The sequence below is a fragment of the Trifolium pratense genome, linkage group LG4 (assembly GCF_020283565.1).
Source record: "Trifolium pratense cultivar HEN17-A07 linkage group LG4, ARS_RC_1.1, whole genome shotgun sequence".
Taxonomy (NCBI): Eukaryota; Viridiplantae; Streptophyta; class Magnoliopsida; order Fabales; family Fabaceae; genus Trifolium; species Trifolium pratense.
In genome coordinates, this window is record NC_060062.1 from 41025113 (window position 1) to 41169291 (window position 144179).

Consider the following 144179-nt stretch of genomic DNA (forward strand, 5'->3'; position numbering starts at 1 on the left):
ATGAAATCACCTATGTGAGTGTCAAGTGGGGCCGCTTGTATGAGATCTTGGCGAAATCTCTAGAGCACTCATGAAAGAATCCAGGCACGCGCACGGCCTATTCGCGCAACACAGCGGCAACAACAAGAACTGTGGGGTGTAATGCGATTGGTAGACCGCTAACATACGCTAAGTTTCATTGGTTCATATAGCTTGCTACACCAATGTTACTGTGTGTTAAGTACTATTAGTCTAGCACTGGTTCATATAGCTTGCTACACCAGTTTGATGCATTACATCAATGATGTTAATCCAGGAAATGATTTCTTGAGTACTCTTTTAAACTTTAAAATAAATTGTGGGGGATTGTTGTCTATTTTGTCAAAATAATTTATTTTAAAGTTATTTTAATATTATTGTATTTATAGTTTTAAAAGAATTAATTAATCCTATTACTATTATGATTAATGATATGTTAAATGTGCTTATTACTTGGTCAAGTACGGTTATATTTTGGCATCTATACCCCTTTATTCCTAATTAATAGCTTGAACCGTTTTAATTGGAAGGAGATGAAAATATATGACAATATATATAGACGTGAGATGAAGAAAGGAAAAGGATACTGCATATATTTTGAGCACATAGAGTTTTAAAATATAAATCAATATTACCTTCCCTCACAAATTGAGTTATCTTCCTGGATTAAATCACCGGTGTCTAATAATTCTTGTTAGTTCTGATACCTCGGATATAATTTATATCTGAGAAGGACCTGTTGAATCCTGGGGGATTTGCGCTTATGAGGCGGATAAATCCTTAAGGACAGTGCGATCAGCACGCCTCAGGTATTGTATATTTTGCAGGTCTAATTCGTTGTTTACTATCCGGGTGTTTACATCAAATTACTACACGGTAGTGCCGACATCAATTACAACGATCATAAGATAAGTTCTTGTGAACTCTATTTTATTTTATTCTGATTCATGTATATTCGATTGGTTAAATTTATATGTTGTTTATTATTATGAGTAGGTCCAATTTTTACAACATCTTATGTGTAATTCTTTCACTTTTCTTGATTCTTTGTAATTCTTCATGAGTAACTAAATTCTCTATTGTTAGGGATGAGCTGAATTTGGATGAAAACTCTATGTTATGATTTGATACTATCTATTTGAATGAATTTAAGTATGTTGTTTATGTAATCTCCGTTCTTAATGCTTTTTATTACTTGATCACTTTTAAATTGATTTACGATTCACGATTTGAAACGAGAGTGGAATTTGTGAATGCTTGAGATTACATATTCTTGCCTTTGTAGTCTAGAGATGGATGCAAACCCTTGAAATCATTATAATTTCTGATATTCATATGGTTATTCTTAATTTTAAATTCACTAAGAGATTAGGGGTTATTTTAAGAATAAAGGTTTAATCACTAAGAGATTAGGATTAAACAATCTAGGAAATTGGTAACAACATCTTGAATGAATTCAATATTAGGATCAAATTAATAATATAGAGTTAGAACCCAAAGGATACTCATCCCTGACATTTTTATTATTATCAAATTTCAAACTAATTTTCGTTGTTGTTATTATTGCTATTGCAACCAAACAAACTGAAACCTTTTGTTCAATAGAGTAAAAATCACAATTCAACAGTATAACGCAATCCTTGAGTTCGACACTCGGGCTTACCGTTTAAAATATATTACTTGCACGATTTCGTACACTTGCGAAAATCGCCATTAGGTATGCTTTTTTATTTTTTCTAAATTATAATATAACTAAGGTATGTTAGAGTCCTTTTAGAGGAAAGATCTTTAGAGAAAGAACATGATATATAGCGGAATAATTTGCCTGTATATATTTGACATTTTTAAAAAATCAAAGAAAAAACATAATATTAAGAGCAACATTGACATAGACACAACTCCAAATTAAAATAATTTGGGTACTACAAAAATGAAAATTATTAAAAAATAAATAAATTTGTTGCATCATTTAATTCTTTCATATATAATTTTTTTTATTCATTAATGTGTACTGATGGTGGCTCTGCAAGTGCACAGAATCGCAACCAAGTAATAAAGTGATAAGTTATCGTTCTCCACAGGGATTGTTGCAAAATTACTAGTTTCGCTTAGGAATTTAGATAGTTTTGCATTCGCTTTGTTGTTTAGAGATAATTGTGCGGGTAAAAGTAAATTACAGGAAAATAAATGACTATAAAAGTAAAATGGTGCGTGTGTTAAGTGTTTCAAATCCCTCTCTTACTCTTGCTTGGTGGTTAATTTCTCTTGTTCCCCTCTATCAGGATTAGTCTTATAAAATAGGTTCGGAAGCACTCGTTCCCTATTTCTATTACAAACTGGTTAGAGCCTAGTTTAGGTTGCCTTACTCTGCTTATTTATCATCGCCCCAGTTGGTTCCACTTTTTCGTTTAGACTTAGGTATCCTTACCCTTAAGCCTTAATGGTGTCGCAAGCTGTCACGTGTGCCTAAACTAGTTCTCACTCTAACTTCAGGTAGAATTTATCGTTCTTGACTTAGCTTTCTAATCCTACACTAAGACATCAGATACTGAATTTAATGGTCTCATGTTGGACCTTAGCGCACTGTCCTTCGTTCGGGATAATTAGCTTCGTTTCCTATCCGATATCCACTAATTTCCTTAGAGTTTATTCTAATGTGATCAATATTAAAATAAAGAATAAAAATCAAACAGTAAAAGAGTTTCAATAGGAACAATTGAATTTAAACCCAAATTATACAAAATCAAGCATTCATAAGGGAGTTCCTCGACTCCACCTAACATAGGAAAAATAAATTACAAAGACAAAAAGAAAAGAACCTTATTGGCCTTGGAGTTTCTTGGCCCTCCTTGCCACCTCCTTAGAGTTCTCGTAACTCTAGAGTGAATATTGAATAGCTCTCAATATTTTGGAATGAATAATAGTGAAGGAGGAAAACTCTATTTATAGTTTTTCGCTGAGTTTGAGCTTTTTTTGCGCGTCTATCGCACCCATCGTGGCCACGATGGCGTGTAATTTTGTCTCATCGTGGCCATGATGGATCTTATCGTGGTACAATGGAAGATCTTCTTCAGATTTTCTGCTTTCTTCAACCGCCTTTCATCGTGCCACAGTGACAAGTCATCGTGGTACGATGAGAAAGATTTGTTGCAAATTTTCTTCAATTTAATTCGCCTTCTCATCACGCCACGCAAGATCTCATCGTAGGTACGATGGATTGCGCTGTTTATTACATTTTTGCCCTTTTCTTGTTGCCTTTTCCACTTTTCTTGCTTCTAGGCCAAGTAAACTTTACTTTTCCAGGTATTTGCTTGCTTTTGAGCTTCAGTTGCTATTAAAACTACTTTAAATTACTACTAAAAACATCATATAATTGATTGTCATCATGTACCTAAATACATTTTATTTGAATTTGTGTCCAATTAGAGTTTAATTGTTGTGCATTGTCAGTGTAAAGATTCTTAATTTACACATGCATCAAATGATGTGTTGCCACATAATTTAATGAACATGACACATTATGTATTTTTAAATATCATACATGATGTGTAGGTATATTATAAACGCATGTGTAAAATAAATTTATACATAGTGCATATAAATTAAATTCTTTAAGATAACAATTATATATTGTATGAACTTAACTCTCGGAATTTTTTTCTCTGTTCAAAATCCTTCAAGTGTCTCTAACTCAGTGAATAATGGAGAAACACGTGATGTATAGTCCAATTATGTATCTACAATTCATTCAATTTCAATGTACTGAAGGAACGATTCAGCGTGGCCATTAAGCATTGATTGATCGGATCCTTTCTACAAGTTGATACACACTCTGCACAAGAACAGTTGGCAGATAAAAATGATTTGTAGAGGAGGGAATTTAGACATAAAATATTGGTATGAATAAAATAAGGGTCATGCTAAACGGTGTCCTTGGGGCACTAGTTAAACATACTAAAAAAGGAAACAAATGATAAAGTTAATGATGAGAGAGAATAACTTTTCACATCATTAAAACATTGAATGCACAATTTACGAGATAAAACTTCTATATTTGTATCCTTAACTAGTGCCCCGGGGGCATTGTTTAGCATTTTCCATAAAATAAAAGAGATTATGAACTCCTCCCCCTTCCAAAAATATAAGAATTTATTGACTATTGCACGTATGTCAATACACAATCTTGAAGTCCAAGAGTTTTTTTAAGCTTGCATTTGTTAAATAAAGGTTTAACTACACATTTGGTCCTTTACGTTTATTTTAGGTTTCAATCTGGTCTCTTACATTTAAAAAGTATTAATTTGGTGTCTTATGTTTATTTTAGGTTTCAAGTTAGTCATTTCCGTCAATTTTGTCACATGTGACAGCCAATTTGCATATGTGGACTGACACGTGACACTTGGACACACTGACACGTGTACTGTTCAAACGGTGTTAGTGGCAAAACTAACGGAAAGGACTAACTTGAAACCTAAAATAAACGTAAGGGACCAAATTGATACTTTTTAAACGTAAGAGATCAAATTGAAATCTAAAATAAACGTAAGAGACCAAATGTGTAGTTAAGTCTTAAATAAATCTATATATATAATTCCTAAATAGTTCTCCTAACCCTAATCCACTTAGACCAATCAAATTATTTCATTTAGCCACATCATCCATTTAAATCCAATTAAACCACTCTACAATGCCACATCATTTCTACTTATATTATTATTATTATTATTATTATTATTATTATTATTATTATTATTATTTCATCTCTATACTTTTCATATTCTACGTTTATAAACTTATGACTTTTTAATATACATTCACTCAAGCCTTTACTTAGCCTTTACTTTTTTTGGCAAATATAATAACTTTTGCTTACTATATTACAATAAGGAGAATACAAAAATACACACTAATTAACTTTGTAACTCCCGGTAATATATTTTTCATCTCTTAAGTCACCATTCAATTTTCATCCCTTGGACTCTTCTACCAGTATTTTAATATATAGGTTTACAATTGTTTTAATTTGTATCATATTCATATTTTCCTAACTAACCATTATGAATGTTAGAAACAAATATTTTCATTCCCGGATGCTTAATCATGTGCTTAACAAGATTACCATTTGTTTTTTCGGTTGAATGTGAGAATAGTTTTTTTTTTCTTTCATATCTTATCTATATATATAAATCCTAGATAGTTTTCCTACCACTAATCCTAACTCTAATTGTATCAATCAATCATAACCTTTAAATCATTTCTTTTTGTGGATAATAAGTGAAACAATCACCTCTTTTAATGTTTTTTTAGTGTCAAGCCTTTTGATTGACATTCCCACTATAATAAAAACGGTTTTGTGAATTAATTATTTTATAATATATATATATATATATCTTATATCCCTCCTCATACATATATGGGCATGTGAAATTTCTATTTGGAAGGGTTATTAGTGTTGTGGAAGAATGATATGTTTCTGAAATTTTATGATTTTATTGTATCTTTCTTTTTCTTTGTATTTAACGAGTGAGACTATATTGTTGATTTTGCAAGTATATATAGATTTTGATGCTCTTTATTCTATTTTAACACTTTATCATAATCATTGTATAATCTTTCTACCCAACCCTCTTTCTCATCCTTATTTCTTCATTTATTTCCCTTTTAATATTCAATATTTATTTCTTTTCTTAGCATTCTTATTGTCTAATTTATGATATTTATGTAGTGGGACTTTGCATGATATTTACGAAACACTACAAATAAATTGTTTGAAATGCAATTACAAATATAATTCATATTGTTAATATTTTTAATTAAGTTTTATTGCTAATATTATTTTGATAACATCTATTGTTTCAATTATTAATTTACTATTTATACAAATAATTTTTTGACGCTTCATTATAAAACAACGCATAATATCCGTGCATCGCACACTACTACATTTACCAAGATCGATGCTCCACACATTCCATTGAACCATTTTGATTTTATGACATTCCAAGATATTTTGAATTCAACTGAAGAAGAAAAAATAGTTGGTAATGATTATTAGCTTTCATTTTAATTTAAATCTCATATATTGATTGATATTTTAATCTAAATAATATGTCTTTATTTTAATTGTTTTAGATGTTATATTGCGCATGTGATTGAAAGAAGTGAATTCAACATTATTATAATATAAATACCGCATAACACCGTGCATCGCACGGGTGTGGGACTAGTTAGGGAAAATTAGACTAACCTCCCTTGAGTTCTCTTTAAACAACATAAGCATCCCTCCAATTTTATAATAGAAACTAACCTCTCTCTTAAGATCTTTTGAAATAGATAGACACTAACCTCTCACAATTGTTGAGTATCATGATAGAGGTGTTGAAGCAATGCCTATTGCTGAGTTTACTGATTACAGATTTTCAAAACAGAGTCCACCTTTTGGACCAAAACAACATAGTTTGGCTAGTGATCAACCTCAAGGTCCTGGCTTCCAGATCAATGGCCACAGTGTTAGGTAATATTCTTTTCAATATCGGTCTTTAATATAAAACAAAATTTATTTTTAGATACATTGATTAACTAATTTATATGTGTTTGTTCAGCTGAGCCAACTAGAGGTTACATGTAGGTTTTGATGTAAGAGTCGGTATTGTGATATCACTTGCATCTATTTATGATTTAGAAAAACACACATCTCGTCGTCGTCGTGTATTGTACAAAGGATATATTTATGAACTTTTCGTAGAATTTTACTTTAAGACTTTCTTTGATTCTGGAGAGTTTGGATTTGATCTGTCTATTGTGTCTTTGATACCCAACCGCGTGATTGCCCATCACATGCTCAATTCATTGATACATTCATTCACTCAGCTGATGGTACCCCAAGTCAAGGTTTTAAATCGCAGTCCGCATCCGTAATTGCGGCCGCAGTATTGCTGATGCGGTAGCCTCCGCAATCACATCACACCACAATTGTTGTGTGATCTTAATTCACGTGTACGACCGCATCATAACCTCATCACAACCGCATCAGAAGCCGCATCATACGTTTTCAATGATGTTCGTTCAAATTTTTTCACCAAAAAATTAAATTTATGAACTTCAAATCATAATTTGTGTCAAATCTAATGAAAAATCTTAATTTTAATGATCTCTCAACCGTGTATTTTAAGAACATTCAAATTAGTGTTTATGAAATAAACTAAGACTATACAATGGTGGATAAATAATGTAATTACATAGTAGTTTCATTGTATACCTTGTGAAATTTCAAAACAATTTCACGTCGCAACAGCCACATTGTGCGCTGCAGCATCTGCAATGAACGCATTCGCAACATCCGCGACCGCAATTTAAAACATTGCCCCAATCTCTTGAAGAACGAAATTTGTGTTTTTGAACAGTATGGTAAGAATCATTGATGGAAGTTCAAAGAGAAAAAGTTATTGGACCACTTAAACTCAAATTGCTAACATCGAATCAGAAGCAAAAATCACACTTGGGCTTGCTCCAGGTGAACTTTCAATAGTGAATCCAAACAAAAAAACAACAGTTGGAAATGAAGTTGGATCCGTTTGATTCCAACGATTCCAGCTCATCCCCTTTTAGTTGAAGATGATTATCCACAAATAATGTTTGGGTGACACCTTATGATTCTTGGTATTTCAAGTGTGAGTTGAGTCGTGCATCAGATGAAACAGTTAATGTTAAATGGTTAAATGGTTTATAAGTGAGAGAACCCATAAACCTAACGCCTTAAGATTTTGGGTTAAAGTGTGCTGTCCAACTCACTTGTGTAGTTATTCAAGGTCCGATGTGATGATCCCCGGATCCCCTAAAGACCCAACAATAATAGAACTGAAAAATGGGCTGGTGGACTTTATGTTGACCATAGTCGTGGAGATGATACTTTAGCAGTTTAGTTGTTAAAGTAACTTGCAAGGAATATAAAAGAGATGAAAGGGAAAGGGGAAAGAACACAAAGAATTATCCTGGTTCGGCAAAAATCAAAGGGCCTACTCCAGTCCCCAAGGAAAGCATATTGAGATTTCACTAAACCAATCTTATAACAGGATAAGCTAATAACTTTTACAACCGAGAACTCTCGACACAAACAAAGAGATATCACCTCCCTTGTGCAAAAGCCTATAAACCAAGAGATATCACATCTCTTGAAAACCTTGGGATCACACCCAATATAATAGAGATTACAATGATTGAAAGATTACACCAAATGTGTAGATGTAACAAATTGAAGCACAAGTACTACAAAGTAAACTATGTATTATAAAAGAGCTCTCAAAAATATATATTAGTAAGTATAAAAATAGTGAGAGTGATGAGTATTATTTTCTGTGATTTTGATGTAAAATTCAGTTTTTAAGAACTATCACAAAACACCTCTTTATAGAACAAAAAAATATGAATGTGGTGCGATGTGAATATTGTAGCCGTTGTATCATATTTATGATAAATAGCCGTTGGACAATTGCTATGCATATATAAGATTATTTGTTTCCAAATGAAAATATGCCTTATATAAAAATATGAGTTTAATTTCCAAATGAATGTGTTCATAGGCATTACCATAATTGTGCCAACAATAACAAATATAAAATCTGATATCATCATAATCGATTATTACCCTGAAACTATAAACGTTGACTCTTGATTTTGGTATGCATGCTAAAACATATTTTTAAGGTAAAATTTATGCAACTTATAAAATAATTATGCCAAAATAATTTTATGAAAAATTATATTTAAATAAAAATTATTGTGAGTGTGTGATATATTTTTAAGAGAGTTTTTTCTACTACTTACATAAGAGTTCTAAAAATAAATAGATTACAATTTAATAAGTCTATAACCCAAGTCTTGAAAGCTTAATCCTCTTTTCCGTTTTTTGCATTCTTGTCATTCTTGAACTTCTTTTATCAATCATCAAAACAACAATTTTTTGGCAAGGGATATATTCACAGTTGCATGGCCCGCTTGCCACAAGTAAATCAACTAGCTAGTGTGTGCAATTGATTTGAATATGTGGTGATAGAACCATATGAATATAACACATTATAAATTACATCATTAGTCACTAATTTGTACTACATCATCGGTCACTTATTTGTACTATTAATAATTTTAGGAAAATTTTAAATAAGTTTTTTTTTTTTAAAATATCAATCTAGCATATAAAAATTAATCTCTAATTTTTTTTGTTAATTAATCGCTAAAATTTAACATTTTTAAGGTGAATAAGATGAGTGTTAAAGATGTTTAGAGTTTAAATCCCAACTCTTACGTATATAATACGATATACGATGTTTCTACCAACTAAACTTGCCAATCTAATCTCTATTTTATCTTCTAATTCAAAATAAAGTGAGCGAGTGATTTGTCTTTTCGCTTAAGAAAACTAAAATTGACTATTTACACTACAATGTCCGGTTAATATTTTATTTTTTTGATTAAAAATCAATTGGTGACAAATAACAATGGAGTGGGTCGGTTAGTTTTTGTCTTAGTGGAAGTAAAAAATGAAATCATTGTTATTTTATAGTAGTTACTAGTTTGTAAGTGTGATTGTTAATATACTACAGGGGTACGTATTTTCGTCTGTATATGGACAAGGGCTAACATAAGATATATAAGGGGTATACAATAGTATCATGTATGTTCAAGGGTGGCGACCTCCCCATTTGGAACATACCTAGTTCCGTCCCTGATTGCGAGTCAATCCTTGCTTAACCTAGTGATTAAAATTTCACAATGTCTCTTTTAATCAAAACGTTCCTTACAGACAATGTCTATATTCCTTGTTCACTATTGAACATTTATCGTCACCTCAACGATTATTTGTTTTAATCATGGTTATCTGATCGTACCTGATCAGAACGTGCGACCGCGCCAGCGTTTAGCTCTTGAAAGCTCCTGTTGAAGCGGAGGGGGGTTGTGTACCTGTAGGTGCTCCGACGTTCAAGTTAGTAGGAGTGGAGTGAAGGTTTTCGTGTGCTAATGATACGTACCTTTAGAATGATGATAGGTTAAGTATATATAGCCCCCCAACGCAGGCCAAGGCCCTTGATGACATTTAATGGCCATCAAGTGGCCGTCGAAAAACGGCTGGAGAGTCATGATGAGCAGTTAATACTCGTCATTCCGGTAACGGCCGTTACAATACGCGTTGGTATTGTGACCGTTGGTGGGTCGAGCGCGTTTGTCGAGCATCCTTGCATTAGGGCTTGCTCGAAAGTCGTTGCTCGTGGTTCTTTGGTATCCGAGCTTCTAATCCCAGTTCTGAACATTACCAGTATCTCGTTTCGATAAATCAGAGCGGTATCTCGATAAACATGGCTAATAAAGGTACTCCATCTATTCTGGTTTCTATCCTTCCACAGCAGCCAAGTAGCAACACCAAAGAAAGAGGATGGTCGAGGCGTGCTGACCCAGTCTGAATTTATCATTTTTTCTTTAAATCTGAATATTCTTTCTCCACCATATTTTATTCATATTATTTATCCTTAAATTACAAAAACGTCCACATTCGTTGTACTTACCTTGATTATGTGTTATAAACATGTGACAAGAAACACCAAAGAACTAAGAAAATTGCTTGTTAAAAAAAAAAAGAACTAAGAAAAATTTGTGTTCTTCACATATCTACAAAATTTCATCAATTGGAAGTGTTTTCTGAGAAAAAGAGAAGCCAAAATAATAAAAAATGGGAGACATAGATCCATCTTTCATACAATCAACAGAACACCGTCCCAAATTATCTACCTTAATACAAGTTGATGAAATTCCAATCATTGACCTTTCAGAAAAAAGTCAACAAAACCTCATGATAAATAGCCGTTGGACAATTGCTATGCATATACAAGATTATTTATTTCCAAATAAAAATATGCCTTATATAAAAATATGAGTTTAATTTCCAAATGAATGTGTTCATAGGCATTACCATAATTGTGCCAACAGTAACAAATATAAAATCTGATATCATCATAATCGATTATTACCCTGAAGCTATAAACGTTGACTCTTGATTTTAGTATGCATGCTAAAACATATTTTTAAGGTAAATAATATTTATGCAACTTATAAAATAATTATGCCAAAATAATTTTATGAAAAATTATATTTAAATAAAAATTATTGTGAGTGTGAACACTTTGAGATGTGTCACGGGGTCGAAAACAATAATTATTGATGAATAATTTTGTAACGAAATAGTTTCTATGTAGATATATGTTGTGTTGGAACAAAGTTCACATTGGTGTGTGAATTGAAAATAAAATTGAGTCTCATATCGGGTACTAGAACATACTAGTATGTTGTAGCATACTAGTGTGTATTTTGAGGAAATAAATAAATTAATTTTCACATCGGTTACATACTTTATTTATTTATTTTATGGTGATTTTATTTTTCATCATTTTGTAACCGTTAATTTATGGGAGAATAAATCTTATTGATGGCTACACTGAAAAAGTTTGATTAAAAAGAGATAAGCCTAGTTGAGAACAACCTAAAAAAAACCATGAGCTGGGAACACTTGTTCAGATTAATCTATCACATAAACAGGAAAGACCACAAGTGTGGGTAGTAGTGTGGCTTGAATATTATCTATCAGGAATTGAATTATGAGCAAATTCATCTAATGATTATATCCTATTATATTCTGCAATGATGCTCGTGCATACTAACAGGTATGTTACCTTCTTATTTTTATTTGAAACAAATAATGGGCAAGTAAATAGTGCCAAGATGGAGGCTAACGGCCTCACACTAATTTCATCATTTCTATGGTCTAATTAGTAAGTACAAATGATAATTGATTTTGAATAAAGCAACTCATGTATGATTGGTATTAGACCAAACTCTAGTATTGTTGTTGAGACTATTTTTCAGTGATTCGCCGTATATTTACCTTTTAGAAGCTAATGTTGAATATGATGTAGAATTTATTTTTGGTGTCTCTACATGGCGTTTGATCTACTGTTTTGTTAGACTTATATAATTTTAACAAAACTTTTATCGTGAAAAGAGAAAGTAAGAAAAGCTTGTGTATATTAGAATTTTTTATAAGTTGAAACTTTGAATAAAAGAGAAACCTTATTATTGTTAATTTGGTTTAAGAGTGATAAAAATATCACTAGTTCCTTTAAATAAATAATGGTCTTAGCACCATTATTCCCTGGATTGAAGATTGGTCTTAGTACCATATTGGAGTGACCTCAGTGTCATTATATTGATAGATATTGTAGTATCATCAATACATGTGGTATTGTAGTACCACATGTGGTATCGTAGTTCCGTTGATTCATAGATTGAGGTTGTAGCATCAATCTGAGTGGTATTGTAGTACCACTGAATCACCGATGAGTAATAGATTGATGTTGTAGCATCAATTCGAGTGGTATTGTAGTACCATTCAAGAAGGTGTATTCTTTGACCGATTTCTACCGTGCAGTAGCATATCGGTATACAGTTGTAACTGGGCTGTTTTATCCTGGGGACGGCGTGGTTGATAGTCTGCTTGCACAATTTTGGGCAGTGCCACGAAACGTCTTAAAGAGAGCGACCTAGTCCGCGACTCAACCCAGTAATCTTTTCGGTGGCTGTAAAAAATTATTTTTTAACTGTTTTTTAAATCCGAATACAACAATTTTAAGACGTTTCTTTCTGCCATGACTACCGAAGAAATTACTGGTTCATATTATTATGTCGCTGACTATGGCAAACCATTTTGGTTTAAAGGGAATCACTTCAAACATTAGCAACAAAATAAATCATATTTTTAGAACAATAAAAGAGTTGCTAACGTGTTGAAGGATTATATTTCAATTGTATTTGAAATAATTGAACAAGTTTAAAAATGATAAAAAGTCTAAAGAAGATGCACTTGAAAGTCTGATAACTTGTCTTCTTTTGAAAGAAAAAGTTGTAAAGCAAGATCAGAAAAATAACGAAGTGCTTGTTGTCTCGAACAACAACACTAGAAATAGAAAAAGATACTCATCACTTTTGTTGATGAATGTTGAGATTATTTTTCATAAATTTTATGGAAAATAAAAGTGATAAATGATGTTCTTGACATGTTTCAATTCTTTGGAATTGAAATTGAAAATTAGTTCAATAAGAAAGTCAAGTAACTTCATTTTGTTATAAGGCACAAAATATGATTCCCACATTTTTTAATGAGAATGAAATTATACATGAAACAACTACAACTTACTCTTTTGAGTTGAACGGTAAAGAAAAATAAAATAAAAATAAAGAACCTTTTGCCGAGCTAGTTGTTACAGTCATGTTTAATTTCGGCATTGCGTCTCATTAGTGGGGGAATTCAATTAATTGATTGTTTTGTGCTAAATAGAGTGCCTAAGTGCAAGAACAAAATTCACTTGTGAAATTTTGTAGAAAAGACAATTTAACTTGTCTTATTTTTTGAACTTGGAGTAATTTGACGTAGGTTCAAATTCTCAACTCCAAGAGAGTTTAACTCACTAGTAGAGCCTATGAATGTGTATTTGTTGATACACAATTAACATCAAAGCTTATAGGTTGTTGCCTAAATGCTAAAATGGTCATAGAATCAAAAAATGATTTCTATGAAAATGAATTTCTCTTTAAAATTGAGAAATAGTGGGGGCTCTAGTGGGGGCATTGTACCTGGTCACATTCCAGTGATCAGAAGTTGTAATGAGAACATCGAACAAGATGTAATAGAACCTCGAAGAGGTAAGATAGCAAAAGTTGCTAAAAAGTATGAACCTGATTACATGGTTTATAGATTAGAAGAGGATCCAACGAACCTACAAGAAACTGTCTTTCTTGGATGCTGATTTATGGTTGTAGCCGTAAATGATGAGATAGATTCTCTATGTTGATTTATGGTGGTAGCCGTAAATGATGAGATGAATTCTCTATTGTCTAATAAGACTTGACATTTAGTAAAATTGCCTCATGAGTACAAATTGAATGATTATAAATAAATTTTAGAAAGGAAAACAAATATATATCTTTTCAACATATTTTCTCCAATTACAAGAATAATATCCATAAGGCCAAATGGATGTTATAATTACTTTTCTAAATAGTGAATTGGAAGAAGAATTTTTTATGGAACAACCTAAATATTTTTTTTAACTCATGGGCATGAAAACTAAAGTCGATAAGTTGGATAAGACTTTGTAGAGTCTTAAACAAGCCATATGAAATGACATGAAAAGTTTGACAATTTGATGATTGTCAAATGAATTTCGAAGTAAATGTAATCTTGGATATTGAGATTATTGATCCATGAATGCAAATTTCCTTAAATCAATCTCACTATGATGAGAAAGTTTTAAAGAAAATATATTTACGGAAGCAAATTTGTTTGTGCATACTATACGATCATAGTGTAAAAACTATGGAAGAACACTGGTGAAAGTGTAAGACAATCAGAATATGAAAGCATATATATGTTGCCGCATTTGATATGTCACTGATTGTACTTGACCCGACGTTGCATATGTCGTAGCATTGCATATGTTGTGGTACTGTTGTGCCGGTTTGTTAGTAAACCGAAGAACTAGCATTGGTATGCTATTGAGAGATTCATGAGATAAAAATGACCATGAATCTCATATCATATTATTATTAGAGATTTTCTGATATTCTTGAAGGATACAATGATGTAGATTGGAATACATTATTATATGATTCCAAAACAATTAGTGACTATATATTTGGAATATATAGTAGAGAAATTGTATCCTGGAAATCAGAGAAACATACTATATTGGCTTAATACAATATGAAGTCTGAAATGATACCATTAGCCACAGCTAGTGAAGAAGCAAGTTGGTTGCTTGCAATTTGAGATTCCTTTATGGAATAATCTATGCCAGATGTGTTGATCCGTTGCGATAGTACCGCGGCTATTGCATAAATTGAGAACCGTTATTATAACGGTATAAGACGTCGAATAAAAAGAAAGCACAACACAGTGAGATAGCTAGTCTCTAAAGGTGTTGTAAGAATGGATCATGAACACACTGATGAAAAAATTTAGCAGATCCTTTGACGAAAGGAATAGCTAAAGTGGAAGTCCATAATACATCTGTAAAGATGGAACTAATGCCTAAATGAATTTCTCATGATGGAAACCCAACCTAAATGACTGGAGATCCCAAGAAATAGGTTCAATGGGTAATAACAAGTTGTGAGGAGTTAAAGATGATCATGCAAGTAAAAATAAGAAAAGCATGATTCCTGAAAGTGAAAGGATGAGATAATAAAACTCTTAATGAGATCTATACTCTGTATGAGTGGAGTACTGAGCTTCAGGAGTACTCTTGATAGACTCACCTATATGAATGTGGAACTGAGGCCGGTTCCTATGGAATTTAGAGGCGAATTCCTAGAGCGTTCATGAAACTGGGATACACGTGCAGGGCTATTAAAGCACGGGCTATAAAGATACACCTTAAGAAAAGGTTGTGTGCGGGTTTGAGAAAAATCCGAGATAGAGTTCAAGACAAGTGTCACTCTTACTAAATCGGGCTCTTACTTGCTATGTAAAGGTTCAAGTCATAGACACCTTTGCTTATGCACAATCTTTTAGAAGTGTCCTACGATATATTGGAATTTTCTTTTAAATTCAAGTGGGGGATTGTTGGAACAAAGTTCACATTGGTGTGTGAATTGAAAATAAAATTGAGTCTCATATCGGGTACTAGAACATACTAGTATGTTGTAGCATACTAGTGTGTATTTTGAGGAAATAAATAAATTAATTTTCACATCGGTTACATACTTTATTTATTTATTTTATGGTGATTTTATTTTTCATCATTTTGTAACCGTTAATTTATGGGAGAATAAATCTTATTGATGGCTACACTGAAAAAGTTTGATTAAAAAGAGATAAGCCTAGTTGAGAACAACCTAAAAAAAACCATGAGCTGGGAACACTTGTTCAGATTAATCTATCACATAAACAGGAAAGACCACAAGTGTGGGTAGTAGTGTGGCTTGAATATTATCTATCAGGAATTGAATTATGAGCAAATTCATCTAATGATTATATCCTATTATATTCTGCAATGATGCTCGTGCATACTAACAGGTATGTTACCTTCTTATTTTTATTTGAAACAAATAATGGGCAAGTAAATAGTGCCAAGATGGAGGCTAACGGCCTCACACTAATTTCATCATTTCTATGGTCTAATTAGTAAGTACAAATGATAATTGATTTTGAATAAAGCAACTCATGTATGATTGGTATTAGACCAAACTCTAGTATTGTTGTTGAGACTATTTTTCAGTGATTCGCCGTATATTTACCTTTTAGAAGCTAATGTTGAATATGATGTAGAATTTATTTTTGGTGTCTCTACATGGCGTTTGATCTACTGTTTTGTTAGACTTATATAATTTTAACAAAACTTTTATCGTGAAAAGAGAAAGTAAGAAAAGCTTGTGTATATTAGAATTTTTTATAAGTTGAAACTTTGAATAAAAGAGAAACCTTATTATTGTTAATTTGGTTTAAGAGTGATAAAAATATCACTAGTTCCTTTAAATAAATAATGGTCTTAGCACCATTATTCCCTGGATTGAAGATTGGTCTTAGTACCATATTGGAGTGACCTCAGTGTCATTATATTGATAGATATTGTAGTATCATCAATACATGTGGTATTGTAGTACCACATGTGGTATCGTAGTTCCGTTGATTCATAGATTGAGGTTGTAGCATCAATCTGAGTGGTATTGTAGTACCACTGAATCACCGATGAGTAATAGATTGATGTCGTAGCATCAATTCGAGTGGTATTGTAGTACCATTCAAGAAGGTGTATTCTTTGACCGATTTCTACCGTGCAGTAGCATATCGGTATACAGTTGTAACTGGGCTGTTTTATCCTGGGGACGGCGTGGTTGATAGTCTGCTTGCACAATTTTGGGCAGTGCCACGAAACGTCTTAAAGAGAGCGACCTAGTCCGCGACTCAACCCAGTAATCTTTTCGGTGGCTGTAAAAAATTATTTTTTAACTGTTTTTTAAATCCGAATACAACATGTTGTAAAGAAATATTCTTTATAGGTAGGTTAATCGAAAAAATAGTCATGAGAAGATGAACTCTTGAATCTGTTGTATATTTTGATAATATATAATTTATTTTAAAGAAGTAATATTATTTATTATTAATTGTGATAAACATGTTTTAATACTTGGTCAATATGCACGTTACTTTACGTAGCTTTCATTCCTAATTACTAGCCTTTATGGTTAGTAATGTGAAGATTAATTTGGGTGACTCAATGCACACATATATGTGTCAAACAGAATAATCATGTGCATATCTTTTACAACAAGAGACATGACTTTGAACAGAAAAATATTTCCCTCATATATATTCGATTGGTTAAATTTATATGTTGTTTATTATTGTGATTAGGTCCAATGTTTACAACAATCTTAAGGTTTTATTCTTGTCTTTGAATTCGATTCACAAGAGTTTCATAATTTTGGGTGCGGGAGATTTTTGTGTGTTATTGTGAGGCAATGTGTTGAGGTAATTACAGAGAGCTGCATGGTGCGTATGAAAGGTACGCTCTTAGTACAATTTTTATCAGTAAAGATATGAGGAACATGATCGTTGCTTTAATTTGTTATAATATTGTTAGAATTGAAGATTTTATAATCTCTTTTGTTTATAAATCACATGCTGTGAGTTCATGACATTATATCCTGATGTATTGATTAAAGTTGAAGGCCAATGTTACAATTCTAAATAATTGTGTTGTAGTACAGCAACAATATAATCAAGTGAATTAATATCTATTTTTGTGTTGTTTGATTTTTCAATTGGAGAATTTGTGTTAATTTTGTGAAAGGACCTTCTTGTATGTGTTATGCAATATGTTTTTGTATATATGCATACCATTATTTATCCAGCTTGTGCATTAAAATAATATAATAAAGTGTTAGGATCAGTTATTTTATTTTGATTATCCTTCCCTAAAATTGACGTGACCAAGTTTTGCTATGAGTAGTACTTTCTATAAATTATGAATTTGTCTGTGGCTTGGTTTGTTAGAATGTTACTTATTATATATGAATTGTAGATGAAACTTGTGTTTAACCTGAGAGTGAGATATAATTTTTATTTGAGACAATAAGTAGAATATATTTAAATTATACAATTTAATGTTGAGAGGTCACTATGATAATATTTTTTTTTTATATGCACTAATGTCGATCAACTTGAGGTCAATTAGATGCTACTTATTATAGTGAAGGCAGAGGCTATTAAAGTGATGCTAAATTAATTTGGTGTTTATGAGAATAATATAAAAGTAGTTTCATTTTGTTAATCGATGAATCGTTGTCGCTTAGAAATATTCTAAGTAGACCTATATATAATTGTGATTCATGAAATATTTTTGAGATACCATAAATTAAAATATGGTATATTGTGGATTATCCATTGTATTGAAATGATACAATGATGATTAATATATTGTGGATTATCCATTGTATTAAATAATACAATGATGTTTAGTGAAATTTGTTTATGAGAAAATATATCACTATGTGCGGAATTATAAATTGTCCTTATTGTGGGGCACTGTCGCTTAAAATCATTCAAGTAGACCTGATCACTTGAAATCATTCAAGTGGACCTGAATAAAAATCCACCTATGTTATCAAATGTGGGGGTGTATTGTCGCTTGATAGTCTTTCAAGTAGACCTGATGAATTATAATGTGAATGCCGATTTGACAATAATGTGATATATTGTTTATAGCGGATGAACCATTGTATTAAAATAATACAATGATGTTAATCGGATAAGAGCCGATGAGAATAAATCTATAAGTGAATTTAATTGTTTTGAGTGAGAATCTTGTCGCTTAATTAACTAAGTAAGACCTGTATAGATTTATTGCGAAGAACAAGTTTATTGTTATAGACTTGAATAAATATATGAGTTTGATTGACTTAGAGACGTCTTAGTCAACATTATATTGATGAAAGAAAAATGTCTTCATCATTTGTGTATATAGTAGCTACAAAAACAAGCCCCTAGGAAGAAATAATTTTGTGACGCATCGAGGGGAATTGGACTTAAGCCATTTGAAATCAACAAGTGATAGGAACCCAACCTTTGTGATTGGAGATCCCATGAATAAGGTTCATATGGGTAAGAACAAGTTACTTGTTAGATCTGCTAGCACACAAAAATTAGTTAACTAATTTTTGTCTTAGTCTTTTTTCTATGATGTGAGTGAGAAAGTGCTAGATACTGCATTATTGAGAGGGTAAGCAATAAAGCTTCTAATGATTTTCATATTCCTTATGGGTGGTGTGTGATTTGCAGCATACACTTGATGAAATCACCTATATGAGTGTCAAGTGGGGCCGCTTGTATGAGATATTGGCGAAATCTCTAGAGCACTCATGAAAGAATCCAGGCACGCGCACGGCCTATTCGCGCAACACAGCGGCAACGGCAAGAAACGTGGGGTGTAATGCGATTGGTAGACCGCTAACATACGCTAAGTTTCATTGGTTCATATAGCTTGTTACACCAATGTTACTGTGTGTTAAGTACTATCAGTCTAGGGCTGGTTCATATAGCTTGCTACACCAGTTTGATGCATTACATCAATGATGTTAATCCAGGAAATGATTTTTTGAGTATGTTTTTAAACTTTAAAATAAATTGTGGGGGATTGTTGTATATTTTGATAATATAATTTATTTTAAAGAAGTAATATTATTTATTATTAATTGTGATAAACATGTTTTAATACTTGGTCAATATGCACGTTACTTTACGTAGCTTTCATTCCTAATTACTAGCCTTTATGGTTAGTAATGTGAAGATTAATTTGGGTGACTCAATGCACACATATATGTGTCAAACAGAATAATCATGTGCATATCTTTTACAACAAGAGACATGACTTTGAACAGAAAAAGATTTCCCTCACATATAAATTGAGTGTTATCTTCCTGGATTATAGAATCAGTATCTATTAATTCTTATCAGTTCTGTTACCTCCTCATGGAGAAGGACCTGTTGAATCCTGGAGGATTTGCGCTTATGAGGCGGATAAATCCTTAAGGACAGTGCGATCAGCACGCCTCAGGTATTGTTCCATGGTTCACTATTTTGCAGGTCTATGATTCGGTGGTTGCTTATTTCGCTATGGTGCCGACAACAATTTACCGCAATCAGAAGATAAGTTCTTGTGAACTCTATTTTATCTTATTATGATTCATATATATTCGATTGGTTAAATTTATATGTTGTTTATTATTGTGATTAGGTCCAATGTTTACAACAGAATCTCACTATAATATATTGTCTAGTGCAATCTAATTATGCTAGACAACATTTAGTGCCAAATATTATTTAAGAAAATAATTTATGTCACATATTTCTAATTAAGTTCCTAAGGGACAATTCACAATGCAGTATAATATTTTGGTAAGTTGTCTATGTGAGTTAAACTCAGTTGACAGAAATATCACATTATATATGTAGGAATTGTTGTTCGAACTCCGAACACCCCACTTATTTTCCTTAAGAGTCATGACCTAAGTTTTTCAACTGATGACATCTAGATTCGAGCCATTGACAAAATATTTGATTTTTCTTTCAATTTAAAGCTTACTGAAATTGATTCCGACGATATAGAATGAGTTGTAATAGGTTTAAAATTTGTTTATGTTTTGTAAATAAAAAATGAATAAGTTGAGATTCTCTCTTGATTTTTCCCCCTAAAACGAGTATGAGAGTCCATTTTTTGTTTCTCTTTTACGGTATTAATAATAAATAATATGTTTAAAGGTTTAAATAAAATCTAACCAACAAAGAATATGTTTCAAGGTCTAAATAAAAGTCACACTCTATTAATACTAAATAATATGTTTCAAAGTATAAATAAAAGTCTCACAAGCACTATAACCAAAAAGATATTGTATTTTTAAGCTATACAACCTCCCTATAATTTTTCTGTCAAATAGAAGAAGAAAAAAAAAAATACCTTCTTGAAAATTTATTGAACGATTTTTTTTTTATAATTTGAATCTGATATTAAATTGAATAAGCTTTTTTTTTTTGTTACACTGGAGTCAGAGATGATCGAACTTAGAACCTCCTACGTACTATCCAAATTCCTCACCACTAGACCAAACCTATAAGAATAATTGAATGAAGATTTTATATATTATACCCTCAAAATTTTGTCTATTATACCCTCATGTAAATTCCAAATATTTAGGAGTAGTTGTTGAAACTGAAAAAGATTTAATATATATTTGAAAAACTAAAGTTTTTTTTTCAATTTTTTTGTACATAACATATTAATTTTTTTTGTACATAACATGTTAAATTTATTGGAAAAAGAAAGTGTGTGAAAACAAATATATTTGTGAATTAAAATAAAAATATAATAAAAAAATAAGATGCAAAAATACACTTTCTTAATCTTATTTTTATTTTTTCTAAACCGTTAAGTAATTATAAACGGAGGAGTACCGGTTTTAAATATTAATGAAACTTTTTTGTATCAGTGATAACCAAAACAAGCCACCAACGCCGTCATGTCATTTTTTCCTTCTTAATATTTCCTTATTTCAATTTGAATCGAGGGGAAATACTATTGTCACCTCACCTCACGTCAATTATACGCACCTCGTGTACCGCGTGTCGTTACATTACATGATTGTGACCAAACGTAAATGTCAGACCATGTACGTACTAATGGATAGCCAGGAACCCAGGATTGGGGTACCTACCTTTTATTTAAAAAAAAAGTTGAATTAATTGATATACCGGTACATCTTATTTAGATGTGTATCGGTACATTTAATGGCGTAGCTAGTCTAAAAAATTGGGGCGGATCGTTACAAATATAAATGGAATATGAAAAAAAAATTAATAAAAAAAAAGACATATCATATCGGGGGTGTGTCTAATATATGGATATCTCAAAAATAGTTAAAATGTGAACCATTACCATTTTTAATAAATAAATTTTAAAAATATAATATGAATTTTTTTTTTTTTTGTCAATTCTTGTGTAAAATTCATAGTTGTTAATTGGTTCATGTATTTATTTATTTTTGATGGTTGGTTCTTGTATTTATGTTTATAGTATTGTATGAATCTCCAAAAATTTAAATTTTTTTAACAAAAATTTGATTAAACATGAATTTTTATACAGAAATTCTATTTTAAATAAAACGTTGAGTAGTTTTTTCTCCAAAAAAATATACTTGAATACTTCAACAAAATAAATTACACATTTTAAAACATCTATAAATTATTAAACAATGAAACATTAGAAGAGATGCTTAAAAAAATAAATTAACAAAGATATTTGAATTATTAATAGAATTTTGTGTCGCCCAAATAGCGGGGGTTTGAAATCCCCACAAACTTAAAACCTGTTAAAGAATTCTGGAACGTCTGGTTTGAAACCCCCGCAAACTGAAATGTAACACATTACACATACTATTTAGCGGGGGTTTATAATTGCTGCTAAAATAGTATACCTATAAAAAAATTTAAAAATTATGGGGCGGGCCATGAGCCTACCCATCCCATGATGGGCTCCACTGCCGGGTACATTATTGAGTGGAAAATTATGATAGGTTCACACATATTATTAATATTTTTTTTATAAGTAGTGTTAGTTGTTAGTATTAACTTAGTTTTTTCTTCTTTGTCAGAACTTGAACCTTGGACCTCCTGCTTCTTATCCCTTAGCTCAACTACCTTAATCAGCTGAGCTACTCATCCCACCCTGTTATGATACTAATATAAACGAGAGTAATGGTAGATATGAATGAGAGAAAGAGAGAAGATGGAAATGATAGATTTTTATTATTGTTTTCAAGGTGTGTATTTACATTGCAATGTATGTCTTATTTATACGCCAATTCAATAAGTCGATGAAATGAGTCAATTTTCAATAAACATCTGTTAAAATACTCATTACACTCTCCTTGGAAATTCGTTGAGGATATAACTCATTAAATATTACTAAAAGACCAATGGAAAAAAAATTACAAAAGTGAAGAAAAAAGAACATAACATCTTTTATCTAGCTCTCTCGTTAAAAATCTTATTAGAAAAATTCAATCAAACAAAATTTTAATAAAGAAAAAAGAGTGCATAATACATTCATTACATAATGAATTTAGATTTGAACATGTGATAAATTCTAATATGGACACTTCATCAAGTGGTCAACGGTGGACCAGTCATGTATAATATTATGACGAATACAAATTTTACAAATTCACCGTTGGATTGAAAGTTTATATCATATAGATCATCCATAGAAAAATTGAAAATTATTTGATATGTTATTGAAACCTATCAAGATTAACGGTTTATTAAATACCGTAAATTTTGACGGGTCTCAATAACATATCAAATGATTTTCAATTTTTCTAATTTTTTTATGGATGATTTATATGATATAAACTTTCAATCTAACTGTAAATTTTATAAAATTCGTATTCGATATATCACTTGTCCACGGTGGACCACTTGTAAAGGTGGTCCACCGTAGCATTAGCCTTGAACATGTTGGTTTAAATTTAAACAAGTTGATTCGAACTGAAACTACGCTTAAATAGATTTGAATAAAATATAAATTGAATTTGATCACCGAATTAAACGGATTATCCACATCTATAAACACCTCTACAAATAACACACTCACGTGTTTGCTAACAGAAAATAGTCATGTATTTACTCACTCCATCCGTCCCATAATATAAGGAAAATAATAATATTTTCACACTTATTAAGAAAAGTAAAATATGATAATTTCAAGATGACTTTTTGTGTTTTTGTTGAAATAAATTTCATAAAAAGATGTAAAAAGAGTTTTTATTGATTATTGATTATGGAAAGAGAAAAAAAAAGTAAGTTAAGTAAAAATCTATCTTAAAAATGTTAAAAGTTGATGACGGAGGTAGTATATGCTTTGACATCCATCTTCGAGAGGAAGAAACTACTTTGTCTATAGCTTTAAAAAAAAACTACTTTATCTTTATGTATTTATAAAACCATTTTTCACTTTTTAAAACAAATTTGTATGAAAAAGTAGACACTTGATTTAATACAAGCAAAAAAGTATACGAAGAAATATCACATGTGATTAAAATAAATTATTTTAATGCAGAAACAAATAAAAAAAGATAATTTTTCAAATTCAACTTCTCCAATAATATTTTTAATAGATATCAAATGAGCTACTCTTACGAGACAATGTCGAATTTTTATTGAAATTAAACTTACATGTCCAACTATATATCCATTTTTTTTTTTTACAATCCAATTATCCAACTATCCATGTTATCTTATCTCCTTTTTTAGACTGTAATATTCCAAGCATCCTATCATAGATATTGTGTGCATTTTTTGTTATTTAAGGGCACTATGGGGGAGCTTATATTTCACACAAACACATCAAGCTCACCATGGCTTCTTCCACCACCTTGAAACTTTCTCTTTACTCAGTTCTTACACTCCTCTGCTTCCAAGTAGTGGTTTCTGTTATTCAACATCCACTTGACCCTTTAACTAAAGAAGAGTTTCTGAGTGTCCAAACAATAGTCCATAACAAGTATCCAACCTCAAAGAACAAAGTAGCTTTCCACTACATTGGCCTAGATGACCCTGACAAAGACCTTGTCCGAAGATATGAATCCCTACCAACTCTTGTAAACATCCCTCGTAAATCCTTTGTCATTGCTATCATCAATGGCCAAAGCCATGAGATATTAATTAATTTAAGATCAAAAGCAATTGTCTCTGACAATGTTCACAAAGGATATGGTTTCCCTATTTTATCCGTTGAGGAACAAGGTGTTGCCATAGAGCTTCCACTAAAATATCCTCCTTTTATTGTCTCAATTAAAAAGAGAGGTTTGAATATCTCTGAGGTGGTGTGTTCTACATTCTCCATGGGATGGTTTGGAGAAGAAGAGAATATTAGGACAGTGAGAGTTGATTGTTTTCTGAAAGAAAGCAGTGTTAATATATATGTGAGGCCTATTAGTGGATTAACCATTGTTGTTGATCTTGGGACTTTGAAGATTGTGGAGTATCATGATAGAGAAATAGAAACTGTTCCTACAGCTGAGAAAACTGAATATCAGGTTTCAAAACAGAGTCCACCATTTGGACCAAAACAGCATAGTTTGACTATCCATCAACCACAAGGTCCTGGCTTCCAAATCAATGGCAACAGTGTTAGGTAATAATGTTCATGTTCTTTTTTACTTACTATATATAGTACATTGGTTTCCTTATTCGTAATTGGTAAATGGTACGTACTCCATTTAATTTGTGCTAATTTACTATAGCGGCGTCTCCGAGTTTTAGAGGAGTCTGTGCAAAATATAAAAGTGATCCCTTAATAAAAAAAATATTTTTTTTTTTAAAAAATTGTCGATTTAAATTGTATATGTTAATTTGTTCAGCTGGGCCAACTGGAAGTTTCATATAGGATTTGATGTTCGAGCTGGTATTGTAATATCACTTGCATCTATTTATGATTTGGAGAAGCATAAGTCTCGTCATGTATTGTACAAAGGGTACATTTCCGAGCTGTTTGTGCCTTATCAAGACCCAACAGAAGAATTTTACTTTAAAACCTTCTTTGATTCTGGAGAGTTTGGATTTGGTCTATCTACTGTGTCTTTGATACCCAACCGTGATTGTCCATCAAATGCTAAGTTCATTGATGTATACATTCACTCCGATGATGGTACTCCAAGCCTCTTGAAGAATGCAATTTGTGTTTTTGAACAATACGGTAATATCATGTGGCGTCATACAGAGACTGGCATTCCTGATGAATACGTAAGAATAATCTTTACTACAACAAACTAATTCAAATTAGATAATTAATTAATATAATTTTTAAGGAAAATTAATAATAATTAACTACTCATCGATCTCTTTATTATATTCTATGTTTCTTATTGATAGATCGAAGAATCTCGAACGGAAGTGAACTTGATTGTAAGAACCGTAGTCACCGTGGGCAACTACGACAATGTTTTAGACTGGGAGTTCAAAACAAGTGGTTCCATCAAGCCCTCGGTAAATACATAACTTTATTTATTTATTTGTAGCTCTAAGTTTATTAATTATTTATTTTTTATAAATTTTGACGTTAAAATTTTGATCAAATACAATAACATTTAAAATTTATCTACTGCTCAGGATAATAGATATGATAAGATCATTTTATTATATCATATTGCAATCTAATATTTTATGAGATAACAAAATATAATAAGTTAACCCTAAAAATTAATTTTTATCAAATTAAAACTGTTATCTTAAATATTTGTTTGGTTAGAAACTATCATATAAGATAAGAAAATAATTTATGATTAACCCTTATAAAATACAGGATAATTCATAAGAAAATGAAATAAATTAAAATATTAATAATTAATTTTTTGTAATATATATAATTTCCTCACAAGGTAATTTGCAAATTAAATAATTGAAAAAGTTAATGAAAGAAAATTGATGTAATTAGTCTAACATTTAGAGAATATGTATAAACAAAAAATGACTATTTTTTTTAGATTACCATAATATTGTTACGAAACTTTCAACGTCGTTAGCGATGACTAATCTCCGTAAAAAAATCTGTGAAATATACAAGGTGGATTTTTCCTTCCAATCAAATTGACCAAATTTTTTACTTATAGTTGAGATGAGATGAGATGAGAGTCGTATTTTGATATCTAAACATTTAGTTTGAATTGAAAATTATCATATATTCTATTCTAAACCGCATATAGTCTACATTTTTAATCTTCATAATTTATTTTATTTTTTTGGTCTTATTTGCTTTGTTGTAAAAGATAATTTCTTTTACCCTTACCAAAAATAATAGAGATAATTTCTTTTACAAGAACTAAAAATCAAAGGACCGTATATAGTTAGAAGACAAATTCATTTAAATAATTCCGTGAGTGTGAAAAAAACACGTGCTGATACTTTATTTATTTATTTATCATTATCATACGATTCAGGGGACAAGACAACTGTGACCTCTTGTCAAAAAAAAAAAAAATGACAACTGTGACCTGAAAACATACCACACCACACTTGTCAATTGTCAATGTCATGTAATCATTCATTTTTCAAATTAATGTATTGTACTATACAGATTGCACTATCCGGTATATTGGAAATTAAGGGAACCAACATTAAGCATAATGATGAGATTAAGGAAGATATACATGGTAAATTGGTATCAGCAAACAGCATTGGTGTTTACCATGACCATTTCTATATGTACTATCTTGACCTTGATATCGATGGTACACACAATTCATTTGAGAAAACAAGTTTGAAGACTGTAAGAATTACCGATGGAAGTTCAAAAAGAAAGAGTTATTGGACCACTGAGACTCAAACTGCTAAAACTGAATCCGATGCAAAAATCACAATTGGGTATGCTCCAGCTGAGCTTGTAGTAGTGAATCCCAACTTAAAAACCGCGGTTGGAAACCACTTTGGATACCGTTTGATTCCAGCAATTCCAGCTCATCCACTTTTATCGTTGGATGATTACCCACAAATACGCGGTGCATTTACCAATTATAATGTTTGGGTTACACCTTATAATAGAACTGAAAAATGGGCTGGTGGACTCTATGTTGATCATAGTCGTGGAGATGATACTTTAGCTGTTTGGACCCAACAGTAAGAGATTCATTGATTATTTCTTTTTTTTTTAATAATTAATTTGTAATTTGATTATTATTATTATTTTGGATTAATGTGAATTAATAATATGTTTGCAGAAATAGAAACATTGAAAACCAGGACATTGTTTTGTGGCACGTAGTTGGAATACATCATGTTCCAGCACAAGAAGATTTTCCAATAATGCCATTATTGACCACTTCATTTGAGCTGAGGCCAACCAATTTCTTTGAGAGGAATCCTGTTCTTAATACACTTTCTCCACCTGATGTTCCATGGCCTGGTTGCCCCAAGTAAAACTAGCTATAGCGAGTGTGTGTGTGCGCGCAATTAATGATTTGCATTGGCATGTGTAGCCATGAATGAATAAATTAAATAATAATGTTGTTTGTTTAGTTTGTATGTTTCATATGCATTAGCATGTGGGATAAAATTTGAATCGGCTCTAACCATTCTTATATGAATGACAAGTTTACATTGCGAGTTGAATCTGCTTAACCGTGCCTTAACATGTTGTTATTCCTTAATTATTAAGTGCACTTTTTTGAGTTGTTTTTATTGTTGGGTAAAATCTACTATGCTATAACAACTTGATTTTAATCAAGGCATGCCAAGGCCCAAGAGTGTAGTGGTACTTCTTGTTTTTTCTCTGCTGTACGTTATATATCAACTCTTTACTCTTTAGGACTTTAGGGTTTAGGCTTTGTTTTTTAGTTGATGTGTGCAAGCAATAACATGATTGGGTTGTGGGACACTATACAACGTGCCTTACTTTTTTTTTTAACTAAAAATATCTATTTACGCTCAGCTGTTTAGCCCTTTTTATCAGTTTGTTTGGCATATTTGTTGTACTTTTTTATGGGTTGGCATTTAACATGATGATTGATATATTTGATACTCCCTCCGTCCCTAATTATAAGCACTCTTTTAAAAAAAAAATCTCCCTAAATATAAGCGTGAAAAGTTACAAATATTAAGGGACGGATGGAGTATATTTTTAGACTAAATACATTAAAATTATTTTATAAATATAAAACAATAAAAAAAATTGTATAAAAAATTAGAGAGAGTATATGAAATTTACACACAATTGTGAACTTTTAAATTCAAACGCAGGTTGCGTAAAAAAAAAAAATCAAACTCAAGTAAAAATGTTTAATCTAATAATATTGAATTCTCAGTTAAATTAAATTTTATAGACAATTGTACTCATCCTTATAATAAAAAATAATAATGATATATCAATTGTTAGTTGAGTGGTGATTGACGTTGGACATGATAGGAAAGATCGCTGCCCCACAACTGCGATCGAGAGGGGTTAGAACTATTTGATGCTAGAAATGACCCCTGAACCAAATTAGGTGGTTTCACTGGGCCGGATATTGTGGTGAAAACAAACAAATTAATAATAATATCATTATTTCCTAATTTATGAGAACACTTAAGATATGTACAAAAAAAAAAACACTTAAGATACGTAAAAAAAAAAAAAAAGAACACTTAGAAAGCAATATTGATGTGGACATCAATTTTTAAGCACTCAAATGAAATAAATGAGAAACAACTTTAAAAATGAAATGAAATAAATAAACAAGAGATTAGTTAAAATTAAAAAGAAAAAAGAAGTTGAAACAACTTAAGTTACAATATAATTCTGTAGTTGTTTTTTGAGAATATTCATGTTTGCTACCAACTAAAACTCATACTCTTGCAATTCTTTGCAAAGTAACTTCTGAAGCCCCAACATGGATAACACTGGTGCATAGCAGTTGTGTTGCGCTTACAATTATTGTGATAATTTCAAGGGTACGCTGGTAAATAATCAAACAAAAAAAATAATGAATATTAACTTTATGCTTCAAAATAACTTGCTAGCCTAGCTTTTTTTGTTTAAATTAATGAATAAAATTGAACTTGTGACACACCATTTTCTTAACTATCATATTAAAGTAGACTAATTAATTAGTTAAAAAAGAAGCTTGTGACACACCATTTTCTTAAATTGGAATCAGTTATTTGCATTCTATAAAAAAACTTACCAGATTTGAGTCAGTCCAGCCAAGTTCAATCTCTTTGCATGCAAATCTACAAGACAACAAGGCACACTCATATATAAGACTCGTTGTAAAAATAAAAAATTATTTGAATCGTAGAAATTTGTTAAAAATACAAATATATGTAGCTTATTTTTAGTATCAGGGTAGATGTATTAGAATCATGGTGACTCAACACCGAAATTCTAGCATATTGACGGTGATACCTAACATTCGCTTAAGCAAATTAAAATAGGGGTAATTAAGATAAGACTGACCCCATGGCTAGTAGAGTGAGTGCCCATGTTGTCAATGAAGACATGGCTGCAGCATCTAAATTAGGAGCATTCCATTGGAATATGTTATTCAATCCAGTTATTGAGGTAGTGAATCCCACAACACCAGCAATAAGAGTGAAAATTATGAAAAAACCGGTTGTCATGTTCCCCATTGGGAAGTATATTGGGAATATTCGAGCCGGAGTCGTCAAAACTGATGCTGTAAATACAGAGCCAATGTCAACAAATAGAGTCTGAATGAACATTTTAATTTTTCAGCTGATAAAGAACCTTAAATATAAATTATACCTGCTTCTCTAGACCTTTGAATCCCATGATTCATTGCCCACGAAGCAATTACAATGACAATGAAATACAAAACTAGATTCAAGGCTAAAAGGATTGAGGCTACTGATTTTGATCCTCCTGAAGCCATTGTCCTTAACCTCAAATACTAGTGAATTATAAAAAACTTGGATTTTGGTTTTTTTTTTTTCTTTTTCCTCCTCAAGCTTAGTAGTTTGACATATATATAAGCCAAACCAGAACATTACTATGTAAGGTTGTCCTTGTACAGCAATACGGTTCTTTTCTTTGCTGTGTAACAGTGGAAAGAAATTTCTTCAACACAAAGAAATGGCTTGTATTCTTTGATCATAATTTGGTTTGCCTCCTGAAGGGGGGAAAGAATATTTTTCATATATTATTATTATATATCCTTTTAAGTTTGATGCATAATTGGGGAAAAAAAAACTTAATTTGTCCATTTACTTGATTAACTAGTAATCGTAACGTTACGCCTATTTTTTTTTTCCAGTTCGACTTTGATAAGTCGACATTTGTAAAGTAACATTAATATATTAACACTAATATTAACTTAACATTGGATGTCAAATAAAACATCAAAGTTTAACTGAATTACAATTTGTTGTCAATGTATACTACAATTGAAAGGCAAACTTGAAACTAAGAATTAAACATTTAGGTAGCATACATATGGATCTCATATATATGTATCCAATTAAGTTGTAACCTTAAAAACCTTACCAACATTGGGATAAACATGTTTGAATTCAATTCGAAGCCTATCACCGAATTGTATTTTGTTGTCAAAGCAAAAAAAAATTCATCCTCCAACAATTTGGACATTTTTAGAAGGATTAGTTGGATACCTTAAATGTACCTTTGAACTGTTTGTTCCTGAGACTTCAAGAATGTGACTTTGCAACTTGAAATCACGAACATATGTTGATAATTCATTTGGCAAAGTCTATAAAAGAAAATTTGAAGAATGAAACCAATTTAAATTACAGATAATAAATATGATAGACATTTTAAAAAAATAACTTCAAATGTGCAAAATGAATAAAAAAGAGAAAAACTAACAATTTGTGTTCGGCTGCAATGGTTTAAATTGTTAAGACTGAATTCAAAGGTATGTGTATCCGGAACTTGATGATCCGCAAATCCCAATGGAATAAAACTATTTCGTAAGTGTTAGGTGCATTTTGAACTTCAGTATTTGTGTTGTTACCTCTGTAATTTTCCAATCTATCATGGTAATCTTCACCATATTTGTCAAGGAATTCAGCATGATCTGGATCAATTTCTCCATCATTTTCACGGTGAAATTGACTAAAAGAAAGAAAACAAAATTAAATTAAATGTACTCTGTCATAGGGGATTATTTATGATTGTACGATAATTAGAAAGTATTTGATAATGTTCCTGCTTTTCTTGCTGCCTTCACTGTGTTGATTTACCTGTTCCTTTTGCTAATGTGTTAATTAGAAAGAAAACACTTTTTTTGCTAAGTATCAATCTAATAAATAACAGATACACCCAATTTTGTTGTGAAAATATTTTATAATAGGCTATATGTTTTTATTTTGTATTCTTGTTTTGTATTCAACACAAACATAGTGGTACAATTTTAAAATAAGTGTTTCTGTTGTATGGTTGGTTTGTATTCAAAATTCTTGATTCAACTGAAATCAAATTAAAGAATATACAACTGACAGTATACTTGATTATCAATTGAAGTTAAACTCAACTTGAAAAACTAAAACTTCAAAGTATAACATATACGAAAGCATATGTTGTGATGACACTCTTCATTCAATGTTTCTTATTAATCAAACCCATCTTCTTCAATGAAAGGAAAATAATCTGGATCAATTTATTCATGATATTCAATCAAAAAAAATGAAAAAATAATGTTGTTCTATCAAGTATCAAGTCAAACAAAAAGAGGAACAAATTAATACTCTCACCGTCCCAAAATATAAGCAAAAGTTGGTCAACAAAAATAAATGTATTTAGTCCAAATTTTTAACCAAATAAATAAAGTTTAGTGTTTAGTGTTTGAGGCAGCATATATAGACCATTGCTGCTGTAGCATACATCTATTTTGTTTTTACTCAATGTCCTATAATCCAAATTTTGGGTGAACTACTTGTACTTTTTACTAATGTTTTGAAATGTAAATGTAAATTAATCTGGAAACTAAAATCCGTGTAGCACCGAAAGATACATAAAAAAAATGACATCTCATTAAAACACACTCGACAAAAATCTTAACATGTCTCATTAAAAAAAACTTCAAATGATACAGGTCTATATTTTTTTTTTTGAAACGCAACGTACCGAAATCTAGGACATTTCGGTTCGTAGATACCAAACAAGTTGACGTTCGTTTTTTGTGTACCGAAAACGCTAATGTTCGGTTTGCAGTTACCGAAATGGTCTAATATTTGACTTCGGTGAATACGAACCGAAGTATTTTGGCAAAAATGTTTCAAACTGCAAGGGGCAAACTTGGATTTTTGGTGGGTAGAAAAGAATTGAGGGGGGTTGGGAGAGAAACCATCAAGAAAAAAAGCTGAAAATTGGTCCAACTCCAGAGTAGCCCATTTAGTTTAGTATGAAAGTGTTGGAGGCAAAGGCAAGGCAACAAAGAAAGAGGATTGTGACGTGGGAATGAAGACGACACAATACACAAAAGTGAAGATGGTGACTTTGTGAGGGGGGGGGGGGGGGGGGGGGGGTGGGGGGAGGGCGTGGATCAATCCATCCCGTGCCGTGCGTCAGCACCAACCTTATTCACTTGGTTTTGGAAGCTTTGCATTGTCTTCTTCAAACGAAGCCAAATATCACAAAGTTTATTTGCCACGTAATTTTTTTATTTATTTTTCTTTTACGATGAAACAGATTATCAAACCAATAATCTCTAACATATTATTTAAAATTTTCACGTCCTAGAGTTGAAATTCAAGTCTACATTCTACTTATTTACTTTAAAAATGTAAAATTCTAACTATTAAATAAAAGAATATATTCTAAAGATCAAAATTTTATTCAATATTTCTGAGATCTCATTTAAAGGACACTAAGACACTTTCAATGATTTCAAACTAAACAATCACACTTCCCTTCCCTTAATGGTTTAATTAATAACCCACCTCCCCTAGTTGATGGCGTGTTAACTAACAAAGAAACAATAAAGGAAAAAATTGAGTTTGAATCTTTACATACTACAACTACAAACTAGTGATAATAGATTATTCACACCGAAAGGAGATTGTCTCCATTTTTCCATTAAGTTCAAACCTTCATTTTATTTTTTTACAAGTGTTTAATGATGAAAAAAAATGTAGGGTGAATGTTAATACGGATTTTCTCCGATGAGATATCTACATGAGACAATCACTCCCCATCCACAACATAATATAATGTCGTTTATTAAGGTTCTTGCTAATATGTGCCCTATATTAAAGATACTTGAAATAGTAATTAAGTCTTTGATGAAACTAAAGAATTTTAAAATGAGCCTTAGATCATAGATACATGATTATAGCAAATTTACTTTAATTAAATAGATCAAAGAAAGAAATTGTGTATCTTGTAGTATAAGATTTTGATTTAGAGAAGTTATTGGGATTGAGAGCTCTTCTACCTCTCAGCGATGAGATAGAGCAATGAGTGTGTATCTTAACCTGATGGGATGATTGACATATATACTCGTCAGTGGAGATAGGGACCTCTCAACAGACTTACTATAAGAAACGGCCCAACCCATCACGGTCCGTTCCGTTCATAAACACAGTCCGTTAATATAATTCATCAATATTAAGTGCTTAATAACAATAGACCATAATTTATATTAATAATAATTCCTAGTAATTGATTATTATCAATCCATAATTGATTAATTAAATAATTAATCTTACATAAACAATCTTTGACTTCTAAAATGATAAAATATACAATTTTCCAATATAAAATATAGGCACATGTTAGCTTTTCTCTTATTTTAATCAATAAGCTGAATAACAGAAACCTGGATTCCATGCCGTCAGGATCTCATGCATTCATACAATCAGTTCAATATCTACTCTTTGATTAAAATCAAATGATATTTTAATTAGATCTAAGAGCTATGATTCACCTACAATCACTTTTTGACTGCACTGAATCCATTTCCGAATAAACTCTGCAAAGTACAAACCATACAATTTAAAGAACGTGTAATGGAAAAGTTATGTTCACGTGTGGTTTTTATGACACGTTATTTTCAGTTGTGCCAAACTGCCAATGCGATGCTAAATCAGATCAGCTAACAACAAAAATAAAAACTCAAATAAATTTATTAAAAAAGTTAATAAAAAAATAAATTGTGTAAACATAAAAGAGCACAAATATATTTCAGAGCAGCTTCTTTTAAAAACACTTAAGTGCAACCACCACCTTTGCCTAGTGGCGAAACTAGACATTTTTTTCCGAGGGGATAAATCTAAAAAATATATTTTGAGTTGTTTTGCCACTTTTTATTGTATCAACCAATTCTCTTTTCCGAATTTATAGTATCAACCAATTTTTTTTTCCGAATTTAAAAGACGGAGGTGTGATGTAGTGATGGGTAGTGGAAACATTGATACATATCCGAATACGTCTCTGAACCCGCCCTGCATATATTTAACTACGTTTTACCTTTCTTAAATTATAAATCCTTAAATAAAAGTCTTAAATTGTATTCATATGTTTATTTTTATTTTTAAGTTGGATATTAAACAAAATTGTTTTTTTTTCTATTTATATTAATTTTAAAAAAAATCATATTGTCGAAACAAAATAACTTTCGACTTTTACCTTTTTTTTTAATAAAAAATCCAAAATTCAACGCAAGTTCATATCAAGGTGAGATAAAATGAGATACCAAAGGTATACCCGACTCCCGTTAGATATAAGTTTGAAATTTTCCTTTTCATATCAGTTAAAAATTGAGATGAGTTTGAGAAAACTCAAAAATTATAGATTTGAAGTTGGAAAAGGCAAAACCCATCTCGTTCCGCCTCGTCCGTTGCATGCCTAAGAGTAACTAACTAACTATAAAAAAAAAAAAAAAGAGTAACTAACTAACTAACTATGCGTAATACGTATGTCTAGCCTTTAATTCAATAATTAACTGAAATGATCGTTGATAAATCTGAAAAGAGAAAATGTAAAAGAAAAAAATAAATACAGTTCAGTATTTGTGACGTGCGAGATAGTGATTTATCATTTTTCTGTTTCTGAACGAAAATAAAGAAGAACAAGTTGGAAACACACAAGTCCCACCCACCTCGCTCTTTTTCTCTCCTTTACTTCTCTGTCTCATAACCGTCATCACCCTCTCTCTCTCTCTCTCTCTCTCTCTCATTTGCCCCTTCAAATATATATACGAATTATTGATTGATCGTGATACGTGTTATTGAACCTTGAAAGCATATTTGCTTCAAGGGTTCAAAGTTATACCATCAGCTTGATCCTTTGAATCTATGGAACAGCTTGTCAACTTCATCATTCGTCCACCAAGGTATCAATTTTTTCGGATACCCTAATTTTTCCACTTATGTCTAATATTATTCATTTGGAATTTCGAATATCATCAAATTCAATTAAAACTTATTTTTAATTTTTACAACGCCCTAAATTAGTTTTCGGTTTTTATGTTAGCTATGCTATTGTATCATGAGCTTGTGGAAATTTGAGATCTATGATTCACCCTGTAAATAATAACTGTTATTTCAAACACTTGTTGTAGATTGTTTTTGTTATTGATTTTATTTTCATGTGATCTTGAAAAAGTTTACATGAGTCCTCCACCCGGTTGTGTAAGGGGGGGAAGAGAGGAGAGTTTCATGCTTGAATGTAACTCATACTATATATGGTGCTGATGTGTTCCTAAATTTAGATCTATAAAGTTAAGTGATAATTAGTAACGATAATTTCTAGTGTTTTGATATAGTTGTGCTTTCCTATAACATGCTTCTGGCTTTTTTGTATTTCTATGTTTATAATTGATTGTTAGAGTAGGATATTAGATGTTTTGTTTTTACACTTAATCAAAATAGTTTAGGCAAATGAGAAATTGTAGTATGCTATGAAGCACGGATACAGACACTGACACGTCGACACACCGATAATAATTTGAGAAAATGACATAATTCAGTGTTATCATAAGTGTCCGCATACCGACACTAGGACACGCCTAACCAGAGGAGTGTCCGCGCTTCATAGGTAGTATGCCTATCACATAATTGCCTAAAGGCGAGTTGGCTTGTATTGTTTATTGCCTCACTAATTTTTTTGACCTATCCATTACTTTGATGCAGAGCTGAATATGACCCCAAAAGTGATTTATTAGAGGAAGAGTTCTTGCTGAGAGGGAAGTGGTACCAACGAAAGGATGTAGAGGTAAGCTTCAACAATTAGAATTCAATATGTCGGTAATTTTTTAGCATCGACTAGTTTTAATCTTATCTCATAGTTCATCATTAATGGATTCACAAATTTTAAATTCTTAATCCTAAATCGCTGTCTTGTCATCTTTTTATTCTTAACTTTTGTATTGGAAAGAGTATTTTTTTTTTTTTTTACATTTTTAGGAGTTCAAGTACAGTAGTTCTAAGATAGTTTTGCTATATTTGGTTCCTTAACAAGTGCCCCGGGGGAACTTGTTAGCATTTTCCTTAGAAAAATTCTATTGTAGAAGAATTATTTTCAACCGTATCTTTAAATACTGCGGTGATTACTTTTTTGTAGAGTACTTCTACAACTTCCTTTGTTATTGATTTTTGTGTTATCCCCATCACCAGCATGTTTCTTTGAATCAAGTCATTATCTTTTTTTTCTTTTCAAACCTTCATGGTCGCCTCTTATGTATATTGATATTTTGCAGTTAAAAAACAGTCGGGGTGATGTTCTTCAATGCAGCCATTACATTCCTATTGGCAGTGCTGAAGGAAAGCCTCTTCCTTGTGTAATATATTGTCATGGAAACAGGTGACCGCAGGAAATGAAGTTTTTTATCACTGTCTGCTAATTTTATTTTTGCAGATGGTTTAACATAGGCATAAATGCATTTTGTTTGATTCATTTTGAGGAAAGGATTTTGGTTTATTGGTACTTGCACTTTGATAAAGTTCAATAGCTAGTTTCTATGCACATTTTCTACTAGGGTACTACTATTCAACTAGAAATTAATTTGCATTCATGATATACTTAAGACCTTTCATTATCCCTTTTTTAGCTGTATAGAGATTTATACATTTTCCAAAGTGAGTGTATGAAAATCACTGTATTTACACATTATGATGATAATTTTGATCATAATTTATTTTTTGGGATAAAATGAACATTCTTTCACATTGATTTGTGTATAAGAATGAACATTATAGATGATCCAGCATAAAATTAAAAGAAAAGGTGATAACTGTGATGTTTTCTAAAATTGGGCTTAGGGTCTAACTCATTCTACAAAACTGGGATGTTAGGCGAGAGATGGCCATCAAGTTATAACCACTATTTTGACTATATCACCATCCAATGTGAAACTTTCAACATACTCTCTCACGCCCAAGATTGGACTTCTGAAGTGTGATTTGTGTGGCCCATTAATTGATGACTCAACTGATCTAGAATAGACTTTAATATCATTTAAAATTTTGGTTTATGACCTAACTCTTCCCTACAAAACCGACTTGTAAGGTCACGACTTATAACCAATATTTAGGTCATACTACTCTCCAATGTGAGAATCTCAACTACATTTAAGTATTAGTCATCTAGTTAGCTAGGTTCTGATATAGTAGAGATCGAAGAATCTTGTTAGTTACATTGTATGTTATATGGACGACTTAATCGCTCTGTTTTTTTTTTTTTCCTTCCAAGTTTGAAACAGTCTTGAACAAAAATTTATTCTTGCACGCTGATTTGTTGCAATGTTTATTGACAGTGGATGTAGGGCTGATGCCAGTGAAGCTGCTATAATTTTACTCCCTTCAAATATTACGGTGTTCACTCTGGATTTCTCGGGATCTGGACTTTCTGGAGGGGAGCATGTCACTCTAGGCTGGAATGAAGTAAATACTTGCTCAGTAATCTTTTAAAAATATTAAGATTTGACTGTTTTACACCCACTATGGGGAAGCAGTAATTTTCTCTGTCCATTATATTATTATGAGTGAGAAGCTCATGAAACAAAGGGCTGAATGCCAATTTTTTTCCCTACTGCAATCTTTAACACATATTGGCAATAACATACATCACTAAACATTATTTAAAGATATGTTCAAGAACTTGCACATTGACAAGTGCATTCCAAAATGAGTCCAAGTTAAATTTAGTAAGAGTTTTATTTGAATGCTATCTATATGAATGAAAATTATAGAACTTGCTATATGATTGGGGAGGACACTTATCCTTGATTCTTTTTAAGTTTCTGTTTTATTAAAGTAGAACAAGAAATGTTCTGGACTCATCATTCTGTAATGGGAGTCTGCATATATTACTACCATTTGCTTTGTTGTCATTATTATTTATTTTGAAATGATTGTTTGTTTGGCATTCTTGACTGTTCTCAGAAGGATGATCTAACGGCTGTGGTGAACTATCTGAGGAATGATGGAAATGTCTCTTTAATTGGCTTGTGGGGCCGCTCAATGGGAGCTGTAACTTGGTAGGTTTTCATCATTCTCTTATACCTTTGAATTTTATTTCGGAATGAGGTTTAGGAATGGTTTGCGCTTGAACATGGGTTCTGTAGCAATGAAGTGTAATTTTTTTTCTTCATAATTTATCAATTCTTGCAATATTATGACTAAGAACTAAGAAGTATTCCCTAATTTGTTAGATACTTCCTCCATTGAGATATTATTATTATTATTATTATTATTATTATTATTATTATTATTATTATTTATTATTATACGAGACTACAATGCATGTATTAACAGTCTGTTAGGTGGTGGCTGAAATGACTTGTGAAAGAAAGTTATCCATCATTGCCATTCTTAAATTAGGTTGTTTATTCAAACCTGTGGATGATTAATCTGATCGTGTATTCATGTATGCGTTTTTGAACTAGGAAATTGAGAGTTATGCATTCGTCTAGACTTGTGGCCATGCATTTTTTGGTATAGAAACTCGTTTATATCTTAAATCCCTTCTGATTCATATTTCTCCATATTTAGTGCACTCAATTTATGAACTCTCTGGTTATGTAGCCATTCAGAATTCCAGACCACCACTTTGGCTAAATTAAATGGCTTTTCCTCATACCTCAATGATGTTATTCCTTGCAGCCTTATGTATGGAGCTGAGGATCCTTCAATTGCAGGGATGGTTTTAGATAGTCCCTTCTCTGATTTGGTTGATTTGATGATGGAACTTGTAGATACATATAAAGTCCGTCTGCCAAAGTTCACTGTGAGTATCTTGTATTGCTTTTTTTGGGTAAAAATAATAATACCGATTGTAGAAACAATCTACCCAAATGTTGAATTTATAGTCTCATTTAATACTTTGGGTCATGCTAACTAGTGTCCCCGGGGCAATAGTTAAGGATACAAAAAGGTAAATTTTACATTGAAAACAACATTTTTTTTTGTATTTTACCAATATTTACTACACAAGTTCCAATGTAGCTTTACTATATTGGGTTTCCTTAACTAGTGCGCTGGGAGCACTAGTTAGCATTTTCCTATACTTTATACCCTTCTACAGTGTGGTTGTAAGACCTATCTTGAGTCTGTGGTGTGTATCTGATACAAAAAAAGTTTATTGGAGATGTTATATCAATACCAATGAAATTCTCTTCTGTCGATTCTGAAACTTATTACCAAGTAACAACTAAAGATGGAAATACCTGCAGTCTGTGAAATCCCCAATAACGAAGGTCTGCATTAGAAGAAATAAAAGGAGAATAGGCATATTGGTCAGGAGCAGTTACTAACTGTAGGACTTCTTTTGGGTGGTTAGGCCAATAGAAACAGGGTGGATTGTAAGAAGAGGAGGGTTGGAGGGTCTGCCAACCTCTCTGCCGAAAGGGCCCTGCTGCCCCAAAACCTTCGCGCATAGGCATTCTGTTATGCTGTAGCAGAATATTCCCCATTATGTACTCCTTGCTCACAATAATAAGTGCTAAAAAACAAAGACTATCCTGCTGCCACATAAAACTTCTCATTAAGGCAAGGGGCATTCAACATTAAACCAGAAAGCTGTTATTGCCTTGCATAAGTTTGTCAAGAAAACTATTAATTTATCAATTGGATTGTTAGGACTTCTGGTAACTTGTAGGAAACCTCATGGGTCAAGAGCAGGTTTTATTGCCTACAATCATTTAGCTATACAAACCTTCTTCAATTTATTATGGTTGTTACTGCTGCCACAGATGATTGTTATTTTTGTTGAGCGGGTAGCAATTATCTGAAATATGTTGTGTTTAGATCTTATTCCAAATAATTAACACACTTCATATCATCCAGCTAATATTTGATTTAACTCATTTACTTGTTTTGTCTTTATCATGTGAATAAATTTTCATTGCCATAAGGACTCCCCATTTATTGATAAATACATTGCTGGTGCCAGTACTTACTGTTATGCTGATTCTGTTTCATTTTTCTTGTTACAGGTGAAGTTTGCAATCCAGTACATGCGAAGAACAATCCAAAAGAAGGCAAAATTTGACATAGCAGACCTCAATACTATTAAGGTTTTTTCCCCTTTATTTTTATTGTTTTTATTTGTTTATTCTTTTTTTGATAAAAGGTTCTTTAATTAAAGAAATTACTATTACTTGCCTGTTTTTATGAAATGATTGATTGGTCCAACATAAAAAAGTGATGAGCTAGTACCCCTTTGTTTTTCCTCATTACTTCTCAACATAACAGTCAAAGGTTCCATCATTGCCCGAGCTTAGTTAAACAAACATGGTTTTTTTCATGAACTTTGTGTCTCATTTTTCCTGCGTAGTTATACACTTATAAATTAGAAAGTCATACGAATCTCCAAGCATACATTGTGTCTCCTTTTTCCTGCATAGTTATACACTTATAAGTTAGTCAATCATATGGATCTCCAAGTTCATATGCAATTTGTTAAGTAATTCATTATATATTTCCCACCAATGTGTGCTGTTTTTCTTGTACATTTACTCGATTAGTTGCACTTATCATTGGTGTGAAACCTTTGCTTTTCAATAAATGAGATGTGCTAGTTTGATTCAACATGCAACATTATGTTTTTGAAAGATCTGCGTCCAGATTTTTTTGGTTCTAATCTGATCTTGTCCAGATGATGCAAAGCAGAAATTCAAATGAAACAAAAATAATGTGTATAAGTATAACTGTTTGTTTTCCTCGTGATCATATATTGCTTTTGGTTTGTCAATTTTTTGTATTGCCCATCATATTCTTTCATTATTTGTTTTCATTGCAGGTAGCAAAATCTTGTTTTGTTCCAGCTCTATTAGGGCATGCCATTGATGATGATTTTATACAGCCCCATCACTCAGATCGTATATTTGAGGCTTACATGGTAATTGTCTCGACTAGAGTTCCTTTTTCTATAAGAAATGATTACTATCTGATTTACAATTGGGAACTTCTTGTTCTGTTGGGCTAGTCCAATTCCTTGTCACATTTTGTAGGCCTTTAGAGCATGGTTGATGCTTTCGAAATTATAAAATATGACCTCTAGATGTTTAAAGTTGCTTAAAGTTCCTCTAGATATATATATGTGCTATTCATTTACTCTATGTTTTATATTAAAAGAAGTTTTTATGCCCTGCAATATGGATCTTTAACATGGGTGTCTGTGCTTTGCAGGGAGACAAAAACATAATTAAATTTGAGGGAGATCACAATTCTCCACGTCCTCAGTTTTACTTTGATTCCATAAACATATTTTTTCACAATGTTCTGCAACCTCCCGCGGATGAGGTTGGCCAATCATTTTTTGACCCTGTGAATGATTACTTTGGTAAGGTAAAATCCGCAATGCATATCATTGGTTCCATTTTGATAAAATTTCACTGTTAAATTGTGAACATTTTAAAACTTGACTTTTTACTCAGAATGCATGGAGATCTGGGCATGAATTAGGCTACAAAAATGAATCATCATCTAAAACCAAAGGCACGATTCAAGTACCTAATTTCTTAACTATTTCTTCTGCATAATTTCTATTAGAATTTTTTTTTTTTGTGAATCTCTTACCTTACCCGTTTATTTGTTAGAAGCAGAACCATCAACTAGCAGTACTGTAGAGGCTATTGAGGAAGTCCGTTCAAGACGACCAATGAGTAGGATGGAGGTTTGTATTTATTAACTCAGACGTAGAAAAGATTACAATATATTTTTTTGTCACACATTGTTTTCAATCGTATGGCCAGTGGAGATGTGGCTGTTTGATATGATATGATGATTTCAATTGTATTTGAATTCTTTTAGTGGCATCATTTTTAGTTTTTAAATTATATTGCATGACTTTTTCAGGTTCCATCTGATATTTCTTCTAAAGATGGACAGTGCGTAAATGAGGTATTTCCTTTTCACTTTTTTTATCCTTTTCTTTATTGAAAATTTATTTATATCTTCTTTACATGCACGCACGCACACTTGTGTATATATATTAGCTATAAAATTACCGGCAATCACACAATAGAACAATTATTGGGCCACTACATTTCTATTGTGTTTTGTGCCACACATTTTTTTGGGCGTGGCGGATGACCACTTCTAGTTTAACTTACTACCTAGGAGGGCCTAGTACCTGGGCTTCAAGAATGTCATTTGAATATCTAACTTACGGTTTGAAAGTGATGAAATAAAATATATAATATATAAGCAAGAAAAATAAATAATTAAAGGGGTTAGGGAAGGAGGTTTTAACCCCAGAAGTGAAATAGATTCTCACAATTTGCATGATTTTCCTGCAAGCAGGAAGAGAAATGTGGTGATACATCCCCATCGTCTTCATCCATGATAAGCTTTGAGTTGTCAAATGGTCATCCTTATGATCCCCAAGCACCCACCATGTTGGATGACAATCAGTTTGTGGAATATCAACTTGAAGACCTTGCAGGTTTTCCATCCAGTGCAGAGGAGGAAGAAAGAGTGAGTCAAATTGATGACTTAACATTATCTAAATACTACTTGATCAAGAGAAAATGAAAAAAATTGGATTCAGGAATTTTATCTAAGTTTTGATTTGTGTATGATATTCAGATGTTAATGGAAGCAGTAATGATGTCACTGAAGGACCTGGAAGTACAAAATCCGAAGGCAGAACAACCACCAGCACCAGCCAGTAGTGTTGCTAATGTAACTGTAGAGTCATCAGATAAAAGATCTTCTTCTCTAGTCATACAGAGTACAGATTCAAAATCTATAACCATTTCCACCTCATCAGAAGAACCTGTACCGTTGAAAGCTGAGCCAAATACCATTGCAGCAAAAAGTTTGGTGTCTGAGCCAAGTCTAACTGGGGGAGCGCAACCGCTGTCACCCCAGGTCCACACATTATCGGTAACTGAGTCTAGCAGTACAAGTGGTTCAGGTCGCAGTGATAGTTCTGCTAGTTTACAAAGTTCATCAGATGCTGACATATCACATAATACGAAAGCCACAGTAACTGTTGTTAAGAATCCTACTGGCCATGTCATGGATGGCTTAATGCGTCGTTGGGATTTCAATTTTTTCAAAAATAGTAACAACCGGTGAGACTGAGAGGTTCTCTTTTATTCATGGTTGGTTATACTTGTTTTTGTAACTAAAGAAAGAAAAAGAAAATCATAGTTTGCATCAAAGAAAAATGAAACATGATGGGTAGCAATTATCTGAAATAGTTTGCTCGTGTGTAAATTTAGTAATGCTCATATTCTCATCTAACAAATTATCCAATATTCTTTGGCTGTAAGTGAGAATTGTCATAGTTTGCTTAGATTTTGTGAATTTAAATAGGGTGTCAATCTTTTTCCTGTATTATAGTTAACAAAGATTCTGGGATTTCTCATCTTCCATTCTCAGCAAAGGCATACCACATATGGTTATATATGGTTGGATAACTACATCTTTCACTGACGCATATTTTTTAGAGTGTTTTTTTTTTGTGCCCCTGAAGTTTTTCGTGTGCCGTAAACAAGTAGCTGATGGTGATTTTTTTCCCTCAAATTTTTTATTTTATAATATCCGCAACTTAAGTAGCGGATGAGGAAAAATGAAAAAGTCAATGAAAACTCACACACAAGTTGGAGAGATCGGGGTTTGAACTCCTGTCATGGTGTCCTTCACTAGCAATTTTGACATTTTTATCAGTTGAGCTACGATTTGTAGACAATTATAATAGTTCTCTCTTTTATATTAAAACAAACAACTAAGAGAGTAAATTTTTTTTAGGAAAACTAAGGGACTCGCTTCGTCCCTAATTCCCTAATTATAAGATTATTTTGAAACATTTCTCTATCACTAAATATAGATTATTTGGTTCGATTCATAGGAAAAACAATTGTTGGCCAGACTTTCCTAATCTCGTGGCCGAAATTTTGGATTATCAGGGTCACTTCCCCTTGGGAACCAGAGGGCTAATGAAATAAAATAAGATCATTTGCAAATTTCTTTATGTACTTCATCCTGTCTCAAATATAAAGCTTTTTTTTTTTTTTTAATATTTATTGAAGAACTAATATATCAAATAGATAGTTGCGCTTATAAGTTTTGCTTATGTTTGATTAATGTTGATTTATTTCAAAACTCTTACTATGATGTTGGTTGACTGACGCAAAGGATTGACCATGGTAGGAAGAGTACTTAACACAACAATGAATTTGTGGAGAGTACCAAAGAAGCTAGGATTAATTAATTAATTAATTAAATCATTGAATTCTCTATTAATACTGCTTTACAATGCATGCATCGCATTGCATCACATCCTATAGAAAACCAAAACGCAAGAGAAACAACAGTTGCAGGCACATGATGGAGGAGACTAAGAAGAACAAGACACAGCAGTATCTACCTCATGAATTGATAATCCAAATTCTGCTAAGGTTACCGGTGAAGTGTCTTTTACATTTCAAATGCGTTTGTAAATTATGGTTAACTCTTATCTGTGATACCCATTTTGCAAATTCACATTTTCAAATTACTGCAACTCACACTCCTACAGTTCTGTTCTTATCAAATTCAGCTCCTCCTGGACCTCAATCTATAGAGATTGAAAGATCAACTCATAGTGATTCTGATACCGATTTTGCAAATTCACATTTTCAACTTGCCACCGCAACACCCACTTATACAATTCGGTTCATATCACATCCATATCTTTTAACTCCATCTATAGATTTCCAAGAATCACTTAACCCTGATATTGCTTCTACTTCACTCAACCTTAATTTTACGCCTTTTGAATCTTATTCTTATATTCAAGTTAAAGGTTCATGTAGAGGCTTTTTACTTTTGCACTGTTACTGTCAACAGATGCTGAATAATAATAATAATATCTACATATTCAATCCATCCACTGGAGTTCACAAAAAAATACCTTTGTCTCCTTTTGCTTCCAATTTAGATGAAGATGAAAAATTTATATGTTATCTAGATGGTTTTGGGTATGATCAGTCAACAGATGATTACTTGCTGGTTTCGTTGTCCCACGATGATCAAAACACAGCTAAGTTTTCACCACACGTGGTGTTTTTCTCATTCAGAGCTAATACGTGGAAAGAAATTGAGGGTACTCATTTTCCTTATATGAATAGTAGTATCTCTTTTGTTAACCATCATGAAGGGTTACTCTATAATGGTGCTATTCATTGGTTGGCTTTTCGTCATGATTTAAAAAGGTATGTTATTCTTGTCTTTGATTTAATGGAAAGGAAACTTGAAGAGATCCATCTTCCAGATGATGTTTTCTCTGTCTATGACCCTTGCACTTATTGTTTGTGGGTCTTTGGAGAATTTCTCAGTGTATGGGATCCATCGTATAATACAGTTGAAATATGGGTGATGAAAGAATACAAAATGCATTCATCTTGGACTAAGATGCTTGTTCTTCCTACTGATGGCCTTCCCTATGAGTACTTTAACCCTTTATGCTCTACAAAAAGTGGTGATATTATTGGAATGGATGGTGGTACTGGATGGGTGAAGTATAATGACAAAGGACACTTGCTAGATCACTACGATTGTAACTATCCACTTGGATCCCAAGCGACTATGTATATAGAGTCTTTGTTTTCACTCCCTGCTGACAATGAACAAGCTTAAGAAGATGACACAAATAAGAAGAAGAATGAGGTTGTGAAATATTCTCCTTCACTAATTTCTTGATGTTTATAATTATATAGTATTTATTGGGTAATATGTGTTTTACTGCATTTGTGACGAGCCGGTGTGTCATGGGTTGATCCAATATGTCATGAAATGTATTATGTATATTGGTTAACTAGTTGTGTGATTCACTTTTATTTATGCATGTGTAACTGGATTGAGTTCTGATGTATGTTGTGGTCACTACTTTAAATTGTTTTATATGGTAAATTAGTCCGACAAGTTATGCATGTTGGTCAAGATCAAAATCACAATTACACTATTTGACTCAAAGCAATTCATAAAATTTGATCATAGCCACATATGTTTTTGAAGGAAAAAGAAGGTTACGTTCTTTCTCTAATTTCGGTGAACTAAATTTTGGCCGGTGCCATTTCTGTTTCAAACCAGAAAAAAAAATACTAATTTCAAATTAATGATCTACACATGAACAATTAATAAAATTTTAGTAGTTTAGATCATAAGAAACATCAAAACTAAATCACCTCATGAACCTAAGTTGTGCTACAATTACAACTTAGAGTTTTCATGCGCTATCGAATGAACAAAGTTCAAAAGTCATCACTATTGGATAAAAGTAATTTTTTTTTTGAAGAAGCATTGGATAAAAGTATAACTATTTACAGCAGCAAAAAATGCATTACAGGATAGCGAGTTGCTGTTTACTAAAAAAAGTGATACAAGGTCATGGCATAACAAAAACTATATAGAATATATTTTTGTTAAAATATAACATATCTCTATATCCTTTTCTCCACTTAAGTTTTTCAGAGTTGTATCAGTAGGAACTGCTGATAGAGAAAGTAGTCTTTAAAATCTATAATAGAAGCATATATTAATTTTGCGGCCTAATTTTGCATACATGTTTCTGATAAGCTCCTGGTATCCCGGCTATCCGGAGTATTAGAGATGGAGTCTAGCATAGCTTTGTTTAGCTTGCGGTTTGTATAGTTTAGGCTTTAGCAAGAGTCATAACAAACTATAGAAGTTAGTCATGCCAATATGCGCAAGAGCATATGCACATCGATTTGCTTCACGGTAAGTATGGCAAACTAAGACCTCCCACTTCAATTGCATTAATCTTCTAATGTGCTTCAACACACTCCAACTTTCAATAATAACACACTCCTCACTACTCAACCTCTTGACCACAGTCAAGGAACCACTCCTCAGCTTCACATGTCGGAACCCCAACCACCAAGCAAGACGCAGTCCTTCCAATACCTCCCATAGCTCAGTAATTATAACACTACAATCTCTTAAGTCTCTCGCATAACCTCCCACCCAATCCTTACCTCTTTTTACTTCTTAAACAATATTTTAAGAACATGCTAACTACTCCCTCTGCTTCTCAATGAATCTAAAAAGCAAACTTCCTTTTATATTAAAGACCAGAGAGAGTAGTATCTTAGATCACATATTAAGGTTTTAAAAAATAGAAATTTTGTGTCCGAAAAAATTAATATTTAACCTCTTAAAAAAGCTAAATAAGAATAATTCATCAACATCTGGTGAGTATGGATTTGGATCTCTCTAATTTTTTCTCTCATTTTCCTCTTTCAATATTTGATTAGGAAAATGAGACAAAACATGAGAGAAAAATGGGAGACATATATATCACCCGGTTGAGGGATAGTACATTGACCATTGTAGGAAGAGTACTCAACGCAGCACAAAGAAGGGCACGTGATGGAGACGAAGAACACACTACCGTATCTGTCTCATGAATTGATCATCCAAATCCTGTTGAGATTACCGGTGAAGTCTCTTATACGTTTCAAATGCGTTTGTAAGTCATGGCTTTCTCTTATCTCAGATCCCCATTTTACAAATTCACATTTTCAAACTACCGCCGAAACCCACTCTCGTAGAATCATGTTCATATCATATTCACCTCCTCTTCAAACTCGATTTATAGATTATGAACCGTCAATTCACCAACATACTGCTTCTGCTTCACTCAACCTTAATTTTACGCCTTTTGAATCTTATCCTCATATTCAAATTATTGGTTCATGTAGAGGCTTTATACTTTTCGACTGTTACTGTAAACAGATACATGATTATATTATCTACATATGGAATCCATCCACTGGATTTCACAAAAAATTACCTTTGTCTCCTTTTAGTTTTAGTTACGATTCATATGCACAAAATTTCTCTGGTTTTGGGTATGACCGGTTAACAGATGATTACTTGCTGGTTTCGTTGTGCCTTGATCAAAACATGCCTAATATTTCACCACACTTGGTGTTTTTCTCATTCAGAGATAATACGTGGAAAGAAATTAAGGGTACTCACTTCCCTTATGAGAATTTCTCTTACGTTGATCCCCAAGTAGGGTCACTCTATAATGAGGCTATTCATTGGTTGGCTTTTCATCATGATTTACAAACGTATGTTATCGTTGCTTTTGATTTAATGGAAAGGAAACTTTTAGATATGCATTTGCCTGTTAATTTTGACCGCGAAATTCACAATTGTGGTTTGTGGGTATTTGGGGAATTTCTCAGTCTATGGGCTATGGATATTGATAATGATACAGTTGAAATATGGGTGATGAAAGAATACAAAATGCATTCATCTTGGACTAAGACTCTTGTTCTTCCTACTAATGGCCTTCCCGTTAAGTACTTTATCCCTTTATGCACTGCAAAAAGTGGTGATATTATTGGAACGGATGGTGGTACTGGATGGGCGAAGTATAATGACAAAGGACACTTGCTAGATCACTCCGATTACAACGATTCACATGGATTCCAAGCGGAGATGTATATAGAGTCTCTGCTTTCACTCCCTGCTGACAATGAACAAGCTTAAGAAGATGACACAAACAAGAAGAAGAACGAGGTTGTCAAATATTCTCCTTAACCATTTTCTTGATGTTTATAGTTATATTTTATGTACTCTTGGGTGACTGCATTTTTAGGGTAATATATGTTTTATTGCATTTGTGACATGAGGTATGCCATGAGTCGATCCAATATCCAATATGTTATGAAATGTATTATGTCTATTGGTTAACTATTTGTAATATGCGTATTGGAAATATTGACAACTTTGTGTGATTCACTTTTATTTATGCATGCGTAACTGGATTGTGTTCTAATGTATGTTTAGGTCACTGCTTGAAGATCAAAATCACATATGTATTTGAAGGAAAACGAATGTTATGTTCTTTCTCTAATTTCGGCGAACTAAATTTTGCTGTAGCTATTTCTGTTTCAAACCAGAAAAAAACTAATTTCAAATGAATGATCTACACATGAACAATCAAATAAATTTTTAATACTTTTAGATCATAAGAAACATCAAAACTAAATCACCTCACGAACCTAAGTAGTGCTACAATTACAAGTTAGATTTTTCATACTCTATACAATTACATTTTGATCATCCCCGACGAACTTACGAACACGCTTTTTAGAGAATCTACTACAGTCTATAGTTCATCCAAGTCAGCTAACTGATTTTGTAATATCTTACACTGATTAATATTTTGCCTGCTTTCCATCAATTCAAGTGCTGTCTCAAACAATGACTGAGTTGTGAGCCTGTGCCGGTTCAGTCCAACAGTACCACAGAAAACATTAAAGTTCTCAAGCTCTGAAGTTGTCTCTAAGGCACCTTTCAACGCTTCTGCCATTCCTAGATCTTGGAAGATATATATGTTTTCTACTTTGTCTTTCATCATCCAAATTGCCAGCTCTACTGTGAATCTTCTTATCCTTGGCACATTAGTCGATGGACACTTGTGTTTCTTGATAATCTCTACCAATTTATTTGCAAGTTCAGCCTCAGTGATTCTAGCTTCTTCAAATGAAATTCTTGATTCCTGAGAAGTCATGTATTTGAAAACATTTGCTGATAGTCCAGCCATCACTTCTTGTATCTTGTTTTCTTCTGACATGATTGCTTGAAGTATCTGCAAGGTTGAACAATGTCAAAACCATAATCAAGATACATATGCTGGTAGTTCAAAAATATAATAATGGTCAGAAAAACACTTACTATAGGTGTTGCAGCTGTTACTCCCCTTAGTTGGTGGAAGCATTCTGAACCACTATAGATGCATAAATTTCTTAGAATTCTGGCTGAATTGACGCAAAGCAATGGATCTTTCAATGCTTCTACAAGCCTTCTCAGTAATTTCAGCTTCAAAATTCTATGACAGTTACTCTTGCTTTCTAATGCCAGCATTGCTAAGGCCTCACCAGCAGCAACTGTTAAATTTACACCTTTCCGATCTTCTGGAATGCTGTATTTGAAAAATATGTTGAACAATTCTTGAAGCACTCCACCTGTATCCCCAATTCTCTCTGTTGCATCGCCTTCTAATGCTAGGCTGGTTAAAATATCAATGCTCAGTTTCTGTAGAAAGGGATGTTTCTCTCCATGCCTTAAAATATCTCTAATATTACTGAAAGTGAAAACTATCTCTGATATCTCTCTTCGAAGGTGTCTTCCAGTGGTGCCTATTGTGCTAGCCAGCATCTTCAACAGTTGCAGAGATCTCTTCACAGTTAGAATTTGTGATGGATTAACATTTTCACTGTTCAACAACTTTTCTTCAGCATGTGTGAAATCTATGATCTTTGGAAGAAGGCCTCTTGTATTTCCAATCTTTCCACAGTTATCATGGTCACGCGCAAGTCTTTTCAGTATTAGAAGTCCTAAATGGTTAAATGTACAGGAAGTGTAACTAAGATGATCAAATTGAAGATTCTTTTTACCGATTTCATCAGCTGCAGGAATTAAACTCCTGTTAGTTTCTATAAGAGTTGATATTGATTCCATAGCTCCCGGTATCCCGGCTATCCGGAGAGAATTCTGCTTCATACCGGCTAGTTTTGATAAAATCTCTGCAGCTGAAAGTCTAATTTCTTCCTCCTTGTGTTCTGTCCAATTCAACATCTCAACTAGTCTCTCAACAACTGATATGTCAATTCCAATCTTTTGAAGTGTATCCTCGGAAAACCGCGCGTTTTTCAAAAACTGCCTAAGAATTCTTGCTCCCATGAGCTGCTCATCAGGTGAATTAGAAGCCAAGAGATCCATAGCAAAGCTTACCATGTCCATTTTCAACCCATCAAATATGCTTCCATTAACACATTTCGAATATGTATCATAGAAGAACCGTCTAATCGATACCATTCCGGACGACCCTAAACCACACTCATCAGTAACCTGTTCCAACAATTTACAATGGTTGACTTGCCATTGCCAATAAGCTTTTTCCATTAGAAACACCAAAGCTTCTGCAAGAGCCAAGGAATAAAAGATAATGAGAGCGGATTGAAGGTTCCTCTTACCGGTGTCTCCGTTCACCGCCACATCAAAATCATGCTTAACCAGTATTATTGATGAGAGAATCACACAAGCTGTTGCAGAAATAAGTTGAAGCCAATAGTGAATTCTACTAACATGCCTTGAAAGAAAAAACCATTTAGCATATGGTAAGAGTGGAACTTCTGAGCTAATCCACATCCTAGTTGGTGTCCTTGGTGTTGTTACCTCAGTTCTGTGCTTTGAAGTGGACATCACTTCCATGAAACTTTTGAATCCAATTCCAAAATCGGTAATGAACCATGTAGCTTGATGCTGCCATTCAAGCTCATGACTCCTACTGAAAATTCTAGTACCTTCAACAACAAGTATGATGGTGATGAACCAGAAATCGGTTCTTTGTAAGGTGGCAGCAAAACCTCCAAGAAGAACAACAGTAGCCCAGATGAAACCAAGAGTTCCTAACCCAGTTGCTGTTTTTTCAAGCACTGCAAGTTGAAGAGCAAAAAGGGTCAGTTTTTTTTCTGGTGCTACATTTGACGAGGTTGGTGGTGGAGAGACAGAATTTGCAATGTCAGTGTCACTTTCTGATTTCTCAATGTTACTTGGTAAAGAAGGCTCAAATATGGTTATGCCTGTGATGTCGGTTTCTCTGACGACTTCACCAATTTGTAGATAAATACTTCCTTCTCTTTCCATTGAATGATTGTGATCTATGGTAATGAGTAATGACCAAATTAGTCTAAACTATATTGATATTGATTGATGTTATTTTGAAGACAAGGTTTGATGAAGATGAATGTTGAATATAGAATGGTAAGGTTTATCCAATGATGATGAGAATGGCAAGCTTAGGGGTACCATTTATATTGTGCAGCATGTTGAGGAAAGAGTAACGTCAAGCTTTTCTTTCAGCCAAAATTTCCAAGTAGTTGCTTATGCTTTTGTTACACTGTTACACAACCAACAAATAGGGGTTTAAGGGATTGATTTTTTCATTGTCAAATGTTTATTTTATTTTTTGGTATGATATTGTCAAAGATTTAAAGTTGTGGGAATTGGAGGAAAAAAAAAAGGAGGATACAAATCCATTGTTGTTGTTGCTGTTGTTATTGTAAAAACATGAGTTGAAGTAGAAAAAATTCAATTATCTATACTAATCTATACTAATATATAAAAATGATAGAAGAGTTTGGGCTGGACTTTTCTTATTGCCAATTTTACCCTTCAAAAACTTCCATTGATCAATAGTCCAAAAAAAAAAACTGCTCTCAAATATCATAATTAAAACTAACTTTGGTGTACAAAGTGTTTAGTGGTTTTATTTCCTTTCTTCTATACTAATATAAAGATAATACATGAGTTTTGCAGCAAAAATATTTTATTATCAAACCCACCATAACATTTTTTTTTAAGGAAAACTCATCGTAATATAAGACATATATATATATATATATATATATATATATATATATATATATATATATATATATATATTTCTTTTGGATATAAGTTAGACACAGGCAGGCGCGGTGTCTGGCCCGCTAGTAATAATAAAATGTTTAACCACATTTCTATTATCACATTTAGAGATTTACTTTTTTTGTCTACCACCTCTATTAATTTTCGTAGAGGATAGTTTTTTTTTTTTTTTGTTACAACCTCTATTAATTTTCGTAGAGGATAGTTGAAATATAATGAAAATTTAAAATATTTTAGAATCATGTTTTTTTTTTTTGAGAAATAGAATCATGTTAATTATATAATATTTTAACTATTTATAATGAGCTAAGGACTATTGTACATGACGCATGTCAAGTTTGTACGGTGTACTTTGAAGCTTGTCCTCTTCCAAGTTCCAACTATATCTCTTCAACTTAGGCATGGCAATAGGGCGGGGCGGGGACGGGATTTGCCCTCCCCAAACCCAAACCCATAAAGTTTGGATTTCCCCAAACCCATCCCAAATTCGAACGGGGATAAAAATGATAACCCCAAACTCATACCCAACGGAGATCGGGTATCCCCATCGGGTTTCGGGTATCCCCATTACGCCTCTTCCCACATGAATTTAGATTATATTTTAGTATTTTTTTTATTAAAAAAAAATTTAAATGTCCAAAATTATTTTCTCTCAACAATATTTTTTTTAAATAAAGAAAAAAAATAGAGAAAATGGTTTGTTTAATACTCAAATTAAAATAAAAAATAAATATATGAACGTAATTTAAGAGATTGTTTAAACGTTTCTAATTTAAAGGAGGTGAAATCTAATTTTTAGTATAAGCGGGGCGGATTCGGGGTGGGTATCAATGTACCCATTACCCGCCCCAAACCCATCTTTTAAAATTGGGGAAAACCCAAACCTGAACCCAAACTCAATCAACTCGGGTATGAGTTTTATTGCCATGCCTACTTCAACTCAATACACAAAGCATAAAAAAATAAACTGCATTTTTTAGATGTCACTTAAAAGCAATCGCACTTGGAATAATGGGTCATGCATATCATATACCAGCTGGCATATGGACTATGGTCCAAATATTTGTGAGAAAAATAATATTAATTTTTAAATTCCTTGAATGAAACGAAGTAGTAAGAACTACAACAATGCTGGAATGTCATGACACAGTCATAGAGAACCCATCTTCAATGTGAAGTTAATTGGGTTTAGAAGTTAACCAAACCACATTAACCTCCATAATCTTCGTGTGTGGATCTAGTCAAGTTGATTGCAATTTTTCAATCAAATGTCAATAAAACCAACGGTTCAATAAAACAAGAGTTTCAAAATAAATATTAAGAGATCTTAAATCTTACATTTCCATTTCCATGGATTGTACATATGTATTTTTTTTGTTTAATAGTCTATTGAGTTTTTTATATTTTAGTCTACTTTTTTTTTTTTATATATATATTTTACTATATATTCTCTTTATAACTCTTATTTTCATATGTAATGTTATTCACATTATTGAATCATAGCATCTTTCTCGTTTTCCTATTTTATATCTCTATTGTTAACCCTATATTAAAGTCGGATTAAGAATTACAATATTGAGGATTGAACTCCATGATCCACGTTAGGCGTGAGAGTGTATATTAAAGTCATTTGGAGTATAAATAAATGTGTCGGGACACCTTTATCCTTTGAGCTAGTCCATTTAACATGGTAGCAGGTTGGGATTAAGGTTGCAATGTGAAAATTAGACCTAGGACTCGCACCAGGCGTGAGGGTAGGTATTAAAGTCGTTTGAACTTTGTTTAGAATCGCAATTGCTCAGACGGTTAGATATATGTAAATGTGTTTGGACACCCGTTAAGCTAACCCATTTAACATGGTATTATCCTTTGAGCTAGTTTTGGGATGATCCAAGCCTATTTATCATTCTTATTATATACATATTATATATTTCAGTTTATGCTGTATGAAAATTTGAGAGTCTGAGGAGTGAAATATGCAATGGTAGTCCATTGAATAACCCTGCTGATAAAATAATCTATCCCTCAGGATGTTATAGAGTTTGATGTTGTCAAAATGTATAAGCTATAGTTACTGCAGCAACTGCATAGAAATTCATTAAAACATCATTTTACATTTTTGTCAAATGTTGACTGCTCACTTATTATACAAGAGTGAAGAGAGCAAGAACTCGGTGAGCATACACGAGTTAGAAACCATTATTTTGATTATAAACTACAAACAAATATCAATGTTTGGTGGTGCCGAAAAATGAGAACAATACCAATGGCTTTGCATTCTGCAACAAAGAGAACAGCACATACATGTAACACAGTAACTGCACTGCCTACATTTCATGCCTTTTTAAGATCTCTCATTCTCTGTTATTAAAAAACTAGAGAGCAAGACAATCATAATCAGCCATTGTGGAACCTTCCGAACTTCAAATCGGTGACACAATTGCAAGACCTAATAAAAACATCAGCTAGAAACTCCATTAGTCTTTTAACCCTGTTGGCTTTCCCACTTTTTGATAGCAATTAGCAACCAAAGTTATGCCACTCATATCTTTAATTCAATACAGATGATTGATCTTCGTTTGTTGTAAAGAATCCAGATACCATTTGCCAGGCACAAGTACAGCTTTCAGACTCAACAACAAAATTCAACATATCGAAATTCTACCAGTTACTGCCAGCTCCACCTGGAGCAGCAGCAACTTTTCGTGCTATGTATTGAGGCTTTGACTGAAGTCCATTAGAACCTTCGATCCCATCTTCTGCTCTCTCGTTTTTACAGCTTGGATTTCTTTTAGGATATGAACAGCTTGAAGCTGCATACTGAGCTGAAACAGATGGATTTTTAATCGTCCTCCGTTGCTCAGCCCCTGCCACCCCACAATTGTTGTGCAATACAGAACCCGCAACTTTTCTGGGCCGTGGGGCAACACCTGAAACCACAACAGAAAAGAAGCAAATTTAAATCTTCTCAATGGAATTATCAATTAATAAATTCACATACAAAGATGGTAGACAAGACATAAGGGTGATAATGGGATAGTAACATATGAATCTCTATGTGTGTCAAAAAAAAAAAAAAAACATATGAATCTTTATGAAAGATGTGTTACACATCACCATACTTGTTTGCATATCAATATTTGAGAATTATAATATGTTGCTTATGCATGGCGCTATGAGAACAAATTGAAACATGTCATTTAAACTATAACAAATCTGACACTTGTGTTCTTTTTGATATAAGTCACTCGTGTTTTTCAAGTATTGATAATTGTAGGTAAAAGTATTCTTCAATAACCAGAAAATTTGGAAGCCGTTGAATAATTTCTTTAATACAAATCCCGCTGCTTTCAGCCATTCACACACAATTCCGATCATGGGGGAGACATTGAATAATTTCTTTATAACTTGGGGAAGGGGAAAATATTATTAATTAAAGTAACACTAATGACAATTTTCCAACCGTTTCCGAGGGGATTTGAACTCTGTCCCTTGAAGTTATAAGGTCAAACTCTAACCACTGAAGTGACACCTCGTAGTTGAGAACGATTGAGACATAATTATCATTGCACATAATCTTATTGTTTCAAAGAATGGTGAATCAAAACGTAACAAGACTCTGAGAACAACATTGTTTGAAGATAATTCCTATTGCACATATGAGAAGCAATAAGGAAGAAAGCAGAGAAGAGAAACAGAGGAGTGGCAGAATACATACTTCGATTAGTCATCACACCTTGAATATTTTGAGGAGCTTGTAAAGGCATCCTATTCATAGCAACACCACCAGTCCTATCAATGACTGGCTTCTCAACTTCTTTGATGCAGCACTTGGAGAGATCATCTGCTGCAACCTCAGCCATATTCTGTCTTGAGTCGTCAGAATACAACACACACTGCCTGCATTCACAGCCTCAAATCAGCACGGCTGGTGGTTCAAGAGTAGATAAATGGGTGTATTGGCGAGATAAATGAACACAGAGAAAGAAGACAGATATACATTTCAGAAACTCTAAACAAGGATTAGGATACCTGGGTAATGATGCATGTTGCCTATCAAGTGGACTAATCGTACCACCTTTTCCATAATGCTCCTCAAGGTATGCAAATTGCTTCTTGAAGTGGTCCACAGCACTACCCAGACAAGTTGGCAAAAAGGAGAGAGGAAATAAAAATAAAAAAATGAACTGAAATACTGTATAAAATTATAAATTAAGTTTACAAATGTAAAAGCACCCATAAATGCATGAAATATCAGGTAAACTTACATTTGCACTTGTTAATAACATCCAACCAGAAAGTATTCAGAAAAAATTTACGATTACGATATTTGAGGCACTAGAGAAAAATAATTAGAGCAAATGTCCAATCTTGGATGGAGAAAAAATGTAACTGTAGTACCAAAAGATGTTGTATGACTTATGAGTAACAATCAAATACTTCCTTAACCAAAATTCGGACCAAATTTATCAAGTGCAATTTAGTACTAATATCAGGAAAAATATCTAACAATGCTGTTCATAAATTTACAGATTGCAATAGATGTTCTAAATCATGAGGAAAAGAAAAACGAAACAGGAATTTGGGTGCAGGTTTGGACATAAATACCTAGGATACATGAATCCTGTTGGCTCTGCCCCTTCTAGATGTTCCTTCAACATCTTTGGATGGTACTCCAGAGTTTCTCTGTATATAAGCTCTCGAACGTCTTCTTTCGTTACCCTGCGTCTCTCGAATTCAAATTCCATTTTGCTAACTGGCTGAGCACAAGGCTCTCTTTCAAACTTGGCCAAGCCGTTAAAATATGGATCCGCTAGAGCCTAACAATAATCAACAATATTTTCTGTTAAAACCAAATATGATGTGTGGAAAGTGAACTGCAGATGGATGAAAACCAACCTCTTCAGCAGTAGGTCGATCCTTAGGATCAAATGCCAACATTCTTTCTAGCACACGAAGAGCAAGGGGGTCTGCATTAGGAAACTTCTGATACAAAGGAACTGGCTTCTTCTTCCGCATGCTGCTCAAGTATCTCCGAGCTTTCTCGTTTCGTATCTGTTAATATACCATTAAGGTTCTATTGAGTAATATACAATAAAATGATGCTAGAAGGATAGGAAATTGAACAAACCCTAGCAATGGCTTCAGGAGATGGTGTTCCAAGGAAATCAGTCATGAGGTCCAATTGATGGACAACATTCTTCCCTGGGAAAAGAGGTTTTCCAGTTAAAAGTTCCGCGAAAATGCAGCCAATGCTCCATATGTCTATAGCCGGTGTATACTGAGAAAAAAGTTTGTAAAATTAGTACATTACCTAAAGGCGTTATAATAAAAGAATCATAGAGTTAGAAGCATTATCCATCTTCTTTTCACACATATGAGCAACTTATATTACACCTGACAATGATGACTATAATAATAAAGATACAAGTGATAGCAGATATTAAACCTTGGAGAAAAAGGATCCGCACAACTCAGGAGCCCTATACCACCTTGTTGCAATATAATCCTGTGAGTAACAAATAGGCAAAAGCATGATTATCTGAGAAGGAGAGCTACATTCATGGTGAGTATTTCAGGTGAAACCGATTCTTACTGTCCAGAATATAGCAGTGGGTGTATCATTGAAAGCTACTCTGGCAAGACCGAAATCACAAATCTTCAGTTTGCAGTCAGCGTTTGCTAAAATGTTTTTTGGCTTTAGATCACGATGAAAAACATTTGCTACAAGCCACAAGAAAGTTTAAAATCAGCCACAATGATCAAATAACTTAGCAATTATTTCTCAACTACTCATAATAAAACCTTAACTACGAATATGCTACATTAGTAAATTCAAAACTAAAAAATAGCTCAATATAAAGATCACGACCTGTGTGTATATACTTCAAACCCCGAAGAAGCTGATAGAGAAAAAATTGGTAATGTTCTTTTGTCAAGTCATCATTTGCTTTGATGACTTGATGTAAATCTGATTCCATAAGTTCAAAAACAACATATATATCTTTGAATTCCCTTCTAGAAGGAGGTAACAAAATATGCTTGATCTCCACAATATCAGGATGACGTAGGAGTCTAAGAAGCTTGATCTCACGAAGAATGCGGGTAGCATCAGAAACATGTTCGAATATGTCATTGATTTTCTTTATTGCAACCTTTTCTCCGGTGTGTGTATCATATGCAGAGCAAACCACACCATAGCTTCCTTTACCAATTACTTCCTCTATCATGTATCTACTCCCTTCACCATATTCTGTAAAGAAGTCTACATCTACAGATGACTGCACAAACACAACAAAGCCAAAAACCAAACATGTGATTGAATGATCTGAAACACGTGGGACATTGTACAAGAAAGTTACAAGCTCAACAGCTAAGGATTTTGGGCCTGTTTGGATTTGGCTTATTTTTGAGCTTATGAAAATAAATAAACTTTTCACTAACAAAAATTGTATCTTTATAAGCTGTTTTCTAATAAACTATCTTGAAAAACTTATACTAATATATAAAAGCTTATTTATTTGTATAAGTTGTTTCACATAAGCTCAAAAATAAGTCAATCCAAATGGACCCTTTTTCCATCCATACTAGCTACAAACTTATACATAAGATTTAATTGGTGTTGATAAATAGCGGTGCTATAATGTAGAAAAATTTGAAAAACAAAAATCACTATTGGTCAGCAATATGCTGTCAAATATAGGGCCCATTTGGATTTAGCTTATGAAAATAAGCTACGTAAATAAATAAACTTTTATGTTAATTTATCAGTTTTGACTAACAAAAATTGTATCTTTATAACTTGTTTTCTCATAAACTACCTTGAAAAATTTATAATAATACATAAAAGCTTATTTATTTGCATAAATTGTTTCCCATAAGCTCAAAAATAAGATAATCCAAACCAACCCTTAATCCATGATTCCATATTGACTGAATATGGAGCATAAGTTACAGAACAAGAAGCATTAGTTAATTGTCTTCAATACACATACACATAAAAAATAAATGTTGTCATGGATACAATGAGTCAATAATGCTATTAAAAACATAATAAACATTTAAAGATAAACTTAATCAGTAACTATTTTTACCTTTTTTCTCTGATCAGGAGGCATATTAGAAAGTAAGCATAAAAGTATTGAATTAAATTAATAATTCAGATCACTGAACTTCCACTGGAATCTTCAGATCACAGAGGTTAGTGAATAAGAAGAGAGAGAGAGAGAGACCCAGAAATGTTGGAAGACAAAATAGACGGAAGTAACAAAAGGGATGAATGTATGTATGTATGTTGGTTGGAGAAGTAATTAAGGTAAGAATGAATCAGCGGATAAAACTAATGTTTAAGGATCTATCTTAGTGTGTTTATGTGGCGATAATCACTAACGCAGCAAAAAGGGAATGGATAAATATAAATAAATAAATAAAAAAAAAAAAAAAAAAGAAACAGCAAAAAACAAGGTTGAGATTGAAGAAGAATAGTTTTGGATGGATGGATCTCGGAGAAGAAAGTATCTGTGTACTTCAAGCTGAAGGAAGAAGTTGCATATAGCTCAGAATTAGAGAGAAACGCATTATTCTTTCTTTTTAGTTCTATGTATGTACTAACTAGATAAATAGAACAGAACTGTTTTGAGTCAAAAAAGAAAGTTAGAAATGTTTTTAAGGTTATTTATTTCGGTCCAAAATAAAAGTTTCATTTATGGAATGGATTAATACTCCTCCGATTTTTTTATAAAAAAAATATTATTGTTTTAGATTCATTGAATAACCGATGTATATGACATATAATATAGACTAGATGTCCCGTGAGCTTAGCTCAGTTGGTAGTAACATCGCACTATATGTGCAGGAGCCTCGGTTCGAACCCGGAACACTCCACTTATTCACCTTTAAGGTGGATTTTCTAGCCACTAGGCTACTTGACCAAACAAAAAAATATATAGATCAGATGATTCGATAAATCAATTATTCGATGAATCTAAAAATTAATTGTCTCTTATAAAAAAAATTGGGGAAATATTTCTTTAAGTGTCATTTTGTCTATTTAAAAAAATAATAATAATTAACATCAATAATATATAAACTGACTTAATGGGTAGATATTTAGATTATTTTAAAAAAATAAGTGTACGTTACAAATTAAAATATGAACTAAAAAAAAGCATGAACTATTCATCAAATAAAATTAAACAAGGACTATAAACATTAGTTTGTGTTTGAATTTACGTGTACAAATGTATTTTTAAGTAAAATCCTTTTTGCAAATATACATTATGTTACAAAATTAATTGACAAAATAGAAGACTCGCTAAACATGAAAATAGTTATATTATTCGGTCAAATCTTCCCACTATACTCCACTTTAATTAAATTGTATGACGTAAAGAAACGGTCTATTCCTATTGGATATTAGTGTAAAATTAATTTATATATACAAAACATATCCATTAAAACTCAAATAAAATTTGATGGATTTTATTTATCAAAAGTACTTTTTAAATGATTAATTACGAAAAAATATATATTTTACAATATAATATATAAGCGTAAATATGATATTAGCCCCTACAATTTTATTATTTTTTGTTTTAGTCTCTGTAATTTTTTTCAGGTTTTTACAACATCCTTCCATTTCAGGGATCACAATGCTGATGGCTTCGAGGGTTTTATGAAAACATAGGCATCTCAAATATCATTCGTAGCTGCGATTTTTTTTTTTTTTGACACAAGCTGCGATTAAGAAATTGTTTCATGAAGTGAAACTCAATTGGGAAGACATGCAAGAGTGATATGCCAATCAAATTCAAAGCATATGTTAGCATATGGATTAGGGGGATCAAGGATTTCATTAGTATGTAAATATTTGGAAGATGAGTAGTAATTATTATCAAAAGATTTGAAAGCAAGAGGAAAATATCTGCTTGTAGGTTATTTTAAAAAATGAGAATGTTAAAACTTAAAAGGACTCCTAAAAAATACTTTAGTTAGTTTTGAAGAACCCAAAGTACAAATAATATAATACAAAAGGCACAATTTAGGTTCCAGCATATTTGAGCTGTGATGAGTTGTGGATAGAAAATTATCGCAATATCAAATGACAAACAGACAAAAGTATCATGTGAGGTTTTGTATCGTAACCCCCTCAATCTACACGTGTAAACTAAATACAGCTTTGTTTTGAACTAAATATCATGTGAGGTTTTGAACTGGTGCTCCGTTATACACCATTGGAGTCAGTATAAAATCCGACAAGAACCGGACACAAAAATAACATGCGATGACAAAATATAGCCAAGGAACATGGATACGAAGTGGGTTTCTGTTATAATAAGAAAAATAATGAAATTTTTCTATCGATTTATCATCCATCTTTTGAAACAATTTCGTAAAATATTTGGATGCTGGATTTATCACCTCCACGAGTATATGCACTTTGTACATGACAATTGGAACTATGTATTTGGAACTATAATAATTTACAAGTGGTATTTAAACATGCGACCAGTTGGTTCACCAAACCCCGACCCAGCGTCACACATTCTCCAGGTCCGAAGGGATCCAGTGCCCAACTACCGACTCCTTCCGGAATTGCTTTATCGGAGCCGAGCCAGGAATGTGTGACGCCCTCTTTAATACATTAAGATGTTCACAGGGGCCAGAAAGACTCGGTCATAGGAACTTAGACCGCCTGATTTTTTTTTTGCTGAGCCATTTAATTCTAATTTCAGAACTCTAGTTAGTCAATACTTATAATCAAACTAACCACACCACACAAATTCAAAGTAGATGATCCAACCTTATAATCAAAGCACTTAACATTCAAAACAAATTCTACCAGTACATTTCAGGACAACGGAAAATTAAACAATTCTACCAGTACATTTCAGTACATTGGAAAATATATAGAAGAAATCGGGTAAATATACCAACTTGGTTTTGAAAAACAAAACAAATCATATCACAAAACAGCTCCTACTATTCTTGATATTACTAGGTGTAGCACATACTCCACTACATCAGGTAAACCAAAAACAGAAATCACAAAAATTCCTCAGCAAAAAAAATGGCCTAGTAGAAGAAGCCTAGGACCTTACCACCAACATTCTTTCTCCTAGCCTCTTCATGATCCATAATGCCAGCAGAAGTGGTCAAAACAATGTAACCAAACTGCATTTTAATTATTAAAAAGGTCAGCGATAATGGCAGAAACCAAAATTACACAGAATAAAAGACTTCCATTCATGAGTTAAATGTTAGATCTTGATGCCAACAATTTAACGACAGCAACACTAGAAACAAATGACCAGCATTGGTTATCTCCAAAGGACAAGGATCATCTACCTCCATTTTCCCTACTTTTCTTACTACACACTTTTTTTTATGCTTAAGTTACCCAAAGATAGAGAACTCGGAGTTAGAGGATCCAAATCATTATCCAAGCAACAAAGTGATGATAGGGGCCAAACTACTAAAACCCACACATAAAAGCCTCAGTGGAGGCTTAAATAGGTTATAAAAAACTGACATTTTTTAGAACCAAAATGGTGTTTCTGTTTCCAAAGAGACAAATAGGTAAGTAACAATTTAAGCCTTTCACTCTAAAAATCTAACAGCATAAGAGCAAGTAACTATACAAAAGAAACATGACAATCTTTTATATAGGGCAATGGTTTTAAACAAATTTAAAAGTCTTATCTAGACACACAACTGTAACATATTAAACTCTACATTCATACAAATATGCATTGAAAATGGAACACACAGCATAGCCAGACATAAGAATGCGACCTTGTTTAAATAAACAGCTTAATTCATAGCTTATAGCATAAGCGCTTATAGAATATGACCTTGTTTAAATAAAATGCTTAATTTATAGCTTATAGCATATGTGTTTATCTTAATAAACATGTATAAGCTATTTCTATAACAAAATTGGTTTCATATAAGCTGTAAGCAATGTTTATGAAAATATGCTGAAACAAAAACAGTTCTCTAAAAGTCTTACAAGTGCATGCTATTAGAAAGCTCAAATAAGTTAATCCAAACAAACCAAATGCAAAAGATGTAAAAAAGAAAATTAGGGTTGCAACAGACCTGTCTGGAAGGAAGAAGTCTAGCAGTCCAACCTTCAATCTCCTTAACACCAACATCAAAACGAGGACTAATAACTCCACATTTGTTCAACCTACCATTCAATTCAACAACAATCTTTCCAGCTCTGTGATCATCAACATACTCAAACTCACCAATATAACCTATACATAAAAAAAACCCAAAATACACATCAAATCAAAACCCTAAAAAATTGAATCATGCAAAATCAAATCAAGCAATGATTACCGTGTTTCTGCATGACAATAAGGAACTTGATGATAACTTTGGAGGATGGCCTAATCATGACTTGACGCTTTCCTCTTTTCTCGGCATTGTACATACTCTTAAGAGCATCGTTCAATACACTCACTCTCACCATGGTTGCTGAGAAAACAAAAAACAAGTTTCAATTAGAACTGATTCAGTGCTGAGATCACAAACGGAATAGTATTGAGGATATGGATCTTACCAACAGAGAAGAGAAAGGTGGTGGTTACGTCGTCGCCGCCGTCGATTCGCGCTGGGAAGAGGAAGAGAATAAAATGAAATCACGGCTGCAAAATTGTGAAGAAGAAGACACTTATATATGTTTAGGGTTTATAGAACCATTTTGAAGTAAGAAGCATTACCATGGGCCATTTTTGGGCTTTACCTTATCGTGGACTTTCGAGAATTTTCTGACCCTAAAGCCCATTTCGTTCTCTTATTTATTAAAAACAATGTTTTTTTTATAAAATAAATTTATTTTTCATTCTCCTTTTACACATGTTTAGGGTTCTTCAAAACTTGGTTATAAAATGAATAGCCCTTTATTTAAGTAAGTATTTGTCGTGTCTTAGTATTAAAAAAAATGTTAATATGCATCACAATCTTCATAACACTTGGATTAAATTTTGACAACTTTCATATATAGAACTTGTTTCTTACACTTTATCGTAAAGAAAGAAAAAAGAACATGTTTCTTATAGATTTTCATTAAAATTAAATTAAATTAAATTGCATTTTAGAATTCCCATATTTTTGTAATTGTTTTAAAAAATGAGAATATAAAAAATATTTTAAAATAATTTCAAATGAACAATTGTTTCGATTTTCGCGGATTCAGAAGAAAAAAAAATTGTGAAGGCTAAAAAATAGTATATATATTTTAACTAAAGAAATATAATAATTTTTTTTACAAACAAACCCATATATTAATTTGATTGTTACAATAACATTAGATATTTTCTCTCTTTAAAAAAAAAAAAAGATATTTCTAAGACATGAATATGATTTTTGTGTAAGATTTGTACATTTTAACATATGCCATCAAACTCTATAAGAAAATATGTAAAAAGTAAAACTAAAATGCTAGTAGTTGATGACATTGTTGATAATTCTAGTAATCAAACCGAACTAGGCATTATCCTAAAAATGTGTCTCGATCGCTCCTATCTTTCTATCCAAAACTTTAAGATAAATTTTGTAAAGAGACAAGTAAATTATGTCACTCATCACTTAGTAAGAGCGTCAAAATTGTATAGTCACCATGTTTTTAATACTATTCCATCTAAGAAAGTTTTGGACAAAAAGAAGCTAATAATAAACTCAAAGATAGAGGCGCCTATATAAGATATAAAAATTTCCACCGGAAAAGAACAAACATTACTTTACTAAATAGTACCAAATAATTCAGAATACAATGAAAACAGATTGTAACAAATGAATCCTTAACATAGGACTTGTTAAGATCTCATATCACATTTATTTTTACATCCTTCACTCTAGGAGTTCTTCATCCAACAAGATCTTTCACACTTAATATGTTTAACAAACCATTCCAATATGATTTGATGAGCCTCCTCTGCAGCCTTCACAGCTTCTGGATCTTCAGTGTCATACCTCAGAGTCCAACCATGCGAGACATTAGGAAATATTTTTACAAAACTATCAACCTGCACAAACAAAAGGATAGATGAGTATATATCTTAAATTACATGAGAGATTTGTGAATGCACATTCAATGACTAACAAAATGAGTAAATTCTCAAGTTAGTCAGGCAAATGTGCCTCCTTTTATTTAGTTCATAATTCATAGGGTGCGTTTGTTTAAGCTTTAAAAAAAATGATTTAACCAATAGATGATTGACTTACTCCAGGTTTAGCAACCAAGACTCGTTCAAATTGTTTTATGACTTCTGGAGGAGTAATTGTGTCATCCCCAGCTCCAAGTATAGCAATTGGAATATTAATATCTGAAAGGTAGAGCAATAATTAACAGCTAGAATATGAACATTGTTAGAATATATATACCATTTTACAATTGTTTCTTAAGGGATTTGAACCTCGATCTTTAAAATACAAAAGTCAAACTCTTGTCAATAAGACTAGTTAGGAAGTTATGAGCCTCCTACTACATTCAAACATGTTTAAAATTGATGGCATGATAATTGACAAGAAGCTTCAACATGGATTTAGTAATCTTTTTTCATTAGATGTTGAAACCTCTAATCAAGGAATATGCAAATTGAGAAATAATCCAAACACTGAAAATTCATACCGTCGATGTCCTCTACTGTGATAGATGATGGATGTGCTAACACAACAGTTTGAATGAGTTTGAATTTTGCAAGTCCACACACAGTCTTAGCTGATACAAAGAAGAAAACATAGTATTTTAGATGAGTTTACAATAGAAGTTAGTTGTATTTAGATTTATATTCAATTCATATACACTGACAGCATAAATAGTTTTACGCTGTCAATCAATCATAATTGTTAGACCATTAAAAACGTTTGACTTTTATCACAACCACTTTTAAAGTCACACACACAATTGGTTGTGATGTAGTGACAGTGTATAAAAATTTATACAAAAACGATGCATGAAAATTAAACTCTTAAAAATTATACAGTCAATAATACATTTAGACCTAAGACAAGTGAAAACTGACTTATACAAAGAAGGTAAGAAAACCAAATTTATGAAAGGCTGAAAGGCACTCACCACCCCAACAATAACCAGCAGCTCCAATAGCAGAAATACCTTTACTTTTTAAGGCCTCAATTATTGGTTTTGAAGCTTCAAAACCTTTCTCCTATAAAAGTATTATATGCAAGCACCAGAAAATTATGTATTACACAAATTTTCCAAATTGAAACAATTCATGATATTCAATCAACAAATCCAAACCCCCTATATATAGGCATAGTAGTAACATTACACAAGGCAAACATCTTAATCATAACCCAAAATCAAAGAACTAACCGGTCTATGGTCTTCCATCCAAATAGGTAAAGGCCTGTCAACATGGTCAGGATCAAAGGGATCACCATTGAAGTAGTCAGGAACTACCACATAATATCCAGCTGCTGCAACCTTGTCTGCAAACTTTCTGCAAAAACAGATCAACAATATAAACCAGAGGAACAGTTGCATTTAGCATCATCACAGTTTTATAGTAATTCGATCCCCTGCAACTGCGATTGGGAGGGAGCTGGAACCACTTGATGCCATAAGTGACTCCCGAACATGAGAATTAGTAATCATACCTTATAATTGGTGCTTCATATCCTACAAAACAAATCGATCGAGCATGTGAATTTGAAATAAAGCAGGTATAAACAAAAGTGAAATCATGAAAAAGAGTTTAAAAGAGTACCATAAATATCAGAGACGAAAAGAATGGCTCGGGTGGAATGAGGAGAACCGGTGAGATAAGCATTAAGGCCACCAATTTTGTCAACATGACCAGCTCCAGCAAAGGAGTTCAAAATTGGTGGGTTAGAGGAGCATGGATGACCTGCCATTTTTGTTTGTATGACCTTTAATTTTGTTTCTCCAACTAACTGCATATTCCCTCCAACACTGCCATTACTTATAACTAGAACCAGAATAGATGTACAAAATATAATATTTTTATAGATGAATGAAAACATGTTAAAGAAGTAGGAGGAGAAAGAAAAAATCTATTACTAGTATTTATTTGAGTGATACCTATGACATAACTTCAAAGCTTGAGTATAAAAAGAAGCTACATTTTTTAACTAATTAATTAAAGTTTGAATTCTAGCTGGTTCAACAAAGATGAGGAGGAGTAAAAAAAAAAAATAGTATATTTCAATAAACACCCTACTTTAAAAAATGTTTTACCTTCACCAAAAGGAACCTATAAAAAGCAAAATAATAAAGTTATACCGACCACAATTTTAAATTTGAGCTTTGTATATGATGTTAAATGGTGAGTTTGATCGGCTAAAAAACAGAAGATTGGACTGAACAACTTTTGTTATACCCTGTTTGATTTGAAATTGGTTATGAGACTAGACAAATTAGGTATCAGGGGGCAGGACAAAAACAATATTTTTTGTCATCACTAAACCACAGGACAATTTTTTGTCCACATTACAACTATAAAAAATACGAAAATACCTATTTTATTTTCAAATATAAAAATATTATCATCATATATCTCTCTGATATAATTTTGTCATTTCATGTATTATCTTGTTCTATTCTATATTGTTCTGTCTCGTTCTTGCTATTTTACAAATCAAACGCATTTCTTAATAATGAAAGTGACATCACATAGGCAAACTTTTTTTTTTTGGGTCCAGCATAGGCAAACATATTTGTCCATGTACCATCTAAATTATTAAGTCTGTATACAAGTACTAGTTTTGTCTCACAATGAATATGACATTCGCAGAAAGATATTTATTCACAAATGAGTGTTATTAAAAAATAATTAGAAGAATATCCTTTTTTATTCAAAACAAAGATGGATTGATTGATTGAATGAATGAATTTATAGTTGAAAGGGGTAGATGGATCATAGATAAATGGATGATAGTTAATAGGTGTATCACTCTCAAGTAAATATTTTTCATTTTGTATTTATAATATTTATGAATTTATCAATAATTGGGGTAAGATTTGTCAGGAACTATGGTTTGATGTTTTCTTCATTGTATTGTTTCTATATATAATCGTCTGAGCATTTACAACTATTGATTACAAATATTCTATGTCTGATTTTTTAGTCTATTCTAGAAATGGAAATATATACAATTAAGGACAACCAAATTATTCTCTTATTAACATCCCCGCTCAAATTGATGCGGTTGGTCAAGGAGCATTAATTTGCTAACAAGAAACTGATGACGGGGATGTGGAACAGCCTTGTTAAGAATATCAGCAGCCTGAAACTGAGTACTAACATAAGGAAGTGATATGAGTTTATCATCATAGGCATCACGGATTGAATGACAATCAACTTCAATATGTTTGGTCCGTTCATGGAAAACGGGATTTACAACAATCTGGATGTCACTTGTATTGTCAGCATAAAGTGAAGTAGGCTCTGTTTGAGGAAAACCAAGTTCAAGCAAAAGACCACGAAGCCAAATTATTTCAGAACAAGCAGGAGACATTGCACGATACTCAGATTCAGTGGAAGACTTAGAAACTCTTGCTTGCTTCTTACTTTTCCATGAGATCAATAAAGTGCCATGAAACATGCACGAGCAAGTGACAGATCACCGTGTGTCTGGACAACCTGCCCAATCAGCATCACTATAAGCACTCAATTTAGGATCTATTCCGACAGGAAAAAATAAACCACGGTGAGTGGTTTCTTTCAAGTAGCGAATGATACGACGAACCACTGTCAGGTGAAGATGACGAGGAGAATGCATGAATTGACTTATTAGTTGAACGAAAAAAGATATATCAGGGCGAGTAATAGTCAAGTAATTCAAGCTACCCACAAGTTGCCGATACAATAACGGATCAAGCAAAAGATCACCACCATCACGATGATATTTAACATTAACCTGAAGAGGTGTATCCACCAGATTAGCCGATTGGAGACCAGCCATAGAAATCAAATCTGCGGCATATTTGTGTTGATGGAGGAAAATTCCCTTGGATGTAGAATGAACCTCAAGACCAAGAAAATAATGCAGGTTACCAAGATCTTTCATATGAAATGATGTCTGCAACTGTTGTTTAAGTCGCTGAATGGAAGTATGATCAGAACCAGTAATAACCATATCATCAACATACAAAAGAAGTAAAACAATACCCGCAGATGTGCGATGAATAAATAGAGAGGAATCATACTTACTCTGAGTAAATGAGAACTAAGTAGAGTGGAGAGAAATTTCTCATACCATACTTAGGTGCTTGTTTCAAACCATATAAGGAATGTTTAAGCTTGCACACGCCTTTAGATGAAGAGAATAACCTTTGAGGAGGAATCATATATATATATCTTCTATAAAGTCGTCATGAAGAAAAGCATTATTCACATCCATTTGATGAAGAGACCACCCACTAGAAGCAGTTATAGAGATTATCGTGCGAACATATGTCATTTTGGCAACCGGTGCAAATGTCTCATCACAATCAATTCCATATTCCTGCTTGTTTCTTAAAGCAACCAAACGAGCCTTGTAACGGTTGAGGGACCCATCAGAGTTCAATTTCACAGAATACACCCATTTACAACCTATGGGTTTGACATCACGAGGACAATAGACAATAGACAATAGACAATATCCCATGTGAAATTCTCTTGAAGAGCTTGAAGCTCTTCATTCATTGTTTTTATCCAACACACATCTTTAACAGCTTGTGAGTAACAAGTAGGAACATATATACTAGAGAGTGAGGCGGTCAAAGAAGTATGTGAAGAATCATACTTGTCTGGTGTATATCGATCTGGTGGTCGAGATATTCGACCAGAACGTCGTGGTTCAACTGTTACAAGATGAGGTGGCGGATCAGTGTCTGGAAGGGTTGTGGGAACCTGCTGTCTGGATTTTCTGACATATACATATCTTGGTTTATAACGTTCTATATACTGATGCAAGGCAGGAGAAACGCGATGAAACATAAATTGATCCTCAAAAAATGTCACATTACAAGAAATGCGAAAGCGACGATTAGATACATCGTAACACACAAAAGCCTTATGACAAGAAATGCACATTGAACATATTGTGCTCCAAGATTATGTCTTTCAAACGGAGGTAGGTGAACAAAACACACACCCCCAAAAGTATGTAAATCATTATAATCAGGCTGAATTTAAAAAAAGCGGATAAAAGGAGAACAAGATCAATAACCGTAGAGGGAAGGCGGTTGAACAAGAAGACGGCTGTGGATAGAGCCTCCACCCAAAATCGAGATGGCACGGAAGCTTGAAGAAGTAACGTGCGTGTTACATCAAGTAAATGACGATTCTTGCGTCCTGCCATCCCATTTTGTTGGGGGTATTAGGACAAAAACGTTGAGACAAAATGCCTTTTTGTTGAAGGAACTCTCGAAACTCATTAGACATGTACTCACCACCAGAGTCAGAGCGGAAAATTTGAATATTCGCATGAAATTGAGTTTCAACATATGTTAGAAATTTCTTAAACATAGAGAACACTTCAAATTTAGACCGAAGAAAATATATCCAAGTAAAACAACTATAATCATCAATAAATGTGACAAAATATTTATAGTGAGCATGAGAAACTACAGGAGACATACTCCATACATCACTATGGATCATCTCAAAACAAGTGGAAGCACGATGAGCACGAGACGGAAAAGGAAGTGTTTTACTTTTAGCCAATTTGCAAACAGTGCATGAAACAGATGTATTAGAAACAACATTTTTATTTCCCAACAAACCATTTTTAAATAAATGAGACAAAATAACAGAGTTTGGATGACCCAATTTCAATGTCAATCCTCATAAGAATTCAAAATTTTATTGCAAGCAAGAGATAAATGATTGGAAATAAATTGAAGTGGAAACAATCGTCCAACTTTAGGCCCCTTCGCGATCACATTCCCTGACAACTACTCCTGCACAAGACAACCATCACGAGAAAAATTAACAGTACAATTGTTATCCACCAATTGACCAATAGACAATAAATTGGAAGCAAGTCCAGGTGATACAAGCACATCCTGAAAATCAGAGTTTATGTCACCAACATCAGTGATAGAGAGGGTATTACCATCAACAATTTGAATTTTCTTATTACCGTGATAAGAATGTAAATTGTGCAAGTATTCAGAAGAGTCTGTCATGTGATTCGATGCACCAGAATCAAGAAACCATGGACGAGTAACATTAGAAGATTTACCTTGAATTCCTAAGGTTGAAAGAGCGGAAAGTACCATTTGTTGGATTATTTGAGGCTGCAGAGCACCACCATTAGATGCACCAGTGATAGAAGGACCAACTACAAAGCTGGTTATAGCATGAAAAGCATGTACCGGACGTTGTGTTGATCGTGGAGGACGAATGTGACAATCAAAGATAATATGGCCCCGCCGCTTGCAATAATTACAAAACTTATTACGAGCAAAATGTCCAAATTGTTTGCAAGAGAAGCATTTGACATATCGAACATCACGAGCAACATAGGCAACCGTCACAGGCTCAGAAATGACCACATCATGAGACATGGTTCGTTGAGTAGCAAGACGTTGTTCCTCTCTTAGAAGTTCACCAACACATGTATCCAAAGAAGGAATAAGATTCCTATTCAGTAAAGCACCTCGGACAACCTCAGATTATGGACGAAGTTTCATAAGAAATTGATCCCGCCTACTTGTGTTGTAGACCTCTTGGACGGCCGCGATAGAAGTCTTGGGAACATCAACATGTAGAATTGCAGAGTGTTCTGTCCACAAATTCAGAAAACCAGAATAATATTCTTGAATAGACAAATTACCTTGTTTGTAATTGTCTATATCGAGCTCCAATTGAAAACGTTTAGCCGCATTGTCCTGGTGATAGATACGCTTCAAATAGTTCCACATTTCTTGAACAGTGGAAAAAGATCGCAAATTAATAATCATCTGAGGTGATGTCTAAGGCGAGGGAGCCATCAAGTCCCTCACCGGTGGACCAGTAAAATATAACCGTTAGATAAGATCAACGATTTAGATTCATTCAAGTTAAAACAGAGAACATTTACATCTCGCTACACGCCGTCCTGTTAACCTTTCTTCATCATCGTAAGGTTTCAAGGTATTAACGTGAAACCAACTCCGATCCGACGACGGCGAACACTCATACCACCAATGGCGACCACCATTTCTCGTGAAATCAGAACTCCATCAACCATAGTTGCATATGCAATTTCTCGCCTGCCACCACCACACCACCGACGACAACCACCATGAAATTTGGAATGCATGAAATATTGAAATTTATATCATTTCAGTTGTAAATTTGTGCGTCCTCCATGGTGTGAATTTTGGTCTGATCTTATTTATACTACAATTTTATGAATTTTCAACATCCCTTGATTCATTTAATTTGTTTTGTGGTGGCTTATTGGATTTTCCTGAAAGATGTTTTACCTTTTTTTTTTTTTTTGACAAAATGTTTTACAAGTATTGATTGCAAATTAGTTATGTTGATGAATATTGGGGACCGAATGTTTCAAAGGGGGTTTGATGTAAATGGCTTCAGATTCTTTTCATCAAATTTTCAGCGTTAGGGACGGCGGCGCAGCGACGTTATGTCTGATGATGTTAAGGCGGACAATGATATGTCGGGAGAAAAAGAGGTTTTCGAGACCACAAATGTTGGACGGAACAGAGCTTTTGGTTTGCAAGGAAGAGAGGGTTTTGGATATGTTGGCAGAGGTTCTGGTTTGTAATTGTGTGTGGAGAGATGTATATGTTCTCTTTTTTAATTCAAACAAATCTAAACCAATGATTTTATCTAACGGTTATATTTTACTGGTCCACCGGTGAGGGACTTAATGGCTCCCTCACCTTAGACGTCACCATCATCTGAGGATCAATAGTACTGAGAATCCAAATGATAATTTAAGAATCTTTAGTTTCCCATGCATCTAAAGCAGTTTTCTCTGTTGGTGCCTTAGAGACATCGTCCATAGTCCTTCCCTTTTGACATACATTCTGAATTGAAATTCCCAGATAATTTTTGCCGGTAAAACGGACACAAAAATTATTTCTTTCTTTCAATGAGGCCATGAAAACTGCTATTGTAGTCAAGTAAGAGAAACTCTTAAAAGTCCCAACACCAAATATCACAAATAGGAGCATGCAAACAAATAACACGTGTACTCCACCAACTAGCAACACAATAACAAGCAACAATATGCGTACTGTAGCAAAGTACTAAGCAGCACGGTACTGTAGCAAAGCACAAACAAGAACGGCACAATCTGCAAACAGAACGAATCACACCAAGAGAGTAATGGCAAGGCTGAAAATAAAAGTCGGCGGCGAAGAGCAAGAGTGACAACTTAGATTGTCACTGACCAAGAACGCACAATCTGCTGGTGCGCAAAGAATTTCACGAAGAAAAAAAAAGGAGACCGGATCGGAACCTAGCGGCGACGAAAAATTTAGGGTTTGATCAAGGAGAACCAAGCTAATACCATGTCAGGAATTATGGCTTGATGTCTTTCTTCATTGTATTGCTTCTATATATAATTGCCTGAGCATTTACGACTATTGATTACAAATATTCTATGTCTGATTTTCTAAGTCTATTCTAGGAATGGAAATATATACAATTAAGGACAACCAAAGTATTCCCTTATTAACAAGATTAATTTGCTAAAATTATTATTCTCTTTCATTCTTTTTTATTACATTTATGAAAATATGATCCTATATTTAGAAATGAACATCCCTTTATTGTTATTTGAACATCAAAATAAAAATCATATATGTTTGTCTTTATCTTTCTTTAACTTTTTATCTTATAGTACAACTTACATACAGTATATTTTAAAGATAAACACTAATTTTTATGTCTACCCTATATTGTCCACTCTTACTGCTATAGTAATCAACAGAATACATGTCCTTAATACAAGTAGCAATCTCAATAAAGGATTCACATGGAAGATTTTCATTAAACAATGCTTTTCAATTTACATGCTTAGCAAACCATTCTAGCAGAATTCGATGGGACTTATCTGAAGCTTTTGCAGCCATTGCATCTTCAATGTTGTACCTGATAGTCCAACCATGTAAAACTTCAGGGAATAACTTCACATAACATTCATCCTGAAAGAACAAAGTAGTTCATCAGCCATTCCTCAATGCATAAAGAGAATGTGAAAAATTATGCAAAGTTTGGAAGCACTTTAAAAACTTTATCCAAATCATATTAAAGGTGTTAGTGTTAATGTTACACTAGCTTACCATGTTCATAAAATTAACCTTAACATTGAAAACTAATGCATTTAAGTTGATAAAAAAATTACTGACATATTAACATTGAGATGTTACAAAGATGAAGGAAGGGATCATTTACTACCCCAAGTTCAGCAGTTAGGATCTGTTCAAACTGTTTCAGAAGTTCTGGAGGACAATATTTGTCAATCTCAGCTACAAGTACAGCAATTGGAATACTAATCCCTGAAATTAACACCAAATGTTAAATGCACATATAAATTAGCAGCAGTGTAAGAACTTTATTAGTGGTGAGAATAGGTCGCAAAAAAGGAAATGATATCTACTGGTGGACTATTTATGCTGCGACTTTTTGCGAAACATGTATGATTTTAAGGTGGCATAGACAAAAGACATCTAAATTTGTGAATTTGTTAAGTAATTCCAATCAACACATAACATATATACATGTAAAACTCCTTACCCTTGATGTCATCCAAGGTGATAAATGATGGGTGTAGTAGCACAGCCGCTTGGATTAATCTAGACTTGGCAAGTTCTACCACAACCTTGGCTAATAAGTTAAAAGGGAAATATCAACACCGATCAATCATCTCAGTCATGAATCAATACATTTATGATCGTAAGTTCATTTATCTATTTAACAAATAAAATAAACACCATTGGAATCTAGCACAAGTGATTGGTGCGCAGTGTGTGTGAGTATTGTTAACTCCACGGTACCGAGTTCGATTTTTACTGATAAAGAACAAATAAAATAAACGATTATATAGGATGAAGATAAGTAGGAATCAGGAACTCACCACCCCAACAAAAAGAGGCAGCTTCAATTACTGGTTTTGCATCTTCAAAAGCTTCATTCTATTAACAGAACATTATTAACATATCAGATGATGCAATACAATTTACATCTTTTATAATTTTTTTGGTGAAAGTTACACTAACTAATCATCAAATACCAATAGTAATGTCATAAAGGTAGCTAGCTAACAGAAATTTCTAGAGAATAATCAATCATAAATGCTCAAAATATCATATTCAAATTTCCACCAAACACGCGAATTATGGATTCACAATTAGTACAAATAATCCTTGAAGTAAAAGAACTTACTGGTTGATGATCTTTCAACCAAATAGGTGTAGAGGTCTGTTAGCATTCTCTGTAATGAAAGGGTCTCCGTGTAAAAAATCAGGAACCACTACATAGTACCCTGTAGCTGCAACCTTGTTTGCAAGTTTTCTTTTCAACAGAAACAAATGGCTTAAATTTTGCATGACAACTAATAGAAGTACAAATGAATCATTTTACAAAACTTTACTTGGAAAACAAACATTAAAATCATCCATACCTTAGGTTCGGAGCTTCAAATCCTACAGAATAAGTTGAACATATGAAGTCAAAAGCACGATTCTGGTTTGAATCAATAACTTTAAGGAAACAACATCCACAAGTAGAATCACACAGCATTACATTTACATAGATAGACAGAAGAAAATAATAGGAATATTATTAATTTCATGTCGATAAGTGATAACTCAAGTACTAAGGAGAGCAGGAGTTTTGAGGTACCAAAAACTTCGGAAACCTTAAGAATGGCAAGGTTGGAATCGGAGGGACCAGTGACATAGGTGTCTAGACCACCGAGTTTTTCAACATGGCCTGCTCCATAGTTTGGATTCAGGATTGGTGCGTTTGAGCAGCATTCAGGACCTGACATTTTTCTTCTGTAATGTAATCTCTTCACTACATGGCCTCATTTTCTCCGTTTTTGGATTTATAAATAAACAATCAACTAAGATCAGAGTTTGAACTAAAAATTAAAGGAGTTAAAAAATCAGAGTTCAAACTTTGATGAACGAGAAAAAGATTAACAATAACAACTAACCTAATAACATTTGTTTATCCAACAAAAAATAAATGTTTATTGGATTAAGATTTCATTATAAGACTTTTTGGGTTTACTGCTAATTTAATATTGGGGGGATGACCAAAAGTAGCATAATCTTAGGAAGAAAAAATGATTAATTAATAATCTTCATCTTTTAACATGCGTAATCGCTGACATCCTGTTGATTGCTGGGCAAGGCATGGTCGCCGACATCCTGTTGATTGCTGGGCAAGGCATGGTGAAATGATTGTTTATTTCATCACCTATTAGTCAATGTATTCATTTTTATGGATTTTAACAATAATTGCAACACATGAAAATAACAAAACACGTTGACACAATAACTCAATAAGCAAATAAACCAAACCAAAAATAAACCAGCAAATTTAAGTAGTTCCATTTTAGAAACCAACTCTAGAGGAAAAGAGAACGCAAAATAATTCCACTATGTTGAAGAACAATACAAAATCATGTTTATGTCATAGAATTTTCCTTTGACCCCATTGCAATACCCGCCTTGTGTTTTATCCCTTCTTCTTTCTGCCTTTAGAGCAAACAATTTGCTGGTTGAAAGAGAAAACCTTAAACATATACACATAAAGCTAAGAAACACATACACATATATAAATTGAAGTCCTAATCACTTGGGATGTGTGCTGCTTACCTAAATTAGAGGAGAGGGGGTCTTGGTTTCAAACGTCAACGCCAGATAATTATATATTCCATTATTATGCATGCATAGTCGTAAACCTCGTCCGGAAACCTCATCTTATCTTGTAACTAACACACACATCCCAATTAATACATATGCATAATACTTCTGTCAAAAACAGAAACACATACACATAATGCTAGATAACATATAAATTAAAGTCCTAATCACTTATTCGTAAACAATTTCAGAAGACAATAGTCAGAAAAGCCACTACAGTTAAAACATCTAGTTGTTGATAAAATTGATTTAATATACCACTCTGTTTCCTAGGCTTGATCACAAATGAAACGAAGTGTCCTAGCCGTCGGAATAAAACAGAGTTTCCTTTCATTCGGTATAGAATAATCAAAGTTATATATAGGCTGATTAAAACCACGAATAGTAGTCTAAAAATATGATTTCTTAATATCTCAAACCACAACTGTCCAGAGGAAGCAACATTATATTTATACAAATACGCTGATGAATCTATCAATAATCTGTGTCCAACACGCAACAATACAGCTTTTATTTTGTTGTTGAGTAACATGTTGCATGCTGCACTTCAAGTACACACGTAGATACATATGATATCAACTGACGAAGATTTCTCATTTGAGATGTTTAGCAAACCAGTCCAGCAAGTCCTGATGTGCCTCGTCTGCAGCCTTCACAGCTTCTGCATCTTCTGGGTTGTATCTGACAGTCCAACCATGTGAAGTTTTAGGAAATATTTTCACAAAACTTGCCTGCACAATAAAAATAGGTTCATGAGTCACTAGTGTTTAAAAAGGTGAAAAAGCTAAGTAAAATAATTTGACTAATTATATATTCTTGTAACTAACAACATGTGTGTGTGTGTGTGCGCGCGCATCCGGAAAAAGATAAGATTATAATATCAAACAATGGAAGATAACCACTAACGAAAAACTAATCTGACCACAGGTTTAGCAGATAGGATTTCTTCAAACTGTTTCACAAGCTCTGGAGGAGAAACTCTGTCAATCTCAGCTCCAAGTATAGAAATTGGAATGTCAACACCTGAATTTAAGAACAATATTTAACCATTAGAATATGAAGATCCTCGTTAAGAAATATGTTTCTCCTAGTTCTACTTGGTCTTTAATCAATCATTGTAAAAATTAAATATCTGATCTGATCCATTAAACTACCCGTGTAGCATTTAATTGGCCACTAGGACTAGAAGCATAAATTAAATTCCTAGTCCATTAAAACTGCATCTTATATAGTCAGCAGCAAATGAATTCCTAAGTTTATCACTAATATATAATCATTTGTATATGAATTTAACATAATAACATATACATAAATATTACTTGAAAACATGTAACTAGCAAACATGATTATATTGATGGTAATCACAATTGACAAGAGTCTTTTTTATAACAAGAAGCCATAACATAAATTTAGTAGTTTCTTTCCGCGTAAGATTTTAAAGACATTCTCTATACAAGAATATGCAAATTAAGAAGAAGAAAAATTCAAATATTGAAAATCCATACCCTTTATGTCATCCACAGAGATAAATGATGGATGCAATAGCACAGCAGCTTGAACAAGTCCGGATTTCGCAAGTTCAGTGACAACCTTAGCTGAGAAAACGAAGCAAATATTGTACATTCTGTGAGTTCAATTTTTTAGCTTAGTTGCATTTCAAACATTAAAACCGACCAATGAATAAACCAATGAGGAGCTGAAAAACGTCTTCATACAGAAAAGGAGGGACGATGCATAGAAATAAGTAGAATGAGTATCACTCACCACCCCAACAAAATCCAGCAGCCCCGATAGATGAAACACCTTTGCTTTTTATGACTTCGAGCATGGCTTTTGCATCTTCAAAGCCTTTATCCTATTAATATAATAAAATTAGGTATGAATAATCAGAGAATGACCCAATTTGTACATTTAATTTGAGACAATTTGTAATGTTCAATCAACAAATCGAAACCACCAGTAGAAATACGAGGGCAATGACTGAAGTGATAAAAAAAATTACATAAACAAGACATCTGAAGTTAGTCGGTCATTCACATTCCAAAATCAAAATTCCAATAAGTATACAAAATTGGATTTCAATTTATTAGAAAAAACAAAAAATTGTTTATTTTTTTAATTATTAAAGAAAAGAAAATCATAAACAACCAAGTAAGGTTAAATAAGAACAAACCGTTCCATGATCTTTTATCCAAATAGGCCAGGGCTTATTAGGGTTCTCAGGATTGAAGGGTTCACCATTAAGGAAGTCAGGAACAACCACATAATAACCAGCAGCTGCAACTTTATCTGCAAGCTTCCTTCACAGCAGAGAATAAACAATATTACTTACCAGGTGAACACATTAAAATGGACATGAGAGAGGGAGAGGGAGAGAGAGAATGCATTGCCTATTAAAATTAAAAATCTAGTCAAAATCTAACATATTGTGTAACCAAGTGATTGGACTGAAATGGTTAATTAGTTTAGATTAAGGACGAATCCTTCGAGAGAACCCAAATTCAAATTTTGGCCGGAACAATCCTTAATCAAACTTTACTTATCTCATGGCTGAACTATGAATTACCAGGGGCCCCTTACCGCGTGACAAGAGGGTTAAGACCAAAAAAACATCTAACATATTATGTACAGTAGCATAATTACGTTCATGAATGATCACTCTCTAGATTACACTTATACTATTGTCCCTTCTAGTTCGAAAATAGATTATAATTTTTTTCATTTTACTATTAGATCATGCTAATTTCCAAAAATTACTAAATTAGACATAGAAAGTAGAGAGAAATTAGCTATACCTAAAATTTGGCGCTTCATATCCTGCAAGAAAAATAGAGCATAAGCAGTTAGTAGAAGGTTTTGGTGAATATTAGCAAATAGTGATTATAAATTGATTAAGCATGGAATTAAGCAGTAAAAAGTACCAAAAACATCGGAGACGAGAAGAACAGCGGAATTGGAATTAGGAGAACCGGTGATATAAGCATTAAGAGCACCGAATTTGTCAACGTGACCAGCTCCCGCGCTTGGATTCAGAGTTGGTGGATTTGAGCAACATTCTGGTCCTGACATCTTTGCTATTTTCAATAATTCCACTGAGTGAGGGAGGTAGGTAGGTAGGTTCTAAGTTCTAACTTCTAATAAATCAACAAACAAACAATTGGAAATATTCCTTGATTTTGCGTTAGCACTTACGTCAATGGATACTTCAAGTCAACAAGGTTTCCATTTTTGTTTCTAGCTGATTAAATCAAAATTTGAAAGTAGCGGGGTCATCATATGGAAAAATTCAATCTGATATTCTGATCCGATTGAATTTCATGCGGTTTAATTTTTATCGGTTTGTAGATATCCAAATTATAAATTGTAAATTTAAATATTAATATTATAAAAAACATTAAAGTATAATTCTAGTTTATTTTCTTTCCTTCTTCAATGCTTCACCAGGTGTAATTTCTTGAATGTCTTTTTTTAAAAATATTTATGAGTGGAAGTGAGAAGTCTAAAAAAATTAGGAAGATGGTTCGAGGAGAATGTTAGGAGGGTAGTGTGAAATGGGGAAAATATGTTGTTTTGGAAGAATAAGATGCTCCTTTGTGTGATAGTTTTGATAGACTTTTTAATTTGTCATAACATAAGAATATTTCTGTAGTTGAGATGTATCGTCAAAGATTAGGGTCACAGGTGGGGGGTGGAGGTGGCGAAGGCAGTTGTTTGCTCGGGAGAAAGATCTTGTTGTGGCATGTTGTGCTATTCCGGAGAATAATTTTTTGCAGGTGAACATCGGATTCTTGAAAATGGCAACTTGATCCTTATGAAGACTATTCCGTCAAAGATGATCTAAGGAGGACCACGTAGGCGAGTTGGAGCATCATAAGGCGGTTTGGAATAATTTTATTCGTTTAAAGGTATCATTATTTGCAAGGAGGCTGGTCTAAAATAAACCGTCAACAAAAGGCAATTTGGTGAGGAGGGGAGTGACGCATTTGAACTCTTTACTTTGCTCAGGTGTGACTTTAATGAAACAACTAGTCGCTTATTTTTTTAATGTGGTCTTTTTTCTTCTCTTTGGCGTGCGATTGCAAATTGGTTGGGAATTAGTGATGCTTTTTCAATTCCTGTGCGATATCATGCTTTACAATTTGGGAGTAGCTATCTATTTAAAAAAGAGACATGGAAATATTTTATGCATTTGGGTGATTACACATTATCTTATTTAGGAGTTGTAACCACTCAATTTGGTGTTTTTAATTGTCTGTTGTGAAGGAGGCCTGTGACCTTATTCTACCACTCTGTTTCCTAGGCTTGATCACTAATGAAACGAAGTATCCTTGTTCTAGCCGTAGGAAAAAAAAACAGAATTTCCTTTCATTCAGCATAATAATCAAAGTTATATAGGCTGATTAAAACCACATAAATAGAAGTCTTAAAATAGGATTTCTTAATATCTCAAACCACAACTGTCCACAGGAAGCAACATTATATTTTTACAAATACGCTGATGAATCTATCAATAATCTGTGTCCAACATGCAACAATAAAGCATTTATTTTGGTGTAAACTGAAGATATGTGGAATGAGTAACATGTTGCACTTCAAATACACACGTCGATACATACGATATCAACTGACAAAGATTTCTCATTTGAGATGTTTAGCAAACCAGTCCAGCAAGTCCTGATGTGCCTCGTCTGCAGCCTTCACAGCTTCTGCAACTTCCAGGTCGTATCTCACAGTCCAACCATGTGAAACTTTAGGAAATATTTTCACAAAATTTGCCTGCACAATAAAACTAGGTTCATGAGTCACTAGTGTTTAAAAAGGTGAAAAAGCTAAGTAAAACAATTTGACTAATTAAATATTCTGGTAACTAACAACACGTGTGTGAGTGCGCGTGCGCCCACGTGTGCATCCGAAAGAAGATAAGATTAGAATATCAAATGATGCCAGATAACCACGAATGGAAAATTAATCTGACCACAGGTTTAGTAGATAGAATTTCTTCAAACTGTTTCACAAGCTCTGGAGGAGAAAGTTTGTCAATCTCAGCTCCAAGTATAGAAATGGGAATGTCAACACCTGAATTTAAAGACAATAATTAACCGTTAGACTATGAACATCTCTGTAGTTAAGAAATATGTTTCTCCTAGTTCTACTTTGCCTTTATTCAATCATTGCAAAAATTAAAAGCCTGGTCCATTAAACTACCTGCGTTGTAATTAGCCTTTAGAAACATAAATTAAATTCCAAATCCATTGAAACTGCATCTCATATAGTCAGCAACAAATGAATTCCTAATTTTTTCACTAACATATAATCATTTGTATGTTAATTTAACATATACACTACTATTACTTGAAAACATGCAACTAGCAATCATGCTTAAATTGATGGCAATCATAATTGATAAGCTTCATTTTTTAACAAACCATAACATAAATTTAGTAGTTTGTTTTGGCGGAAGATTTTGAAGACATTCTGTAAACAAAGAATATGCAAATTAAGAAGTAAAAAACTTCAAATAATGAAAATCCATACCCTTTATGTCATCCACAGAGACAAACGATGGATGCAATAGCACAACAGCTTGAATAAGTACGGATTTCGCGAGTTCAGTAACAACCTTAGCTGAGAAAAGGAAGTAATCATAGTATATTCTGTGAGTTCAAATTTTAGCTGAGTTGCATTTCAAATATTAAATCCGATTGATGAGTAAACCTATGAGAAGCTGAAACGTCTTCATACAGAAAAGGAAGGGTGATGCATAGAAATAAGTAGAATGAGTAGCACTCACCACCCCAGCAAAATCCAGCAGCCCCGATAGATGAAACACCTTTACTTTTTATGGCTTCGAGTACGAGTTTTGCATCTTCAAAACCTTTATCCTATTAATATAACAATAATAGGTATGCATCAGAGAATGACACAATTTGTAATGTACAATCAACAAATCGAAACCACAAATAAAAGTGGGAGGGCAATGGCTGAAGTGATAAAATTACACAAACAAGACATGAACTTAGTTATGCGGATTCCAAAATCAAAATTCCAATAAGTATACAAAATTGGATTTCAATTTATTAGAAAAAAACAAAATTTATTTCCTTTTTTACTTATCAAGGAAAAGAGAATCATAAACAACCATGTAAGTACGGTTAAATAAGAACTAACCGTCCCATGATCTTTTAACCAAATAGGCAATGGCCTATCAGGGTTCTCGGGATTGTAGGGATCGCCATTAAAGAAGTCAGGAACAGCAACATAATAACCAGCAGCTGCAACTTTGTCTGCAAGCTTCCTTCACAGCAGAGAATAAACAATGTTACTTACCATTACAACACATTACAGTGGACACAATATATATATATATATATATATATAGAGAGAGAGAGAGAGAGAGAGAAAGAGAGTGCAGAACGAAACATCTAGATTGTATTGGTAGGTAGATATTACCAATAAACCAAATGATTAAATGACAATTGCTTTGCATGTTAAAATTTAAAATCTAGTCAAAATCTAACAATATTGTGTAACCAAGTGATCGGACTCAAGGGGCTAAAGAGCTGCGATTAAGGATGAATCCTTTGAGAGAACCATAATTTGAATCCTAGCCAAAACAATCCTTGGTCAAACTTTCCTTACCTCTTGTCCGAAAACCGAATTACCAGGCCCCCTTCCCTAGAGACAGGAGGGTTCAGACCAAAAATAATCTAACATATTATGTACAGCAGCATACATACTTTCATGAATGATCACTCTCTAAATTACACACTTATATGTATCTTCTAGTTCGAAAACCAATTATCATTTTTGTTTTTTCATTATTGATCATGCTAATTACCCTACGAAAATTGAAATTGTTATATGCCACCTGAAGAACATGCGGAAGTATAATTTAAAGAGGTAAACAATCTTCACAAACTCTTGTTAATTAGAATATATATGAGCAATTGGATTAAAAATATAAAAAGAAACCAGAGCTCATATATGCAGGCACTATAATTCAATGACCCAAGAAACCTAACTGATGAGAAAAGTCAAAATCCCTTTGAATTACAAGGTAACTTACATTGAGTTTGGACTGAGAAAGCCAAAATAACTTGTCGAAAAAGATAACTAAACCACCAAAATTTACTAAATTAGATATAGAAAATAGACACAAGTTAGCTATACCTTAAATTTGGCGCTTCATATCCTGCAAGAAAAATAGAGCATATGCAGTTAGTAGAAGGTTTTATTGAATATACCAAATACAGATTTTTGTAACTTTGAAATCGACATAAAATTCATAGCCACAAAAAGTACATAAAAAAAAAAAAATTTCCAGAATATCAAAACAGTATGATATACTATCATTATCAACTCCAATCCAATAGTACTAAAGTCATAGAGACCATGGTTTTTAAACAATCGCATCAAAATTGTTGGTTAATGAAATTAAACTAATGGATAATGAGTTCTAACACTACAAATTCATTAAGCAAAATTGAATGTTTAAATAAATTAAAAAAAAAAAGATGAATAAAGAAATTGAAAAGTATGATAAAGCCTACAGTAAAAACTAAAAACGGTATCTAAGAAATGGAAAGAAAGAATCGAATTGAACAGAGGAAAAAAAGGGGTGTAAAAAGTAAAGAGATAGTAGTAGTACCAAAAATATCGGAGACGAGAAGAACAGCGGAATTGGAATTAGGAGATCCGGTGATATAAGCATTCAGAGCACCCAACTTGTCAACGTGACCAGTTCCTGCATTTGGATTCAGAGTTGGTGGATTTGAGCAACATTCTGGTCCTGACATCTTTGCTACGTTCTTTCACACACACGTATCAATATCCTATATCTCACAATTAATCGGATTGGTTATAAAAGTGGAATCTAACTCAACTAAGTTGGAAATATTCCTTTGAATCAGTCCATATTTGAAGTTTTTTGTTTTAAATTGAAAAATGAATGAATTTAGTATATATTATTGACTAGATACGTTATTTTTTAAAATTAATTTAAAAATTTAAATTTTGTTTATATATGAAATTAGATAGAGTATATATATATATATATATATATATATATATATATATATATATATATATGAAGTTTTTAGGATTGTTAAAGTTTAGGGCAAATGCATTCACGAGTCTTTAAATTTCATGTTTTTAGATCTATAAGTTTTCTAGCTAACAAATTTGTCTTTTAAATTTTTAACTTGTTGCACTGTTACTTGTCTCGAGTTATTCTCCTTTTCAGTTGGGCCTCAATAGTCTAGGTTGTATGGTTCACGTCAGATTGAGTCTCAAATTCGTCATGGTTATATCAATATTTAAACGTAGAATAACATGGAATCTAAATAAGGGTGAGTTGGGTAGCTCAACTTATTAAGCTAGTTGAGCTAAGGGTTAAGGAGCAAGAGGTCCAAGGTTAAGTCCTGACAAAGGAGAAAAAATTAACATAATATTGTAATACTAACGACTAACGTTTCTTATAAAAAAAAAAAGTTTAACGGTGATGATTGATCAATTTTTTTATTAACAGGTTCTAAGAGGAAGAATTCAATAATCTATAGTTGGACCGCAAAATGAGTAAAATTTAATAAAAATTTATTTTGATTTTAGTCATCGCTGTTACAAAAAAATGTTAGTTGACTAACGTCTGGCCATGTGATGTGACAGTGTGATGTTTGATTTTTTTACGTGTGACATTCTACATGAACTACCACGTCATATCTGATGTAATATCATTTATATTTTTCAATTGTAAATCAGTTATCCTCCAAATTATAGAGACTAATTCTGCTTGTAAAAAAAATAGAGACTAATTTTTAAAACTTTATGTATACATCAATATATAATAAGATTATTTTAGTAAAAATATTATCCTTTCTCTTTCATTTGTATTTTTTTTTTTTTAAATGTGCAAATTATTAGTCAAATGAATTACTAGTTATGTTGGGAGGGAGTAGTTGTTTTAAGGGTAGGTACACTATAAGAATGATATTATTTAGTTTTTTTTTTTGAAGCAGAATGATATTATTTAGTTGACAAAAGTATGATTGGTTCCTTTTAAAAAATACAAGTATGATTTTTTTTTTGTAAGAAAATATAAGTATGATGGTTAGAGATTTAATTTAATCTTATAATAATTATATATTTTTCAGGATTAAAAAAAGAAAACAATGATAGCCGAATATTTGATTAAAAAAAATAAAAAATGAGAGCCGAATAGAGCAAAACGGCGTCGTAAGAAGAAGGAAAGATGGGTATGAAAAGTAACGAAACTATAAAATGATGATGAATGACTAATCTTGGCAAAATTACACCACCGGTTCTTTATTTATTTATTTTTAACACTTTAGTCCTTTATTTTTTTTGGTAACATTTTGGTCATTTATCTTTTTTTAACACTTTGGTCCTATCTTATTTGTTTATAACACTTTGATCTTTCTTTTAAACATTTTAGTCCTTTATCTTATTTATTTGTAATATTTTAGTCCTTTCTTTGTAACACTTTGGTAATAATAATAAGATAAAAGACCAAAATGTTACAAATAAATAAGATAAAAAACCAAAGTATTACAAAAAAAGATAAAAAATGACCTGTGATATAATTTTGCAAATAATCTTTAAGTAACTTTATTTTTCTCTGTTTCTTTCTTCCTTCCTAATATTTAAATGAATAATCTTTGAATATTTGAATGAATAATCTTTGGTGACAAATAGAGATGTTTTTAAGGAATTAAACCAAATCTTTTTTTAAGGGATCATTGGGAAATCTAAAATATCTTTAAATGACCATTTAACTAATTAAGCCTAATATTTACGAAATAGTCGATCATTCCAACTCAATATCTCTTAAAAAGTTCTAAACAGTCCTGGTAATAACTATTTTTTTTGTTTTGTTCAGTAGCCTAGTGACTAGACACACATTTAAACACGAAGAAATGTGGAATTTGGGGTTCGAACCCCGACCACTCCAATAATGTCCCTAAGGGCCCATTTGGTGCGCAGGATATGATATACAACAGGATAGTGATAGGATAGGATATCAGCAGGATAACAGTTATCCTCAGTTATCTTATCCTGTGTTTGGTAGGGATGGCAATGGGTAGGGTATGGGTAGGGTAACAACTTTTGCCCCCGTCCCCATACCCTATGGGTACCTAGGTACCCATACCCGTACCCGTTACCCGCATTTTTACTAAAAATAAATTGATCAATTATAAAATATCATATAATTTTAATAGAATTAAAAAAAATTCAAAGATTTTAATATTGACTAATAAAAATTATAAACAAAATTATTACTAACCTTATGTTAAAGTTCATATTTATGTTAAATATTCACATTATTTTTATATTATGTTATAAATAAACATTTTTATTAAAAATATGTAATAGTTTAGTAGAGCTGTATTGTTTTAAATTGATTTATATATATTATAATATAATAATATAAATAAAATAAATAAATATATATTATGCGGGTATGGGGCGGGGTGGGTACTAAGGTACCCGTACCCGCACCCATACCCGTTCATTTTTGCGGGTAATTACCCATACCCGTGTCCGTACCCAAAATGCGGGTTTTTACCCTACCCGTTGTGGGTAATTTTTGCGGGTACCCTCTGGGTATGGGTCAAATTGCCATCCCTAGTGTTTGGTGCACACAGGATAACAAACATGATAACTATTATATCATATTTTTAATACATATTTGTTCATACCAATATGATAAGATACATAACATATTTAAATGACAAAATTACCCTCGTAAAACAATTGTTATTTGTTAAAAATTATATTGTAATACTTTGAATTTTATAAATAAAAATATAAATAAGTAATTGTACAAAAAGAAAAAGTAATCAAATAACTTTAAATTTTAAATACAAATCATGATAAAATAAACAAATTAAGTTTTTTATATGAATCATGATCAAATAAATAACTCAATTATACATGTTAGATAAGCTAAATAAATATATGATATATGTAAATAATAAAACTACCATTGCAAAAGAATTATATTTAAGTTGTTATTAAATTTAAATTAATATTCTTATTTTGTAATTTTTTAATAATTATTTTAATTTAAAATATTGTAATTTTAGGAGAATTTTGATTTTTTAGATTATATAAATTACAAAATTACCCTTGTGAGAAAATCACATATATATTTAAAAATTAATTATTTTATTATTAATTTACTATCAAATTATTTTATTAATTTTCAATTTTTTATTTTAAAATATATTTTATAGAATAAATCAACGATTTTTTTTTTCTTATCCTATCCTGCTGGTAACCCAGCTCAAATTCAGGATAAGGATTTTAACTAGAGAAACAGGATAGGATAAGCTTCATGATTAACTTATCATATCCTGTTGTGTCACCAAACACTGGATTGAGACAAGATATGATATAGTTATCCTATCCTGTCTCTTATCCTGTGCACCAAACGGGCCCTAATAGTTACCATATGAGCTATACTTATTAAACACTCCTGATAATAACTAAATCTGACTAATAACTCTCAATCTTTTACTAGTAAAAGGAATGTTGAATTGCTCATAAGCAAGCATTGTGATGATGTGGCATGCTTTAGAGAGCTTCTCATATCTATTTAAAATTTGTCCCACAATTTATTTTGTGTGTCCATTCATCCTCCAAAGTAATTATCTATATGTTACAATAATAATGACTCCCAATAATAATGAAAGAAAAAAAAGAAAAAAAAAAGCTCAAATTACAAAAGAACAATGAATAGATATATGCTCTTTCATATTTTACACTACCAAACATAAAATATAAATCATGCATGCGTAAATATGATTTGCAATTTGCAAAATTTTACTTTAAATAAATAAACCAAATAAAAAAAATTACTCCTCAAAAAAATTTCATGCTTGACAAAATAAATAAATAAATTTTATGAAAAAAAATACTTTAGTTATATTGTTTATTAATTAATTACTATTGTGCTATTATTTTTTTATAAAAAAAATTAACTTTGTCACACCAACTTTTAAACTACCATTCTTTCATATTCCTTAACTCTTATTCCTTAACTATGACAAATAAATTTATCATAAAATCCTTTAAACCTTCATCTTTTCTCATCCCTAACCATTGTGTGTATAAATATATGATTTTATGCACAAATGATAAATGTTAATTTGTAGTGCAAATTTGAGTTTTCATCATCACTTTTCCTCAATCAACTATTGGATGGCATCTCTTCAATAGGTTCTTCATTTCTTCACAATTTATTAGTTTCATATATATATATATATATATATATATATATATATATATATATATATATATATATATATATATATATATATATATATATATATATATATATATATCAACTTATTAATTATGTCACTCTTACATATTGTGTGAAAATTCTAGACATCCTTATTTTTATTGATATAATGTTTGTTTTCTAACTTTTTTCTTATTTTTTCTTTTTTTTTTATTTCTTAACGTAGATATGACAATTTTTTCATGTGAATTAGGATAAAAGAATAAAAGAGGGATCTCTATTTTTGTCTTTGTTGCATCTTTGATGCTCAAGAAAGTCGATGAAAAACGACAATTTATGTGAGTATATATCTTTGAGTGCATTTCCACTATGTTATGTTATTATTCATAATACAATTTTTTTTTTTGGTACATTTCATAATACCATATTTATATGTACTAATTTTTTTTTTACAAACTATTTTTTTTTTTGTTATTCATCTGTAGTAAAGTATGAAACAAGTTTGAAGACAATTTTTACTTACTACCCTACAACAATATCACTTATTTTTTTCAAGGAAAATATCACAAATTATTAATACAACAAAACCATCATTTTAATTGTAACAAAAAAAAACCATTTTAATTTTGATATTACATATTCTTTGTGATAGAGCAGTTATTCATTTATATTCAATTAAATTTGTCTTTTGAAGTAACTGTGAAAATAAAACCACAAATCCACCTTAATTCATTTGTAAATTAGTTACAATAAGAAAAATGAATGTATGAGAAGATCAAGTTTCTTATAACGATAATAAATCATTAAAAAATTTGTGGTAAAAATTACTCTATAAGTATAAATTAGTCTATCAACTCTTAACATTTTATACTAATTATATATGTATTTCTTTTTATTTTGTGTGCCCATTCTTTATTGTTAAATATAACAAGTTATATATTAGTAATCGATGGTTATTATTGATTTGCACTAACAATGGTGATGTTGATTGATGATATATATATATTTCTTGGTAATTTGATGATTATTATTGAATTACACTAACAATTTTTTTCGTAATTATTTAAACAATCCACACTTCAATTACATAAACAAAATTGGACGGAGGTAAACCTCGCAAAGAAAAAAAAACTAAAAAAAAAAAAATTAAGCAATTAAAAAAAGGTAAACTGGACAATAAACTAAAAAATCCTCACAAATAAAAGTTGAGATAAAATTTCACCAAGTAAGAGTTTGAGAGGAAAAAAAAGTCAATATATCAACACAAAAATTGTATTATTGTTAAATATAAGTTATGTTTAATTACATATAGTAGAATAAGCGGCTATGTTATTTGGTACATACTTTCAAAGAATGTGATCAAATGATGAAAAAGGAAAAACTAATATCTATGAATCACATTATATTCTATAATTGAAACTTATTTCAATCTTTCTCACGAGCAATATTGTTAGCAAACCGCCTCTAACTCTTTTTGAAAATAATATGAAATACACCGTAGTAAAAAAGCAAAGCAACTTATGACTGCTCCACTACGATCCATAAAAAGAAAATATGATGCATCTCTTCAAACTTATGAGATATATTAGTTTTTCCTTTTATTTATTATTTTATACGAACACACTTAAATTTTTAATTTTATTTTATACGACTACACTATTAGAATAAAATATGATACATCTCTTCAAACTTATGAGATATTATAAGAGACTCACTAAAAATTATATTCATTGTGTCATTAATCTACAATATAAAATCTCATTTTCCCAAACAACTTTCTTATTTTTAATATAACAGAATTACAACTAAATCATGTTACTATAATTTAAATATATATGTCATTATACTTATCATAATTATTATTTTTCATTTCTAATAATATATTTTAAGTATGTTCTAATCAAACCTGCATGCATTCATTTGCAATTTCTTTGGTAGTTAAAATAAACTCCACCAAGTGAAAGTTTGACGTAAAATTTTAAAAGAAGTCAATATATCAGCACCAGAATTTTATTTTAATAAAATATAAGAAAACATAAATTGGATGGAAGATAATAAGTCGTTTTGCTATTTTATACATAATTTCATGGAATATAAGCAAAAGATGAAAAAGACAAAACTACCATATATATATATATATATATATATATATATATATATATATATATATATATATATAAATCACATTCTATAAGTTGAGTTTGGTTTTTTTCTTTCTCATAAACAATATTTTTAGCAAGGATGACTGCTGCTATAATTCTTATTGAAAAGAATAAAAAATATACCAAAATAAAAAAAAAACTTGCGAGTGCACTAATGAGACCCATAAAAAAATTAAATTAAAATTACACAATTAAGATACAATATAATACATCTTTTCACACTTATAAATAATATAAGAGATCATTTTTTTGACGGAATATTATAAGAGATCATTAAAAACTATATTAATTGTCTTTAAAATATATTTTTCAGCAAAAATATATATAAAAATAAAAAATCAATTATATAAACCAATACAAAATTTCATATTTTCAAATAACCCTCTTATTTTTAATATAAATTAATATTAAACCTATCTATTTCACTATATTTTAAAATATTATCAATCATTGAATTATATATAATGATATTTATCATAATTATTATTTTTCATTTATGAAAATATTTTAAATGTGTATTTTAATCGAGCCCGTGCAACGCACGGGTTTATTTCTAGTTACTATAACAGATAGATTAAAATTAATTTTACGATGTAAAAAAAAATTACGAGAAGAAGTAATTGTAAATCTTGATTTTTTTTGTTTATAATAAAAAAAAAATGATAGCCGAATAGAGCTAAACGGTGTCGTAAAAAGAAGGAAAGAGAAAGATGGGTATGAAAAGAAAAAGTAAGAAAACTGTAAAATGAATAATCAATCTTTGTTAACAAGCAACTTTATCCTTTTCTCTGTTTCTTCCTTCCAGAGAAGGGTTTTTGCAGGGTTTACTTTTTCTTATCCTCAAACAACAATAACAATGGGTTCTTTGGAGAATATTGGAACAACACCACCACCATCCAAATCAGAAGAAGAAGAAGAGGAACCAATACTTATGAAACAAACACAAAGATTCTGTATGTTCCCCATTCGCTACAAACAACTTTGGGAGATGTACAAAAAGGCTGAAGCCAGTTTCTGGACCGGTCAGTAGTACTCACTCACTCTTCTATTTTCATTCCTTTCTCTCGCTATTTTCATGATAACAACTTCTAGTTGGTAATGGTTGGGAACATTTCAATTCCATAATTCAAAATAGTCGTTAGTTATACACAATTTCCAAACAATAATTTTAACATTGAATATTTATTATTAGTAATATTAAATCATATTGCACCGGTTTCTCCCAAGGTATGTCGTCATAACTAATGAATTATGGTTTGGAAGATAGTTCTTTTGCTTACTCCGTCAATTATTTGAAGTATATGTACATTTTCTTTTGTTGCCAAAGACAGCCACTTTTGGAAACTACTCCCTCTGGTCCTTATTATAAGAAGAAAAAAAAATTATTTTTTAAATTCAAAGAATGTTTGATATGTCTGGACCATATTATGAACTAGATACATCAAACATTCTATGAATCTTAAAAGCAAACTTTTTCTTATAATAAGGACTAGAGAGGGAGTATAATTGAGCCCTGATGTTTTCGTGTGATGATTGATTGTAACTTGGAAGCATAATTTTTACCTTGATTATTCAATTTTAATAACTCTGAAGTTGGTTTACAGCCGAAGAGGTCGATCTTTCCTGTGATGTACAACATTGGGCTACTTTGACCGACTCTGAGAAGCACTTCATATCACATGTCCTTGCTTTTTTTGCTACATCTGATGGAATTGTGTTAGAGAATTTGGCTGCAAGGTTTCTGAATGATGTTCAAATTCCGGAGGTAGTGTTTTAAGCTTTTGTATTTCGCTATATTTAGTGCATTGGTAACTATGCCCTCGAGTTACCAATTAGTTTCACATACTAATTTCTTTGAATGATGTTAGATAAATTGAAGAATGAGCATTGGAATATGATATTGTACACATTAAACTATAGTTTACTTTTATTCTTCTGTTTAAGGATGGATTTAATTTTGATAGTACTTTTTGGTGTAACATTTACATGAACTTTATTTTTTCAAATTTCATGTTTTCTTTTGTATGCAGGGCCTCTTTTTCCCATTATTTTTAGCACCTTGTGTTTTCGCTGTTTGTTCCAAGAATTGTGATTTTGTTTTTCTTCTCTTTGGTTTTTATTTATTTGATGCCAGCACTTCACGATTTAACTTTTTTAACCATTGATTATGTTTATTGATAGGCTCGGGCATTCTATGGGTTTCAGATAGCAATCGAGAATATTCATTCTGGTATAGCTTAGTATTTTTATGTCCTCTTCTCTTCCTTACATAATATTTGCTCGCTGCCTGATTTGAGGATTTATTTTTGTCAGAGATGTATAGCTTGCTGTTGGAGACGTATATTAAAGATGCAAGAGAGAAGCATAAATTATTCAATGCAATTGATAATCTTCCTTGTGTTGCAAGGAAGGCTGAATGGGCATTGAGTTGGATTAACAGGTGACGGTGAAAAGAGAAATTCAAAATAAAGTTCTGCTCAATCTGTGAATATTGTTGTTTGAAATTATTTATGTAGTCCTTATTCATGTTCTAATTTAGAAGTTAAACACAGAAGTCATTAGAAATTAAACACAGAAGTTATACATGCATATTAGCAATATAAACCGAGTTACTTCAGTGCTACTTATTTTATAAAACTCTTGAGGTTGGAAGCATATACTTCACTACACACTTCTGGACAGAACTTTTTATGTGAATGACTTTTCGGATTTTTTATTTTAACATCCATTTACTCCATATTTTGTGAATTGTGATTATAAATCGTCAAGGTACTTACTTTTTAGCTTGTGTCATATTTAGCGCAATTATCTTTTAACTGGAACATAGAAATCGCTTTCTGATAACTTCTTGTAATGCATTGGCTACAGTTCCACTTCATTTGCGGAGAGACTTGTTGGTTTTGCATGTGTCGAAGGGATATTTTTCTCAGGAAGGTAGATATCTCAAGAAAAAACATAGAACTTCCCTTGTTTCTTTTACGAGGTTGTGATGAGTGTTGTCATATTTACTTAACTTTTTTTCTTCTTTTCCAATTGTGCTTTGCTTTCAGCTTCTGTGCCATATTCTGGCTTAAAAAGAGAGGATTAATGCCAGGTCTGACATTCTCAAATGAACTAATCTCTAGAGACGAGGGTCTTCACTGTGATTTTGCTTGCATGCTATACAGGTAGTGTTGATTAACTTTTTCATTCATTAGTCTAAATAAATGTAGTTGTATAAGGATGTAATGTTTTGATATTTGTTTCGGATGATTCAATGGATTGCAATTTCCTGCAGCTTGTTACTGAGACCGCTAGACTCCGAGCGGGTTCGTAATATTGTACATGAAGCTGTTGAAATTGAAACTGAGTTTGTCTGTGATGCACTCCCTTGTGCATTGATTGGCATGAACGCAACACTTATGAGCCAGTACATAAAATTTGTTGCTGACAGGCTATTGGTATGAAATGAAAATGTTTTTATTTTGCCTTGGTAACATGGGAATCAGAAGTTCTTCTCCAAAGATTGGTTACTCTCTTTTCTTTTTCGCCCTTTCAGGTTTCCTTGGGGTGCACAAAAATTTACAACGTGGAAAATCCCTTCGATTGGATGGAATTTATTTCTCTGCAGTGAGTATTTCTATTTCGTTGATATGATCTGTTCCACTATTTCTATTTCATCATTCTTGAAAGAAAAAAAATATTGATTTGAGTTGTGAACTGTATTTCATGACATAGCCTTATGTCAGTGTTTATAGCAACGTATCTATTATAAGTTGTTTCTAGTTTTTTTTTTAAAAAGCTTTCAATAAGAACTTATGTGAATTTGAACACTCTAAATAGCTTATCTAATAAGCATTTAATTAAATTGTTTATCCAAACACATAATACAATCACATGTGACCTAATATACGACATGATTGAGCAGAGGAAAGACCAACTTTTTTGAGAGAAGGGTGGGGGATTATCAGAAGGCGTCTGTCATGTCAAGCCTCCAAGATGCCGGGAAGAACTTTGTTTTCAAGATTGATGAGGACTTCTAATCTTGATTATTGTTAGTTAAGTTACAGCATCAAGTATTATTATCAATTAGCCTACATATAGGTAATTATTCTAAGCAGGTATTATCAATTAGGGCATATGTATAATATTTTTTGTTCTGTTGTTTCAATGGCATTGTAATGTTTTTATGGCTGCAAAAATGGCCAAATTACTCTATGTTTTAAAACATTCGTGCAACGTGTTGGTCAAAATCAATATACAGTAATCTCTATAGTACTATGATATCAGATATTTTAGTTCCTCAAGCATAACAAAGCTGTCTCATTGGTCCCTTAACAATGGAGACAAGTGCCGACCTTTATATAGTATATGAATTATTTATTATTTTTTATATACTAGTATAAGAATAAAATTTTAGGTTCATTTTTCTTTTAATAACCTTGTTATCTTAAATCGTACACAACCAAATTTCTAATAATTTCATTCTATTTAAGCTCAATATGTTATAGATTTGGATCATCTTTTTCACTTTCTCTCCATCATCGCTCTCTCCATCTCGCTATTCCTCTCCTCTTTTTTGTTAATATATCTTTAACATCATTTGTCTTTTATATATGAGAGAGGAGAGAATCTAAATCCGTATTTTGTTCGATAAATCCCCAAACTTAGCTTACTCACATCAGTTATATCACGAAGCCACCTATTATACTTTCTTTTTTTCTTTTTTCTTTTTTCTTTTTTCTTTTTCTTTAGCAATATTATTGCTTAAGTAACATGAATTGTTTAACTTTATGGTGGTGCTTAAAAGCTGTTGTTGGTTGGTCCCTAACATTAACCAATACAACCAACATAACTTTGTTTATCTTAAATAATTCAGTTTTGATTTGTCATCATCTAATTGTTCCAATTTCAAATGCACCTTATATTTCATGATTAGAATAAAAATCTGCCTCCCTCCCTCTTTTCTTCTTGAATATAAAGTTTTATACACTAACAAGTAACAACGTCTTAGTTGCATGTAGTCAATTACATCTAGACCGTTTAATTAAAATTGAAAATTTTAAAATTTGGGATACATATTTTAGATTTAGAAAGTAAAGTGATAATCAAAATATAAGTTAAAGTCTCTATCATTCAAATGGGGCCGACACTATCTAATCTTGATCAAACAATTCATATCTGATTGACCGTATTGAATCATAACACACAAGATCCAAATCCGTTTTCTCTTGTATATCTCCAATCTCATCTCTCCCTCTCCAGATTAGGATTCTCTAACTTTGTCTTCCCTATATTTTGATGACTAAGGTATTTTTTTCAAAGAAAAAAATGAGAAAAAAAATATAGAGGAAAATAAGATAGTAGAGTGCGTTATAATTGGATAGGAATTTTCTCATGTGAAAATCCATCGGAGGTTGTCCAATTTCAATCTCAGCCATACAATTCCCTTCAAATTGAGTTTGACTATGAACAGTGAACACAATGAATGACTGAGATCTCACTGCAAAAAAAATGTCACCGTAGAGAATTCCAACCGGTTATAATTATAGGGAGAGCAAGAGAGAAAGGTAGAGCGTATTTCTCTCCCCAAAGTCAGATATTTCATTTGATATCTCTCCCACTTTCTTGGCTTTCTTGACACACAAACACATTTCCTTGATGTTTCCCTATAGAGAATGTTGCCACATTGATCTTGTGTGGTCTCAGTTAGTCACATCTTAAACTGCTAATAAAGTCATTTGTGTAAAAGACCCAACAAATGTTAGCACAATAGGTCTCTCCCCACCACCCTGACTTCTTCTCACCAATTTCACACTAAAAACAGAACAATATGTCCCATTGTGTCATTTCTCATTGGTGTATAACCCTCTATAAGTGAATGAAATTTCTTCTTGCCAATTTTATTTGGACCCATTTTATAGCCACTAGCTGTATACCAGTTCAGTAAGACTAATTCTATAGGTCCACAAGATTAGCTATATATGATAAGAATCTTATCTTCAATATACTTTCTACTTAACGATAAGATGTAACACTGTTTTAAACCCAATCTTTTTTATTATTTTCTACACATTAGGACATTATTTCACAAGCTTGTAAGTATAATCCAAGTGACATGCTTGGCCCATTTTGTGGAAAATAGATTATCTGCATTATCTGTGTCGCACATTATCAATCTCGACCGTCAAACTAAATTGATGATCGAGATATATAATATTGATTTATTAAATAGTAACACGTTATTTTACAACCTTGTAAATAGGTGTTTCGGACTGGTCATGGCCCCCATCCGAATTGGATCTTTGGGCCCAATGCCTAGCTCCTCACACGGAATCTCTCATAAGCTCCACATAAGCCCATGTGATCAATGTGACCCGCAAAATATAGCGAGATCCACACATTTTGTTAACATCTTTAAAAGATTTTTTTCGCCATGTCACCTCAACAATCCCACCATATAAGAGGAAGCAAGGTACACGTTCATTCTAACCCCACGCTCCAACTCAGATCACTCATTGAATTGAGTGTCAGAGTGTCTGCAGGTACACCACCCAAAAAAAATCTCGCGCCACCTTTAATAATAATGTAATTAATTCACATGCTTGATCCCTTTTGAGATAGAACAAGTTAATCTCTTTAAAGTGGCCCAAGAGAAAGAGGTGTGATGTTGAGGTTCTCTAGTTTATTTTGTTTGTTTCATTTCATCTCTAAATGCTATAAGCAAAAATCAAGGACTCAGTTGTGTTTGTGATTTCAAGTAGTTCATTATCAATAAAGTTAAATAGGACCCTCTATTTGATGATAGGATAAGATGTGAGCTTTAAGCACTGTTTAAGATAAGTGTGGTGTTTTTGTACTTGCTAATCGTTTTCAAGGAAGCGACGTACACAATGATCACTAATGGCCAACACAATTTAATTTAACTAGAAAAAAATAAGCAAACTTTTGAGTTTGATTTTTGAAAGTAGAAGTAAAGACATGTGCTATTGATGTGAAATTCAAGTACAAGTGGAGCCTTAAGTCAAGGCCATGCAAGTATACACGTGGATCCATAATTACAATATTAATCTCTTGCCACGTAGGATTTTATCTTCAATCTTCAATATAAATTGTGGCCAAAGTGAAGCTACTAAATGTTCAATTGTAACAATTTAGAGACTTAAAATGGATAAGAAAATGTCTAAGTTGAGGAGAATTGTAAGGCAACAAAAGGGAAAGCTTTATATTATGAGAGTTTGTATCTCTATGCTTCTTAATTGGCATAAGTACTCCTAGCCACTAGATATATATATAAGCACTTATTTTGAAGCATTTTCAACCATGAGGTTTCTTTCATAATCTACCTCAATGGATTTGACCGTTGTCCATCAAATATAGCATTCAATGTTCTTGTATAGTTATAGTTATTAGTTACAGTAACATATATAGTTTGTGGTTGCAAAATGAGTAAAGATCAATTTCTTGTTCAAACTTCTAATCTCTCCTACCTTGTCTTGAAAATAAATAAGTTGATATTCTATTATTAGTTTCGAATGTGTTGTCACATCCATCTTGCTACTTCTTAATATTTTATCACCGATATATAATAATAAGAACTAACAAGATGAATGTGATATAATATTCTAATTATTTATAAAATGTCATAAACTATTTTTTATTATTATTATTATTTATTTGAAGGACGAAATTGGTGGTTTAGTGATTGAAAAATACGCTAATAATGTAAATCGCTCGTTTTACCCTTGAGGGCAAATTTGTAAACACAAACCATAGTATATATTGATGTACCTTATTATGCAATATTCTTAGGTTAACATAACATTACTAGGTAACAAAATATATCCTAGCTGGAATACATATGTGTTTGTTAAATTTGAAAATGAAATAATCTAATAGAATCCATACAAAGAAACCTGAAATTGAGGCAGAAATTGGTATTTGTTATATAGTATTTGTTTGAGTAGAGAGTAGAAACAGGGCTGGAGTTGGACAGTCCTACAAGGATGAGCTGTTGAGACAATGTGATGAAGACTGCTTTGTCGTTTTTGTATCAATAAGGGACCATCCTTGTCGAATCCTACGTGTATAGGTTCTATTTCTAATACATTCTTCACTAATGAACACTAGCCACTACCTTCTATATATATATTTGTGTTGTGTGTATACTATCACAACATTCACAAGTTATTGTTCTATATATAGTTGTAAATTTTGTTCTAAACAAGTAGATTTTCTATAAACTTACTATATATGGCAAGACAATCGTTATCGATGAGAATTCCAAAGTCTCAATTAATGAAAAGATGTTCAAGGCAGTTCTGGGAGCAGAAAACTAGATTATATATTATGTGGAGGTGCACAGTTTTGCTTCTTAGCTGGGATGATAAACTTGATAACTAAGGGGTCAAGAACCTTTTTTTTTTTGGTGCCGTACTATGTGCATAGTCACAAACTGCGAGTAGTCTCGATCAGAGAATGAATCCTCTCATATGTAATTTACACATTAGAGGATCCGTTCCGTCTTTGCGACGACAAATGTGAGTTTAGTATTGTAGAATGTTATTGTATAGGTGATGTCAAAAACTTGCTTTAAGTTTTATTTCATGTTTTTATTCTCTTCTGGTGTAAAGGAACGTACTTATAAATATATTTTGAGGTTTTATTTTATCTCTTTATAATAATGAATTTGGTTTTTAATCTCAATATTTTCTATTTTTTTTCTGTCTGTATATGTAAATCTTCTTAAGCCATTATAGAGTCGTTGAATTAAGTGAGAGAAAATATATTATCTCCGACTTAATCCAACGGTTCTACATTGAACTGCACCGTACCATGCAGTCACTGTTGAGGATCCGTACGCGCCTTCCCACTGTTCCCACTGCAACAGAGAAAGCTTACGGATTACTAGATACAGTCTATTGAATAATTGAAATTGATTTGGATTATGTGATTAACGAGATGAATTATCAGGTAGTGGTGGACCTTGTAAACTATTCAAGAGAACATGTTTTGAGTAAGGCTCTATCATAAGAGTGTCAGAATTTTCTTTAATGAAAAATGGAGTTAATATTCAATTTGATCCTTAAAATTGTAAGATTGTATCGATCTAGTCCCACATACTATCTTATATTCTAAAACCATCCTAAAAATTGTAAAATTTTAATCAAATTCGTTCCTCTATGGCAATATTTATATCTAAGATGATATTGTGATACATCTCAAAATATTTACACAAAGAGACAAATTTCATTGTTTTGCAACGTGCTAACAACCATTTTAGTCACTAGAAGTATAATGTCTGTATAGAAATTGCAAATATATCTCTAACATGTCTTTTGTCGGTAATTCTATAGAACTGATAAAAAACACATTCAAAGATTAAATTGATCATCTAAAAATATATTTGAGGACCGAAATTACTAATAAAAGATACTCCCTCCGGTCCTTTTTATAAGGAACACTTAGGGCAAAAAATTTGGTCCTTTTTATAAGAAACTTTGACCAATTTTCAAATGTTTTAAATGTTCAATTTCACTTATGCCCTTATTTATTATGAGAGAGAATTTAAAAATAAGTAAGTTAATTGAATAAAGAGTAATTAAATAAGGGTATACATGGAATAAATTAAAATTTATAAGAGTATTAAATGAAAATAACTATGTTAAATGTGCTTCATTGGTCTGTGTGATTTTTTCAAAGTGTTCCTTATAATAAGGACCGGAGGGAGTATTGTACTTTATAAATATATTTGCAATTTTAATCCAATGTAACACCGAGTTACAAAATATAACACTAAGTTACAATTCTAAGAACTAAAATATTGACAATCCTTCAATTTCAGACACCAACTAGTAGTATTTACGACGAGTACGTAAACAGATGTTGACATCCATGCGACACACAACATGAATGCAGGCAAAAAGTTGTCAATTTTAGTTGTTCAAATAACATTACTCTTTAAATAATCATGTGTTGCAAACGCACTCTACATAACAGTTTCCCCCTCCCTTAGGTTGAGTTTCATTGACCTACTTTGAAAGTTACAGATTCATTGGCAGTTAATGTGTTGTGAAAAACGTTTAGAATTGAAGTAGGAAACGTTTCTTTTAGGCACATCACATTGTTTGAACTTTGAACATAATATTGCAGCATCAGTTCAAAAAGCAGCTTCTACTATAGAACAAAAATGAATTAAAGCACTTCCAAAAAGGAAAGTATATTAAATTAATGCCAAAGATCATCTATATATTATAAATAATTGCCTAGTATGACTTAAATACGCTCCATTGTTTCTTTTTCAACTTCATATAGCAGATACAAAAGGCAACTCATATATTAAAGGCCTTTAACACAGAGTTCCTTTTGCTATCTTGTAGAATTGAATCCATTTTCCTGCTGATCTCCAGAAAACTTCGGAGTTCCGGACTTACTTTGGCCGCCCTGCATAATTTAAAACCAAACAAAAAATATAGAAACAATTAGCATCCATGCTGGAGAATGGAGATACACTACTTTCTATCAGAGCATAGAAAAACATTGAAAAAAATTCACTTGTCCCTGTGACCCGGATAAATTAATAGAATGAATGCATCTTTTTTAAATTGGGACATGGATCACTATAGCAAAGAAACAAATATTAAAATCATATAAGATGTATAATGATTAACCACTTACTGCTCCCTTTTGGGCAGTCAACCTCCGGATTGATGGCGCTCGTGCCATTGAGGAAGCAGCTGCAGCTGCCGCAACACGTATTCTGCAAAATAAAATTTGTATATAAAATTAAAGTTCAGATTTGCAGCAGTTTCGTCAACATCAGCAGCTTGACTATTGAAATGTTGTACTCTGGTACTTCCCATTACCTCTTATGAACGTCAACATATTCATCTGTCTCGTCCACAATTTCTTCCTGCATCCAAGAAGCAATTACATTCAGTTTTGTGTGCGGAAAAGAGATTAAACAATTGAGGGATGCACGTATCTCAGAAGAAAGAAATTTACTTGTAGAAGTTCTTCAAATACATCTTCCAAAGTGATAATACCAATCACTTCACCATCATCAATAGTTTCAGAAGGAGAGTTTAACGTAACATCACCACGCTGCAAACCAGTTTGCTTATTAATGCCGGGAAGCTTTGAAGGCTTGTCAATGTCAACAACAACATTTTCTGATTTTACATCCTGCTTTTGTAGCAATGGAGTGGTTAACTGTGAATCCCCACCAACTTTTTTCTTTGCATCAGATTTCTCTTCATCAATTATTTGTGGAGTTTCTTTGCCTTTTCCCTTAGCCCTAACAACAGCAGCCATATGACTACTTCCCTTTTGGAACTCATTCAATATATCGTAGAGAGGCATATCGGACGGAACCCTTTAATTATATAGCATTAAACAAATTAGGGATATTTCACTATAAGTTTGAAAGACCACAACAAGGGAATAAATTTATAAAAACACACCGTGGAATTCTCCGGATAGATACAGCGCTGACGGGGGTCTCTGTTTCAGGCCGTACAGTAAGAAGATTTTTTACCTAATTATAAAAAGGAAAAAGAAACATGTAAGAACGAAAGAACCTAAAAGTAATGAGATTATATAAATAAAGTCAAAATGTGGGAAAATACACACAAGTAGAAGCCCAATAACATTCTTGTGATTTCCAGAATAGACGGGAACTCGGCTGTGCCCACGAGCAAGAATTTTTCCCATTGCCTCCCTGATTTGAGATTGGAAGGATAAAAGAAGTTTTAAGGAACATAAAAAAGAGGGGGAAATATATGATTCTAACTTACAAGTGAAGGTAGATTCTACTAGTTTGTGTGAAACATCAATAAACTTTTTTCACATGATCTAGTAATTGGCGTAGTTGAAAAGAAATCCTCAGCAACAATAAGTCATAAAAGAGGAAGCAAAGCACAAATGAAATCTTTGTCCAAGATAAAAGTCATTTTCAAAACAAATTCATTAACTTATTGGCAACTGATAGAAATATGGATCAAGAGATGGGCCTTGAAGCTGAGCCCAAAGTCCCAAACCAAAGAAAGGAAAGGGAATTAGGAATGATGAGGTGGACAAGTGATGATGTGCATGGGAGTGAGTGCTATAAAGGTGGTGTCAGTGAGGGAATAATATTCATGCCAGAAGTGGTTATTTTGTGGGGTCACTTTGTGACTTAGGGAGCACTTTGTTGCTTTTGGGGCTATTAGCATCTTGCTGATAGTTTGTTACCAGTTTTTATGCTATTTTCTCTTTGTAATTTCAGGGTACCATTAAATACAACTTCCCAATTTCTCTATATTTTCTGTGTACTTTCACTATTTCATTGCTTATTTCATACACACACGTATCAGCAACCTACTGAAGAAAGCTTACCAGTCCAATTTTGAATTAACGTCTAAAGAAAATGTTGATTCAATAGGAGTCATAGCCTCCTCAGCAGTCTGTTCAAAAACACAAATTAAAAAGGAAAAGAAAATTTAAATAACATGATGGAAAAATAATGCATTAAATAGGCTTTTTGTACAAGCAAATGGCTTACAACATGATATAGTTAACAATGAAGCAAAACTTAGAGAGAAATCAAGTATGCATCAGATATGCATGAGAATGTATTACATTACTAATGGAACTCAAGATAATTGGATATAAACGGAGAGTTTTGAAATAACATGGCATGTCACAGTGATAAATATTTAATAAACCCTAGTTCCCGATTCCATTTCTTATTCCATTGATGCTTAACAGTGTCCCCAAATAGCAGACACTAGTAAAATTTTCCAAGTAAATAAAGCGACCTTTGCATGTTTCTACTTTCCACCATCATCAATAATGTATATATTGAAACTAAACACAGGAAAGAAACTTCATATTCTGCTGCATTGAATATCATACATTGAAAAGCTGTATTGTATTGACATGAAAAGGAACACTAACAAATAGGTTGACATTAAATGTGGAAGGTGAATTGCAGCACTTACCTTTTCGGTTAAATCAAGTGCTCCACTGATAATTGTTGTCTCATCATGTGTAAGCTCACCTCCTTTCCCAGCCTAAGGAAAAAACATGTTCAACGCATATTCATCAAATACCAAATTGAAAATAGTTAGAGTAACTTCACCAAATTTAACAAGAATTATTTTGTTTACTAAAAAAAAGAATACTGATTTATACCTCCTTGCCATGAATGGAGACAAGAGCTTTTAACTGTGCACGCCTAAATAAAGCCTCATCATGCCCCAATAGGTAATCCAGAACCTGGAACAAATACTCGTTAGGAAAAGAAATACTTGGGAGCATCATAATTAAAACAAAAGCCATCGCCTACCGAAACGCATGCCAAAATATTTATAATCTTATATCGTCATTGCACGATAAGAATTAAGAACATTCTTTTAAAGTAGATGTGACAATTATAATTATCTGCACCAACCAACTTTTAGAAGGCCCTAATATGTATATGCATCATCATATCATAATCAGCACATCATCTTTGCATATTGATGTGTCATGGATTGGAAATAATACACCATGAGATGATATGCTATTAATTTCCTTTTTTTTTGGTGTCCTCTTTTCAATCACATTATATTGTTTACCAAAAGAATGCCACTGAACAACTCATCTGTAGTATAGTAGAATATACCTTTCCAACGGGATACGAAACTGGGTAACATACAACCATTAAAATCCGCACAAGCCACGCAAAATTGGCACCTACAGCAAGACCATATCTACTACAAATTGCTTGCGGAATAACCTAAAATCAGAGACACAAATTATTATTAGTTTATAAAAAAAGACTTGATAAAATTATTCGGGTTAAGATGTTGAGATTAAACAAAATATACAAAAGGAAAAAATAACATACCTCCCCGAAAAAGAGAACAAAAGTAACAGAGAGAATGATTGCAAGAAATTGATTGAAGAGCTTATCTAGGTATAGAGGAAGAGCCTGCAGATTGGAAGTTTGAAAGCCAACGGCTGTCAAAAAGTTAGACAGGATTTAAGAATCAGTATAAAGTGTACACAAATTTTTTAAAAAGTAAAAATAAAAAAGCATAACAAGATTCTGTTTTGGATAAACAACATAATTAAACACTTATAGCATAAAAGTTTATCAGATACTCCAGCAGTGTTGTACTTGTTGTAGCTTATACACGCTGAGCTCAGTTGGCAGGGACACAACACAACACACTATATGTGCAGAGCCAGGATTCTAACCCTGATACTCCACTCCACTTATTCAGTTTTAAGGTGAATTTTCCAGCCAGAAACTCTGTCAACGAGTCTGGCAAGTGTTCATGTGAATTCTCAGAAGGCTATATATAATAATAATTAAGATTGAAATTGAATTACCTCCATGGCAACAGCATTACAGAGAAGCAGAGTAACAAGAAGCTGATGTTGTTTTTTAACCACAGGAAGTATAATCGCTGCATACATACATACATACGGTGACAAAATCAATCAATTAATCAATAATAATATTAATTAAGGAAGAGGATTATTATTAATTAATTAATTAATTACCGGCTTGTTTTTTCTCAGAAGAAGAACCACTACGTTCAAGAATTTCAAGGTCGACGAGGCTGAGAGACATGAGACCGAGAGTAAGACCGGACATGATACCGGCGAAGAGAACAAGAAAACAACAGATTCCGGCGTAAGCAATCCATTTAACGGATCCAAAAGGTATACCTTCGTTAGCGAGAGATAAGTGATCGCGAGTCAACATCCGACTCACCGTCAACGCATTCAACAAATTCATCATCGTCATAATCTTCTTCGTCTTCTTCTTCTTCTTCTTCTTCCTTTCAGTTTCTTTGTGTTGATGAAGTAGGTCACGTGCTTTATTATTATTATTAATCGATGATGATGATGGGTGTTAGGTTTGACGGTGATGGTGATTCCACGTCATATAGTAACTAAACAACGCATCCCGCGTTACTTCTTTTCCTTGCTTACTTACCCCCACATCTGTTTCTTAACATTTTTCTTCCTATACTATTGGATGGATTGGATCATTTCCCACAAAAAATCAAATAGAAAAACTCTTCTACCAAAAACAAAGAAAGAAAAACTCAATAATATACTACGTACTCCTATATTAATTTTTTTAAAAAAATTTGTGTCAGGTAGCCTATTAGCTAAAAATTTCAGGTAAATGGATGAGGTATTTGGAGTTCGAACTTCAGTCATGCATATAAAATACTCATTTCGGACACAAATATAAGAAGAAAAAAAAAACACTAAATTTTAGACACAAATATAAGCAAAATTCAACTACTTTTAAACTAATTAATACTATTATTCTTAATATACTATTATTTAATCATTTTAATTTTCAAAGGATAATATAGTAAACTTAACTCATATTTTGCATTAAATCAAGAAAATTAACTACACTTAACTAAATTTCTTAAATACCGCATAAACAATTATTTTTTCTTATATTTGTGTCCGAAAGAAGTACGATATTTTTACCGGTGAATTAAACTCACGAGGATAATTGATATAAAGTTTTTTTTTATGCAACAATAAAGTTGTTGTTGTGGTACCAGAAAAAAAAGTTGTTGTGGTTGATGATGTGAATGAGTAACGAACAAGAGATTGATTTTACATGCAAGCACCATGTGCACTTCTAATTAGGAAAATTATTTTGTAGGCACAAATACAGATAAGAAATAAGAGGTAGGCACACAGTCACGAATAAACAAAAATTAAAGAAAAAAGAAATAAACAATTGTTAGTTGATTTGATTATATTATTTTTTATTTAAATTTTTGGATTAGTGTGTCCAAATAAAATATGATTTGAGTTAGGGATGTCAGTGGATATTCATGGACGCAGATAGTATGATATTCGTGTCCAGTCCATTAGATAAATATGATATACATATCCGCTTCATATTCGTGCGGGTATCCACTAAGCGGGTAATCCGCGGGTTTTGAGATATCTGCGGATATTAACAGATATCCATTGACGATAATTTTAAATTTTTTTTTCCTAATTATACCTAAAATTTCTTAAAAGAAGTAAAAAGAAAATATTAACACATAATAATAATAATAATAATCATACATTTCACTATTTCACTTTCAATTTACAACAATGTCACCAAATTCATTTTTCTTCTTTTTACCAAAACATAATATAATATCCGTATATTTCTCTTTAAAAAAATAATATACATACATTTCTATCTAAAATAAAATTCATCATAAAGTTATGCGAAATATAAAAGTCTCTTTTATATTTAATAACTAAGAATATTTAATTAATTTTCTTATTTATTAGCGGGTATTGGTATCCGCGGGCGTGAATATCATTAAATCCGTATCCATATTCATTAAATATCGGGTAATTAAAATATCCATTTATTTTATCTGTGGATATCCATTAAGTTATCCGTCTCGTATCCGTGGCGAATTTTATCCGCAAATATTTGCGGTATGGATATTTTTCTCATTCCTAATTTAAGTTTGTGCCTATGCAATTTTTTCACTTCTAATTAATGGTTGATTTTTTGACTAAATAAAAGATATTCATTCATTCAAATTGATAAGAGTACATCGATGCAATACAAATCAAAATCGCTAAAAACAAAAAGGATGAATCTGCGAACAAACTCACAGCATCCGTGTTAATAGCATCAAACGGCATATTGCAAAAGCCTACATATTTGACTATATTGAAGTTTCCGGAACATTCATGTCGCCGGATCTGTAGCGTTGATGGTACAAAAGTCATTGATTGGATCTGCACTGGATCAACCTTAATCTTCAAACCTGAAACAAATGAACACCGCACAAAGACGGGACAACAATACTCCGCACTAAGACGGGACAACAATACTCCGCACTAAGACGGGACAACAATACTGAAAATCAAAACAAAGGATAAAATCACAAAGATGAAAACAAAACTATAAGACTTAAACTATGTGAAAATCACTTATTTGTATTAAAAAGCAAGAAGAAAAAAATGTAAAGGGGTGATTTTAGGCCAAAAATTGACCTAAAACCACCCCTCTATGGGTGAGAGAAGAAGAAGAAAATCAAAAAAAAAAAAAAATCAAAAAAATCAAAAAAGCGTGTTATATTGACTTTTCTCAATGCTAACCCAAGCTTGCATTAACTTCAATAAGTTTTTATTTTTACATTAATTAACGTTTAAAATAGAGGATCTACTTGCAGCAGATTGGTTATTTTAAAATCTCAACCCGCATAACCAATCGTTAGTTGGTTCAGTGGTGATTGGCGCTGAACTTGGTAGGAATGATCACGGTTCGATCCCCCGCAATTGCGATCGGGAGGGGGCTGAAACCACTTGATGTCATAACTGATCTCCAAACCAGATTAAACTAGTGATAAAAAACCAAAAAAAAAAAAAAAAAACCTCAACCCGCATAATTAAAATATGATAGTATAAAATATATACTCCTTCCGTCCAGGGACGGATCCAGAAACTAATCGGTCGGGAGGCTGACCATTATTTCTAATAAATATTACATAAAATTTAATTGTAATTTATATGAATATGGATCAAATTATACCGATATAAAATTATTTTACACTGATTTATTTATCGGAATTAATTTACATTATAAGTATACATACAAATTAATAATAATTATATATAAAAAACAACTTTGAAGATATAATATATACATCATTGGGGGTGGGAGGGAGGGGCCGAAACCCACCCTTGCCACCCCTTAAATCCGTCCCTGCTTCCGTCCCAAAATATATTGGAAAATTGGTCAACCAAAATTAATGTATTTAGTTCAAATATTTAACCAAATATATTAACTTTGGTTGACCAATTTTACCTTATATTTTGGAACGAAATGAGTAGTCATTTTCATGTTTTCATTTTACATATCAATGAAATAAAAGTGGACTAAATTTGTTCATGCAAAAGATCGGCTACCACCACATAAATAGTGGTCCCCCTACCAATTCAAAAGTTTATCGAAATTTAATGCAGTTTTACCCCTCTGTTTTGAAAAATGCGGAATTTTACCCCTTTTATTTTAAAATGCGGAATTTTACCCCCCTATTTTATAATTTGTTGAATTTTGCCCCCCACCAAAATTCTGCAGAAAATCTGCTTCTGAGCCTCAAGTTCAAAGTTTCGCACAGAACTCAATTTAGATCAATAATTCACCAAACTGGTACCGAAACGACCGAAATCGAGTTAGTTTTTCACAGAATCAAACTCCAGTAAATTTGGAGTTACAGAGAGAGATTAATTACCGTTTTAGTGAAGGTATGTTCAAATTAATTATCGTATGAAACTACTACCGGTATTTTCGTCATGCCTCTCACCCTGTAGCTCACTTTTGAATACTATTTACATGTATGGAAAGCTAACGAAATTACCCTTGTTGACATTTCAATTTCGTCGAATTTGGGGGCAAAATCCAACAAATTATAAAATAGGGGGTAAAATTCCGTATTTTTCAAAACAGGGGATAAAACTGCATTTAAGCCTAATATTTATTTACTGATAACCACTTTGGTTGTTCTGGTGGTATTGACTTGGAACTTGAGAGTGTGCTCGTCCTTAAGATCTCATGTTCAATTCTGTCTGGTACTAATTTTGATGAGCTAATTTAATTTCTTAAAAAAAAATATTTATTTACCATATTTTTAAGAAATAGAAAGTGATATTCTTCTTTCTATGACTTAAACAATGACTTAAATGATTATCTTATGACGGTTCAATATTAGATGTATATTTATTTTAATTGTTTTAATTAAATAAGTATCAATTAAATTATTTTTAATTATAAAGATTATTAACTTCTAAATTTATGAAATGACATTTTCTTTTCTTTTTTTGACGAAAGAAATTACATTTACCATTTGCTGATGTTTGAATATTTTTATCTGCATGTTTGTTCACCATATTAGAATTTAGCGGAAAGATGACTCCCATCCTACTCCCCTTGCGCCAAATTAAAGATTCTCCTTAGGACTTTTGACAAATATTCCATATCTTCAAATCTTTACATAAGATCTGTTAGATATTAATTGCTCAAATACAGCTCAAGCAAATAATAATATACTAATCCATCAAATTTGTCTTTTGATTTTCGACAATTGTCTCCATATAAGATATTTTTATTTGAGGCGTAATACTAAATATGAATACCTCTTTTAACTAAAATTCAAATTTTAATTTATCACTTTACAAAATTTATCTCAATCTGCTAGATGCAACCTTCATTGATAATACCAATTAAATCTAAAATGACTCGAGATAGACATGTTCCAAACAAATAAAATTAAATAAAATCTCATGCTAACTAATACTCCCGAGACACTCGTTAAAAAAAATCAAAACAAGTAGTAACTTTTGTATTCAAAACAGTGTTTTTATATTTTTAAAAGGTTAATTGCACAAGTTTCAAGATCATTTTACTATTTTTAATTCTTAATTAGTGTCTTAGGAGCCCTAGTTAGCATTTTTTCTTAAATAAATCAAAGAAATATAACAAACCTGTCTAATAAATTATTACCTTTCAATCTAGTGTGTAGTGTTTAATATATGAATTCACAAGTGTGATTATAATGACCAATTCTAACATGCACATGCAGAAGTGAATAATGTTTTTTATGGTGCACAAGTTAATGATATTGATATCGTTATAACGAATACGAATTTTACAAAATTCACCGTTGGATTAATAGTTTATATCATATAGAACATTCATGTCAACTTTTAAAGAAATTGAAAATCATGTGATATGTCATTGAGACCCATCAAGATTAACTTATGAATTCCGTCATAAAAAAAAATTAACTTGTGAGTTTTTATTAAATACGTTAATTTTGATGGATCTCAATGACATATCATATGATTTTCAATCCAACGGTAAATTTTGTAAAATTCGTATTCGGTATAATGATATTGTTAACTTGTGCATCATATGATGTACTTGTTCATATTAGCCAAAACCTATTATAATACTCCCTCTGTCCCAAAATATAAGAACCAGTTGACCACTGCACGCACACCAATGCATAACTTTGATTACGAATATCTTTAATTGGCGATCAGTAAAAATTATAAAAGTTTGATATTTTGAAAATACTCGTCGAAACAAATCAAACAAGATCTTATATGATAATATTTACAATTATATACTTTTAGAAAAATACGGTCAAAACAAGACATAAAGACATATGAATAATACATTTAGTCAAATGAGGTCTTATAAAATAGGACGGAGATGGTACCAATCAATCTTAATTTGGGTACGTGAATTTTTCTTTGGAAGAAACTTGATAACACGTGTTTATGAATATATGGGGTATGAATCACTTGATAGATATTTGTTTCATAAAAAAAAAAAGGTTTTAAGATATGAAAAGCTTCATGAGATTTCAATCTCAGAGTTGTCGATTTTGGTTTGGCCAAACATTGCAACACATAAAATACTCAAACAATAGAACAAAGTATATGCAACATAGATTTCAATCTCAGAAATTGGATTTTGTTAGGCTATATATGGAGAGGAATATGAAAGCCAAAATTAATAAATTTGACCGAGATATAATAGTCACAGAACTTGTTGGGTAGATGTACTTTAGTGACAAATGGGATGGATAGCTCAACTTATTTGAGCTAAGGGTTAAAGGAGTTAAAGTCCGGTGAAAAATATAACATTAACAATTTTGGCCGTTTCAAAAAATGTACTTCCGTTACAGGTCATAAGTTTAAATTCTCCTTGAGGTATCTTATCAAGAAAAGTTACAGGAAACAAATACATCTATAAACAGGCTTTGGCTAACATGGAAGACTTCACTAAGTCTTCCATGGTGCACAAGTTTCGAATATTATTATAACGAATACAAATTTTATAAAATCTACCGTTAGATTGAAAGTTTATATCATATAGATCATCCATAAATTTTTAAAAAAAAATTAAAAATTATTTGATATGTTATTGAGACTCATCAAGATTAACGGTATTCAGTTAAAATTCATAAACCGTTAATTTTGATGGGTCACAATAACATATCAAATAATTTTCGATTTTTTTTAAAAAAATTATGGACAATCTATATGATATAAACTTTCAATCCAACGGTAGATTTCGTAAAATTCGTATTCGTTATAATAATACGAGCAACTTGTGCATGGTGCACAATTTGTGCTACTTGTGCACATTAGAAGTAGCCCTATAAACATACTTATAATTGGTCAAATAAGCTATAAATTACCCTATTCATCCAGGCAAACAAACAGAGCCTTATTTACAGAGATTTTTGTCTGCGCTCTTCCTATAAAAAAACTAACAAAAGCTAGTAAGCTGTGCATTCTAGTTTGCTTCAAGATTGTTATATTTTTCAGCGTTTAATATATTTTTGAGTTAAATGCAGTTTTGGTCCCCCTATTTTAAAAAAAATGAAGTTTTGGTCCCCTTATTTTAAAAACCAACTTTTTGGTCCCCTAATTTTAATTTTTTTTGAGTTTTGATCCCCATCTTATTTTGAAATCAATTTGGTTGATGAGTCATTATAACTAATGATATGGCAATGTCCAACTGGCCAAATTTATTATCCATGTAATTATTAATTTACAAAACAATTAAAAAACACCAACATCCACAATACTTATTTTATTATTAAAATTAAAATAGTAATAATGTTTTTTAAAATTTATTAAAAAAGCACCAACATCTACTATCATCATCCATAGCGTACCAACAAAGAACCCCAGCATCACCATTATAACATCCACTCTTCTTGTTCTTCTTACCAAAAACTCAACCTAAAAAACACAGAAAATCAAACCTTAACATCATCGTCTGCCTCTCCCTCTTCTTCTCAACTAAATCACCAAACCAAAACACAAAAAAAAATAGTGAATCCATGAAATCCCAAATAAATTCCAACCTCCAACACCTCTAATTTATTAAACCCAGAAAAACCAAACAACCCAACATCCACCTAAAACAATTTCCGATTCAAACTCGTCCAAAATTTAGAAATCATTTGAAGATTATGTTTAATTTCTATTAAAATGCAAATTTAATTCAGATCTAGATCAATGTAAGAAGTATGAAAAATCATAATCTTTGGCTTCATCGATGAGTTGAATAAGCTTGTTGACAAAACCATAGAGGTGGTGATGAATAGACTCAAAGGAGTGTAAATAAAAGTGTGAGATTTTGAAATAAAGATATGTTATTGTTATTAAATGGAAGATGAAAAAAGTAGGTAGTTGCAGAAGATGAACGAAAATGGGGGACTTTTTATTGGATGGCTTTGACCGGAAAAGACAAGGATCGGTGAGTCTATCACAAACGAAGCAGAAGATGATTTGGTAATTATAATATCTGAATATTTTGATTCAATTTAATAATTATAATATCTGAATATTTTGTAAAATATGTATTATTGAATTAAAAAAACTATTAATGAATGCCACATCATTACTTATAAAGACACATCAGCAAAATTGATCTCAAAATGAGATGGGGGATCAAAACTAAAAAAAAATTGAAATTGGGGGACCAAAAAGTTGGTTTTTAAAATAGAGGACTAAAACTTCATTTTTTTGAAAATAGGGGGACCAAAACTGCATTTAAGCCTATATTTTTCAACACAAACCCCCTATATTGGAACAAATCAGCAACCTTTAGGCCTCAAGGCGGCCTTAACAGACTAGACAGTTATAGTGCACACATTGAGACAGACAAAATCTACAGCGATTATAAAAGACAGCAGGCCAAGAGGTCACGTTTCGAATGGATTTCCAAGTGCCAACCGTAATACACTCTTCAAAGTTATAGATTACCAATCATCTAGTAGCGTTTGCATATTATTACCTGTCAGTGATTGACACTTTTAGATCAAAAGGCACAAAACACAGTCACAATGGAGAAAGGATCCTCTCATGTTGGAAAAAAACTTGAGGAAATAATGTAGGAATCTAAGCCATTGAATTCAAAATATAGAATAATATTTAAATTTTTAAAAAATGGTATAAAGTTGAAAAGTGAAAATTGAGAGAAAAAAAATTAAGAGGATCCATTATCGTCACAATGCGGTGAGTTAGGCAGAATCAAGGTGTATCAACGTGATTTTTGCAAAAGCTACACTTTAAATCTTTAAAAAGAATCATGGTGTCACCATGAATTCGCCTAACTCATCATGATTCCAAACATGCGCATAATTAAGCTTTCTTTTACATGTATACCTTACTTAGAGTGGTTCATGGAGACAGAGCTCATTTAATTAAAATTTGTAGGCTGTTGTCTTCTTGGAACTTTTTGATGATCCAGGATTTGCAATTGTAACATAAATAAACTTGCCATAAAAAAACTGCACCACAAAAACCAGCTCCCATGTCATCAACATTATAGTATGGAAAGGACATGATACATCTTACACCTGGGAACTAAAGCTCTTACAACTCAGCGCATACCTTTCCATTCATCTCTTTTGCAGCCAATTGTGCAGCCTCTTCCTTGACAAACCAAATATATGCAAATCCTAGAGACTGCCCGGATTCCTTATCTATCAAAAGCTTGACTGCCATGAGAAGAATCAATCAAAACCGAAGATCCTTAGAGACTCGAGATCTCCAAAACTACATTAAGTTTCACTAATGCAAAACATATATACTCTAGCAATTACATGTCTGAAATAAAGGTTAAATCCAAATCTAGCCTGCATGTAAAGCAAACCAACAGACAAAAAGGATTTATTATTACCTTGAGTAACTTCACCAAACACTGAAAACGCTTCCGTTAACTGCGCTTCAGAGGTGGCAAGAGGAAGCCCTGCATTGGCTGATCATGAAGACTTCAGTACAATTACTTAACACTATAAACGGAAATAAAGAATTTATTATGACTAACAATCGATATGCAATACAATAGCATAGCATTGTGTGTCTGTATGTCTGATTGATACGAAAGTGCGGAATGGATCCAATGACTTCTCATATTTCAGTCATAAATATCATTCATTAGATTAGATTTTAGATGGTAGATAAAAGCTAAAAACACTGGCATAATACCTTAAACTAAACTACAGGGCTTTGCCGTCAAACATGATTTATGATGTCATTTATCCATGTACAAACCCATCTAACATTAAAAGTTTTAGTTGCTGTTATGGAACTAAAGATAAGTAAGTGGCTGCATTGCCCAGGATAGGCTCAGGAAAAGTTAGGGAACGGCAGCCTTGCATTCCTAATGGAGCTGCTAAGATGGGCAAGACCCTGGTAATTAACAAGGGAACAACTTTATTCACCCTGTTAAGATAGTTAGAAGTTGTTGGTGTTAGTTAATTAGTTAGAAATTAGTTATAGTTGGTTACTCAATTAGTTAGTTAATTGAGTCCTATAACTAGTGTAAACATTTTACTTTCTTTTATCAATCAACATATGATCTATGAACTTTTACCTCATGAGCATGACTATGCTCTCTTTCTATCCTATGTGTATGATCTATGGCACTATAATCCTATGATTCTTGACAACCCCCACATTTTTAAATAACCACACATGATTTTCAGAAGTGTACTTCCCGGCGGGGAAAATTGTGTTTTTGTTTGGAAGTACACATCCGGACAGCACGAAAACTGTTTTTTTCTTCATATCTATACTTCTGAGTGACTTATGGGTGTCAGAAAAGTTTCTCACAACCAACAATGTAAGTGGGCAGGGGCCAGGGGGCTAATAAATTTCAAGCTTAGTATTTGTTTAGTCTGAACTACTGGCCCAGTCCGAAGTTGCGTCGGTCAGCCCTTAACCAGGCAACCAAACTGGTCTAGAATATAATCCATTTATATTATCTTGTATCGTATCGTACTCCCTTTAGTTCTTATTATACGAAAAAGTTTGTTTTGTAGGTTCATTGAATGATTGAGTCTATATCAAATTAAACTTTTTCTTATAATAAGGACCAGCGCGAGTATATACCAAAGAACTAGCACCTTATTGTGGGAGCAGTTATGGTGCATAAGCGAATTCCTTATGCACCATGCATAAATAACACACAAAACCATTCCATAGCAAAATGGTTTTGGTTATGGTTTTGGATTACAACCCTATAAAACCATTCCACAGTAAAAATGATTTTGAGATGATTAAGTACATCTAATTTGAAACCATTCCACAACAAAAATGGTTTTGGCATGATTTTAGTTTAAAACTAACTACGAAGCAATCTGATGACGTTCAAGGTTGCAATTGTTGATTTGGGGGTGGGAAATGGTGCGTTTGGAGATTTGTTGGATTCAGTTTGATGGTGGAGATTTGTTTATTATGCATAATAACTCGTGCCCCTTATTATTATCATTGGCCCAAAATTAAGTTCCCATACTTCCAAAGAACTAGCACCTTATTGTTCACATTTTAAGTAAGACCCTGCTTCCTCTTCACTGTCTCTCTAATAAGAAAATAAAGCTATGCATCAATGCAGAAAAGTTGAAGCAGTAAAGCTAATATATGGCCAATTACAACAAAATTGAAAGAGACCCATTATTGATTAAAGGTCTAAAGACAAAAAAAAAAAAGTTACCTTTAATGAAGATTTTGGTTGAAGAAGACATATTATTAGTTTCGACGGAAGAGCTGGAGATGGAGCAGAACAATGGAAAATGCGCATTGCGAAGAGCGGTGGAGGAAGAAATTGATAGTGAAAGAGTGGACGGGGTTGAAAATGTGATTTCCGAGATTGATTGCTTGAAATTTGAAGAGCATGGAAACAATACAATTTGGGGTTTGCATATGATACCGTTTCTAAGTGTCATTCGATTTTGAAACACAACACTTTTACTATGTCCGGCTATGATACTGGATGATGAAGAGTAGTAGTTTGTTGACCATTAAATTCAGTGAATTTCTTCCCCCACCTCTCATCCAAAGAAATTCGGATACTTCAAAATTGTCTGATGCTAATGTTTGGGAATACTCTCTCCGGACATAAATGTAAGCAAAAAATGCATTTTTTAAATTCATTAAATATTAGATGTATTTTAGTCAAAAAAAAATATTAGATGTATTTGTATTATAATACAGACTAGATACATATGTTATTTAATGAATTTAAAAAGCGGATGAAGTATAAATAGATAGGCCAATTCTAACGTGATGCTCCACAAGTTAATGATATAATTATAGGCTTTGTCAAGTCTTCGATATTTTTTAAATTGTTTTTGAAAAATACCGTTAATTTTGAAGTATCTCAATAACATATCAAATGATTTTCAATTTTTTTTTTTAAATTTTATGGATGATCTATACGATATAAATTTTCAATTCAACGGTGAATTTTGTAAAATTTATATTCGTTATACTGTTTTCGGTGATTTGTGCATGGTGCACAACTTGAGAGACTTGTATACCATAGACTTCCCATAATTACAAGGAATCTGAATTTTACAAAATTCATCGTTATATTAGTTTATATCATATAGATCATTCATGTCATATGATTTTCAATTTTTTTTTAAAATTTGACATGGATGATGTATATGATACAAACTTTAAATTCAATGGTCGGTTTTGTAAAATTTATATTCGTTATAAAGATATTATTAGTGCATCATGAAAGACATGATGCACTTGTTCATATTAGCCAAAGCCAGATATATAACCTGCCTTATAGCTCATAGCTTATGTTATTAGCTTATAGGTTATGTTTCAAATGTTATTTCAAGTAGCTTATGAACTTATAACTTATTATTTTTTCTTCCAATTTTACCCATATCGTCTTACTTGATAAAAATTAAACATTTTTTATGTCATTTCATACTTATAGACCAGTTCAACCGCTAAATTTATCAAACACTAAGAATTCAATCAACTAGCTTATTCGCCATACGTTCATCCGCTATAAGCTAACTTATCAGTTATCCGCTATTTTTAACCTGACAGAGCTTAAATATACTAGAATTTGAATATATTTTTACAAATACAATTTTATTTCCCTCCGGTTTGAATTATGAATTATAGATTTCGAAACCTATTTTAGATTTTTTAGAGTCTGAAACATATTTTTACTAAGACAATTGTCTGATTTCATATCTACGGAATTTTAGAAGCAATATTTGACTTTGTATCAATGGAAGAATTATGAAGAGCATCCGTCCATATCTAGAGTAAACAAGTTCAGAAAATATATAATTATCACAGTAAATATAAGTTTCGAATTCTATAATCTAAGCATATAAATTTGTACATGGTTATTGGATTCTAGAATTCAAACATAGTAATTTTGAAATTTCAAATTTTGTATTATTATTTGGGAAAAGTAATCCTCCCTCCCCCCCCCCCCCCCCACACACACACCCCCTCACCAAACTTAAGTTTCGAAAAATACGTTCCAAAATTTTTACGCAAAAGCAAAATGGAATTTTTTAGGGAAAAAAGAGTCTTAAGCGGGGGCAAGAATTTTTCATTATTTGGGCCAAACATGATCACTGCTTCAAGACTTCGAAAACTGTACTTAATATAGCCTATGGAAGTGTAACGGGCCGGTCAAGAAATGTAGTTATTTTACCCAATTACAAATTAGAATAAAGAATTCAATTGAAAAGTTTTTACAAAAACAAAATACTAGTTTTTGCACCCCATTCATAACTCTTGCACACCCACAATTTTTGAAAATATTATTTTGCCTATTTTATTTTCACATTTAACTATTTTCTATTATCAGGTTTTAGCAATTTGTAAGAAAAAAAACCTCAAATTTTAATAGATTAGTCTATATAGAACTTTACTCTGACTTTACATAGGATCTTCATAAGTGGAAGGTAGATTTAAATCACTTAAATTATAGTCGGTACTTGAACTGGATATCAAATTTTTAAATAAAAGAAAAAAAGAAAAAATTGCAGGTGGATAATGAAGACGATGATGACACAATTCTCGAATTAAATTCATCAAATCTTTCTCGAATCATATATCTAAATTTTAAAGGATAGTTCGTAGACAAAGATTCACTAATCCTAGAATTCAGTTTAATAAAAAATTGAAAAGAAAATATCATAATGAATATGTGTCGTCTTTTAAAAGCTTACATAGATTTTTCGTAAAAAAAAAAGCTTACATAGATTCTTAATATCTATTTGAAGATTATATATGAGATTTGAAAAACATATTTTATATATAGCCGGGCAAAAACAAGAAAGACTCTAATTTTTTTATCATTAGCAAAGAAGATAAAGAAGAGTTTACATATTCTTCATCGTTAATTTTCACGTTTACTTAACTATAATAGGGATTCGATCTTCAGCTCTCTCACTTTTTTATGTGAGTTTATAATGGCTTTACCATTTTGTCTATCTACAAAATAAATAAAAAAAGAAGAAGATAAAAATAGATATAAATACATAGAATGTTACATTTTTTTATGTTCGGATAACACAAGCGAATAGGATAACATGACAATTTTTTGTTCAATATTTTTAATCGTCTGATTTTAAGGAAAAGATTCGATGATCTAGGTATCGACCATGAAGTAAAATATGAATCTAAAATCACCTCAATCATCCCTCGCACCCAACACTATGGACTTGGGGCGCATATATAAATGGTGAATAACCTAATCATAAACCATATAGCAGGCGACGTGGAGGAGGCTCTGATACCGTTATAGAATTGATATAATTGGGACTATAACTCAATCATACAAAACTGGTTTGAGAATTGTATCTTACTGATAAACTCTTGTACAGGTCAACTCACATTCGATGTAAGTCTTTTTAACAACTAAAATAAATTATTCTAGTTAAAGTTTATTAATCACTTAAATTCGATCGCTTGATTACACGTGGCCAACATTTTTAAAAATGTAGAATTTTTTTTTAAAAAATAAATAGAATGTTGTAAAATAAGAATATGAAGTTATAAAATAATAATAATTTGAGTCGTTAAATGATTCCAATCCCTCAACCTCAAAACCGTGTCCCTCTCATTGAATCTCTCCAGCTAGGTAGCTATAGCAACGCGTTTCTTAGTTGTACATTAGCTAACATCATGGACGGTAGTATAGGACAATCATCCACTCCTTTTAAGGACAACAAACATCAACATGCTACAAATTTAATTCACTTGACTAAAGAAAAAACATCAAAACAAAATAGGAGCTGGGATCAGACAAGTTATTTATGGACCAAAAGCAAAATTAACAAGTTCCATGAAGGTACCAATTTGGTAGAGTTACGTATCCTAAAAGTGACAATGGAGATAGGGAGGAAACAAACACATCAATTTCCAAGCTAGTAAATTCAGTTGACCAAGCCAAAAATATTTGGCAGCATTAATTTATTTACCTAATTTTTTTTTTAATAAAAGCATTGCCATAACATATTGAAGTATATTTTTTGAGAAAATAAGATTTTTCTTATGAAAAATGTTAATATGTCTTATAAGAGCATGTGTTAAAAAAATGAATGTTAGAATATATTGTCGTATAAACTGTGCATTTAATTTCTTAATAGTTCAAAAATTAGTTTTCTCAACACAAAATTTATCTTATAGATTTATTTTCTATCATTCTTTAAAATATAGTACTAAAAAAATATAAGGAAATAGTATCTATAATTTGTTTATGATGGTCAACATGCACACGTGCACTTATGATTGGTATTTGGTGAACCGGTAGCTAGATAGTCATATCATATCATTATCAAGTCAAAGTAGTATATGCATTGTCTTTAAGCTACGAACATGACGGCACCGTCGCCTTCCCTTTTCAACCATGCATGGCTACTACAAACTCTACAGTTGTTGTTGCTATTGCGATAAGATCAAATACAATATCGCTATAAGAGCTAGCTCATAGGGTCAAGTTGCTCTCACATATATTTATGGGTCTTGTTAACATGTGTCCTTAGGGCACATGTTAAGATATACTAAAATAGAAATTCAACATTTAATGATACAAGAAATTTAATGCTTTAAAAGTTAAAATGCACAAATTAACATTTAATAATTTCTATTTTTACTTCCTTAACATGTGCCTTAAGGGCACAAGTTAACATTCTCCTATATTTATATATTTAACAGTCTGAGAACTTAAGTGTGAGGGAAAGAACAACTTTATGATCCACTATTAAAAAACTTTTACATGAGATAAAAAAAGTACTACAAAATGGCTTCAAGTGTTCTACAAAACCAAACTCTTTTTTTCTATTTTTTTCTAATTCAAGAGAGTTATAAAATGACCAAAAGTTTGTCCAAAACTGCTCACCAAGAACAACCTTCAATTTCTCTCATTTAACCATTTCACATATTCATTAAATCAATATTTCTCTCGATTTATTTTTTTTCTTTTGTTGAGTTATATATGTTCACATAAAAATAAATTTCCTGTTGTAATTGCATGATGAAGTTATAGCTATCGACCGTCCGATTTAAGATTATTAGCCAAGATCTATAATAGTGAGAAATTGTGTTATTTTGCTATGACAAAGAATCTTAGTCCATGTCTCTCCATCGGACTGGTTTATCTGATTTTTGAAACAGTGGCTACAAATTGATACTATTATTCCCGTGCGTGCATTAATTAATTGCCAATAATTGATGCCAAATCTGGATTCCCACGAGTTATAGTACTTTGACTAGACTTATTATATTGATGGGAAAAGAAAGATTAATGATAATTCAATATTGTGAAAATAATGGAAGTATATTGTGGTTTGTGGGGCAGAGAAGTTTGGCCATATAGTCTTCCCTTGATAGATTTTCTTTTACCTTTAAATTGTTGGCACTCTACTAAAGTGTCTTTCAATATATAGGATTAGGAAGTCACCATCCAACACAACACGAGTGTACTCAAGTGACTCAACCAAATTTTGACCACAGTCAACAGTTTTAATTACTATGCCAAAACATGACAATTACTTTAAGAAAGTGATGACGAAAACAAAAATACAAAGACAAATACCCCATCACACTCATAAATTAAAGAGTGTTTTTATTTGATTTATGGCAATTTTTAAATAAAGATTATTCTGTTTGTTTTATAAAAATTGTCACATTTGCAACAAATTATTTATTTATTTATTAAATTGTCATTTTAAGTTTTTCAATGGAATCGTTATTTCAATTTATTATTCTCAATTTTCCATTTATGAGAAATAAAAATCATCAATGTTAATATGTATAATTGGATAAAATCACCATTCTCTTTTTTCTATTTTATGGTTTTCTCTAAATTTGTGTAAAATAGTGAAATGCTAGGATTATTGAGAGACGGAGGAAGTAGGTGTGATAATTTTAATAATAAAATTATTAGTACTAAAATACCTTTATCAATTGTAGGTGAAGTGAAATTAATAAATAAAAGTATATTAGTGAAAAAATAATAATAAATATTATGTATTCTAATGTGAACATTATTTTGAGATAAAATAAATACAATTATGACACTTTTTATGAGATGGAGTAGTAAATTTATATATTTAACTACCATATTTTTTATTTGTCAAAAAAAAAAAAACTACCATATTTTTTACAAAATTCACTAGGGTTATATTAAAATGCGCAAACAATAAGTTTTCATATGTGTTTTTAATGCAACATTTTCTTTTAGATGCTACTTAGTTATTCTTAAATATAAATTAATAGAATCGATCGTTATAGTTGGTTTAGTGGTGATTGACATTGAATTTGATAGGGAGAATCATGGTTCAATCCCCGCAACTGCGACCGAAAAGGGGTTAAAACCAGTTGATATCAGAACTAACCTCCAAACCAGATTAAACTGGTGGTGAAAGCAAAAAATAAATAAATTAATTAATAGAAAGGAAATTACTCTCCCGTCACACAATAATTTGTTGAAGCAAAATCCTTTTTGATATGTGTTTTAATGACAACAAACCTTATGGAATAAATGTTAAGTTTTATGAATGGTGATCTACTGATGGTTGCACTTGAGTTTTTGTTTAAAGACAGATAATGATAAAAGTGGACGAGCTAGATGCCACTCACATCAACAAGTGCATTTTATATACTCAAACAATGAAAGAATTGGAGTATCATCAGATAATTACAACAATAGTATCACAAGCTTCATGAAGATTTTTAAAGACTGTTGTTTGAATCATACGAGGATTCATCGAACGTTCAAGCAAGAAAGTGAACTTCATGGTTAATAGTCTTCATCTTCACCACAAGGTTTACAATGGGAATTAAATATTCAAGGAAGATTAAGAGGATCGTAGTTGAAGAATCAAGATGGAAAAACCTGCATCACAAGCTACAAAAGAATATATTTGATGTTGTGTGACAAAACTTATATTGAGTTTTGTACTACATGCTTTGAAGAATTACAATTGCAATTAATATCAAAAGGAATGATGCATGTACGAAAGATCGTCAAAAGCTACTCAAAGTATCATCCTACCAAAGCTTGTCAAGATGACAATGTTTGAGAATAATCTTCCACGATGTTTTCAAAAGAGCTTATGCACAATGCATAAAAGTTTAATCATTCTCAATGATGAGTACACTCACGCCTCCACTAAATAATCTTAAAGATACTCATTGAACAAACAACAATGTGTGCAAAACATCAAAGAGGAATTATGGGAAGTTTGCAACAACAAAAGAATTCAAAGTTGATTGACCAAAGAAGATATTATCTTCTCATAAAGAAAAGAAATATTATCAACTCTTATGAAACAATGTTCTCATCATGAACATGTTTATTTTCCTCAAGAGCATTCATATCAGTTCAGCACAATTACAAGAATCAACTTTGAAGAAGAAATCATTTCAAATGTTGAATTATTTATAAGTCAGTAGAACGTTCTCAGAACGGTCTCCCAAGTTTGCGTGTTCAAGGATAATCACTTTTCATAAGTCAACTTGGTACAAGACAAGAAAGAACTTTTAAGTTGGACTTATTAAAGGATCATAACAGTGCAAATAAGTCATTTAAGGCAAAGAATTAATTTTGGTTCTTGAGCTTACTCGAATAAGCTTCTTTAAGGAATAATAACTTCACATCTTGCAACAAGGCTTTATGTTCTCCAAGAACATCATTAAAGAAGTTAATCTAGACCAATGAGAACTCAGCAACAAGTACATACAGCTTGCATAGAAGTTTCACATCTGATCCAAGTACAAGCTTATGACATGGGTGGCTACATTCTCCCATAAAAGAGTACTTATCTCACTATTCATGTGTCCTTTGAAGGACAAGTGAACAGTGGCTACTCTATGCCTTTGATGAAGAGTTTACAGCTGTTTGACAACTTGCAACAACTTGCAACAGCTATATTTTCGTTGGACCTTATCCACACCATCTCAGAGAATGGTCTCCAACGTCCTGGAGAATGATCTCCCAATTTCTGCACTTAGGTGGCAATCTTATCCAAATGAATTCAAATCTTATTTTCCCACATGGGAAATACATTTGCAAAGGATATACACTCAGAGACAACTCATTGACAGTTGGTGGAAGAATATTTCTGACCAACAAGTACAATGTGACAGTCAGAGACCATTGGAAGAATGATCTCCTGAAGCATCTAAAGGACAGATTCACATGGACTGTTTTGTTTCTCTCACAACAGCTATTTCTATACTCTCAACGGTTATAATTGATGTTCAAACTACAGAGGGACATCTCCATCTATAAATAGCATGGTTGGTTGCACAAGAAGAGCAAGAGTTCAAGCTACAAATCATCAAACACTTGTTTTTGTCTACAAGTCATAAAACTCTTCTACACTCAAAGATCTTCATTCTCATATATACTTCTGGTATATTGGGTGTTTTTATTTGCTTCTCAAACTAACCTTTGAGTTTCTACAAAGCAAATATTTCAAGAGACCACTTTGCTACACAACTCACTTTTAAGTGATTGTATCTTTGTCTCTTCTTTTTCACTCATACTCCAAGCTCTCTATAAATCTAGGATCATATTCAATAGAGTATTTTGAGTGTATTTCATTGTAAGCTTCACAACCGGTTAGGTGTGATTAAAAGCTTAGATCCAAGAAACCATTGATAAATCATTAGGATTTTCTCAAGTCAATTGGGTATAATTGATTGAGGTTACCTTGTAAAGGTAGATCAGCTGGATATAGCTGGATACTTTGTGATCTTGGTTTTAGATCATAAAGGGTCTTTGATCTGGGCTTAGATCAAAGGGAAGTTTCTGTAATCTGGATCTAGATTATAGTGGAAAACTCACAGGCGTGGGGACTGGACTAGCCCAGGATTCGGGTGAACCAGTATAAATTTTGTGTGTGAATCTCTCTTACCTTTAACTATTTATTTTCTGTAAACACACATCACACAAACCACTTAATTTACATTCACTTTGAATTCTCACACAGCAGAGAACATTCTCCAAACATAGCAGAGAACGTTCTCCGAACACAGCAGAGAACATTCTCTGAACAAGCTGTTTTATATTTAACTAACATTTATCCAAGTATACACTTGAGATCAATTCTGTAGTGCAGGATAAAATTTTTAAAAGGGTCACAATTCAAACCCCCCCTTTCTTGTGACTATTTCTTCCACTTCAATTGGTATCAGAGCACTGCCTCTAAGATTTGAACACTTAACAGTGTCAGAGGAAAAGATTCGGGAAGAAGTGATGTCAAAACCTGCAAATCAAAGTAAATGTCCTAAAGGCAAAAAGAATGGACAAAACAAGAAAGTGCAAAGAAAGCTTGCTTCCAAGAAGAAATCTGCGATGGCTTCAAAAGGTGACTTTGATGATTCAAAAACAGAGGAAAAAGAAAGCACGTGTCTAATGGTAAATGAAGAGGTAACAAATTCTAAACCTTGCTTTTTATGTATAGAAAGAAATGTTGAATTTGATAGTCTTCTAAATGACTCAAACTGTTTATCTAAAAAATGTACATTTTTAGTAAATCAATTGTTTGAGATAAAGAAAGAAAATGATAAACTACAAATCTTGAATGATAAATATTTTAAAATTATTCAAGAATTGCAACTCTCATTTGAAAATGTTTGAACAACAAAATATTAGTAATGAGAAACAATTCACAAATCAACTTCCAGAATGTTCTAAAATCCATGAAGAGATTGTTGTTTTGAAAGAAAATGTTTTAGAATTGAAAAATGACACAACAAGGTTTATAAATTCTATAGGAACTTTTCAAAACATAAAGGAATTACAAGTAGTAACTTTTGGAAAAACTAGTTTAGGTTGTAGAACTTTTCAAAAACAAAAGCCATGTGAAAATTTTATTGTTCATCATAAAGATAAAAAAATACAAAGATACAGATGCTCATATTGTTGGAAATATGGTCATATTGAATCCTTTTGTTTTAAGAAAAAAAAAACTCAAAAGAAAAGAACATTCTCAGAACATTCTACAAAGACATTCTTACTCCAAAACTTCCTATAAGAGATCAACTTATCATCATAAGAAGAAATCTTATAAGAGGAATAACACTAACCTCCAAGGACCCAAATCATTATGGGTACCAAAATCATTACTAACTTGTGTTGCAGGAATGTTTTCAAGTAATCAAGAAAAAGCTTTGAAGCTTGAAAAAGTAATACTCAATGAGTATGACTTTAGAAAGACAATATTTCCTCATATTTAAAAAGGAGTAATGGTGAATCTGCAACCTTTGGAATCATTGACCAAAATCAAACCAAAGGTACATGTATCATTAGTAAAATGTTTTTTTTTGCATATATTAAGGACGATTGATATGATTAAAAGTCAAAACATAACTTCTTTACATTTTATCAAAATTAAAATTGAAGTTATTTCACATTCATTCTTCTGATCATGATCTTTCTTTTAAAATCTTTGTTTACATACTTAGATGAATTTTAAAACCAAATCATGTTTTCATGTGTTTTGAAAAAGACAAACGATTTTGGCATAAAAAGAGTTTGTCAAGTAAGTATGAAAACTATAGCAAATTTATCCAAATTTGGTCTAGTAAGATATTTCAAAAAACTAATTGAGAAAATGATTAAGTTTATGAAACTTGTATTTATTATGACAAGAGTAGTGTTCATTTTCAAAAATATTTTTTCAACCATAAATTCTTGAAACTACTTCATACTGATTTATTTTGTTTTTTCAAAACTACAAGTCTTATGACTTTGTAATACTTGAGAATTTATTCAAAGATTCACTTGGAATTTATTTTTAACGCATAAGAGTGGTGTCTTCTATGCCTTTTGAGCTCTTTGAAAAATGATTCAAATTTTAATCTCAAAAGTCATTTTGTATAAGTAGTGATCATGAGGAGATTTTGAAAAACTTTCTTTCAAAACATGTTTTGATCAAAATAAGTATTTCACTTTATTTTTCTTGCTTTAAAACTCTCCAAAAGTATAGTTGTTATATAGAAAAATTAATTGATTGAAATATTTTTAATCTAGAGTTGAAAAACACTTTTGAAAGAAACCATAGATATTGCATGCTATGTTTTTGAATCATGTTTCTATCTTTAGTAAAATCCATGCCATTTTGAAAATATAGAAATTCATTCATATCATCATTTTATATTTTTGATGTAATTATTATTTTTAACATAGTAAAGAAAACATTGAGAAAATTGTTTTAACATAACAAAAGCATAGTTTTAGGGATACTACCCTCTTTACATTCACTAAAGATTATAGAATATACAATCTCAAAACTCATATTTGAAAAAAGCATGCATATCATTTTTTTGATGAGTCTAACAATAAGAGAAGACATGATAATGGTGTTAATAATGAACAACAATGACAAGATATCATAAATATCATATCTCCATATTATAAGAACCTTTTCCATTGGAAATGGTATTGGTACACCACTTTGAAATTTTGAAGAAATTATTTAATCATGAAGATGTTTAATGCTTTTGGTACTTAAATGAAATAATCCTTCTCGTCAACTCTCAAGAAGAAAATGATCAAATCTTGCATCATCTTTGACTTTGAAAATGTTTTTTATATAAAAAGGAGAAGAATTTGAAAAAGAAAGTAACTTGAATGAATTACTTGAAGTTGTGTTTCAGCAGATCATTCTAAGAGTGTTCTCCCTGCCAAAACAAAGAAGTTTTACTTGAAGTTAACCAATTTCATTCCTACCCTTCTTTTACCCTTGCACCTCATTTTTTTTACAATTGACATTAATCTTGGATTAATCTCTTTTAAAATCGTTGCTATGACATTTGAAGGTTTTACTTTTGCAACCAACCCGATTAACCAATCACTCTTTTCACCATTGGTGAATTCTACCCAAGGATCTTTAGAATTTTTTTTGGTTTTGAACTTTTAAGGAATTGGTTAAAAGCACTATTGATGGAATGATAACTAAATTTTCTTTTGAATAAAGTAAAAGATGAATATACATATGGATGTCATTCTTGAAAAATCACATTGTTCTTAAGGAAAATCAAATGGTGATGAAATCATAATGTTTCTGGCTACAACATTGTGTCATGAGTAAATTGTTCTAAAAATTAATGTCCTAGTCATCCATATTACCTAAAGTTACTCTACAAGGATGATATTTCTTAGAGAATATCTAAGAGGATGAATTTACTCAACATTGGAGAATGCATCAAAGGAAAAATCTTCTCTCCTCAATCATCAATCAAGTGTCCTCTATTTACAATGATGAGCATATGGTGGAATTACAAAATAATTAAAGATTCTTTCATTATTGAATTTCACTTGAGGAAATCCATCTAATGAGGTACACTTCTGAATTTTATAACATTTGCATCATAATAAGCTTGAATATCTTTATGCAATGTTAGTATGTGATTGATTGGATAATCTTGATATCTATAATGCATCATGAATTTTCTCCATGCATATATATATAACTTTAAAGCTTAAATGATACATCATTTTTTGTCATGATTTGTATATGCATATGCTAAATTCATAGCTTAAATGCAATAAGTTTTGCAATCTTGATTCATACATACTATGATTTCTGTTCACACATTGCAAAATTATCTCTTTAAATTATCATGATAAGTGAGAAATGAATAAACATCATTGTTGTGCAAAATCACCTTTTAAAACCCTTATAAGCAATACTATTTCAAAAAGATTATACTTATATTGCTATCTAAATTTTGTTGTTTTACCAAGTTAGATTTTCTCCATATACTTGGTCATTTTTTTTTTAAATGATCAGTTTTTATTTTGACTTGCCAAAAGACAATTAAATTAACACTTGTCTAATTTCTTTTTTTCTTTGTCTTGAGAAAAATGTTTTAAAAAATTGGTGCATTAATTACATCGTTGATTAATATTTTTTTAAGTGCAAGACATGTTATGTGCTTAATGAAAACTTATTCTTAATGATCAATGAATAATTTTTGGAGTTAGTCTCTTAATTATCCTTCATGATAGGCCAAAAATTTTAAAACAATAAAAATGACAAAAACTCATGATTTTGATAATCAATTGTATATGTCGTATTTCGTTATTACATAAGCTTGACTGATAGTACACCTTTTATGAAAAATATTATTTCTACAAGTCTTATGTATGAACACTTATCTCAATATAAAGCTTTGGATGAAACCATTTTTGTTACACATCTTGATTAATATATATATATACATTTCTTGATGCAAGTGTAACTTGTTGAATATGGTTTTCAAAAAATTGAGATTTTGATATGGCTTTATCAAAAGATCATTTTTCAATGATTTTAAACGAATATCCATTTTTTTTGTTGGATTTTTCTTCGAAGGATTTTAACAAAAGACCAAATGACCGGTCTTCATGAGAATAACTTATGTTTCTACTCTCCATAAGATTACAATTTGGTCTAAGAAGAAAAATTGTTACACATTATCTTTTTAAACTCACAATTTGACTATTTCTTAACATCAAAGTGTTGATTTTAATGTTTGATCATATTTCTAGACTTGTGTGTTATGTTGTCAAAGTTGACACGTGAACAAACTTTTTTTTTACAAATAATCATTCTTTCAATATTTTGCTTTGAAAAATAATCATCTTCAATGTGAGAATATTCGAAAAAGAGAGAAATCGTTTTTGACATGTTTTCAATTTACTCTGATTTCACAGCTTCCTAATATGCGTCATTTTCTTTCTAATTTTAAAAGTTCATGGACAATTTTCAAATAATCTTTTATTCTTTAAATAACTACAACATAGTCTTGTTCATCATTTTTAGAATAATCATGTTTTAAAGGAAATGTTACCTCTACCTAAGAAATTGAAACATTTAGAGAATATCTATCTCATAAAATTTAGGGGGAGTTTTCTAAATTTTAAAATGTGTGTTTCTTTACAACTTTCATTGTCATTAAGATCAAAACCACTTTTTCTAAAAATCGAGAATGTATAGCATCTATTTTTTTTAAAATCAATTGCTTGCATGTGTTTACATATAATATAATCATTATTCATGTTATGATTGAAATATTGATTGAAATTATTATTAATCATCGTACATGATATGTGCTTTAATGCTTAAATGCAAACTTGATAAGTTGATATGTGAAAGAACTTCCCAATTATCTGATTTCTATATGCAATATATTCTTACTTTTGATCTCTATCACTGCACTTCAAATTTCATACTATTTTTAATACTTTTTGATAGATGACAAAAGGGGGAGAGATATATATGATGGGAGATATATATGATGGGAGAGAAATGTGAGATGGAACTAATCAATGAAGAATGTTATGAATTAACCTCTTGCATGTATTTAGGGGGAGTTTAATTAAAATGATAAACATTAAACTCTTGCATGTGTTTAGGGGGAGCTTAATTGCATATCTATGAACATTCTTGCATTTGTTATTATATCCATCCATAAAACATAAGATTTATTCAATAGGTTTGTCATCATCAAAAAGGGGGAGATTGTTGAAGCAAAATCCTTTTTGATATGTGTTTTAATGACAACAAACCTTATGGAATAAATGTTAAGTTTTATGAATGGTGATCTACTGATGGTTGCACTTGAGTTTTTGTTTAAAGACAGATAATGATAAAAGTGGACGAGCTAGATGCCACTCACATCAACAAGTGCATTTTATATACTCAAACAATGAAAGAATTGGAGTATCATCAGATAATTACAACAATAGTATCACAAGCTTCATGAAGATTTTTAAAGACTGTTGTTTGAATCATACGAGGATTCATCGAACGTTCAAGCAAGAAAGTGAACTTCATGGTTAATAGTCTTCATCTTCACCACAAGGTTTACAATGGGAATTAAATATTCAAGGAAGATTAAGAGGATCGTAGTTGAAGAATCAAGATGGAAAAACCTGCATCACAAGCTACAAAAGAATATATTTGATGTTGTGTGACAAAACTTATATTGAGTTTTGTACTACATGCTTTGAAGAATTACAATTGCAATTAATATCAAAAGGAATGATGCATGTACGAAAGATCGTCAAAAGCTACTCAAAGTATCATCCTACCAAAGCTTGTCAAGATGACAATGTTTGAGAATAATCTTCCACGATGTTTTCAAAAGAGCTTATGCACAATTCATAAAAGTTTAATCATTCTCAATGATGAGTACACTCACGCCTCCACTAAATAATCTTAAAGATACTCATTGAACAAACAACAATGTGTGCAAAACATCAAAGAGGAATTATGGGAAGTTTGCAACAACAAAAGAATTCAAAGTTGATTGACCAAAGAAGATATTATCTTCTCATAAAGAAAAGAAATATTATCAACTCTTATGAAACAATGTTCTCATCATGAACATGTTTATTTTCCTCAAGAGCATTCATATCAGTTCAGCACAATTACAAGAATCAACTTTGAAGAAGAAATCATTTCAAATGTTGAATTATTTATAAGTCAGTAGAACGTTCTCAGAACGGTCTCCCAAGTTTGCGTGTTCAAGGATAATCACTTTTCATAAGTCAACTTGGTACAAGACAAGAAAGAACTTTTAAGTTGGACTTATTAAAGGATCATAACAGTGCAAATAAGTCATTTAAGGCAAAGAATTAATTTTGGTTCTTGAGCTTACTCGAATAAGCTTCTTTAAGGAATAATAACTTCACATCTTGCAACAAGGCTTTATGTTCTCCAAGAACATCATTAAAGAAGTTAATCTAGACCAATGAGAACTCAGCAACAAGTACATACAGCTTGCATAGAAGTTTCACATCTGATCCAAGTACAAGCTTATGACATGGGTGGCTACATTCTCCCATAAAAGAGTACTTATCTCACTATTCATGTGTCCTTTGAAGGACAAGTGAACAGTGGCTACTCTATGCCTTTGATGAAGAGTTTACAGCTGTTTGACAACTTGCAACAACTTGCAACAGCTATATTTTCGTTGGACCTTATCCACACCATCTCAGAGAATGGTCTCCAACGTCCTGGAGAATGATCTCCCAATTTCTGCACTTAGGTGGCAATCTTATCCAAATGAATTCAAATCTTATTTTCCCACATGGGAAATACATTTGCAAAGGATATACACTCAGAGACAACTCATTGACAGTTGGTGGAAGAATATTTCTGACCAACAAGTACAATGTGACAGTCAGAGACCATTGGAAGAATGATCTCCTGAAGCATCTAAAGGACAGATTCACATGGACTGTTTTGTTTCTCTCACAACAGCTATTTCTATACTCTCAACGGTTATAATTGATGTTCAAACTACAGAGGGACATCTCCATCTATAAATAGCATGGTTGGTTGCACAAGAAGAGCAAGAGTTCAAGCTACAAATCATCAAACACTTGTTTTTGTCTACAAGTCATAAAACTCTTCTACACTCAAAGATCTTCATTCTCATATATACTTCTGGTATATTGGGTGTTTTTATTTGCTTCTCAAACTAACCTTTGAGTTTCTACAAAGCAAATATTTCAAGAGACCACTTTGCTACACAACTCACTTTTAAGTGATTGTATCTTTGTCTCTTCTTTTTCACTCATACTCCAAGCTCTCTATAAATCTAGGATCATATTCAATAGAGTATTTTGAGTGTATTTCATTGTAAGCTTCACAACCGGTTAGGTGTGATTAAAAGCTTAGATCCAAGAAACCATTGATAAATCATTAGGATTTTCTCAAGTCAATTGGGTATAATTGATTGAGGTTACCTTGTAAAGGTAGATCAGCTGGATATAGCTGGATACTTTGTGATCTTGGTTTTAGATCATAAAGGGTCTTTGATCTGGGCTTAGATCAAAGGGAAGTTTCTGTAATCTGGATCTAGATTATAGTGGAAAACTCACAGGCGTGGGGACTGGACTAGCCCAGGATTCGGGTGAACCAGTATAAATTTTGTGTGTGAATCTCTCTTACCTTTAACTATTTATTTTCTGTAAACACACATCACACAAACCACTTAATTTACATTCACTTTGAATTCTCACACAGCAGAGAACATTCTCCAAACATAGCAGAGAACGTTCTCCGAACACAGCAGAGAACATTCTCTGAACAAGCTGTTTTATATTTAACTAACATTTATCCAAGTATACACTTGAGATCAATTCTGTAGTGCAGGATAAAATTTTTAAAAGGGTCACAATTCAAACCCCCCCTTTCTTGTGACTATTTCTTCCACTTCATAATTGTCTTATTCGATTAATTCACACAAATTAAAACTGTTTTAAGGAAGAAAAAAAAATTGCAAGTGTAACGGTTATTATGGTATAAATAAAAATGTATTTTTTGTTGCTATTATCAAAATTAATTTTTTTTTTTTTTGTTAACCCTATAATTTTTAGGGAAGGAGTTCCGGTAATCTAGAATTCGGTCACGTGGTAAGTAAAATCTGACAAAATATTATTCTCATAAAAAATCGAACTAGAATGATCTCCCGAATAATCTACCTTAAGGGTAACTCATTATTAAATTTTGATGTTCAAATATTGCACACTATATTGTGTTTGGTTATTACTTTCCATTCTTATAAAACATGGACCACTTATAAATTTATTTTATAAGCATACAATGATAATATATACTATTTTTTTTTATAAGCATGATAATATATACTATATATGAGCTATACCATATATAAATTTATTCACATGGCAATGAACTAATGATAATATATACTGTACTGAGTTATGAGTTTAATTGATATGCAATGACGGTGTAAAATAGTTTTACACGATCATCCAATAAATAACTATCATTTTGCCATGTCATGTCAAGAAAGTGAGGTGAAGTAGCGGAAAACATAGTTGATATTAGTTGATAGTGTAAAATTATTTTCCACCGTCGGTGCATATCAATTAAATCCCCGAGTTATACCATATATAGATTTATTCACAAACTAGACCCTTACCCGTGCGATGCACGGGTGTTATTTGTTGTTTATAATATAACGTCAACTAAAAAATTTAAATAATTGAAGGAGGAATGACCTATAGTTGAAACTTGAAATAAAAAAAAAATCATGAACATACATTTTTTTTAGGCAATGATATACATAGTTCATAAGTTGTTTTTTTGGTACATACATAATTCTTCAAGTTCTTCCAACTTTGTAACCAAAAATCAAACAAACAAATCAATTATTAAGCATAAACAGTGTCAATTACTTGGAGAAACACAATTATACATATAGATAAAGTATATCAATCTCTAAATTAAAAGCAAAATATATATAATGCAAACATAAAAAAGTATAAATAAATAAAAAACAATACACTATTTAATATATATATATATATATATATATATATATATATATATATATATATATATATACTCCCGTAATAGAAACTCAAAATAAACAGTAGCATATATAAAGGCAATTGTATAATAGTAGTATTACATTATAAATATATAAGCAATCACACCAAGTCCTACTTCCATGATGATAGTAATATCTACCTGGACAAAAATTAAAATAAAGTATTTGTTAGATCAACCAATGTAAATTAGTATATCTACAAAACAAAAGATTTTGTAGATATTCAAAGCATATGAATTAAAACTACTGCTGTAAATATCTTGAATGCAAGTAATTAAGGGACGAAATGAAAATAGTTAAAATGACGAACTATTACCTAATATCATGAGCAAGCACATTAAAAAGGAACAACATGAAAAAATAAGAAGGAAGAAGAGGTGAATGTGAAAGGAAGATAAAAAAAAAAACATAGATAAAGAAGAAAATCAATTATTTCCAAATGACTAAGGTGGTGGAAAGAATTGAAAAACAAATAAAGAAATCAAAAAATATTTATAATGTCCACCGAAAAGATAGGTGCTTATATGAAATTAAATTTTTACAACTTTTCATTGCTTAAAAAAACTTTTCATTGGAAACCATTAGATTTCTTGGTAATTAAAATGGGCATATGAAAAGGATAATGGTGTATGAATAGAAATGAAATGAAAAGACATATGAATGCTTCAAATTAAATGTGGCATATGACAAATCATTAGAAATAATGTGGCATGTGGCTAAATAAACAATTAATTGCAATTGTTAATTTTTTTATTATTTATTTTTTAAAGAAAATGATTTAAAAGTTATGATTGGTTAATATAATTAGGGTTGGGATTAGTGGTACAAGAACTATTTAGGATTTATATATATATATAGATATAGATATGAAAAAGGAAGCCTGATTAAAAACCATGTGTGTACGCTGATAATAATGATACGCCTATAGATCAATCACAAAGTGCTGAAGTGCATATGTAAATCACTTTCACATAAGGAATTAAACAGATACTTTTATTTTAAGACTATGGCAAATATATTCTTAAATTGCATGTTAATTTGATGTGGACCAAGATGCTCAAGAAACATTTGGAAAAAATAAGTATCCTTTTAATCACCTTTCCTTTTTTATTGATGCAAAGCCAAGAGACTATATATATGCCATTTGCTAAAGGTGATTTTGACCATACTTGAACTTGTTAAAATTCAAAAAGATTATGTAAAAATTATCTATCATGCATAGAGAATTAATTTCCTGCTTTGATTAATGAGTAGGAATATAATTAAGTATACATTAATCACAATAAAGTTTTTTTTATTCAAACTCAAATGTAGATGTACGACATAACAATATCGGTACACTTTAACATTTTAAATTAATAACATTGATTGTGTTCATCTATCTAAAAACCGGTTATTATTAATAATATATTTATCGTTAAAAATAAAATTAGCTGTGTCAAAAGAAAACTTTCAATTATACATAAAAAAATATTACTAATAATGTTGGATTGGATGGATATTGAGTGGGAGTATAAAGGAAAATTAACTGTGTGTCCTATTTGGAATCATGTGTGATAAGAACTAAGAAGAGAGACTGCTAGAGTGCATATTGTGCTGCCACCATTTATTATTTTTTTTATAATTCTTTACCGCCTTTTATCTCTTTCAAGATGCCCCATATATAGACACTCAAACCTGTCAAGTTTCACAGCCTTTGTAAAACCATCTGCAAGTTGTACCTCAGTTGGACAGTACTGCACTTCAATCATTCCATTTGTCACTTGTTCCCTAATGAAATGAAATCTGGTAGCAATGTGCTTGCTCCTGCCATGTGAGATTGAATTTTTAGCAAGGCTTATAGCAGACTTATTATCAATCCTTAGGATTAGAGGCTTCACTGGTTCACACTTGATTTCTATCATCACTGAATTCAACCAAATTGCTTGACATGCTGCAAATGTACCTGCTATATATTCAGCTTCACAAGATGAGAGAGCAGTCACAACTTGTTTCTTTGTACACCAAGAGATTGCAGCATTATTGAACTTGAAAACATACCCTGATGTGCTCCTCCTATCAGTTATGTCTCCACACCAATCACTATCAGAATACCCTATCAAAGTACTCCCTACACTGTTTGTACCAATAGGGAATAGCAAGGCAACTTTCAAAGTACCTTTAAGATATCTGAGGATTCTCTTAGCAGCTATCATGTGTGACTTCCTTGGATCATGCATAAATCTGCTAATAACACTCACAACATAACATATATCAGGCCTACTGTTGCACACATACCTCAATGAGCCAACTATTTGTCTAAACACAGTTGGATCAACCTTCTCTTCATCTGAGCACTCATCAATTTGTGTTTGTCTCTGATGGATTTGACAATGGATTGCAGCTTTCCATTTCAAATTTTTCAAGTAATTCACCAATGTACTTCTGCTGGTGCATTACTATACCATTCTCTCTTCTCATAAATTCCATTCCTAGAAAGAATGAAAGTTCACCAAGATCAGACATTTCAAATTCACTTTTGAGCCTATCTTTCACTTTTGCAATTTCTGCAACTCTACTTCCAGTTATCAGCAAATCATCAACATACAAGCAGATTATGACAATATCTTCATCTTTAGGGCAATGTACATATACACCAAACTCAGCAGCACATTTTTTAAACCCTATTTGAATCAGAAAGTCATCAATCCTTTTGTTCCATGCTCTAGGAGCCTGTTTCAAGCCATATAGTGCCTTATACAGCTTATACACCATTGATTCTTTCCCTTTTATTTCAAAACCTGGAGGCTGTGACACATACACCTCCTCATCAAGTGGACCATTCAGAAATGCTGATTTCACATCCAGATGGTACAGGCTCCATTTGTTTTTACAGGCCAATGCTATAACCAACCTCACAGTTTCAATTCTAGCAACTGGTGCAAACACTTCATTGTAGTCAATTCCATGTTTCTGTAAGAATCCTCTAGCAACTAACCTTGCTTTATGCTTTGAAATTGTGCCATCATGGTTCAATTTCACTTTGAACACCCATTTCACATCAATTTTCTTTTTCTTGTCTGGCAAGTCAACTAGCTTCCAAGTCTGATTTTTCACAATTGACTTCAGCTCTTCTTCCATTGCCTTCTTCCACACATTACTTTTCAAAGCATCTCTGTGGTTCAATGGTTCAGAATCAGCTAGTAATGTAAAGTGAATGAGATAACCCTCATCATTCACTGCATTGTCTTGAGTAACTTCACAGTCATTCAATCTAGCTGGTACACGATTGGTTCTCTGAGTTCTTGCAATCATATGAATTCTATCATCATCATCACTTGATAAATTCATATTACCATCACTATCTGTACCTTGATTCTGAATATTTTCAGCAGCTGGCTCACCTTCATCACCTCCATCAGATTCATCACTTGAACTTGGATAGATGAAGATTGACTGCAATTCACTGTTGTACACTAGTTCTTTCTCCCATTTCCACTTCTCTTCTTCATTCACAATTACATCTCTGCTAATGTGAACCTTCTGAGTAACTGGATTGTATAGCTTGTAGGCTCTAGTTGGATGATATCCTATGAGTATCATTATTTCACTTTTATCTTCAAGTTTGGTTCTTCTAGCATCTGGTACATGCTTATAGCATAATGAACCAAAAATCTTGAGGTGCTTCACACTTGGCTTCCTCCCACACCAAGCTTCCTCTGGCACAACTTTCAGCTTCTTTGTAGGACATTTGTTCAGAATGTAGGCTGCAGTAAGTACTGCTTCACCCCAGAACTTGTGTGGCAAATTCTTCTGCTTAATCATGCTCCTTGCCATATCTAACAATGTTCTGTTTCTTCTTTCAGCTAGTCCATTGTGATGTGGTGTGTATGGAGCAGTAACTTCATGTGTAATGCCTTGATTAGTACAGAAGTTCTTAAATTCTCTTGAGGTATACTCTCCACCACCATCTGTTCTTAAGATCTTAATTGATTTCTCACTTTCTTTTTCAATTAAGACTTTAAACTTCTTGAACACTTCTAAAGCTTCACTCTTTAACTTCAAAGTGTATAACCAGATCATTCTGCTATATTCATCAACAAATGTAATGAAATACTTGCTTCCCCCTAATGAAGCAACTTCAAATGGACCACAAATGTCACTATGAATAACTTGCAATACAACACTAGCTCTCTTAGGCATTTCAGCTACAAAGGGCTTTCTATTATGCTTACTCTTCACACATATTTCACATATGGACTTCTTTGTCTTGAACTTAGGCAAACCATACACCAATTCCTTAGAATTTAAATCACTGAGACTTCTATAGTTCAAGTGTCCATACCTCTTGTGCCAAAGTGCTTCAACCTCATCAATCACTGTGGTAGACATGCACATCATATCTACACTTGAGATTTTACACCTGTAGGTTCTATTGTTTGACAAGCTGCACATCAAAACCAAGTTCTTCATTTTGTCAAACAGCTTCAGTGCATTGTCCTCCATGCTCACAGAGAACCCTCTTTGCACCAATTGACCTAAACTGAGTAGATTGCAATTCATACCAGGGACATATAACACTTCAGAGATGATCACTTTGCCTCCCTTCTTGCTTTTGATCACTATGTTACCAATACCTTCAGCAGCAAGTTTTCTACCATCTGCTAGCTTTATACTAGACCTTTTGCTTGCATCAAAATTGGTTAACCATTCTCTATGTGGTGTCATATGATTTGAACACCCTGAATCAAGAAACCATTCGTCATTCTTCTCACATTCATCTCCTATAGTAGCCATCATCAAGACTGACTTGACATCACTTTCTTCTGCTACATTAGCCTCTTGTTGATCTTTCTTGTACCAACACTCATCTGCAAAGTGGCCAAGCTTCTCACAATTGTAGCATTTCACCTTGCTTTTATCAAAGTTCTTCTTTTTGTTTTTACCTTTGGCAAAACCTCCTCCTTTAGAAGATTCAGCTTTGTCATCAGTTTTTGAACTCTGATCTTTAAGCCACTTTGGTTTATCTTTGCCTTTCTTTTTGTAATTCTTGCCATTATCTTCTTTCTTGTTGGTTTGAGCTTGCAAGGCTTGTTAATCTTTCTTTTCTGAGCCTCTACTGAGGACCTTTATCTCATGTGCTTCCAAAGCACTTTGTAATTCCTCAATTTTCATAGTAGCTGTATCTTTCACATACTCTATAGCTATTACTACATTATCAAAGTTTGGAGTTAAGGATCTGAGCACTTTCTCTACTACCATTTCCTCTGTGACAGTCTCTCCACAATTTTGCATTTGATGAACAAGTGCAAGAAGTTTTGAGAAGAAATCACTTACTTTTTGATCCTCTTCCATCACCATAGACTCATATTGCCTCCTAAAGGCCTGCAATTTCACCTTCTTGACCTTGGTTCCACCATCATGGTAACCCTCAAGTATATCCCAAGCTTCTTTGGACTTAGTTGATTTTGAAATCCTTTCAAAATGCTGTGCATCACAATTCTGCTAGATATAGAATAAAGCCTTGCAGTCTTTTTTCTTGTTTTCTTTGTATGTGTTTCTCTGATCATTAGTTGGATTTGCTCCCAACTCATCGTATTCATTCACCACTACCTCAAGACACTCTTGTGCTCCAAATAAGGACTTCATCACTATGCACTCCATCTATCCCAATTCTTTCCATCAAGAATCAGAATGTTTGTACCAAAACCTTGGGTGTTCATCTTGAATCTTCAAGAAATCAATCTACACAGCTCACTTTGTGTTTCTCCACTTGATTCCTTCACAATTCACTCTTGTTCCTGTGATTGAACCAGACACTGATACCAATTGTTGGCGCAGCAGAAGCAAGGATTGCTTGGTTCAGAGGATGCAAAGTTCAGAGGTTATGTTGCCTCTGACTCTGAATTGTGCTTCAGAGGATGGATTGCAGGCACGCAGGCAAGCTCATAGGCACGCAGGCTTGAGCACACACACAGTTTTGCAAAAACTGTGTTATACAAGATGAAAACCTTTCTTGATGATTTTGATTAAGAACTGAATATGAAACTTAGGGAAAATAGAGAATTTTATTCTTCCTTATTGGGCCACAAAAGATTGATTACAAATGAATGCACTAATTGCATTTATAGGGAAGCTTGTATAACAAGCAAGCTTAACCCAAGGTCTAACCAATTCCCTAACTAACCTAGTTAGTTACTAACAAACTTTTAACTAACAAGTTGGTTGTAACTAACTCTAACAACATCTAACAAACTAATATTCAAGATGAATTAGCACTTCTTAACAATATTGAAGTATATTTTTTGAGAAAATAAGATTTTTCCTATGAAAAATGTTAATGTCTTATAAGAGCATGCGTTAAAAAAATGAATGTTAAAATATATTGTCGTATAAACTGTGCATTTAATTTCTTAATAGTTCAAAAATTAGTTTTCTCAACACAAAATTTATCTTATAGATTTATTTTCTATCATTCTTTAAAATATAGTACTAAAAAAATATAAGGAAATAGTATCTATAATTTGTTGATGATGGTCAACATGCACACGTGCACTTATGATTGGTATTTGGTGAATCGGTAGCTAGATAGTCATATCATATCATTATCAAGTCAAAGTAGTATATGCATTGTCTTTAAGCTACGAACATGACGGCACCGTCGCCTTCCCTTTTCAACCATGCATGGCTACTACAAACTCTACAGTTGTTGTTGCTATTGCGATAAGATCAAATACAATATCGCCAAAAGAGCTAGCTCATAGGGTTAGGTTGCTCTCACATATATTTATATATTTAACAGTCTGGGAACTTAAGCAATGTGAGACTTCAACCAAACTTCGACAACACAACTACATATTCAACGTACACTTTGATCATGTAATTTAAATTTGTGTGAGTTAATGAAACTCTTGTTTAGTATACAACACCACATAATTTATTCAAAACAAAGATAAAGTGAGGAGATAAATAAATACGTCGAGATTATTTGTCCAATTCGGTTCAAATCAATAAACTTATGTGTGAGAGAAAGAACAACTTTCTGATCCACTATTAAAAAACTTTTACATGAGATAAAAAAAAAGGTAGGTTTAACTTATCATTTCCTATTGGTGCATCAAACAACGGATTTAAACAGGATATGATAGTATTATCATATCTTGTCTCCTTATCATGTGCACCAAACGAGCCATAAGTGGTCTAGAGTTCGAATGTCGCTCCCCTCACTTTCTAATTAAAAAGTAAAATTTAAGCTCAAGTGGGCTCTTGCGTGAGGGGGCGTGTTAAAAATAATATCAAATTATTTATATGACTCTATCCTACCGACTTAAACTTTTTGGATAATCGATTATTTGACAATTATGTTATTTTGCTATGACAAAGAATCTTAGTCCATGTCTTCATGGGACTGGTTTATCTGATTTTTGAAACAGTGGCTACAAATTGATACTATTCCCGTGCGTGCATTAATTAATGGGAGATTCTATGGTGCAGTCCTGTTTTGGACTTTTTTGGTGCAGTCCATTTAATTGACCAATAGAATATCAATTAATTCCACATCAGCGCAAGTACATGGTGAACCTTAGAAATTTTTTATTTATTGCACATCAATCCCTCATTTAGTTAATAATAATTTACAAAACGGAAATTAATGTGAGTAAAAACGGAAAAAATTCATCACAATTAATAATAATCTTATGAAATTAATGTGAGTAA

General features: G+C 32.0%; 15 protein-coding genes and 1 pseudogene across 22 annotated transcripts; 6 read left to right on the forward strand and 10 right to left on the reverse strand.

Annotated features, from left to right (window-relative positions):
• The first annotated feature begins 24315 nt into the window (after window positions 1–24315).
• On the forward strand, window positions 24316–28285 carry LOC123923200 (primary amine oxidase). The gene is made up of 5 exons (XM_045975878.1): window positions 24316–25307; window positions 25534–25915; window positions 26045–26158; window positions 27246–27784; window positions 27886–28285. Exons 1-5 carry the CDS (start codon window positions 24529–24531, stop codon window positions 28082–28084), a joined length of 2013 nt encoding a protein of 670 aa, XP_045831834.1. The 5' UTR covers window positions 24316–24528; the 3' UTR covers window positions 28085–28285.
• Window positions 28286–29332: 1047 nt separating this feature from the next.
• Window positions 29333–30611, reverse strand: LOC123923419 (membrane protein PM19L). Its single transcript, XM_045976110.1, has 4 exons — window positions 30408–30611; window positions 30099–30318; window positions 29827–29872; window positions 29333–29598 (listed from the first exon to the last, which is right to left on the reverse strand). Exons 1-4 carry the CDS (start codon window positions 30532–30534, stop codon window positions 29488–29490), a joined length of 504 nt encoding a protein of 167 aa, XP_045832066.1. The 5' UTR covers window positions 30535–30611; the 3' UTR covers window positions 29333–29487.
• A 5016-nt stretch (window positions 30612–35627) lies between these two features.
• On the forward strand, window positions 35628–44435 carry LOC123919598. Of its 2 annotated transcripts, none has more exons than XM_045971553.1 (14): window positions 35628–35952; window positions 36752–36833; window positions 37318–37421; window positions 38374–38500; window positions 39002–39096; window positions 39722–39845; window positions 41053–41133; window positions 41859–41957; window positions 42248–42406; window positions 42496–42556; window positions 42658–42734; window positions 42917–42961; window positions 43364–43537; window positions 43649–44435. In XM_045971553.1, the coding sequence occupies exons 1-14, from the start codon at window positions 35915–35917 to the stop codon at window positions 44141–44143; spliced, it is 1761 nt and encodes a 586-aa protein (XP_045827509.1). In that variant the 5' UTR covers window positions 35628–35914; the 3' UTR covers window positions 44144–44435. The 2 variants fall into 2 exon arrangements, with proteins under 2 accessions (XP_045827509.1, XP_045827510.1); XM_045971554.1 differs by having other exon boundaries at window positions 35644–35952; window positions 42664–42734.
• Window positions 44436–45347: 912 nt separating this feature from the next.
• On the forward strand, window positions 45348–46942 carry LOC123919599 (F-box/kelch-repeat protein At3g06240-like). The gene has a single exon (XM_045971555.1). The coding sequence runs from the start codon at window positions 45395–45397 to the stop codon at window positions 46685–46687; it is 1293 nt and encodes a 430-aa protein (XP_045827511.1). The 5' UTR covers window positions 45348–45394; the 3' UTR covers window positions 46688–46942.
• Window positions 46943–48439: 1497 nt separating this feature from the next.
• On the forward strand, window positions 48440–49822 carry LOC123919601 (F-box/kelch-repeat protein At3g23880-like). Its single transcript, XM_045971557.1, has one exon. The coding sequence runs from the start codon at window positions 48440–48442 to the stop codon at window positions 49568–49570; it is 1131 nt and encodes a 376-aa protein (XP_045827513.1). The 3' UTR covers window positions 49571–49822.
• Window positions 49823–50629: 807 nt separating this feature from the next.
• LOC123919600 lies at window positions 50630–53426 on the reverse strand. The gene has a single exon (XM_045971556.1). The coding sequence runs from the start codon at window positions 52733–52735 to the stop codon at window positions 50630–50632; it is 2106 nt and encodes a 701-aa protein (XP_045827512.1). The 5' UTR covers window positions 52736–53426.
• Window positions 53427–55589: 2163 nt separating this feature from the next.
• LOC123919602 (mitogen-activated protein kinase 15) lies at window positions 55590–85522 on the reverse strand. Of its 2 annotated transcripts, XM_045971558.1 has the most exons (11): window positions 84770–85522; window positions 60613–60748; window positions 59391–59799; window positions 59115–59242; window positions 58968–59027; window positions 58650–58799; window positions 58418–58573; window positions 58127–58338; window positions 57551–57652; window positions 57237–57418; window positions 55590–56448 (listed from the first exon to the last, which is right to left on the reverse strand). In XM_045971558.1, the coding sequence occupies exons 2-11, from the start codon at window positions 60634–60636 to the stop codon at window positions 56180–56182; spliced, it is 1692 nt and encodes a 563-aa protein (XP_045827514.1). In that variant the 5' UTR covers window positions 60637–60748; window positions 84770–85522; the 3' UTR covers window positions 55590–56179. The 2 variants fall into 2 exon arrangements, with proteins under 2 accessions (XP_045827514.1, XP_045827515.1); XM_045971559.1 differs by lacking the exon at window positions 84770–85522 and having other exon boundaries at window positions 57255–57418; window positions 60613–61144.
• On the reverse strand, window positions 63301–65213 carry LOC123919608 (40S ribosomal protein S15a-1). The gene is made up of 4 exons (XM_045971565.1): window positions 65088–65213; window positions 64865–65002; window positions 64619–64779; window positions 63301–63691 (listed from the first exon to the last, which is right to left on the reverse strand). The coding sequence occupies exons 2-4, from the start codon at window positions 64995–64997 to the stop codon at window positions 63593–63595; spliced, it is 393 nt and encodes a 130-aa protein (XP_045827521.1). The 5' UTR covers window positions 64998–65002; window positions 65088–65213; the 3' UTR covers window positions 63301–63592.
• LOC123919604 (endo-1,3;1,4-beta-D-glucanase-like) lies at window positions 66240–68731 on the reverse strand. 2 transcript variants are annotated; one of them, XM_045971560.1, is made up of 8 exons: window positions 68260–68684; window positions 68150–68171; window positions 67866–67992; window positions 67605–67695; window positions 67158–67247; window positions 66752–66852; window positions 66416–66552; window positions 66240–66375 (listed from the first exon to the last, which is right to left on the reverse strand). In XM_045971560.1, the coding sequence occupies exons 1-8, from the start codon at window positions 68534–68536 to the stop codon at window positions 66351–66353; spliced, it is 870 nt and encodes a 289-aa protein (XP_045827516.1). In that variant the 5' UTR covers window positions 68537–68684; the 3' UTR covers window positions 66240–66350. The 2 variants fall into 2 exon arrangements, with proteins under 2 accessions (XP_045827516.1, XP_045827517.1); XM_045971561.1 differs by having other exon boundaries at window positions 66240–66552; window positions 68260–68731.
• Window positions 75308–77548, reverse strand: LOC123919607 (annotated as a pseudogene).
• On the reverse strand, window positions 78775–82010 carry LOC123919606 (endo-1,3;1,4-beta-D-glucanase-like). The gene is made up of 7 exons (XM_045971564.1): window positions 81314–82010; window positions 81188–81209; window positions 80566–80692; window positions 80157–80247; window positions 79898–79987; window positions 79315–79415; window positions 78775–79123 (listed from the first exon to the last, which is right to left on the reverse strand). Exons 1-7 carry the CDS (start codon window positions 81459–81461, stop codon window positions 78986–78988), a joined length of 717 nt encoding a protein of 238 aa, XP_045827520.1. The 5' UTR covers window positions 81462–82010; the 3' UTR covers window positions 78775–78985.
• On the reverse strand, window positions 82808–86331 carry LOC123919605 (endo-1,3;1,4-beta-D-glucanase-like). Its single transcript, XM_045971562.1, has 7 exons — window positions 86041–86331; window positions 85563–85584; window positions 84561–84687; window positions 84184–84274; window positions 83928–84017; window positions 83368–83468; window positions 82808–83168 (listed from the first exon to the last, which is right to left on the reverse strand). The coding sequence occupies exons 1-7, from the start codon at window positions 86186–86188 to the stop codon at window positions 83031–83033; spliced, it is 717 nt and encodes a 238-aa protein (XP_045827518.1). The 5' UTR covers window positions 86189–86331; the 3' UTR covers window positions 82808–83030.
• A 7223-nt stretch (window positions 86332–93554) lies between these two features.
• Window positions 93555–97073, forward strand: LOC123919609 (ribonucleoside-diphosphate reductase small chain A-like). The gene is made up of 9 exons (XM_045971566.1): window positions 93555–93838; window positions 94421–94581; window positions 94998–95046; window positions 95130–95256; window positions 95685–95750; window positions 95867–95983; window positions 96094–96256; window positions 96355–96425; window positions 96724–97073. Exons 1-9 carry the CDS (start codon window positions 93562–93564, stop codon window positions 96836–96838), a joined length of 1146 nt encoding a protein of 381 aa, XP_045827522.1. The 5' UTR covers window positions 93555–93561; the 3' UTR covers window positions 96839–97073.
• Window positions 97074–99891: 2818 nt separating this feature from the next.
• LOC123919611 (small polypeptide DEVIL 5-like) lies at window positions 99892–100277 on the forward strand. Its single transcript, XM_045971569.1, has one exon. It carries the CDS (start codon window positions 99963–99965, stop codon window positions 100071–100073), a length of 111 nt encoding a protein of 36 aa, XP_045827525.1. The 5' UTR covers window positions 99892–99962; the 3' UTR covers window positions 100074–100277.
• A 2712-nt stretch (window positions 100278–102989) lies between these two features.
• LOC123919610 (DUF21 domain-containing protein At4g14240-like) lies at window positions 102990–107858 on the reverse strand. 2 transcript variants are annotated; one of them, XM_045971567.1, is made up of 13 exons: window positions 107328–107858; window positions 107154–107230; window positions 106666–106749; window positions 106441–106554; window positions 105969–106052; window positions 105776–105847; window positions 105171–105238; window positions 104427–104514; window positions 104258–104331; window positions 103800–104169; window positions 103661–103707; window positions 103473–103554; window positions 102990–103238 (listed from the first exon to the last, which is right to left on the reverse strand). In XM_045971567.1, the coding sequence occupies exons 1-13, from the start codon at window positions 107572–107574 to the stop codon at window positions 103164–103166; spliced, it is 1482 nt and encodes a 493-aa protein (XP_045827523.1). In that variant the 5' UTR covers window positions 107575–107858; the 3' UTR covers window positions 102990–103163. The 2 variants fall into 2 exon arrangements, with proteins under 2 accessions (XP_045827523.1, XP_045827524.1); XM_045971568.1 differs by having other exon boundaries at window positions 106666–106778; window positions 107328–107381.
• Window positions 107859–115410: 7552 nt separating this feature from the next.
• Window positions 115411–118725, reverse strand: LOC123919612 (glycine-rich RNA-binding protein 4, mitochondrial). Of its 4 annotated transcripts, none has more exons than XM_045971572.1 (5): window positions 118345–118725; window positions 116530–116598; window positions 116241–116347; window positions 116013–116137; window positions 115411–115641 (listed from the first exon to the last, which is right to left on the reverse strand). In XM_045971572.1, the coding sequence occupies exons 1-4, from the start codon at window positions 118574–118576 to the stop codon at window positions 116051–116053; spliced, it is 495 nt and encodes a 164-aa protein (XP_045827528.1). In that variant the 5' UTR covers window positions 118577–118725; the 3' UTR covers window positions 115411–115641; window positions 116013–116050. The 4 variants fall into 4 exon arrangements, with proteins under 4 accessions (XP_045827528.1, XP_045827527.1, XP_045827526.1 ...); XM_045971571.1 differs by having other exon boundaries at window positions 116018–116137; window positions 116530–116607; XM_045971570.1 differs by having other exon boundaries at window positions 116530–116607.
• Window positions 118726–144179: the final 25454 nt, after the last annotated feature.

Bases quoted from the DNA above. Each gene is read 5' to 3' on its own strand.
- LOC123923200 (XM_045975878.1), top strand. From the start codon at position 24,529: ATGGCTTCTTCCACCACCTTGAAACTTTCTCTTTACTCAGTTCTTACA. The intron at 25,916-26,044 runs GTAAGAATAATC...TCTTATTGATAG, and splicing joins CTGGCATTCCTGATGAATAC to ATCGAAGAATCTCGAACGGA. The intron at 27,785-27,885 runs GTAAGAGATTCA...ATATGTTTGCAG, and splicing joins TTAGCTGTTTGGACCCAACA to AAATAGAAACATTGAAAACC.
- LOC123923419 (XM_045976110.1), bottom strand. From the start codon at position 30,534: ATGGCTTCAGGAGGATCAAAATCAGTAGCCTCAATCCTTTTAGCCTTG. The intron at 30,319-30,407 runs GTATAATTTATA...CTGTATTTACAG, and splicing joins TCAAAGGTCTAGAGAAGCAG to CATCAGTTTTGACGACTCCG. The intron at 29,873-30,098 runs GTCAGTCTTATC...GTTGTCTTGTAG, and splicing joins CTCACTCTACTAGCCATGGG to ATTTGCATGCAAAGAGATTG.
- LOC123919598 (XM_045971553.1), top strand. From the start codon at position 35,915: ATGGAACAGCTTGTCAACTTCATCATTCGTCCACCAAG. The intron at 39,846-41,052 runs GTGAGTATCTTG...TTCTTGTTACAG, and splicing joins TCCGTCTGCCAAAGTTCACT to GTGAAGTTTGCAATCCAGTA. The intron at 41,134-41,858 runs GTTTTTTCCCCT...TTTTCATTGCAG, and splicing joins CAGACCTCAATACTATTAAG to GTAGCAAAATCTTGTTTTGT.
- LOC123919599 (XM_045971555.1), top strand. From the start codon at position 45,395: ATGATGGAGGAGACTAAGAAGAACAAGACACAGCAGTATCTACCTCAT.
- LOC123919601 (XM_045971557.1), top strand. From the start codon at position 48,440: ATGGAGACGAAGAACACACTACCGTATCTGTCTCATGAATTGATCATC.
- LOC123919600 (XM_045971556.1), bottom strand. From the start codon at position 52,735: ATGGAAAGAGAAGGAAGTATTTATCTACAAATTGGTGAAGTCGTCAGA.
- LOC123919602 (XM_045971558.1), bottom strand. From the start codon at position 60,636: ATGCCTCCTGATCAGAGAAAAAAG. The intron at 59,028-59,114 runs GTAAGAATCGGT...TGTTACTCACAG, and splicing joins CCACTGCTATATTCTGGACA to GATTATATTGCAACAAGGTG. The intron at 58,339-58,417 runs GTTGGTTTTCAT...GATTATTGTTAG, and splicing joins ATCGACCTACTGCTGAAGAG to GCTCTAGCGGATCCATATTT.
- LOC123919608 (XM_045971565.1), bottom strand. From the start codon at position 64,997: ATGGTGAGAGTGAGTGTATTGAACGATGCTCTTAAGAGTATGTACAAT. The intron at 64,780-64,864 runs GTAATCATTGCT...TTTTATGTATAG, and splicing joins TATTGTCATGCAGAAACACG to GTTATATTGGTGAGTTTGAG. The intron at 63,692-64,618 runs GTCTGTTGCAAC...ATTAAAATGCAG, and splicing joins GACTTCTTCCTTCCAGACAG to TTTGGTTACATTGTTTTGAC.
- LOC123919604 (XM_045971561.1), bottom strand. From the start codon at position 68,536: ATGTTTTCATTCATCTATAAAAATATTATATTTTGTACATCTATTCTG. The intron at 67,696-67,865 runs GTTAGTTCTTTG...ATACTTTTATAG, and splicing joins GGATGGAAGACCATAGACCG to GAGAAAGGTTTTGAAGCTTC. The intron at 67,248-67,604 runs GTGAGTGCCTTT...TCTTTGTATCAG, and splicing joins TGCTGGTTATTGTTGGGGTG to CTAAGACTGTGTGTGGACTT.
- LOC123919606 (XM_045971564.1), bottom strand. From the start codon at position 81,461: ATGTCAGGACCAGAATGTTGCTCAAATCCACCAACTCTGAATCCAAGC. The intron at 81,210-81,313 runs GTACTTTTTACT...TTTTTCTTGCAG, and splicing joins TCTCGTCTCCGATGTTTTTG to GATATGAAGCGCCAAATTTT. The intron at 79,124-79,314 runs GTCAGATTAGTT...TTTATTGTGCAG, and splicing joins TCCTATCTGCTAAACCTGTG to GCAAGTTTTGTGAAAATATT.
- LOC123919605 (XM_045971562.1), bottom strand. From the start codon at position 86,188: ATGTCAGGACCAGAATGTTGCTCAAATCCACCAACTCTGAATCCAAAT. The intron at 84,688-85,562 runs GTATAGCTAACT...TCTGCTGTGAAG, and splicing joins TATGAAGCGCCAAATTTAAG to GAAGCTTGCAGACAAAGTTG. The intron at 84,275-84,560 runs GTTAGTTCTTAT...TTATATTAATAG, and splicing joins GGTTAAAAGATCATGGGACG to GATAAAGGTTTTGAAGATGC.
- LOC123919609 (XM_045971566.1), top strand. From the start codon at position 93,562: ATGAATAATCAATCTTTGTTAACAAGCAACTTTATCCTTTTCTCTGTT. The intron at 93,839-94,420 runs GTCAGTAGTACT...GTTGGTTTACAG, and splicing joins TGAAGCCAGTTTCTGGACCG to CCGAAGAGGTCGATCTTTCC. The intron at 95,984-96,093 runs GTAGTGTTGATT...AATTTCCTGCAG, and splicing joins TTTGCTTGCATGCTATACAG to CTTGTTACTGAGACCGCTAG.
- LOC123919611 (XM_045971569.1), top strand. From the start codon at position 99,963: ATGGATAAGAAAATGTCTAAGTTGAGGAGAATTGTAAGGCAACAAAAG.
- LOC123919610 (XM_045971567.1), bottom strand. From the start codon at position 107,574: ATGACGATGATGAATTTGTTGAATGCGTTGACGGTGAGTCGGATGTTG. The intron at 106,053-106,440 runs GTATATTCTACT...TATTTGTTCCAG, and splicing joins TTTCGTATCCCGTTGGAAAG to GTTCTGGATTACCTATTGGG. The intron at 104,170-104,257 runs GTGTGTTTTTAT...ATATAATTAAAG, and splicing joins TCTATCCGGAGAATTCCACG to GGTTCCGTCCGATATGCCTC.
- LOC123919612 (XM_045971571.1), bottom strand. From the start codon at position 118,576: ATGACACTTAGAAACGGTATCATATGCAAACCCCAAATTGTATTGTTT. The intron at 116,348-116,529 runs GTAATAATAAAT...TTCTCATGGCAG, and splicing joins GTTTGGTGAAGTTACTCAAG to TCAAGCTTTTGATAGATAAG. The intron at 116,138-116,240 runs GTATGCGCTGAG...TTTGTGGTGCAG, and splicing joins CAAAAGAGATGAATGGAAAG to TTTTTTTATGGCAAGTTTAT.